The sequence below is a fragment of the Narcine bancroftii genome, chromosome 2, assembly GCF_036971445.1.
Source record: "Narcine bancroftii isolate sNarBan1 chromosome 2, sNarBan1.hap1, whole genome shotgun sequence".
Taxonomy (NCBI): domain Eukaryota; kingdom Metazoa; phylum Chordata; class Chondrichthyes; order Torpediniformes; family Narcinidae; genus Narcine; species Narcine bancroftii.
Window position 1 is genome coordinate 299,529,878 of NC_091470.1, and position 144,179 is coordinate 299,674,056.

General features: G+C 40.0%; 1 protein-coding gene and 1 long non-coding RNA gene across 2 annotated transcripts; one reads left to right on the forward strand and one right to left on the reverse strand.

The window, feature by feature from the left end:
• Positions 1-48,784: 48,784 nt before the first annotated feature.
• On the forward strand, positions 48,785-91,856 carry LOC138755474 (uncharacterized). Its single transcript, XR_011352321.1, has 4 exons — positions 48,785-48,903; positions 49,964-50,188; positions 62,553-62,779; positions 91,585-91,856. It is a non-coding gene; the product is annotated as an uncharacterized lncRNA (long non-coding RNA).
• An 11,794-nt stretch (positions 91,857-103,650) lies between these two features.
• On the reverse strand, positions 103,651-104,716 carry LOC138755473 (nucleophosmin-like). The gene has a single exon (XM_069921486.1). The coding sequence runs from the start codon at positions 104,678-104,680 to the stop codon at positions 103,736-103,738; it is 945 nt and encodes a 314-aa protein (XP_069777587.1). The 5' UTR covers positions 104,681-104,716; the 3' UTR covers positions 103,651-103,735.
• Between the last annotated feature and the right edge of the window lie 39,463 nt (positions 104,717-144,179).

The window sequence follows — 144,179 nt, forward strand, 5'->3', positions numbered from 1 at the left end:
GATCCTCTCTGCCACTCTTATGGTCCAATGGATTGACCTCCAATCCATTTCTCTGCAGTAAATGTACCACACTGCAATGCGGCCAGCCAGAACACCAACGATAGAGCTCCTGGAAGTGTCAGTCTCCTCAGGAAGTGCAGTCACTGTTGCGCCTTCCCGAGAAGTGAGCAGATGTTTGTGTCCACGATAGGTCACCAGTGAAGTGCCTCCAAGGAACTTGGCCTCTCCACACCACAGAGCTGTTGATGTGTAGTGGAGAATGGTCATTTCTAGTCCTTCTGAAGTCCATGATTATCTCCTTAGTCTTATCCTCGTTGAGACTCAGGTTGTTCCTCTCGAACCATACCATGAGATTTCCAAACTTTTCCCTGCTGATGAAGCCAAGTACTGTTGTGTCATCTGCAAACTTGATGACACTGTTGGAGCTGGATCTAGCGATGCAGTTGTGGCTCAGTAGCATGAATAGGAGCGGGCTGAGCACACAGTCCTGAGGTACACTAATGCTCAGTGTGACGGTGCTCGTATAAATGTATTAAATAATATTTAAATAAATGTCTTACCATTCCTGATTGATGAAAACTGTCCCAAATTGCCAAAACTACACAACAGAACAAATCCCCATCTACTACCCAACCTAAACATTGCTCAACATTCATCACCTCCAACTCTCAAATCCCACCTGCGATCCAACCAACATTTAGAGACCTACACTGAGCCTGACCCTAATTCATAGTGGCACTCCAGCATCCTTGTGTGATTTATGATCTTTCTCCCCAACCTTTGGCCTCTCTTCCTTACGACATCTGTCCCAGACCCTAACCCTCCATCACTTGTGCACTTCAATATTCTTGCAGAACAATCATAAAATCTGTCAAACTGTGACTGTTTAATCACCTTTGCAGGTACCAGTAAAATTCTAGGCAAAGAATTTCCAGTTGAAAGGTGAGCTTCCAAGATATTTTAAATTCAGGTTCAAGTTTATTGTTATTTGCATTGAAAAATGTGGAGATAGAGGTTGTTATGCAGACAGACCAGTAGATATCTCATACTTTGTACCAATAAGACAACATAATTGTACAATTTTGGAGTTATTTCAGGAATATTAATCATGGTGGGAAAGAAACTATCCTTGAATCTGGTGGTATGTGAGTTTATAGTTGTGAATCTTCTTCCTGATGGGAGAGGGTTGAGAAGGATGGGACAGATTTTTTAAATGTTGGCTTCTTTTCCAAGGCAACGGGAGTTATACATGGAGTCAATGGAGGGGAAGGGGTGTATGAGGGATTAAGCTCCATTCACAACCCTCGGCCATTCTTTGCAGTCTTCAGCAGAGCAAGTCCCATAATATGAAATGATCTACCCTGATAGTTTGTTTCAATTGTGCACCTGTAAAAGTTGTTGAGGGTGACATGCTAAATTTCACATAACAAGTGCAGGCGACCAAAGAGAGGGAAATGATTGAAGATATAAAATGACCAGAACTTCAAGGGAACTATTTGGTCACGGTAAAAGAAGGAAGCACTGTGTGGAACTTGTCATTATCAGAGGTGTAATGGATAAACTAGTTCCCTTACATTGCCACTTTCCTCTGCTAGGTAGAAATTGCTGTTATGCTGAACAACTTCTCCCTTGATTCCTCTCACTTCCTCCTAAAAAAGAAGCCTTACCGTGGGAATACAAATGGCCCTGCCCACCTCTTCCCTTCCCATTTATCAAAAATTATTTCAGGTGAAAATACAAATCACTTGCAAATCTTTTAGTATGATTGACTGTTCCCTGTTCATGAATGCCTTGTATACAGGAGATGAAATGGTGTGTGGATGAACACTGCATAATTCCATAGAAATGGAAGCAGGATTAGCCTTTCATACCTGCCCTGCCATGCAATAAATTAGCAATAATAGCTTGAGCTCAAGTACACTGCTGGACTGGACAGGAGGCTGTGTGGCTATGGAATTTACGCAAACCAGTGGTATCAGAGGAGGTGCCGGTATCCACGGACACTGGATGTCTCTGAATGGAATCTCCTTCACATCTCTTCCCTGCCTTGAAGGGGTGCTGGACCAGTGATGTTTCTTTGTGTTCATTTACAGGGTAAAATAAAGGAAAACAATTTTTGCTTATTTTGTACATATGACAAGAAAGAATCTTGGATAGAACATAGAAAATAGAAAATACAGCACTGCACAGGCCCTTTGGCCCATCATGCTTTGCTGACCTATATATACAAAAACAAATTAACCCTCCCTACCTCATAACGCTCTAATTTGTTTTCATCCTTTTGCCTGTCAAAGAGTCTCTTAAATTCCCCTATTGTTCCAGCATACATCAACACACTTGGCATTGCATTCCAGGCACCTGCAACTCTCTCATTACCCCTGATGTCATCCCTAAACTATCCTCCCTTCACTTTGTACAGATGTCCTCTGGTGTTCACTACTCCCACCCTGGGATAAAGGTGCTGGCTGTCTACCTTATCTATGCCTCTCATCTTAAGTCACATCCTTCTACATTCCAAGGAGAAATGCCCTAGCTCTGATAATTTTGCCTCAAAAGACATATTTTCCAATCCAGACACCATCTTGGTAATTCTCCTCTGTACCCTTTCCATATATTCCACATTGTTCCTATAATGAGGTGACCAAAACTGAACACAATATTTTTAGTGAGGTCCCAATAGTGATTTATAGAGCTGCAACATCTCCTCGTGACTCCCGAACTCAATGAAGGCCAGCATCTCATAGGCCTTCTTAACTATCCTATCCATCTGTGAGGCAATTTTGTGAAATGTATGGATTTGAACCCTAAGGTCCCTCTGTTCTTCCACACTGTAAAGTATTCATACATTAACCCTGTGCTCAGCCTTCGGGTTTGTCCTTCCAAAATGCATCACCTCACATCCAGATTGAACTCCATCTGCCACTTTTCAGCCCAACTCTGCATCTTCTCTATATCCCTTTGTAACCTAATAACAACCTTCAACACTATCCACAACTCCTCCAACCTTCGTATCATCTGCAAATTTACTGACCCATCCCTCTACATCTTTGTCAAAGTCATTAATAAAATCACAAAAATCAGGGGTCCCAGGACAGATCCCTGCACAACTCCATTAGTCACTGACCTCCAGGCAGAATACTTCCCATCCACTACAAGTCTCTGCTTTCTACAAGCCAACCAATTCTGAATGCACACAGCTATTTTTCCATGGATCCCATGCCTCATGACCTTTTGAATGAGTCTCTCATATGGACTTTGTCTAATGCCCTACTAAGATCCATATACACCACATCTACTGCCCTACCTTCATCATTTTCTTTTGTTACCTGATAAATCTCAATTAGGCTCATGAAATACAACCTTACCCTCATAAAACCATGCTGACTATTCCTGAGAAGAGTGTACTTCTCCAAATGCTCAGAAATCCTGTCCTTAAGAATCCTCTCCAATAGTTTGCCCACCACTGATGTAAGACTTCACTGGTCTATAATTCCAAGGATTCTCCCTATTACCTTTTCAAACAAGAGGACCACATTTGCCATTTTCCAATTCTGTGGCACCTCCCCTATGGCCAAGGTGGATGCCAAGATCATTGCCAACACCCTAGCTATCTCCTTCCATTCCCACAGCAACCTGTGGTGTATCTCAATCAGGCCTGGGGATTTATCAATCTTAATGTTTTTAAGAAGATCCAGCACTTCCTCTTTCCTAATATCAACATGGTTTAGTACACACGCTTGTTCTATTCTGATCTCACCTTGACCAAGATCCTTTACTCTGGTGAATATTCATTTAGGACCGCCCCCCCACCCCCCCCCACCAACCTCCTCCACCTCCAGTAGTGATGCAACAATTTCACAGCTGTACAGGTAGAAAATTAGTGTTGCCGATTAAGCAAACCCATCAAGGAAGCTAATAATGCTTTTGAACCCAAGCTCACACCAAGACACAAGAGAAACTTGTCCGTGAACTATTCTTTGCAGACGATGCCGCTTTAGTTGCCCATTCAGAGCCAGCTCTTCAGCGCTTGACGTCCTGCTTTGCGGAAACTGCCAAAATGTTTGACCTGGAAGTCAGCCTGAAGAAAACTGAGGTCCTCCATCAGCCAGCTCCCCACCATGACTACCAGCCCCCCCACATCTCCATCGGGCACACAAAACTCAAAACGGTCAACCAGTTTACCTATCTCGGCTGCACCATTTCATAAGATGCAAGGATCGACAATGAGATAGACAACAGACTCGCCAAGGCAAATAGCGCCTTTGGAAGACTACACAAAAGAGTCTGGAAAAACAACCAACTGAAAAACCTCACAAAGATAAGCGTATACAGAGCCGTTGTCATACCCACACTCCTGTTCGGCTCCGAATCATGGGTCCTCTACCGGCACCACCTACGGCTCCTAGAACGCTTCCACCAGTGTTGTCTCCGTTCCATCCTCAACATTCATTGGAGCACTTTCATCCCTAACGTCGAAGTACTCGAGATGGCAGAGGTCGACAGCATCAAGTCCACGCTGCTGAAGATCCAGCTGCGCTGAGTGGGTCACGTCTCCAGAATGGAGGACCATCGCCTTCCCAAGATCGTGTTATATGGCGAGCTCTCCACTGGCCACCGTGACAGAGGTGCACCAAAGAAAAGGTACAAGGATTGCCTAAAGAAATCTCTTGGTGCCTGCCACATTGACCACCGCCAGTGGGCTGATAACGCCTCAAACCGTGCATCTTGGCGCCTCACAGTTTGGCGGGCAGCAACCTCCTTTGAAGAAGACCGCAGAGCCCACCTCACTGACAAAAGGCAAAGGAGGAAAAACCCAACACCCAACCCCAACCAACCAATTTTCCCCTGCAACCGCTGCAACCGTGTCTGCCTGTCCCGCATCGGTCTTGTCAGCCACAAACGAGCCTGCAGCTGACGTGGACATTTACCCCCTCCATAAATCTTCGTCTGCGAAGCCAAGCCAAAGATTCTTTATTCTGTGGCCAAGTGCTAAAAAGTTGGTATCATTAACTAAATAATTCATATATAATGTTGATTAAACATCAATGAGTTTGCTGCAAGACACTGAATTTCATGACTTGTTCATGACAGTAAATCCTGATTCTGATACTTTCTGTCACATTTCGTGGTATGTGCTACATAAATGATGCAACTTCATGCCCATTGTGGACTTTTAATGATAGAGCAACCTGATGGCAAACCTTGAAAGAAGTAGACAAATAACTCAGTAATTTCCGGATTTCCTCACTTAACTGCTTACGTGCTGCCAACAAAAGTTGCTCTGTGATTTAATCCACTGTGACAGTGAGTGCTGACAGCTTCACCGCTATTCATCTTGCAAGATACAGACAAGTGAATGTGAAATGCTTTGAAATACGATAAGGAGCTATCCTAAATAATAATGTTTTCTTTGTATTTTTGTTTTATCTTCTGAATCCTTCTCTTAATGTTCCATATGATTGTTATTCTTTATATGGAGGGCATCCGCTAAAGGAAACGTTACTTACATAGGTGCCTGTCATCCAAAAATAGGAAACACTTAAAATATCAGCAAGTTTTCAATTTTACAGCTTCATCCCAGAGGTTTCCATGTCATTCTGTATTTTTAAAAAGTGTTATTTTTCTACTATTTGTAATATTTGAATTAAAGTTGCTTTTATTTGAATTTGGGAGCAAACTTTCTGATTAAATTCAGTAAGTGGATTGATTAGGTTTGGTGAATGGAGTTTTCCAGCTCAACATGTTGGGCTGCAGTTTATTTATAGTGCAGCAGCAGACATTGCTAAAACAACCTACGAGTCTATTGTTTCGCTCCAGTGACTTGTAAATGACTCAGAGATTCTCCACGCTGTGTCCGCAACGTGACCTTGCTGCACAACACTGATACCTCATTTATAAACGGCACCAGGAAACCTGTCCTGGGCTCAGACCTGCCCTCTGTGGCTCACTTAGTTTTGGGAGGAGTACTGGTTTACTCACAGTGGTTTACTTCCCCTCACTGCCCTGTTCTGTTTTAATTATATGACATCACTCCCAATCCCAAGTAGGAATTCAAACTGAATCATTTTAACACCATTTGTTCACTGAATTTAAACAGTTTTCCATAACAGATAACGAGTTTATCATATACATTGTACATTCTTGCTGCATTTGAACAAGTATTTCATAAAAGGTAGCTGTATAATAAATATCTACAGTTATCCTACTCCAATAAAAAAGTGACCGCAATAGCGCAGCCAACCCCTTTGTTGTGTCGGAGTTATCAGGGACTCATGTAACCAGACATGGTTCAAAACCTGAAAGTGTTCTTGAACCTTGAGGTGTTGGTCTTCAGGCTTCTGTACCTTCTATCTGAAGGTAACAGAGAAGACATTGTGACTAGGGTGATGCAAGTCCTTTATGCAGGCCATTACAGCCTACAAAGCAAAGGCGAATGCTATGAATGGCTGTGATGCTTCACTGCCTGCCTGAAGAGAAAAACAAAACAGTGCCTACCACAATCCCTGAAAAAGCTGAGGACCCTGTGGTATCAGTCTCTGAGGGCAATGTCAAAACATCATTTAAGAGGGCAAACCCTCGTAAGGCGACAGGCGCAGACGGCGTACCTGGCAAGGTACTGAAAACTTGCGTCAACCAACTAGCCAGGGTCTTCACAAGCATTTTCAAACTCTCATCACAACAGTCAGAGGTCCCAACCTGCTTCAAAAGGTCGTCATCAATCATCCCGGTACCCAAGAAGAACAGTGTGAGCTGCCTCAATGACTACTGCCCAGTAGCACGAACTTCTATGGAGACGTAATGCTTAAATGCTTTGAAAGGCTGGTCATGGCCAGAATTTACATGTACCTAAGCAAAGATCTTGACCCATTAGAGTTTGCCTACTGTCACAATCACTCCACAGCAGATGCAATTATCACTGACCCTCCACTCAGCTCTGGACCACCTCAAAAACAATAATTCATACATTCATCTGCTCTTCATTGACTACAGCTTGGCATTCAATACCATTATTCCCTCAGTGCTGGTCAAGAAGCTACAAACTCTAAGCTTCTGTACCCCCTCTGCATCTGGATCATTGATTTTCTCATCGGAAGACCACAGTCAGTAAAAATTGGAAACAATGTCTCCTCCTCATTGATTATCAACACAGGAAACACCACAAGGATGCATGCTTAGCCCACTGCTCTACTCACTATACACCCATGACTGTGTGGCCAGGCATAATTCCAATGCTATCTACAAGTCTGCCGCCAACACCACAGTTGTTGGCAGAATTACAAACGGCAATGAGGAAGTGTACAGGAGGGAGATAAATCAGCTCATTGAATGGTGCAATGATCATAACCTTGTGTTCAACGTCAGCAAAACGAAAGAGACAATTGTGGAAGTCAGGGGAAAATGACCCAGTCTTCATCAAGGGCTCAGTAGTGGAGAGGGTCAAGGGCTTCAAATTTTTGGGTGACAACATCTCTGAGGATCTGTCCTGGAGCTATCACATTGGTGCAATCACAAAGAAGGCTCGCCAGCACTATAATTTGTGAGGTGTCTGAGGAGATTTGGCATGGCACTGGAGGCTCTCATAAACTTCTATAGGTGTACCATGGAGAGTATTCTGGCAGGTTGCATCATTGCCTGGTATGGAGGCACCAACTCTCAAGGCAAAAATAAACTCCAGAGTGTTGTTGATTCATCCTGCGACATCACAGGCACCAGACTTCACTCCATTGAGAACATCTACATGAGGCAGTGCATTAAAAAGGCAGCCTCTATCCTCAAAGACCCTCCACCACCCAGGCCATGCTGTCTTCAATTTTCTACTATCGAGAAAAAGCTACAGGAGCCTAAAGCTGAGCATTCAATGGCACAAGGACAGCTTCTTCCCCACTGCCATCAGATTCCTTAATAATCAATAGTTCTATAAACTGAAAGACACTGTCTTACTTCTCCTGCACTAATAGTTATTATAGCTATATTTTCCCTTACATTGATGTAGTAAGACGGTATAAAATTAATGTACATTAATAAAATTAATTTACTGTCGCAAAACACCAAATTTCATGACTTGTTCCTAACAATAAATTCTGATTCTGACTCTGAATCTGATTCGGATGTCGGCTGCCTTCTTGAGACTATGTGCCAGACAGATGTCTGCAATGGATTGGAGGTCAGACCATATAAGATGGATTTGTCCGTGTTTGATCTCTTCTGAAGAATATTGAGTTCCTTGGCACATGATTACCAAACTAGGCTGGGATGCAATCTGTCAGTATACTTTACAGTACACCTACAAAAGTTTGCCGGAGTATTTACCAACATGCCAGATCTTTTCAGACTCCCTACAATGTAGAAATGTTGGTGTCCCGTTTTCATGCTTACTCAATGTGCTGGCCCGGTGAGAGTCATCTGAAAAATGGACTCCCAGAAACCTGAAGGTCTTTACCCTCACCATCTTTGTCCCATCAATACAGACAGGTGCATACTCCTTTGGCCTCCCCTTCCAAAAATCTACAAAAGGCTCCCTGGTCTTGTTGACATTGATAATGAGATTACTGTTCTGGCACCACTGAAACAGATTCATGATCTCAGTCCTATATTCTGACTCAATATTTCCACTTATTCAGCCAAAGCGGTGGTGTCATCAGTGAATTTGTAAATTGAGCTGGATCCAAACTTGGCTACACAGTCATGAGGGTACAGAGACTAGAGCAGAGGTTAGGGTAGTGGTTAGCACAATGCTCTTAGAGAGCCAGTGACTTGGGTTTGAATCCAGTGCTGTCTGTAAGAAATTTGTGTGTTCTTCCCATGTCTGTGTGCTTCAGTTTCCTCCCACCTTTTGAAAACATACAGGGATTGTAGGTTAATTGGTGTATTTGTTGGGGGGGGGGGCTTCGTTGAGCAGATCATTGCAGTGTTCCTTCACTTGAGAGGACTGCTTGGTGGTGAGGGAGGAGATGTGGGTACAAAAGTGTCATGTCCTGTGGCCACAGGGGAAGGTGCCAATAGGGTAACTTGTGAGAAGGGATGAATGGACAAGAGAGTCATAAAGAGAGCATTCCCTACAGAAAACAAAGAGAGGAGGAGAGGGGAAGATGCATCTGATGGTGGGATCATGTTGTAGGTAATGGAAATTGTGGAGGGGTGGTAGGATGGTTGGTGAGGACAAGGAAAATCCTGTTTTTGTCACAACCTTTGGACAGAGGGGGAAAGGGATGATGAGCAGGAAATGGAGGAGATCTGGGTAAGGGCTGAATTGATGGTGGTAGAGGGGAGCCATGTTTTTCGAAGAAGGAGTACATCTCAGATAATTTGCAATGGAAGTCCTCTTCTTGGGAGCAATAGATGGAGGAATTGAGAGAAAGGAATAGAATCCTTGCAGGGCACTGGGTGTGAATAACTGTAGTTGATACAATTGTGCAAGTTGGTAGGTTTGTAAAAGATGTCTGTAGAAGCACGACTCCTCAGAAGCAACACTTCACTTGTGAATCTGCGAGAGTCATCTACTGCATGCTAATATTCCATCTGGGCACTCTCCAACTGGATGACGTTAACATTCCCCTCTCTGGTTTCCGCTAGCCTACTCCCCTATCCCTCTTTCTTCTTTCCTCCATCTCTCCACCCCCCTTTCCTCTACACCCTCCCCTTCCTCTCCATTCATAGAGCCATCACTCTCCCTTTGTTTGCTAGTGTGCCCTTCATCCCTTATCCACCTATTACCTCTTTCCTGTAGGACTCCGCCTTACCATTTTGTTCAGACGCTTATCTACATTTTGTTCATACCTTGATGAAGGGCTGCCACCCAAAACGTTGGTTGTTTCTTTACCTTTGCTATATAATTACACTGTTTGACCTGCTGAGTTTCCTCAGCACAGTGTTTTGATTTCAATTATGGTGTCTGCAGATTTCCATGTTTTATTCCTGATAAAATACTTCTGGTTTTATAGCAAGTTCTACTTCCTTGACCCAACACCAATTTGGAGCAAATCCAGGTTGGCTTTAAAAATCTATAGTACAAATATAAGCAGGTCAGTCACAGACCCAGGAAACTTCTAAGGCTTGAACACATCAAATGGAGCAATCTTCGCACACAGCTTGGGGACTGGTAAATATTTACTTTTAGAGGAGGAGTTGGTCTAATAAATGAACATAGAACCTAGATTTACTGAAATAAAAGCTTGCTGGTGAATCACACTGGTACTCTGTGAAAGCAACTTTCCTCCAGTGGCCATGACCTTTGATGGCTTCACAGACCTAATCATCACAATATTTCTGAATTCTCCACAGCTTAGCATTTAACCTTTCACCTCAGGCTATGTCTGTGTCTCAATGTACAATAGCAACTTCGTGCACACTATGTTACTTGTACATTGAGCTGGCGACAGGGAATTCTGATCAATAAAATTCTGAGATCAACCCGTCTTTGAGTTTGTTAGGTGGAGCCAGAGTTAGGTGTAGAAATCAATAGTTAGGTCTGGGATTGAACACAATAAATAATGATGTGTTTGGAAGTCTGCCTTTATGCCTGCCTTTGTGGTTTCATCAGCCTTCATTCTAATCTGAGAAAAATCAACTTAATTTTGTTGTTTTGTATTTGCAGTGGAAATTCATATTTAAAGAGAATGGGGTAAATATTTGAGAGTTTAAAAAAGTGCAGGGTTCCAGACAAAGAAGAGGAGAGGACGAAATTAATTGAATAATTCTAAAGAGTTTTCTCAACTATGAACAGCATTTTTCCTTGCAGCATTATTCTGCGATTTCATAATTCCAGTCATAATTTATGTGATTGATAGATCTCATGGCAAACTTGTCTCAGTATATGGAGGCAAGTATCATGTTCAGAATTCAATACTTATTCCTAATCAACTGAATTAAAAATGATCTGAGAACTTGAAGCTTCAAGTTTAATATTATTTAATATTAAATATTTATTTTCTGTATTGCACAGTTTGTTTACATTTCTTTCTTTGTTTATATTTCTCTCTTATGAATACATATCTTTTCTTGAATACAGTTTTTTTTTGTACTACAAATAAGTAGAAATTCTGCCTGGCCTGAAGGAAAATGAACCTCAGGGTTGTATGTATTCTGACTAAAATCTAAACTTTGAACAAAAGCATATTTTAAATTTTCAACATGAAAGGGTGAAAAGTAGTCAGGAAGTATTAATTGTATCATTCTGATCATTTCCTCTTATAGTGGACTTTGAACTTTGAAGGCCAGCACCTCTTAGTTCACGAATAGTTTCTTTCCAACAGCTATCGCACTCTAGAACCTCCCCTTATTATCATAATCAGGAACATCCACACCACAAAAGGAGTGTCTGAACTATTACAAATTCACTTTTTTTCTTGCTCCAGGATTAATGTGAATATTTATTATCTATCTATCTACTTTTTGTATTTATTGTCTCTTTTTAAATTCAATTGGGCTTACCGTTGTCATTTTTTTTACAAACTACTCATTGAGCAGCAGCAAGTAAGAATTTTGGTGCATATTTACATTGTATAATGTACAGCATATGACAATAAACTCATTATCATTAATGAACAGAACTATATAGTCCACATTATTTCAAGTTCATAGACTACTGTCCTGGACATCTTAACTCCTTTATGTACAAATCTGATGGAATCACTTCCATTTTAGCTCTTAGAAAATTAATTTCCAAAAAGTCACTTTATGCTTGTTTAAAAATTGAAAGTCCATAAATTTCTTTATTTATTTTATTTGTATTTAACGCTTATTGAACATTTTTTAAAGTGAGAGATTTTGGGAGTCTCTGATTTCACTCTTTTCTTGCAATCTTTGCTATCAGACTGATGTCAGGGCAAAGAAATGTAAGCTCGGTCTTGTTCTGTATTGTAGCATTCTCTTCAAAAGTCGTGTCATCTATTGCTATTGCAGACTATCAACATCAGTGTGATATGATGCAGGATAATGGTGTATGAAACGACACATAGAGATTCTACCTTGTGTCAGAACACAGTGTTACATGGTAGCAGGAAACAGTAACATAATAAACCTGATAAAGCTGTGATTCCCTACTAGAATGCGTTTATACATAATTACATTCTGCGCTAAAACCACACAGCTTTACCAAAATAGCATCTTAGTGAGTTAATACATCAGCACACATCATGCTTTTATACTAGACCATCTATTGCGCCTGTATTTTATCACTGTTCTAAAACCATTCTGGTTTCTCATGATATAACTGCATTAAATGTTATTTGAATATTGGAGGGCATTCTCTTTAGTGTTTCTGTACGTTTTAAGCACTAAACCTGCACGAACCAAAAAATTCTGTCACAAAGCATACTGTTTTTTTGTGCTGAGGGGTTGAACTGCACTGTAAAATGAATTGTTAAACGAGATCAGGGGTTTCTATTTGTTCTGTGCAAGTGATGTACATATGCAAAGGGGAGCTGGACTCACAATGTTGATGTCAACCTTCACAAAATGTGCACTTGACACCTCTGCCGCCATTTCAACCTCCAAGACAGCAGACAAGTGAAGACCACAATTAAAACAGCAGGCCTTAATCAAAAGAAATGGTCAATTTTAGGTGTTATTGAAAGAGGTATAAAACCAACGGGGTAAATCCAGAAGGAACGATGACAAATATATTCATTTAGAATTCAGGTGAGGCTGATAATTTTGGAAGGTTCCCTTGTTCTCCTTTAGCTCTCCCTGGGATCTGCTATTTCTGCAGTCGGACCTTCATAGTATTGTCAGAGCAGCTGAGTCTACACTTCTGTATCCTTCTTTCCACTTTTCCATCCAACCTATTCAATGATTTATGAGAATTGAAGTTGAACATCAATAAAAGACTAACCTTGTAAAGTAGATTTAATCAATCACCAGGTGCAACAGCAAAATTATCTACAATTAATTCATGGAGAAGATCACAAAATGTGTTGATGAAAATCTTTCTCCAGAAACTGTAATAAACTGTCAGCCATTCTCAGAGCAGCATATTTTAATATATAATTGCCCTTTTTTCAAATCATAGTTCTAATATTTTCCAATCCTTATCAATAATCAAAGCACCAGGGTTAGTTTTGTTAATTTTAATATAGAAACATAGCTATGTGCATGGCAGAATACCTTCCCTCTTTAAGTTATGGTTAGTATAGCAGTTAACACAATGCTGTTACAAAGCCATCGATCTGGAACAGGGTTAGAGTCTGTGAGGAGTTTGTATATTCTCCGTGTCTTTGTGAGTTTTCCCCAGGGGCTCTGGTTTCCTCCCATCATTCAAAGACATACCGGGGGATTGTAGGTCAATTGGGTGTAATTGGGCAGCATGGGCTTGTGGTCCGAAAGGGCCTGTTACTGTGCTTTATGTCTAAATTTACACATGAAATACAAGTTGAAATACAATAATTCTTTCCACTTACAAGTTCAGTTTTATTTTTCATAATGACATAATTGACTATTAGAAGTAGTGCCTATCCCCACCCCCAGACTGATCCTCCTTGTCACAATGTAAGGAAATTAAGTACAGCTGAAAGAGACAAAAGCCAAACACAGCATCCAATCAGAGGTCTTCCTGTATTTCTTTGACTGATTATCAATGTGACACCATAACAACAGCAACTAAGTGACATGAATGGGTAGCCTTTTGGAAACTTCCCTTTATTGAGGAAATTACTAACACACAATCAAGTTGTGAATTAAATCTACCTGAATGTTAACTGTATGCAAGTCCAAATTATGTTCATTCTTTGTCGATCACTTCAAGTACACCAGTTAATCTACTTCACATCAGTTTTGATCATACTATTATAGTGTTCTATGGCGAGCTCTCCACTGGCCACCGAGACAGAGGTGCACCAAAGAAAAGGTACAAGGACTGCCTAAAGAAATCTCTTGATGCCTGCCACATTGACCACCGCCAGTGGGCTGATATCGCCTCAAACCGTGCATCTTGGCGCCTCACAGTTTGGCGGGCAGCAACCTCCTTTGAAGAAGACCGCAGAGCCCACCTCACTGACAAAAGGCAAAGGAGGAAAACCCAACACCCAACCCTAACCAACAAATTTTCCCCTGCAACCGTGTCTGCCTGTCCCGCATCGGACTTGTCAGCCACCAACGAGCCTGCAGCTGACGTGGACTTTTACCCCCCCCTCCATAAATCTTCGTCCGCGAAGCCAAGCCAAAGATTATAGTGAGTATAAAACCATGCCATTGAATGCAGTTCATTACATAGTGGAGAATGTTCAATTTCTGTTTGCCATGCAGTATGAATGGCACAGCAGAAGAGGCTCAAATAGGGTCCAATTCTATTTAATTGCATGCAGTAATCTATTGGGTCCTCAACATCTTGTTCAAGTTCGTCAATAGGCATCTGAAGCGATTCCAGTGGAATCCTACAATCAGAATTAAAGGCTGGATTTGCATATTCCAGGAGGATTCTGGAAGAGAAAAGGAGACTTACCTTTTAATAGGCATGCAATATCATTGATTCCATCTTTTATACTGATTGGCTGGTTAACAGGAAATGATCAGTCAGAAAATAGGATGGAGATCAAGAATCTGGTTGGGAGGTGCCAGAACAACAATTTTGCTCTCAATGTCAACAAGACTAAGGAACATATTGTGGAATTTAGGAAAGGGAAGCTGAGGAACTGCACATCTGTTCTAATTGATTGGATGGAGAGGATTAGTATCTTAAAGATCTGTGGAGTCCACCGAGAAGTCCACATATTGGAGGGCTTCTCCTGGAGCCAATATATCGAGAATATCGTGAATAAGGCACAATAATGTTTCTACTTTCTCATACATCTGAGGAGATTTGGCATATAGATGACTACTCTATCTACTGTAAATTTCAGCATAAAAGTCGACCGGTGTATAAGTCAACCTTTTTTTCATCTTCATTTTAAGGGTTTTATGGTATATCCGGCATATAAGTTGACCCCAAATAAATGCTATATTTTATTCCCTAACTGTGACTGCGAATATTTATTTTTTCGATTAATCCTTTATATTTATTATCTCTTTCAGTAATCAGGTAATTTAATGCATAGTTTTATAGCTTTTTTTTTACAATGCACTTGTTTGGCTGCAGCAAGTAGGAATTTTATTGCATATGTACATTGTACTTATGTGAATGACAATAAACCCATCACCATTATCATAAAAGGACCTACCAATGTTTAATAGCCGACTGCCCCCGTCCATGTCGGATCGGACACTTGTTGATAGCAAACATATATATAAACTTCTGCAAGACTTCTTTTGTCATCTGTTAAGAGCAGTAAAAGTTCACAACTACTCAACATATCCATGCCATTTTAGAATAAAGAGCATGAAACAGTAGCCTGAGAACTAAATCCCTTATGTCTGCACATAAGACATATCCCTCCATTCTTTCCATATTCTTGTGTCAATCTAAAGGTATCTTCAATGCTACTATTCTATCTGCTTCCACCTGACCCCTAGCAGACCAATCCAGAGACCTATTACTCTTTCTGTAAAATAAAACTGCCTCTCATTGTACATCTCCTTTTAACTCTCCTTTCACTCCCACCTTAAGTGTAAGTTCTCTTGTATTTGACATGTTTTTCTCCTAGCAGGAAAAAAATCCATCTGCCTGTCTCCCCTAACTATGCCCCCATAATTTTATAAACTTCTGTCTTGCCTTCCCTCCGCCTCTGATGTTCCAGAAAGACACAATCCAAGTTTGTTCAAACTCTCTTTATAGCTCCTATTCTCCAATTCAGACAACATCCTGGTAAATCTCTATATCATTTACAATGTGGGATGACCAGAATTGCACACAATACTCCAAGTGCAGCCTCACCAAAGTTTAATATATTGTAGCTGCAATGTGACTTTCTTACAAGTATATCATGTGCTTTCTTTATCAATCTGTCTACTTACTTGGCCCCATTCATGATGCTATGAACATGTACCGTCAGATCCCTCAGCACATCAATACTGTTAAATGTATCCATTCCCCTTACCCTTGACCACCCAAAGTGCAGCAATTCACATTTGAGCAGATTAAACTCCATTTGCCAATTCTCCACACATATCTGTAAATGATCTGTATCCTGTTTCATTTGATAGCTCTAAAAAATGTTCACTATTCTACCAATATTTGTATCATATTCAAACTTACTAAGCTACCTATCTACATTTATAACTTAGTCATTTATATGGATAAATAACAAGAGTCCCAGCACGAGATATATATCAGATGAGGAGGCATCTGTTCCGAGAGAAAGTTATTGTATCAGATAACCTAGATGTGGTAAAAACAAAATGATTAAGCTGCCTTGCTGCACCTTTTCCATTCCTTCAGAAATTCCCAGGTGCAACACATGATCAGTTGTTTTTCAAGCACTAATATTAACAATTTCATTTTTGTTAAATATATTTGGACCAAGATTGCATGCTAATTCCTATTGATGTATGGTGGATTCCCACCAATAATTTTTCATTGTTTTACAGATGAGGAGGGCATTAAACTTGACTGTGCAATGATTCATCATTCAGTGGTCTGTGAGCTTTTATCACTTTGGTTCATGAAAATGGAATAGTGTCTGATGTTAGGAAGGATCAGTGAGAGATTTTCTGATAGCAATATATCTTTACCTTTATCAGTTCTTACAGAAAGTGGTCCAACTTGAGTTCTTCTACAAAGAATGAGAAATGTTAAAAAAATAACTTACAAGAAAAAGAATTTACCTCAAATATTCCAATAATACAAGAATATTAGAAAATCAAAACAAATTATTAATGGGAAAATAACTTTTTTCCCATTTCTGCATAAAGCAATTTTGTTGGCTTCTTTTGTAGAATGTTGTGCTTTATAATCTTAGCTTACTACTTCAGTGAGCCATTTCATTTCATTGGATCAACTCAAGCCTTACAGTTTGAATCATTCATTCCTACTGTTCATTCAACTATAGTCACATGAGCAGATTTCAGGTTTCCTACAAGGTTAGCATGTTTAGGCGTGGGATAACTTAGTTGCAAAACCCAATTTTTTTGTATATAAACCATTCATGGATCACAATAAAGTAATTTCAAATTTATTTTAGATGAAAAAACAATTACTTTGATTTGACATAACAACTCCTAATTGAGGAGTCCAGAACCAGGATTCACAGTCAGGATTTTTTTTTTTAATTTTAGGCATACGGCACGGTAACAGGCCTTTTCATGACATGAAGCCATGCTGCCCGATTACACCCAATTGGCCTACAGCCCTGGTAGGTTATGAAGGCTGGGAGGAAATTAGAGAACCTGGAAGAAACCCACACAGACACCCAGTCAGAGAATAAGTAACTCAGAAAGTAAATGAGGAGAAAAGTTTTTTTCACCCATGTGGTGGTGATACTTTGGAATTCTCTATTCAGTTCTGGAGTTCATTCAGGGAAAAAAAAATGATATATTGTATTTCTGAATGTTAAGTGGACATACAATTATAGAGAGAGTGCAAGAAAATGACGTTGATATAGTTGCTCTGCTATGAACTTAACTTTAAATTTGTACATACAGCACAGTAACAGGACCTTTAAGCCCACGAGGCTGTGCTGCCCAATTACACCCAATTTAACTGGTACTTTTGGAACAGTGGGAGGAAACTGGAGCAACAAGGGAAAACACATGCAGGCATTGGGAGAATGTACAAACTCCTTACAGACAGTGCAGGAGTCGAACCCTGGTCCCGATCACTGGCGCTGTAACGGTATTGTACTAACCGCTATGCTAACCATGTCGTCCCAACTTAAAGCCAGGGCAGGTTTAAATGGGTCAGTTGTTCTAATCCTGCTCTTTTCTCTTCAGTGGAAATGACTGAAAGATGTTCTCAGCGTCCTTGAACATGTGTTACACTTTCACCTGATCCTGGGAATCCATGAATGACCCATGGTCACTCAAAATGAAGGAGCATTCAGGATGGCTCTGAAAACTTCAACTTCCTTCATTGGCATTGCAGAGTTTATCATTAATGACACAAGGAATGCAAAGTCTCCTATAGTGATAATGAGTTTATTGTTCATGCAGAATATGCATATGCAACAAAATTCTTACCTACTGCAGTTGAACAGGTTCTTTGTAAAAGAAAGACAACTACAATTGTATACCACCACCCATCCAACGTATCAAGCATCTCCTGCCCCACATGTAAAAGGTTTTTGGGTTTTACATTGGCATTTTCTCTCACCATAGCAAGTAATTCTTAACTCTAAAGGACTGCCTCAGAAAAAAGTTTCCTGTAAAGCAAATGAGTGTCAAAAGGTCCACTTTTAAGAGAAACTGTTTATCTTTGTGTATATCTCGTCATGTTTGAGAGATCAATGTTATATGTAGATTGTAGAGGAACAAAATGCCTCCCTGTCTGAAACATTGTGGATTGCAGAGAATCATGTGACCTCCCTGTCTGAAACTTATTGGAAAGTTGCATCATCTGCCAATCAAGGTTGGGCTCTGGCCATCCATTAGTGCACACCTTACTGTTGGCTCATTTAAATGACACCCAGTTCAGGACAATATAAAACATTGATGCACACCACATTTTTTTCTCTCTCTGTTTCTTGGTCCAAGTTCCATAAATCACTCCACGCCAGGGCACTATTATGGACATTGCTGGAGGAGTCTTAGTTAAGGTGTGCACCACACTTAAGTTGAGCCACAGTACTGCAATAGATCAGTGCTTGAGGAGAACCTCACCCCCATTAGTACAAGGAATCAGGAATGCGTTTGAAAGACCATGTCAGTGAAATGTGCACATGTGTGGGAGTGTGTAAAAGGTAAATGGCCACTGGTGTCAGAGTCCAACCTGGGTCCAATGTCTATATAGTTTTTAGTACGAGACTAATTAAGCATCATTTGAAGTCTTCCCCTCTTTGTCTCCCATGTGTTCAATAAAGTTATTTTTGATTGTAACACTTGTGGTCCAGATTCATCTCTCTGTGAACCCACTGAACCTATTATTTTTCCAAATACAACATCTTCATGAATAAAGTGGCCTTTTTGCTTCCTTGCATTAAAATAATGACTATACTTCAAAGTAATTCTTTAATGGTCAAAACTAAGAATGCCATTGGGATGTGAATGTACTATATAATGTTTAGCATAATGTCTTTCAACATTTCACTCTCACCATTACATGGGAAAAAAAAGTACAAGATAGAAATTGAATACCAAACCTTCAACTTTAAAAGCATTATAATTTTTGTGAGTGATTAATCTTACCCTTTTATGTAGTCTTTCACTTTTAAAATATTTTGATTTCAAATTTAGATTCTATTTACCTCTGAGCAGGGCAGAATTGGTTGTGCAAAAAATAACTGGACACAAATGTACACATATAAACAAATAAAGAACTGTAAACAGATAATGAATGTAAATAATCTGTCCTGACTATGTTCCTTTATAGGTGCTTGGAGAAATTAGAATGTCATTGTTGTTTATGACTTGTTCAAAAAAATCCATACAAAATTTGAGTTGAATCTTCCACTGTTTATTAAACCTTAATCCTAATTGTTCAAGTAACTGTTTCGATGTGCAGAAGAAATAGGCACTTTTTTTTTGCATTCAGTGTGGTCTTATGAAAAAGCTGGGTGGGTCACATCTCCAGAATGGAGGACCATCGCCTTCCCAAGATCGTGTTCTATGGGGAGCTCTCCATTGGCCACCGAGACAGAGGTGCACCAAAGAAGAGGTACAAGGACTGTTTAAAGAAATCTCTTGGTGCCTGCCACATTGACCACCGCCAGTGGGCTGATCTCGCCTCAAACTGTGCATCTTGGCGCCTCACAGTTCGGCGGGCAGCAACCTCCTTTGAAGAAGACCGCAGAGCCCACCTCACTGACAAAAGACAAAGGAGGAAAAACCCAACACCCAACCCCAACCAACCAATTTTCCCTTGCAACCGCGACTGCCTGTCCCGCATCAGACTTGTCAGTCACCAACGAGCCTGCAGCAGACGTGGACAGACCCCTTCTTAAATCTTCATCCACGAAGCCAAGCCAAAGAGAAAAGAAAGGTTTTGGAATGAACTGAGTTTATTATGATGGCAAATTATGAAGCTAAAGATACCAAAGGATCAAAGAATATTTTTACTTGGAGATATTTATGAAAAGAATATAAAATTAAAATTGGACAAATAACAAGAAATTTTTTTAATGTGTTGTAATAGCAACTGCAAAGAAATGTCTAACGATATCATGGAAAGATGATAGAGAAGTGTTATTAAGTAGGTGATATAATGAGATGCAAAATTGTATACCTTTGGAAAAAAATTACGTAAAAGTTTAAGGAATCGATTTGAAAATTTTTATAGAGCTTGGAAACCATATTTGGATTTTATGGATAATTTTCTGTCCAGCTATCTTATCCACTCTGCTTAATTAGTAATTTTTAATAACAATTAATGATTGTCTGTGCTAATATTATTGTATATTAAATGGTAGATGTTTTTCTTTTACTTTTGGGTAGGAGGGAGGATGGGGAACTATATATATATATATATATATACATAAGAGTACTTTTTTGTATCATTGGTTATGGATATTTGATAAATGTTTTATTCATTTTTTTCTGTAATGATGCAAACAATTAAATAAAATTTAAAAGAAAACATCTGAATCAGTTTACAGACCCAGACCAGAGGGTTGGGAATTTAACTTGGATAGAAGTGCAGTTCTGAGGGAAGTTTTGAGTGAGAAAGGTGCTGTGGCTTAAATGGTGTATTATCTCCAGTTCGGTATGCTCAGGCATTTGTGATGTATTTGGACACTAAGAAAGGGATGGCTGGAGGGTAACTTCTGAACATATTCAAATCAAATGCTGAACATTTTTATATGAAATTATGATTTCAACTTGTACAGCTGTGGATTTTTAATATTTAAAATTTAAAACCACAAAATAAATGTTTACAAAATTTGAAATTCAATCCAAATACATGTATGGGTATGTATGTATGTGTGTGTATCTGAAAATAAAATAAGACCTCCTTATAACCCTCCCTCCAACACCTCTACAAACACAAAAGAGAAAAAAATAGGACAAGAGAAGCACAACAGGAGTACTTCACTTTTTGGTATCTTCTTTCATATGTGTGTATATAATAAGAGAAAGGGAGTGTGTGAGATTCATTTAAATATTAATACCCACACTTTGTAAATATGGGCACCAGCAGCTGAGGTATTGATCTTGCTTTGAATCTTGACTTCCAGTGCAGCCCATGTAGACTTTGCATATTCTCTCTCTGTGACCGCACAGGTTTCAAGCTGGGGCTCTGATTTTTCTACCACATGTTAAAGACAAGTTGGTTGGTAGGCTAATTACCCACTGTAAATTTCCCCCCAGAGTATCTGATGGACAGGAGAATTAATGGAGATGGGAGTCAATGAGGATGCAAGAAAAAAAATACATCTAGGTAGGTACTTAATGATCAATCTCAATATACTAGGCTAGTGTAATTCTAGAATCAATTCCGTCTTCATTATTATCCTTAATAATCATGCTTGATATATTGTAATGGGTTTTCTGGAATATCACTGTGTGAAAAATGAATACTGTGTTTTCCTGCAGAATATCACTGTGTGAAGAATGAATACTGCGTTTTCCTCCAGAATATCACTGTGTGAAGAATGAACAGTGTGTTTTCCTGCAGAATATCACTGTGTGAAGAGTGATTACTGTGTTTTCCTGCAGAATATCACTGTGTGAAGAATGAATAATGTGTTTTCCTGCAGAATATCACCGTGTGAAGAATGAATAGTGTGTTTTCACGCAGAATATCACTTGTGAAGAATGAATAGTGTGTTTTCCTGCAGAATATCACTGTGTGAAGAATGAATAGTGTGTTTTCATGCAGAATATCACTTGTGAAGAATGAATAGTATGTTTTCCTGCAGAATATCACTGTGTGAAGAATGAATTCTGTGTTTTCCTGCAGAATATCACTGTGTGAAGAGTGAATACTGTGTTTTCCTGCAGAATATCACTGTGTGAAGAATGAATAGTGTGTTTTCCTGCAGAATATCACTGTGTGAAGAATGAATAGTGTGTTTTCCTGCAGAATATCACTGTGTGAAGAATGAATAGTGTGTTTTCCTGCAGAATATCACTGTGTGAAGAATGAATACTGTGTTTTCCTGCAGAATATCACTGTGTGAAGAATGAATAGTGTGTTTTCCTGCAGAATATCACTGTGTGAAGAATGAATAGTGTGTTTTCCTGCAGAATATCACTGTGTGAAGAATGAATAGTGTGTTTTCCTGCAGAATATCACTGTGTGAAGAATGAATACTGTGTTTTCCTGCAGAATATCACTGTGTGAAGAATGAATAGTGTGTTTTCCTGCAGAATATCACTGTGTGAAGAATGAATAGTGTGTTTTCCTGCAGAATAAGAACAACCTCACAATGTATATGAGTGGCAATATTTAAAAGATATGAGACAATTCAAAAAGATCTGGATATCCATGATAAAGACATCAGCAAATTAGCATGTACTGTAAGAATGGCAAGTAATCAAGTGGGCAAAGGGAATCTTGGTCCATTATGTAGAGGCAGGGAATTTTATAGCAAATATTGTGGTAACATCACATCTGGATTGAAATACTGAAATGCTCCGATCCAATGCTCAATATAAAATTGTTCATGAATTTAAAACTTTGTTCACTTTCTGGCTAGGGTCAATTGCCACATCTTCACAGTCATAATTAAACGTAAACTGACTCAGATAAATTTACAGAGCCTGCAATTTGCATTCTAGCATTAATATTTCAATAAAAGTAATTAACTGGACAAGTTGTTTTTTTTTCAAACCAACAGCATAGCTTCCTCCAACTCTCTGGGTATGCAAGCTTTAGACAATGAAATAATGTTGGACCACATCCAATTGATACAATAATCTCAAAAACTTCCCACATGTTTTATTGGGTTTTCTGGTTCTAAAATAATAAATAGCGATAGAACATACTTTCTGTACAAGAATTTCTAATGGATTTCAGATTTGACTCCTGATTCCAGTTATGGAGTAATTTCGAAAAAGAGCTATCAATGAATTCATAGATTCATAAAGCAACAACTAAAAATAATAAGGCAGTATTAAATGTCATAAAAAAAAACTCACAATCATTGCAAATCTCCACAAAGGTTGGAAACAAAAATATAATAAAATAATTGAGCAAGTAAAATTACATGATACCAGGATTACATAGAGAATGCAATTAGTGGACCAGGCATGTTAGACTTTTATTCTGGTAATAATTCTCATCCCCAGTATGCATTAACAAAACTTTGAAAAACTGGAAAAAAAATGTAGCTATGCCATTTCAATGGGGCTTTTCTCAGAGAAATGAAATGATAATTGCTATCCAGGTTCATTATTAAGTTGGAAAGATTCCATTCTTAAACTGTTTTCGCAAATACTTCACCGTGCCAATTTCATATTAGAATGAATGTGTGTGAAGAATTGTATCCCAGCACTTTTTGTTCTGCTTAACAAAATCATAATTGACATTTTTTGACTTTGTAAAAGCCCTTGACTTCCCACTAAAATACTTTTAAAAACACTATACAAAAAAAATTCTCATTAAATCTTTGCCACAGTTAGCCAAAGTATTGTTATGAAAAGATTTAGAAACCTGATTCATTTATTTTCAATAAATGTTTAACTCCAAAAGCATTTGTTACGTCTGTTTTTCAAAAGATGTTCTTATGTGAACATGTTGACATTGACATTGTAAAGTAAATTAATGTGTACCAGTAGTTCAATAAATGCACAATTTTAAAATGAAAGTCACATGGATAATTGAATTAAAAACATCATGGTGTTAATGTTAATAAACATTAATCAAAGCAGATGCTGAAATGTTCTGCCTCATATAACAAGATCAAAGTGTACTCCTTTTAAAACCAGTCTCAGCTTCCAGTGGAAGCAGATTAGACACGTTGGTCATTTACTGACACTGCATGGATTTAAAGTTTCAAATCAACTTAACTTTTTAGATCTAATCTACTCACTCCCAATATGAATTTGCACCATTGAGATAAACATTAGCATTTTAACAACTTCCTAGTTGCAGTCAAAACAATTCAATTGAACAAGGATTGGAATTATTTGATTGAGCTTTTACAAAAGAAATCAATTTGATTTTAAACTATAATGCTTTCTGGATGCAATTCACAGAATTTTTACAATATATTCTTAAAGTTAAACTTCCAATGGACCCATCAATATTTTTAAGTAATATTAAAAAGATCTGTTTGGAATTAAGATTAAATAAATTTCAAATAGCAATTTTGAGATTAGCATTAGCAGTAGCGAAAATGTATTGCGATTACTTGTAAAAATAATATAGATTTGAATTTAAATATATGGCATACAGAATTGAGATTTTGTATACCATTGAAAGAAAATAATATATAATTTACAAGATTATTATCTTTTTTATCGGAAAGTTTGGAGCCCTTGTTTGGATTATATTGGTTTAAAATTTTGAATACTTCAGCCTTGTTGTGGTGGAAGTACCTCAGTCCATGGTCATTGTCTATGTTATTGTAGTTTACATTTCCTTTCTCTTCTTGTTTTTTTGGGGGGGACTAGATGGTAGGTGGAATTAGGTAAGGGGTATGGAAGGGGAAGGGTTACATTAATTAAAGGGTGGGTTGGGGGGGCTATATACCATGTATATATTATGTACTAATCATTTTATTAACTATGTATTATGGTTTATAAATTTTCAATAAAATATTTTTAAAAACCATAATGCTTGTGGGCTTCCTGGTGCTGTCCTTCATTTATCAGTTGAATCAATGGAGCATTATTGATGTCCTCTTTACCAATATTGGTCATGCAGATTTGGATGACATAATTTTTGAATTCCCTCCTCAACTCTTGTGCAGAAAAGAATGTTTTTCATGTGGGAGATACTGCACTGAGATCAAATGTAAATGTGAAAGTAAGGATAATTTGAAAGAGATTGGTACAAGGTATAAATATCATGGAGCATCCAAATTCCCTTAGCCAACATTATATTAACCAAAGGAAATACACTTTATTGATTCCTAACCTGGTAAATGAACATTCTGTCTAAACAGTTAAATGTATCAATTAAAATACTAATTAATAATTTGAGTTTTGTTGATCTATTTATTATCTTTTATTTTATCTAATAGTAAGATGTTAAAGTTCAAATCATAGTGGACTGTCTCATTCTACCTAGTACAATGAGAAAGATTTATTGTGAGCAGTCCTCTCTCATGTGGATACAGCAGCACAAAGTAGAAGAGTAGAAGCACATGACAGTGTGCAGTATTCAAGTGAAAATATCAATTAGCACATAGCAAGGGCATCATGGAAAATCTATTGTGAGCTTCATGCAAGAGCCTTGGGTGGAAGGAACAGTCTTTCACAATCATGATTCACAATCTTGAACCTTCTTGTGATGGGAGGAGGTGTGATGAGTCCTTCAGTACATTGGCATCCTGTACTGGTGGAATTGATTGGGGAGGAGGGGGGATCTATGCAATGTTTAAAGCTGCATTCACCACTTTTTGCAGCTTCTTCTTATTATTATTATTTTATTATTATTATTATTGTTGTAAATGTCACATGCTGCAGCTGAAGTCTACTGCCAGGTGGTTGACTATTCAAAGAGATAGATTGGTTTCCAGTCCAGCATTTATGTCCTGAGCAGATAAGGATAAATGCAAAGATACCTATTTGAAACAATTTATTTTATGACATGACACAATATAATACATCTCATTTTGATCAATGAAAGATCCATTAATTAGATGCCTAAGAACATCTGTGACAAAATCTCAGTAATTGTCTCATTTTAGTTGAGTACCCTCTAACCACAGAATACTTGCGTAATATTTGGGGAGAGAAAATGCCTGATGTAATTTTCAAAATCACGTGGTGCTGATTGATGCCATGATCAGTTTCAACATTAACTGTTGCATGATGGTAAAAGACAAAAAGAAATATCAAGCATAAGAGTGCTTCCTTTTAAATTAAATTCCTCTAAAATCTCTAATGGCTTTTTAAATTTTATTTCCAAGAGGTACACGCCGCAACGTTTTAAATTTAAACTCTCATCGTAAAGTTAATACACAATTAAACTTGAGGAGCCCCACCAGAAATTATGTCAGCTAAGCTCTCTTCCTCTGCATTCCATCAAGTCCAGCATCCAAAATTTTACCAAATGTCTCCAATCTAATAACAAGTCCATTTCCCCCATTCACTTAATTTAATCAATATTGATTTCTTAACTTCCAATTATTTCAATTTTAAAAATTGGTCTTCATTGCCACTTCCTTAATTTCTCATGCCCAACCTTTATTTTATAATATCCTCTCATTCTCTACTGGCACCAGAATTTTTTAGTTTCTTATTTATATACCTGCTTTGTCCTATTATATGTATTATACTCCTTCAGAAATCTGTTTGATACTTCATTGAACTCTATCTGACACTAATGTCTTCAACCAAATACCAAATATTCAGTCCCAATCACTTCTTTCACTGCCACATGAATGCTTTCATTGATTGTCACAAATGCATCTTTGGTCTCTATTATGTCCTACTCCCAATCCACTCACAGTTAAATATTCTGTTCCAGTCATTCTCCAAGCCAAAAATCAACCACTTAAACCAAGTCTTGCAAAGTTTCCCCACTCTGACTGAATTTACATCAGAACACTTCAAGTCAAAAGCTGTTGATTTTTTTTTCCATATTAGATAAGTGGATAAATCAGGCTGATATTTCAGTTAAGTGCATTGAGTGGTATTTCACACCGATCTAACAATAAATCTAGAGTCATCTCAATTTTGTCAGATGGAAATCTAAAGGGAGGCATATAACCAAAGGTTTCAGTACAGGCTGAGATAGCTTATTCTCATATACATATGTACAATATACAGCTACATCAAAATTCTTCCTTGATGCAGCCAAACAAGTGCCAAAGATACACCAACTACAATAGTATATATCAAATGACCAATTAAATTAGCATAACATCCTACCTTTCCAAACAGAAACCTAGTTACGACATTTATAACTGAGCCAAGTTCAGATTCAAACTATTTACCAGATGTTTGAATTTTCTGAATTTATTTGGTTCTAATTGGATTGGTTACATGCAAATAGGTGCTCTTTTTGGGTTCTCTGCCAGCATCATTGCTCTTAGGGTTTTTTTTGTGCATGGACGTTATCTGTGGAAAGCTACCTCCTGGATGGAGTGGAGATTCTGGATGAAAATGTAAACAACAAGGGAGACCCCACAGCTGTGGTAGGGCCTAAATGCCATAACCTGTTATGAAACCAAATCTGCTAAAGAAGCAGATGGCAAAGCTTCTCTCCCAGAGAAACTCAACTCCTTCTAAGCCCCTTTTGATGACAATAACAGGAAACACCCACCCCTCTGCACCCTCACATCCCTTGATGACCCCATCTTGTCTGTATTGGAGGATGACATGCTTGCTATCTTCTGGAGAGATGAAGTACCTGGCTGAATAGTAAAATTCTGCGCTGACAAACTTACCAAGGTATTCACGGATATCTTCAATATCTCACTCCAGCAGGGTGTGGTACCTACCTGTTTCAAACAGGCATCAATCATACCGGTGCCCAAGAAGAGTGTAGTAACCTGCCTTAATGACTATTGACCAGCAACACTTACATCAACAGTGATGAAGTGCTTTGAAAGGCTGGTGATGAAGGATCAACTCCTGTCTGAGCAGTGACATGGATACATTCCAGTTCGCCTATTGTAGTAACAGGTCTACGGTGGATGCCATCTTACTGGCTCTACACAAGCCCTGGAACATCTGGAAAACAAAGATGCATAAATCAGGATGTTCTTTATTGAATACAGTTTGGCATTTAACACTGTCATCGTCTCAAAACTGATCAGCAAATTCCAAGACCTGGGAATAAACACCCCATTACATAATTGGGTCATGAATTTCTTCACCTCCAGACCACAATCAGTGAAGATTGGTAAAAACTTCTCCTTCATAATCTCTATCAGTACTGGAGAACTACAGGGCTGTGTTTTTAGCCTCTGCTCTATTCACTTTACATCTATGACAGTGTGGCTCAGTATGACAATAACACAATCTACAAATTTGCAGATGACACAGTAGTGGGTTGTATAAAGAAAGGGGATGACTCAGCATACAAGATGGAGATTGAAAATTTGGCTGAACGGTATACCAACAACAACTTTGCACTCAATGGCACCAAAACTAAGGAGCTGATTGTTGACTTCTGGAAGGGAAAACCAGAGGTATACAATCCAGTGATCATTGCAGGATCAGAGGTGGAGAGGGTGAGCAAATTTAAGTTCTTGGGAGTCACTATTTCAAGGATCTTTCCTGAAGCCAATAAACTAATTTCATCATGAAGAAAACATGTCAGCACCTCTATTTCCTCAGGAGTTTGGTATGACACCAGAAACCCTGGAAAATTTTTACAGAGTAGGGTTGGAAAGTGTGATGACCAGTTGCATCTTGGTCTGGTATGGGACCTCCAAGACTTCTGAATGTAAAACCCTCCAAAAGGGAGTGGACACAACCCAGGACCTCACAGGCAAACCCCTCCCCACTAGTGAGTACATCTACAGGGACACTGCTATCAGAGGGCAGCAACAATCATCAATGACCCACATCACCCTGCACACGCGCTGTTCTCGCTGCTGCCATCAGAAAAGAGGTCTAGGCGCCACTAGACTCGCACCATCAGGTTCAGGAACAGCTGCCATCCCTCCACAATCAGACTCCTCAATGGCAAACTCAATCAGAGACTCATTTAAGGACTCTTAGTTGTGCACTTCATTGATTTTCTTTTTTTTTTCCATTGTATTGGACAGTCAATTTGTTTGCATTTATTATCTGTTTACATTTCTTTCTTTGTTTACACTAGGTACAGTTCATTTTTTGCACTACCAATTAGTGGTAATTCTTCCATGCCAGCAGATAAAGGAATCTCATGGTTGTATGTGATGTCATGTGTATACTCTGGCAATAAATCTGAAATCTAACTCTTCATGCACCAATTGACCTTCATTATCATTTTATCTCCAAGTGAAATTATAAACTTTCAACATTCAGCACCTACACCAACAATGTGGAAAATATTGCATTCTCCTTTGCAGCAAAAAAAACTACATAAGATTAGCAAAATATCATTCCGATGTTTTTCAAACATCAAGATGATAAAATCTGATACTTTGTATAAAAGCTCAAAGTGGGTGTGTTTACATTGTATAATATTGAGCCTTTTGGAGCACTGAATTTTGGAATCATAGATTGCCACTTTTTAAAAAAAATTCTTGAAACTTTAACTTCAGCAACAAAACACCAAGGGAGCACCTTGAATGCCTGCCAAGTAAATGGTGTTCAAAGTAACTTTTGATCAACCACCTATCCCTTACAGTATATGCATGTCAGTTTACTTCACAAAGCATACTGGAAATGTAAATCAATAATGCAAATTATAAAGAAGAGGAAACTATAGCTGCTTCTCTTCATTTTTTGATAAATCAAATATCCAGTTCTAAATATACAAGAGAATTTCCTTGCTGAGCAGGAAATGAACTGGTAAGCAGATACTGATCAATTTCTAACTTTAGCACACCTTCAAATAAAGCATCTGGCGGGATCCTCACTGTACATGTTAATCAGAGACCAATGAAATCAATAGTGTTGCTATTTAATTAGGTGGGGTTGAAAATGGAGAAGATGCCATCATGTACTTATCATTTCTGAAGTAGGCCAATAGCCAGTGGAAAACACAATGAGGCAGTGCAGGTACTTGAAACAATTTCCATTCCAGTTGAAATTCACTCATTCCTATGATGTACTCCTTCTCCCACTTACCAGCAAGCAAACCAACATGCTTTCTTCTCCTTTCTTTCCAGCCAAGAAGTGGGGTGACAACATAGTTCAAGGGATTCAAGAATAACAATGCACATCCAGAAACCTAAGTCAAAGAAAAACTTCTATTCCAATGTCATTAATAATATCAAATCTCATCCATTATTCCAATTACATTTTTTTTAGGTTTTGGACACCTTGATAGATGAACTAAACTATTGCAGAACAGGAGTGCCACTAAATAGAATAGAGCTGGTAAACAGCCACAGGGATCACGATGTGTGATCGACTTGTATTCGTTTGATCTAGCCTGGGAGGTAGACCAAATTCATCCATCCAACTCCTTCACAATCAAAGGATCTCAGGGCGGTATGTGATGTTATGTATGTATTCTGACAATATTTCTGAAATCTGAAACTTCAGTCAGTGTCAGGTCCCAAGCACTATTCCTCAAACACAATCCATACCTTTTAAAAGGAAAGTGCACTGTTCTGCACTTACAAATAATAAGTTAGCAAGAGACATAACACAATATTTGAGAATGAGCTGTATATTTTCTGGGTGTTACATTAGAATCTTGATAGAGAAGGTGAAGATGAAGTGTGATGTTTTGTATCGCAGAGCACCAAGAGGAACTCCAAACACTGCAAAATGGTAATGAAAGGGAATATTTGTGGATGTGAATGTCAGGAATCAAGTTGCAAGCATCTGGATGCTGAGCTGTTAGATATCTAATTGCTTTTAACGTTGATAAAATGCTATATACAATCAACAACATCACCATTTAATGAAGCACGCCCATTATTCTCTACCAGCAATCTCTATCAATTGGGGCTTAGACTTAATATTCAAATACTCATATACCCTCACACCCTTATCACACAGCTTCCATGCACTGCAAGTTATTCAACTATTATTGGCATCCATCCCAACCATGACATTAATTAACATACATCTGAACAACCTATTGCTCTGGAGAATTCTCATATTAATTTGGTAGATGGCGGTAGAAAAACAGGAAGGGTGCTAATTTGAAAATGCTTGTCGTATGATACTTTCAATAACCATCACAGATACTAACACTTTATGTGCTGCAGTGGATTGACACTTTGTAAATTACCAAGCATATGGCTTGCACCCACATAGGAGAGAAGTACCCCAAAGAGAGAGGACACACAAGCATTTTGGTCCAGGTGATTCAGCTTTTGAAAAAAATGCCTGCAGAAGAATGCTGAACTATATACACAATGAAATGGTTATTACATTGGTAGTAACTGTATGAGAGCATGTGAACTACATCAGGGATCAAAGTGCCAAGTGTAGAGCTTTGAGCAGTTGAAGTAATGGACAATTTTCTCAGCAGACACACTCCCTTAAGGACAGCATGAAATGATATCTAATGCTTTAAGCCAGTGGTTTTTAAACTTTTTCTTTCAATTCACACACCTCCAGACTACAATCAGTGAAGATTGATAAGGACTTCTCCTCCACAGTCTCCATCAGTACCAGAGCACCACAGGGCTGCGTTCTTAGCCCCCGCTCTTCCCACTTTACATCTACGACTGAGTGGCTCGGTAAGACAATAAATTAACCATCTACAAATTTGCCGATGATACCATGGTAGTGGGTTGTATAAAGGAGGGAATGAGTCAGCATACAGGATGGAGATTGAAAAGGTATCTGAATGGTACACCAGCAACAACCTTGCACCCAATGACACCAAAACCAAGGAGCTGATTGTTGACTTCAGGAAAGGAAAGCCAGAGATATACAAACCAGTGATCATTGGGGGATCAGAAGTGGAGAGGGTGAGCAGATTTAAGTTCTTGGGAGTCACTATCTCGGAGGATCCAACACACCAAAGGCATCATGAAGAAAACACATCAGTGCCTCCACTTCATCAAGATTTTGCAGAGGGTTGGTATGACACCAGAAACACTGACAAATTTCTACAGAGGTATGGTGGAATGTGTGCTGACCAGCTGCATCATGGACTGGCATGGGAACACCAATGCCCCTGAGCACAAAGCCCTCCAAAAGGTAGTGGACACAGGCCAGGAAATCACAAGCAAAATCCTTCCCACTATTGAGTGCCTCTACAGGGAATGCTACCGTCAGAGGGCAGCAGCAATTATCAAAGACCCCCACCAGCCAGCATATTCTCTGTTCTCGCTTCTACTATCAGGAAAGAGGTATAAGTACAAGACTCATGCCATCAGGGTAAGGAACAGCTGCTACCCCTCCACCATCAGACTCCTCAACGACAAACTTAATCAGGGATTCATTTAAGGACTCTTACTTGTGCACTTTATTCGTTTTTTTTTTGTTCTCACTGTATTACACAGACTTTTTAACATTCATTACCTGTTTACAGTCTTTGTTTACATGTTAATTCTGTGTACATTTTATTTTTAACACTACCAACTAATGGTAATTCTGCTATGCCCGCAGAAAAAAGAAACCTCAGGGTTGCATCTCATGTCATGTATGTACGCTGACAATAAATCTGAAATGAATGAAATGAAACCACCTTAAGTATTTCCCTATGACTCTGTGATAAGTAAGGGATTATTTAAGGTGGTATGTGCTTAGGAGAAAAAGGTTGAGAATCACTGCTTGAGACCCAATTGTTACCAAAATATTTTGGTTGAGAAAAATTGGGATTGGCCCATTTCCTTTGGAGTTATGAAACCAGGCATATAACGAGTCAATTAGATACAATTAATACAGTGGTTTTCAAACTTTTTCTTTCCACTCACATACCACCTTAAGCAATCCCTTACTAATCACTTACTATGTGAATGGAAAGAAAAAGTTTGAAAACCACCACTTTAAGCTGAAGTGGGCTTTCCCTCTGCCTGCTGTTCCATAACAAGGGAGCATAATACTCTCCTTAGATAACCTCCTTAGATTACCTTAACATGGTAAGCAGAGTATTACAGGAGTCAGGTTTGAGTCCGCAACTGTTAGGTGGAAGGCAATGATGGTAAATGTGAGGTCATCCACTTTGGAAGGAAAAATAGATCAGATTATTAGTTAAATAGTAGAGGATTGCAGCACACGATTGTGCAGAGGACTTGGGAGTGTTTGAGCATGAATCACAAAAGAATCATTTGCAAGTGAAACAGATAATCAAGAAGGTACTTTGCCCCTTCTGTCTTGAGAAAAGATGTACTGGCTTTGAAGGTGGTGCAGAGGATGTTCACAAGGCTGATTCTGAGGATCTCCTGTGAGGAGAGATCAAATCGTTTGGGACTATACTTATTGGAATTCAGAAGAATGAAAGGGGATCTTATAGAAACATTTAAAATTATGAAAGGGATAGATCCATAGAACATTGCAGCTCAGAAACAAGCCATTCTTGTCTGTCAAACTATTATTCTACTAAATAAGATAAAGGCAGGAAAGATTTTTTTCACTGATAAGTGAGACTAGAACTAGGGAACGTAGCCTCAAGATTCAAGGGAGTGGTTTTAGGATGGCAATGAGGAGTAAATGCTTTTCCAAGACAGTAGTAAATCCATGGTATTCTAGATTTTTTTCATGGTAAAGGAATTAAGGGTTTTTGGGGAAAGGGAAGGCTGAGTCCATGGCAGATCAGCTATGGTCTTATTGAATGGCAAAGCAGTCTCATTGGGCCAGCAAGTCAACTCCTGCTCATATTTCTTAGGTTCTGATAGCAGCTCTGCCTAAAATGCACACACTGTTTAGCAATTTTGCTGATTGCAGCCTTAATAATAGCTAGGAAAATGGTTCATGCTCTGCAGTTCTGAATGGAACAGCTGGCATATTTCAGTGGCATTGTCAATGCTGAATTATGGACATCTCTTTTTCCTCATTGAGAAATGTTTCTATGAGATTGTTGTTCAATAAGGCCTCCAGCTGAAACCACTTCTCCTTCTCTTTCATTCTCCAGTAGCTTGTCCTGCTCTGTGTAACTACTGTTCATACACCCAGTTCAACTACATTCCAAGGAAAATGTCCACCAAAACAACCTTGCAAAATGGCTGGTTATTGCAATAATTTTGAAGTAAAAAAAACTTCACAAGTTCTTGGTGCAATGCTCCCTATTGATCAAAGCCATCTAAAAATTGAATAAACACCAAAAATAGTGATTCAAAAGGACATTTAGTGAAGTGGCGTTTCCTTTCTTGAGAAAGTCTGCAACTAGAAGGTGTGGTTTTAGAATAAAGTGGTCCTCATTGAACATGAATTTAAAAGGAACAAATGTTTCACCCAATGTGTTTGTACTGACCGTTACTTATCCGAGTTTGTCTTACTTGCCTCCATTTCGCCCATATTCCTCTAAACCTTTACCATCTATGTAACTGTCTAAATATCTTTTAATGTACAGGTTTGACCTGCGGAAGGCCATCTCTGAAGCAAAGTGGCAATTCTGGAGAAGTTAAAGTCAGAGACAGATACACGCCAGCTATGGCAGGCTGTGCAGGCCATTACAGCCTAAAAAGAGAGGACAAACACCATAGATGACTGTGATACTTCATTACCCAATGAGCTGAACCTATGCCTATTTTGAGATGGAGAACCAAAAAAGTGCCTACTAGAATCCCTGCAAAGGCTGAGGACCCTGTGATAACCTTCTCTGAGGACGACATCAGAACATCATTCAAGAGGGTGAACCCTTGCAAGCCATCAGGCCCTGACGGCGTACATGGCAGGGTACAGAAAATCTGTACCAACCAACTAGTTCACAAACATTTTTTCTCCTTTCCTAGGAAATCAGTGACTGGTGTCTCCCTGCCAGCATGGCTGACATCTCCGGGATCAGTACTCCTCTGCAAACAGAGGAAGACCCACAAATTCAACCCCCAAGACTGGCAGGTGCACCCCAATTCAACCCCAATTACGCCTACATCAGGTAGCCCAATTGACGTGAGAACACCATCTCAACTAGGGACCTGGCACCAAGAGGGGCTAAGCCCCCCCCACTCCAGGCCCATCCAGGATTCCCCTGGTGCTGACACCCTCTATCTGCCTCTCTGCTGGATCCCATTCCCCACAGACCTGCACCACACCTACACCCCCATACTGGTAGACATCCCCATGCTGTCAGAAACCATTCCACCCTGGCTGCTGGCTGTCCCGACCATCCTGGATCCAGCCGACCTTCAGGCAGACTTGCACCCACGGACCCTTGACCAGGAGCCTATCGAGCAGCGGTCCCAGAGGCAAAGACACCACCAGTCTGCCTGAAGATGTAAATAAGCTTTTAGACTACTCGGTACCAAGAACACTGCCCCCCCACCAAGGCTCATTTTAAGAAATGGGTGAATGCGGTGATACAGCCACTACTGTAGCCACACTCCTACTGGCCTACTGCAGGGGGCAACCACTGTACCTGCAGGTAGGCAGCCTGGGAGGATGACCCCAACTGCCTGCTGTCAATCAACTGCCAATATAAAGACTCGAGCCAGCTCCTTTGGGAGCAGTCGGGCACATGGAGCCAGGAGATTACAGAGACCTGGTGTGTACAAGTTTATGTTGATTAAAGCCTGTGGACAAATTCTTCACACAGCAGTCCTCATAACTGGCATCAGCCTTCACTCCATCAAGGACATCTACAAAAGGTGGTGTTTGAGTAAAGCGGCCTCTATCCTCAAAGACCCCCACTACCCAGGCGATGCCCTCTTCACTCTGCTACCCTTAGGGAATGGTACAGAAGCCTAAAGATGAGCACTCAGTGGCACAAGGTCAGCTTCTTCCCCACTGCCATCAGATTCCTGAATCATCAATGAACCAAAGACACTGCCTTACGTTTCATGCCCTATTTTTTTTTTTGTTTTTTCCTTTATTGTCGTAGGGTGGTTTATATGAATATTTGGAATATGAGGCTGCTACAAAACACCAAATTTCATAATTTGATCAGGACAATGAATTTGGATTCCTTCTCTTTTTTTTCTTTCTTTTTTTCTTTTATATATATATATATCATTCATGTTTAGTCTATTGTTATATATGCTACTTATTATCTGTATTTTGAACGAATAAATAAAGTTTAAAAAAAATGAATTCTGATTCCAATCTCTATAAATGGATTTTAAATAATGAATGCCACTAAAGATTGAGACAAGGAAGAACTTCTCAGAAATCTGTGTTTTTCCAAACACCTTGCCAGAGAGAATCATCAAGTATATAAATTTCAGTCTTGATGCAGGGACTCAACCATTCCTTTGTCTCCTCAAATGATGATGACCTGCTGAGTTTTTCCAGCAGTTTGTCTTTTGTTCCAGCATTTGCAATCTCTTCTATCTCCATGCTAGCTTGATATGTAATCATAAAAAAAAAATTGAGGGTTATAGAGAAAGAGTAGGAAAATAAACTTCATGAATGTCAGATCAGCCATTTTAATGCCTCTATATGATGAGGCAGGTTTCCAGGGATTGATGACCTTCTGATGTTTCTACTTTTTGTTATTTGCTCTAACTTCTCCAGTGCAACATGATACAATATAGGGCCTTCAGAAGATTATGAATCTGTTCACATCAACTATCATTGAGTATCAGATTGAAGTGAATTAATTGTCTTTGCCTAGGAAAGATTATCCTGTTCGGAGAGGAGGAACATTAAATGTGTTAGGACCTCCAGAAAAAATATCCTGCAGGTCAAAAATAAGATTTGGGAGCAAGTTTAGTATCACCTGCAGAGTGAGGTTTATTTTGTGAGCAATCAAGTTGGAGAACGCATACATGAAGAACAATAGAAACACAATAGAATTACAGAGCAATCAAATGTTTCCTAATAAATCTGCTACTTTTATTAACTCTTTTTGGATTGATTATGGATTGGTTGATCCATAGTGGCTTTTACATCCTAAGGACAAAGACTTTTTTTTCCCCTCATGTTTATTGTAGTTATTCTAGGACTGATTATTTCTTTATTGATACTGTCTGGTAACAGGCTGTATAATTGAGGTAATTGCTGTTTCCGATTATGCGCCCTTGAAACACTTAAGTTTTCTGATGTAATTTCTGGACCTCAGCAGTGGCTGTTCAATTTGACTTTATTTCAAGATGAGAAGTTTGTAGACTTTATTAAGGAACAAACTTATCTTTTTTTTAAAACAAATTCAACTGAGGGAATGTCGAGCCTAACTGTTTGGGATACATTTAAGGCATACTTGCGAGGACAAATAATTTATTATTCAGCAGGGTTAAAGAAATGTACAAAAGTACAGCTGACATTACTGAAAAAAATTTAAAGTAATTGATAAGTATACTCAAGGAAACCTAATATGGATCTCTATAAGGAAAGAGTAGAACTCCAAATGCAGTATGATTTATTATTAACATATCCTATTGAAAGACAATTGTTTAAAATCAAAAAGCCAGTCTTATGTACATGGAGATAAATCAGGTAAATTATTAGCTTGACAATTAAAGGAAGCTATGATTAAAAGACATATTCATAAAGGAGATAGTAATATTGCATATGATTAAATTAATAAGGCATTTTAGGATTTCTATTCTGATTTATATAAATCTCAATTTCATGATAATACCATAAGTATGGATAGATCCCAACAACAATTGAATATCCCCAAAATTTCTTCTAATTATCAACTTTTATTGGAAGCTCCAATATCAGAAATGGAATTTTTTTTAAACTATTTCCTCTCTTCAATCCAACAAAGCCCCAGGCTTTGAATTTTTTTAAAAATCCTTTGATAACATACTAAACTCTCAGTTATGTAAGGTGTTTAACAAATCTGTATCTCTTGGAACTTTGTCATGGACATTTTATGAAGCATCAATTTTGTTAATTCCTAAGAAAATTAAGGACCATTTAGATTGTGCTTTCTATAGACCAATATCATTGTTGAATGTTGATTCCAAAATTATTTCTTAAGATTTTAGCTTTCAGATTGGAAAATCTTCTTCCTTAGGTTAATGTCTGCTGACCAAACAGAATTTATAAAGAATTGTTATTCTCATTTTAAAATCCATAGGTTAATGAACATTATTTACTCTCCATTGACTAAAATTCTGGAATGTATAGTATTGTTAGATGCAGAAAAGGCTTTTGATAGAGTGGAATGTAAATATCTGTTTGAAATTTTGGAAAGATTTAATTTATTTCATGGATTAATTTGATTTATCATTTTCCTTTTGCTGCAGTAATTACTAATAATCAACAATCCTCTTTTTTAAATCTGTTTCAAGGAACTAGACAGGTTTGTCCATTAAGTCCTTTATTATTTAACTTCGCCTTGGAAACTTCAGCGATAGCACTTTGTGACACAAGTGGTATTCAGAGTATCAACAGGTGTGTAATTCATAAACTATCTTTATACACAGTATACATGTCAGATCCTGAGAAATCTATTCTGTCAATGCTATCTTTGTTTTCCCAGTTCAGTATTTTTTCAGGATATAAATTGAATTTCTACAAGAGTGAACTATTTCCAATGATAATGCATATACCTATTTATAAGCATATACCTTTTAGAGTGATTAAAGAGCACTTTACATATCTTGGAGTTAAGATCACTAAAAAAAAAATTAAAGATTTATACAAATTTGATTGACTATGTGAAACAAACACTTTCTAAATGGCCTCCATTGGCCATAACTTTAATAGGTTGTATAATCCTATAATGAAGATAATTTTACCCAAATTTTTGCATATATTACGAGCAGTTCTAGTTTTTATGTTGACAACATTGACTCTAAAATTTCTTCTTCTTTATGGAATAATGAAAATGCTAGGTTGAGTAAATTTCATTTACAAAAATAAAAGAATGATGGTGGTATAGCTTTTCCTAATCTTAGAATTTACTTCTGAGCAATTCGTACTCAATATATTATTTTCTGGGTGTATTATTCTGACAAACAACCCATCGCGATCAGGGGCCATTCTTTATGAGTGATGAGCTGCACCAGTACTTGCTGGCCAGGGGCATTGCCACGAGGAGAACCACCAACTACAACCCCCAGGGGAACAGGCAGGTGGAAAGGGAGAATGCCACCATCTAGAAGGCCATCCTCCTAGCCCTGAGATCTAGAGGTCTTCCTGCTTCACTCTGAGGCGCTCCACTCCATCAAATCACTCTTATGTACCACCACCAATGCTACTCCACATGAGAGACTGTTTTCCTTCCCAAGGAATTCTGCAATGCGAACCACACTGCTGACCTTGCTGACATCCCCAGGGCTGGTCCTACGCCGGAAGCACGCGACGAGCCATGTCTGACTCCCTGGTCAAGAAGGTCCACCTCCTTCATGGCGACCTTCAACGCAACTACGTGGCATACCCTGATGGACACAAGGGCACGGTCTCTGTCAGGGACCTGCACCTCACCTATTGTCATCCATGATGTACCAGGTCCATGGCATCCTACCCCAGCCCCTATGGATGGTATGCCAGGTCATTGCCACAAATCCACCATACCAAACCAATGACTGCATTCAGGCACCCCAGACTGAACAGGACCCTATTGCCACAACACAGCTGAAGTCGGCACTACGACCATCACAGCAGCAGATCAAACCACCTGAAAGACTTAATTTATGATAATATAGAATACACTTCACCCCACCGGACTCTTAAAAACAAAGGTGAATGGGGTAAACCATTATGGTTGTGTAACCTGTCTGGGCATGTCCATTGGCCGATTGAACCTATGGTTCCTCCCACAAGCTCTTAATAAAGGTGACTGCTACACAGCTCCCTCCCCAGTGCAGGACAGTCGACCAGCATGGACGTGGCTCTATTCTAGAGTGAATAAAAGCCTATCAATTTTGCAAAACTTCAGTCTTTTCGAGTTGATGATGGTGCATCACCCTCTGTAGCAGTTCACTCAAGTGGATCCGGACAATTCATGTTCTCCCTTCAGAACTGTTCTCGATATTCTTTGCCTCTTCTCCTTCCCTGCTGTGCTCAATTTAAAATTATTATTATTTTCACTTCCTTTTTCAGGCTCATCTTCCCTCCCACATCCTCTGCACTTCTGATTCCAGCCTTCCATGTAGCATCTCCTGTCCTGCTAACAATTGGTAATGAACCCTTTAGATGCCCACACACTTGGACTTCTTTCTTAAAGCTTTGGTAACTCCATTATTTTTAAAAAGAAACTCTTCTTTCTGATTGAGCCTTTGCTCATCTCTAAACCTTTTCACTTCATTTTGTGACTATTCCTTTATTCATTCTCTCAATTTTGTTCTTGTTTTATGATGTTTCAGGTGGCTCCTTCTTTCAAAGTGGTTCATCATGGTGAATTCTGTCATTTATACCAATCAGCAAGTTAATTTATAAACCACAAGAAAAAGTAATATCAATTCACAATAACATACTCTTTCATTCTGGAGTGACAGTGACCAAATTTTTGAAAGACTAAAACTTGCAGTGGATACGAAATGTTTAATAATCTTTTTCTTTTTTCTTCTTTGGCTTGGCTTCGCGGACGAAGATTTATGGAGGGGGTACCAAATACATACAGGAATGTGTCTCTGGAAAAGAGCAACACCACAGATCTGCACTTGTCACATTACATAATTATCCTTCATACAGACTGAAGGTCTGTGGCAAGTTATGCAATTTTTTTGTTTTATTTGTGATCTGTAACTCTTCGAACACAAACTGCATTATTGATTGAAATCCTGGACATTTTTGTTAAGATATGATTATATTGTTCAGTCGATGCTGGTGGTTTTTTTTTTGAAATATCAATTGTATCCAATGACCCAGTTCACTAAAGTATTTAATTTTCTCAAATTGTTCAAACCTTTTAAAATATTTATACTGCCTTATAATTTGGCATCATTCACACTGCAGACAACAGAGAATACCGACAGCTATACAAAATTTGGCAGCTCTAAGCACTGAGAAATGTTATATTTTCCACATTTAGTGGGCTGGTGGGGTGACAAACTCTATCTGTAGCCATGAGCACTCCCTGGAAAGGAGACTCCTTGACCATGTTTGAATAAACTCTACTTTAATTCTCAAATCTCCAGAGTCTTGAGTTTTTACACATCTTTCATCACAATATTATTTATATGCTCATAAATGCCAGACTGGGCAGAACACAAAGGCTTCACATGGAGTTAGCACTCCCAGGGGACTAAGACTACACATTCCGTAATAATGAAAAATCAAGGTCATTGGAGACAATGTAATTTTTTTACATGATAACACACAAATGGATATGGAACCTTTACAACATACTAATTTTTTTTTAAAGACAAGATGCAAACATGATCTATCAACAACATAATTAGAATTAACCTACTAGGAATCCTTATTAGCTGTTAAGACATCATCAATAATAATTCAACAGAGGAACTTATTTTTCAAGGTGAAATGCAACAATAAAACTTTGACCCATTTTGCTTTGAGTTATTTTAATGCAATTTGCTATGCACTTATGGAAAAATTCTGATATGCATCTTGTTGACAATTTTTACACCAATGCTTAGATCTTTTCCATGTGTGTGATATAACAATGGTTTACATATTTTTAATGTTCCACGTGCATGATTTATTTAAACTCACTGATTTGCGTACTGGGGTCAGCATTTGTCTCCCAAGGCCACCCATGATTAGGCACAACACCTGAAGGCAGGAGACTGTCCTGGGATGAATTAATCCCTGGTGAACAGGACATGTTGGAGTTCTTACACCATCCACATGTTCAGTGCTTTTATTCTCAAGCAATAAAGACCTCAAGAGTTCACATAAGCACGGATGCAGTTAGTCATGCCTTGAACCTGCAGGAAGTTCTCAATTATGACCCAATGAAGTATATTCAATTTTTAATGTGCTTCACAGAACGGATAAGGCAATAATGTTTCCCTTATATCTAAAACCGACATAAGGGGTTGCCCATACAAGCCAGAGATTAAAAGAAATGTCCTTACCCAGAGGGTCCTGAATCTTTGAAATTCTCTACCCAAGAGGCTTGTACAGGCTATCACTCAATACATTAATGAGAAAGAACCATTGATTTTAGATATTAAAGATGCTAAGGGATGAATAATTAATACAGGAAAGCGAAGCTGACATAGAAATTCAGCTCCATGGCTCTTTAATATCCCCTTAAACATGGTTGTGCTCTATGATTTTTTAAAATTATTTGTGACTGTCTTCTGAGCTCCAGTTAATTGTCAGTTTTGCATTGGAACATGTCAGGTGCATTGCCTAGATCCTGTCTGAAAGAGCTTGGATCAATCTTGTGGTATCAAATGGATAACATTGCACTGAAAAGAAGCATGTGAACTGATGTCTTGGACCTGTACTTAACTTCTGAAATTGACATTGGACTGCAGAGCATTTTCAAGAATTTATAAGACCATAAGACATAGGTGCAGAGCTAGGCCTTTCCACCCACTGAGTTTGCTCTACCATTTATATCATGGCTGATCTATTTTCCCTCTCAACATCATTCTCTTGCTTCTCCCCATATCCCTCAACTTCAATATTACTTCACCCTGCCCCTAGCCCAGTAATTGTTTCTGGAACATTCATCCATCTCTTTGTTATTTCCACAAATGAAAGTTCCATTGACCGTTACAATGAGGAGAGCTCACGTGTAAATCTTTGGAGAAGACTAGATTTATCTCTGTGTGAGTGACTCTGAGTAAACCCATTGCAAATTATTCTCTGCATAACAACAGAAGCAGACAGATGCAGGTCGACACTGCCTATGCCAACGACAGGTATTTGGAGGATCTTAGCATGGTCAATCATGTGAGAAGCTGTTGACAGATTAAGAAAAAAATAAGGATACATTATCATTCTCAAAAGCACAAACAGCTATACATCACACCTCAAAAGTTAAATAAATGGGACCCAACAGTATCTGACAGATGTTTTCGATGTAAAAAAGAAATGGGAACAACAATTCATGCAATCTGGACATGTGAGAAAGTAGAAAAATTTTGGGAAGATCTAAACCAGATATTAAATAAAATTACAGAAAACAATATACCAAAAAATCCAGAGATCTTCCTCCTAAGTAACATAAAAAACAAAGAATTTGGAATTGATTTGGATGGTGCACAAAAAAGAATTGTTAAGATAGCTCTAGCCGTAGCAAAAAAATGTATTATGTCAAACTGGAAATTGGAAGATAATTTGAAAATACAATAATGGTATATAGAAATGAATAAATGTATTCCAATAGAAAAAATAACATATAGTTTAAGAAATAATATTGAAATATTTGAACAAATATGGGAGCCTTACATGAAACACAATAGAGAAAACCTACCGGGGACATTCACTACCTAAATTAACGAAAGGAGAAGGAAATGAAAAGAATTGACTCAGTGGAATTTCTTGTTTATTTTTATTGAATGACAACATTGTTTGACTGGTTTAATGTATCTTAGATTTTGTACTTTAAATGGATGGGGGGGGAGGTAGGGAGGGTGGGATGGGAGGAGGGAGGGGGGGAGAAAATGACACTGTATATATTTGAAAAGGAAAACGTATGTATCATGGTCAATGTGGTGTATGGTGTGAAAAATAATTTTTTTTTAAAAGCACAAATTATGAGTGACTTTGCTATAACTGTGGCAGGAATGGCAATTGGCTCCATTCCACTCTACTCCAAGTCTGTGACGATCAAGCATCTTCTCATAACAACTCTTGCCAACTTATTTTTGATCCATTTTTTCCAACAGTACTGCATCTTCCATATTCATTGCAAACAAAGGGTTGATAATGGAAACAGATCAGTCTCTTACTCCTTTGGTTTGGTGAAGTGCTCTGCTACATACGAAAATATACGTTTTCATCTGTAAACTGAAAAATATTCTGGAATAATGGTTGTTTGCAACATCAATTGAGTTGCAAGTCTTTTTTTAAAAAAAAAGAAAAGCTTTCCAAAATATTAGATATGCAAAATACGGAAATAATTACAATGTGGCCATTTAAGTTTATATAGCACCTTTGACACAATAGGAATTTCATCAGTAACATTTCAGATCTTATTTGAATCCAGTACTCAATTTATATTCTCTCCCAAGAGGTGTGTATCTCATCACCAAATGCACACAATTTTATGTGAATTGAATATTCGAAAGTTTTGAGTCAAATGAATTTCTGTGTGACTGAAGCCATACATAGGTTGGCTCAAAGAAGGAAGGGAGTGTTTCCTTTTTTCATATAAAGACCAGCAGTAAGACAGTTGGGAGTTTACAATAATCTGGTAATTTCATGGTCATCTTGATTGATACTGTCTTAATTTCATATTTCCAGATATTTTAAAGCAGAATTAAAATTCTAAAACTACCATGATAAACCTTTCAGTGATATCCCTGGATTATTTGTCCCGGTTTCTGTTCAACTTATTCAGGGATTAGATCGTTACAGTGCTCCCATAAGTTTATGAAAATGGAGAATTCAGTGATATGATCATTCAATATCCCAATTTTACCTTTAAATTAAGAAGTTCTCTTGTTGATTGTGTGGTGACTTTTTTTCCCCCCAGAAGGTTAGTAGCTCTACACCAATCGCATTTTAAATATTTCTTATTGTACCGTTGCTACAAACTGTTATCAGATTGACCCGTGCTCTAACACAAACATAGCCACTATCAGGAACAGACAGACTATACTCTGGCAACAATGTTACAAGACAAAAATAAACACAATGAGCTTGGAATATTAACAAACAAAACAACGCAACACATTCAAGTATTTACTTGTGTCAGGATTTCATATTGAACTGGAGAAGACACTTTTACTCAATTATATTATCACAATCTTAAAAATAGGGACAACTTTTAAAGTTATTCCATCACCTTACACTGTCAAAATGACCAGTTAAGGAGTTGTAACCCATCCCTGCCATTCAACAAGCGCATTACATTTTTTTGTAGTGATAAGGCCCCTGTCAGGAAGTCATGAGAGGGCAGGAAGGAAGTACTATCAGTCCTGACAAGGAGCAGCATGGTTTGGGAACCCAAAATTCTCCTCTACATTTAGACTAATCATTGAGCCTTGAAATCTGAGATTTCAGTTCGTAAAACTTAAGAAGAATAGGCAGGAAAAAGCTTTGTTGCAAATAAACAATTCAATTATCGCATTGGATAAGATACTTATCAAAGTTGGGTGGGGGGGGGGGGGGGCAAAGCTCCAGGCACTTGCTGGGGGATTGAGGGAGACAGTAATTCAGAATGACCCTGGATTCTCTGGAGGAAATGGCTGTATTATGTGAAATATTTGGCGGCCTGTGTGCTCAATCTTCATGGCACGCTTCCAAATGCCACCTGTTTCCCAGCCCTGAACATGACGGAAAGAACTAAAGTGCCAGTCGGTGCTAAAGTAAAACAACCCTGGTAGTTTCAAAACGGTCTTGGCCTTGACCCATGAAACATTATGGAAATAATACAAAAGTATTGGGGAAACAGAGTGTTAAAATAGGGGGCAGCAATTTTGACTGTATTTTTTACACTTGTTGACTCATTGGTTTATTATTGGATACAATATCTCTCCAACTTTGGCCCTTATACAAACTTAAGAAGGAAGTTCCAAATGTCCATTAAAATACTTTGATATGCTTATAAATTTAGTCATAAAACAAAATTATATTTAATTCAATAATGATTTTGAATTATTAGCACTTTCATGCTTGACTATTATTCCTTCATGTTTGAAAGCATTTGTCTCAAAAGATTGTTTTGAATTCATTGTACTCTGAAATATATACTTTTTAAACTCTTCTTGATATTCTGCCTATTGTGAAAGACATCAACACAGCTTACATTGTATTTCCAATCAATTTGACAGGCAACTTTAGAGGGAAATTAGAAGTAATTTCTGGACCCACTGCAATTCACCTACCGCCACAATCACTCCACGGCAGATGCAATTTCGAGTTCTCCACTCAACCCTGATCACCAAAATATACATCAGGCTACTTTTCATTAACAATAGCTCAGCTTTCAATGTCACTATGCCCTCAGTACAAGTCAGAAGGTTTTATTCTAAATTTAGACATACAGCATGGTAACAGGCCATTATGGCCAACGAGTCAGTGCCGCCAAATTTACACGCAATTAACCTACACCTCCAGTATGTTTTGAACGGTGGGAAGAAATGGGAGCTCCCAGGGAAAATGCATGCAGACACAGGGAGAATGTACAAACTCCTTACAAACAGCACAGGATTCGAAACACAGTCCTTATTGCTGGAGGTGTAAAGGCATTGCGCTAACTGCTACACCAACCATACCACCTAAAACACATAGGCCTGTGCACATCCCTCTCCAACTGGATCCTTGATTTCCTCATCAGGACACCAGAGTCTGCCATCTACAGATCTTCGGATAACACCATGGTCGTAGGCAGAATCACAGAAGGAAGCAAGATAGATTAACTGGCTGAGTAGTATCACAACAACAATCTTGCACTTAACATTAGCAAAACTAAGGAAATGATTGTGGACATCAGGAAGTGAAAATCAGGAGAACATAAACATGTTGTCATCAAGTGATCAGTACTGGAAAGTGTTAAGAACTTCAAATTCCTGGCTGTCAATTTCTCTAGAAAGTGTGCTGACCGGCTGCATAACAATCTGGTAGATGCCATCTCACTGTTTCTACGCAAAGCTGTGGAACAGCATCCCCTCAAAACTGATCAGCACATTCCAAGACATGGGACTCAACACCTCACTGTAATTGGGTCATGGGTTTCTTTATCTCCAAACCATAAACAGTGAAGATTGGTAAGAACTTCTCCTCCACAATCTCCATCAGTACCAGAGCACCACAGGGCTGTGTTCTTCGCCCCCACTCTACTCACTTTACACCTACGACGGTGTGGCTCGGTACAACAGTAACACCATCTACAAATTTGCTGATAATACCATGGTAGTGGGTTGTATAAAGGATGGGGATGAGTCGGCCTACAGGATGGAGATTGAAAACTTGGCTGAATGGTGCACCAACAACAACCTTGCATTCAGTATCACCAAAACTAAGGAGTTGATTGTTGACCAGGAAAAGAAAGCCAGAGGTATAAAATCCAGTGACCATTGGGGGATCAGATGTGGAGAGGGTGAGCACATTTAGGTTCTTGGGGGTCAATATCTTGGAGGATCTTTCAGACACACCTGAACCCAACACACCAAAGGCATCATGAAAAAAGCAGGTCAGTGCCTCTATTTCCTCAGGAGTTTGCTGAGGTTTGGTATGACACCAGACACCCTGGGAAATCTCTACGGATTTGTGATAGAAAGTGGGCTGACCCATAACAATCTGGTATGGGAACACTAGTACCCCTGAGCATAAAGCCCTCCAAAAGGTAGAGGACACAGCCCAGGATATAACAGACAAAATACCCTCCCCACTATTAAGTACATGATAAGGAACACTCCCATCGGAGGGCAGCAGAAATCATCAATGACCCACATCACCCAGCACATGCTCTTTTCTTGCTGCTGCCACCAGGAAAGAGGTATAGGTGCCACAAAATTTGCACCACCAGGTTCAGGAACAACTTCTATCCCACCACCATCAGACAAACTCAAATCAAAGACTTGTTTAAGGACTCTCACTTGTGCACTTTACATACATAGTTTGTTTACATTTGTTATCTGTTTACAGTTCCGTGTTTGTTTACATGTATCATTTTTCTTGCACTCCCAATTAGTGGTAATTCTCCTATGCCCAAGGAAAAAAGGAATCTCAAGGTTGTATGTGATGTCACATATGTACTCTGACAGGAAATCTGAATATTTTGTACTTGTTAAAGCCATTTTTGACTTTAAATGTTTCCAGATGTATCTTACCTTAAAAGACAATTCACCCCTTTGCTTCCTGACCTGCTGGTCTCGAATCCCCAACAAAATCCGTATTGTCTCAGATCCACTGTCAGTGGGAGTCTTATGAATCTATCAGTTAGTCCTGAACTCACCATGTGTGCATTAATCTGCTTCAGTGCCTGAACACCAATGATTCTCTTTGGTTTGACCCACTGAATACCAACAACTGATCCATTATTTTCCCTCAATGAAATGAAAACATTTTGTACTTGTTCCAATTTCTTCCCCCTGGGAGTAGAAACTCAAAGCCTCCAAGTTAAACCAAGGAAACCCAATTTTCTTTATCCACGGAACCAGCCATTGCTGGAGAAGGAAAGTACAGGGGTGGAGAGGCGGGTGGAGTTTTATATTTGGCAATACATTTTTTAGTATTATGTGTGAACAGATCTGAGCTTACATTGCTCATATTAAACAGGAATGGAATGAAGGCTAGCTCCCATTGATGAACCAGAACAGGAAGCTTGCAAAGGAACTTTGGAATATGCTTTCATCAAGTAGTGTATAAAAGCAAAGCATATTAAAGCACATATCTTGGGACTTCCTGGTATTATTTTGATTATTTACTATGGATTAGTGAAGTGGACATTCAACCAAACATTCAAAAGCTAATTAAAAGCAGAAAACACTGAGCAAATTAGGCAGCGTCTGCAGAAGATGTAACGGATCCAAATACAAACTCAGTTTCTATTTTTTTTCCCCCCAATCAAAGCCGTCAGAGATTATATATTTTTTTATTTCAGGTTATTGATTTTTAAAAGTTAATTGGCATTGTGTAGAGAGCCATTTCTAATCACAGTAGGCCAAAGCTTGCTCAAACTGCTGATACTTGTGCTCACTCTGCATGGCTGTTTAGAACATCCAAAAAGGAACAAACTTGGGTTCACCTGAAGAACATAAGTGATTAACTTGGACAATAATGGGTGCAATGTTTTGTTCCTCTGTTGTTGAACTGAAATTTGAACTATTGACTGAGAAAATCTAAGAACATGCCCCTCTCATACAGTTTTAACATCTGAACTCAGATTGGCAAATCAGTAAAATTGACATTGACATTAATGAACACAAACTGGCCCACAAACAGCAAGGCACATGCACTTGGGCGGCTTATGTCACAATCAGTCCATGATAAATCATCAATGGCATCTCCTGGCTAATAATATGCTCATTAGTACTTGGTTTGATCTCCACGAGAACTTGCAGCTCTGGGCCTCATCATGCTTTGTTCCAAGCATGGCTGAAAGAGCTGAGTTCCAGAGATAAGGTGAGAGTGCCTGCCTTTTACATCAAGGTAGCATCTAATCCAGCATGACATTAAGGAGTCTCAATAAAACTGAAATCAAGGAGTATCAGATAGTTGGGAGTCACACCTCCTGCACAGGAAGATGATTCTGGTCCTCAGGTAAATAATCCCTGCTTGGGTCATCACTGCAGAAATCCTTCATGTTCGTCTCCCAGATCCAACATTCTTCAGCTACATCATTATTGATGATCCTTCCATCCCATGGTCAAAACTGAGGATGCAGAATGTACCATGGAGAAAATCACTGCAATTATTTGTTTAGGCTACTCCAATAGCAACCCTTACCATAGAAGAGTTGGGCATTAGCATACAGAAGCACCACTACCTTCAAGCTCCCCACTAAGCTACAATCCACCCAAATACATCACCATTTCTTCATTGATCTTCAGTTTAAATCCTGAGTCACCTTTAACAACAGCACTTAAGGAGACTTTTACCCGGAAGGACTACTGTGGTTCAAGAATGTGGCCCTCTGCCTGTCCCTAAATATAACAAGGTTTAAACAGCAAATACTATCCCTACAAATAATACCAATGTCTTTTAAATGGGAAAAATAGAAGACTGGCTCACTAATGCCATTTTAGATGGGAACGCACCATTCTGTCTTAATGTAACTACATTAACTCAGAATCAGAATTTATTGTCATGTCCATGTGTCACAAAATTCATCGTTTAGTGGCAGCATTAAAATTACATTATAAAAAATAAATAAATTAGTGCAAAAATAAGAGAAAGTGAGGTAGTACCTGTGGATCATTGTCCATACAGAAACCTGATGGCAGTGGGGAAGAAGTTATTTTCGTTACATTGGGTGTTCATCTTCAGGTTCCAGTGATTCCTTCCTGCTGGTAGCAGTGAGAAGAGGACATGCCTCAGTGATGAGGGTTCTTTAGGAGAGTGGTTGCTTTCTTGAGACACCACCTCTTATAAATGTCCTTAATGGAGTGAAGACTGATGCCCATGATGGTGCTGGCTGAGTTCACAACTCACTATAGTCTTTTCTGGTCCTGTGTATTGGCAGCTCCATTCCAAACAGTGATGCAACGAGTCAGAATGCTTTCTATGGTACACCTGAAGAAATTTGTAAGATTCTTTGATGCCATGCCAAATTTCCTCAAATTCCGCTGGCGAGCCGCCTTCATGATTGCATCAACATGGAGGCCCCAGAATAGATCTTCAGAGAAATTGACAGCCAGGAATTTGAAGTTCTTAACCCTTTCCAGTACTGATCACTTGATGACAACAGGTTTGTATTCTCCTGATTTTCACTTCCTGATGTCCACAAATATTTCCCTACTTTTGCTAATGTTAAGTGCAAAGTTATTGTTGTGATACAATTCAGCCAGCTGATCTATCTTGCGTCCTTCTGTGATTCTGTCTACAACCATGGTGTTATCCGAAGATTTGTAGATGGCATTTGAGTTGTGCTTAGCCACGCAGTCATGGTGTAGAGCAGTGGGCTAAATATCCTTGAGGTGTGCCTGTGTTGATTGTCAGTGAGTAGGAGATGTTGTTTCTGACTCATTCAGACTGTGGTGACCTGATGAGGAAGTCAAGGATCCACATCACCACTCAGATAAGAGCTGATATGTTTCATCACCAGCCTTTCAAAACTCTTCATCACTGGTGAAGTAAGCGCTACTGGTTGATAGTAAATAAAGCAGGTTACTACACTCTTCTATGGCACTGGTATGATTGACAGCTGTTTGAAACAGGTGGGTACAATGCCCTGCTAGAGTGAAATGTTGAAGATATCTGTGAATACCTTGGTAAGTTGGTCAGCACAGATTTAGACTACTCAGCCAGGTACTCCATCTGGACCAGATGAATTCACTGTCCTGAAGGCAGCACACATGCTATATAACCATTTACAGCACAGAAACTGCCCTACTAGTCTGTGCCGAACATCATCTCCCACCTAGTCCCACTGACCCACATTTGGCCCATGACCCCTCCACATCTCTCCTGTCCACATACCGATCCAACCTATCCTTGAATATTAACATCAGTCTCGCTTCTACCAACACTGCCGGAAGTTCATTCAATACCCCCCCCCCCCCACCCTCTGTGTGAAGAAATTTCCCCTCATGTTTTACTGTTTATATCCTTCCTGTAATTTGGTGACCAAAACTGCACAATATTCCAAATTTGGCCTCACCAATGCCTTATACAATTTCAACATAACATCCCAACTCCTGTGTTCTATACTGTGATATATGAAAGCCAACATACTAAATGCCTTCTTCACCACCCTATCCACATGTGATTCAACTTTCAGAGAATTATGTACCATGACTTCTAAATCCCTTAGTTCCACTGCACTTCTCAATTGTCTACCATTTAACATGCATGTCCTATTTTGATTAATCCTACCAAAATGTAGCACTTCACATTTATCAGTATTAAAATCCATCTGCCATCTTTCAGCCCACTCTTTCAACTGTCCTATATCACCCTGTAAGCTTTGATAATCTTCCTCACTGTCCACAACACTGCCAACCTTCATATCATCTGCAAAGTTACTAATCCAATTTGCCACCTTATCATCTAGATCATTAATATATTATGACAAACAGCAGTGGACCCAGAATTGATCCTTGAGGCACTCCAATAGTCACCGACCTCCAATTCAACAAACAATTTTCCACCACTTCTCTCTGACATCTCCCATCCAACCATTGTTGAATCAATTTCACTACTTAATTATTAATACCTAATGCTTCTACCTTCCTTACTAACGTATTATGGGGAACTTTATCAAAATCCTTACTCAAGTCCAAATATACAACATCCACCACCTTCCCTTCATCAACCTTTTTAGTGATCTCCTCGAAAAACTACAAGATTTATTATCACGTACAAAACCCTGCTGACTATGTCGAATCAATCCCTGTCTTTCCAAATAGTTATATATACCATCTCTAAGAACACTTTCCATTAATTTACCTACCATTGACATCAGATATACAGGACTATAATTATCAGGTTTACTTGTGGATTTTTTTTTAAAACAGCAGAACAACATGAACCACCCTCCAGTCCTCCGGCACATCCCCCAAGGCCAGTGACATTTTAAATAATTCTGTCAATGCTCCCACTATTTGTTCACCAACTTCCCTCAGGGTCCTAAGGAATAATTTTTTTTCAGGACCTGGAGATTTATCCACCTTGATCTTTTTCAATATATCCAACACTACATCCTCATTAATGTTTATATTATTCATGAGCTCCCTACCATATTTCTTCACTTCATCTGGCTCAATATTCTTTTCCTTTGTGAATACTAAAAGAAAAAAAAATCATTTAAAATTTCACCCATTTCCTCTGGGTTTTCATGGAGCCTACCCCACTCATCTTCAAGGGGTCCAATTTTAACCCTCACTATTTTTTTACTTTTAATGTACCTATAGAAACCCTTTGGATTTATTTTTACTTTTCCTGCCAAAGCAGCTTCATATCTCCTTTTAGCCGTTCTAATTTCCTTAAGATTTTTTAAAATACAAACTCCTTATATTCCTCAAGCAGTTCATCCATTTCCTTGCTGTTTATACCTGTTGTACACATACCTCTTCCTCCGAACCAAGTTCCCAATATCTTTTGAAAACTAAGACTCTAACAGTTTCAAACCTTTTCTTTAATCCTCATGGGGACATACCAACTCTGCACTTTCAGAACTTCTCCTTTGAATCTCCTTCATTTATCTGCTACATTCTTTCCTGAAAATATCTTATCCCAATTCACACCCTCCAAATCTTTTCTCAACCCCTCAAAATTTGCCTTCTTCCAATCAAGAATCTCAACCTTCGTTCCACCTCTATTCTTTTCCATTATTAGCCTAAAACTAATAGTATTGTGATCACTAGACACAAAGTGTTCCCCAACACCAACCTCTGTCACCTGACCTGCCTTGTTCCCTAATAGGAGATCCAATACTGCCCCTTCAGGTTGGTTCTTCTCTGTATTGATTCATAAAACTTTCCTGAATGCACTTAACAAACTTTACCCTATCCAGCCCTCTTACTGCATAGGTGTCCCAGTTAATGTTCAGAAAGTTGAAATCTCCCACAACTACCACTTTGTGTTTATTTCACATATACATAATCTCCTTACAAATTTGCTCCTCTAATTGCCTCAGCCCATTTGGTGGTCCATAATATACTCCCACTAATGTTTTCATGCCTCTGCCATTCCTCAAATCTACCCAAATAGCTTCACTGGACAATCCTACCAAACTATCCTGCCACAGCACTGCTGTAATGGTCTCTCTAATAAGCAATGCAACTCCTCCATCTTTTATCCCCCGGTTCTATCATGCCTAAAACAACAGAATCCTGGAATATTGAACTGACAAACATGCTCTTCCTGCAACCAAGTTTCACTGATGTTCACAATATCGTATTTCCATGTGGCCATCCATGTCTTAAACTCGTCCTCCTTAATTACAATGCTCCTTGCTATAAAATATATGTACTCAAAAGACTGTCCGCCACATATACTCCTTTTGTTCCCAACTACCTTTACCCTCCTCCCTCCTTCATTTATATTTACATTCTGTTCCCTCCATTCCTTCTAGTCCAGGTGTACTCTAATTCGGATTCCCAACCCCCTGCCAAACTAGTTTAAACTCTCCTCAATAACTTTAACAAACCTGCCCACCAAGATATTGGTCCCTCTCCAGTCCAAATGTAACCCACCCCTTTTGTACAGGTCTGACTTGCCCCAGAAGAGATCACAATTATCCAGAAATCTAAACCCCTGTCCAAGCTCCTGAGCCACGCATTCACCCTCCACACCTTCTTATTTCTATGCTCACTAGCGCATGGCACAAGCAGCAATCCTGCGATTTCCACCCTTGAGGTCCTGCTTTTCAATTTTTTCCATAACTCTCTGTCATCCCTTTTTAGGACATCACCCCCATTTCTAACTATGTAATTGGTCCCCACATAGACCACGATTTCGGGCTGCTCGCCCTCCCCTTCCAGAATGCTGTGAACTCGATCAGAGACATCCCTGATCCTGGAACCTGGGAGACAACATACCAATCTCATCCAGCAAACCTCCTATGTGCTCCCCCAGCTACTTTGGCAGCCCCTGTGCCAGAGACCCAACCTCCATGGCTTATCCCCGGTAGATCTTCCCCACCCCCAATAGTATCCAAAGCAGTATACATGCAGTTGAGGTTAACAGTCATATGGGTACTCTGCACTGCCTGTCTCCCTCCTTTCCTCACAGTCACCCATTTCCCAGATTCCTGACTGTTTGGGGGTGACTGCCTCCTATCTATCACTTCTTCTGCCAACCTTATGATCCACAGTTCATCCAGCTGCAACTCCAGTTCCCTAACCCAGTCTTCCAGAAGTTACAACTGGATGTACCCTTTGCAGGTGTAGTCATCAGCAAAATCTGTGCTGTCCTTGACCTCCCACATTCTACAATCGGAGCACTCAACTGCCTCCATCACCTGCTCTTCAATTTAAATTAGAGTAATTAAAGATAACTTAAAAAGAGACTTACAAAATGTGGTGGTACACCACCAGCCTACTGCAGGGGGCAACCTCTGTACCTGCAGAGGTGTAAGGGGACAGGACAACACCTGGCCGGCTGCCAATTAGTCAGCCTGAATGGATCAAACCCCACCCGGTCAGGTGTCAATCACCCTCCGGGATATAAGCCTGCGCCGGCCTCCTGAGGCCTCACACAGAGTTGCTGCAGCCACAGCCAGCCTGGCTCTGTGGAGGTTTTTGTGGATTAAAGCCTGTTGTTCAGTCTTTACCTTGTGTGTGTCTGATTCTGTCTAACAGCGCACCACACAAAACATTACCTCAGCCCCTGCTCACTGAAGCATCTTGAGCCAAAGCCTTGAAGTCCCACTTCTTCAATAAGCCGCTCCTCACTTTTAGCGAGTCCTCCTTTTTTTGGTCCCTACTAAATTATTTAATTACCCAAGTAAACCCTCCCATAACAATCAATTACTAACCTCAGATCACAGGAAGTGATCATCAGGGATGTGGGGGTTAATGTCATCAAATCATCCTTTTGAATTAGCTTGTTTGGGCATACAAAAGTTAGCAGGTCTTCTAAGAAGAGGTCTATTGCCACTGAACATCACAACACAAGTAGAAAAGTTTGTTGTAAACTTCAGCAGAGATTTTATCTGAAGGCCTGCTGGCAATTGGAGTCAGGTGATTCAGACAATTGGATTTGAAAAATTCAGATCAGCTAGAAGCTGATTGGGCAATAGAGATCAAGTGATCCAGGGAACTTGTGACACAAGGTGATATTAATTCATTTCACCTCAGCAGTCGAGTGAGTTGGGTTTTTTTTTAAACTGGAGTTCCATTGAATAGTGAGTAGAAGATTTATAGCTAATTAGTGTTTTTTCTACAAGTTCAACAAGATTGTGGCTGGGTTGAGGATTTAGCTGGGTCCACCAGATGCAGTTACAAACAGTCTTCTTCTTCTTTTGTCTTTGGCTTAGCTTCGCGGACGAAGATTTATGGAGGGGGTAAAAAGGCCACGTCAGCTGCAGTCTCGTTTGTGGCTGACAAGTCCGATGCGGGACAGGCAGACACGGTTGCAGCGGTTGCAGGGGAAAATTGGTTGGTTGGGATTGGGTGTTGGGTTTTTCCTCCTTTGCCTTTTGTCAGTGAGGTGGGCTCTGCGGTCTTCTTCAAAGGAGGTTGCTGCCCGCCAAACTGTGAGGCGCCAAGATGCACGGTTTGAGGCGATATCAGCCCACTGGTGGTGGTCAATGTGGCAGGCACCAAGAGACAAACAGTATATGGTCTTTAATAAGCATGAACTAGAGTGAAAAGTTCCTCAAATTTTGTGTTCATCCTTCAAATTTCAAATATTCTGATAAGAGTTTAAGCATTATGTAAAAATGCACTTTTTTTTTGCTTACTGTTGCTATTCTTTTTTCTTTGGCTTGGCTTCGCGGACAAAGATTAATGGAGGGATAACGTCCACGTCAGCTGCAGGCTCGTTTGTGGCTGACAAGTCCGATGCAGGACAGGCAGACACGGTTGCAAGGGAAAATTGGTTGGTTGGGGTTGGGTGTTGGGTTTTTCCTCCTTTGTCTTTTGTCAGTGAGGTGGGCTCTGCGGTCTTCTTCAAAGGAGGTTGCTGCCCGCCGAACTGTGAGGCGCCAAGATGCACGATTTGAGGCGATATCAGCCCACTGGCGGTGGTCAATGTGGCAGGCACCAAGAGATTTCTTTAGGCAGTCCTTGTACCTCTTCTTTGGTGCACTTCTGTCTCGGTTGCTAGTGGAATGCTCACCATATAACACGATCTTGGGAAGGCGATGGTCCTCTATTCTGGAGACGTGACCTACCCAGTGCAGTTGGATCTTCAGCAGCATGGATTCGATGCTGTCGGCCTCTGCCATCTCGAGTAATTTGATGTTGATGATGAAGTTGCTCCAATGAATGTTGAGGATGGAGCGGAGACAATGTTGGTGGAAGCGTTCTAGGAGCCTTGGGTGATGCTGGTAGAGGATCCATGATTCGGAGCCGAACAGGAGTGTGGGTATGACAACGGCTCTGTATACACTAATCTTTGTGAGGTTTTTCAGTTGGTTGTTTTTCCAGACTCTTTTGTGTAGTCTTCCAAAGGCGCTATTTGCCTTAGCGAGTCTGTTGTCTATCTCGTTGTCGATCATTGCATCCAATGAAATGGTGCAGCCGAGATAGGTAAACTGATTGACTGTTTTGAGTTTTGTGCGCCCGATGGCGATGTGGGTGGGCTGGTTGTCATGGTAGGGAGCTGGCTGATGGAGGACCTCAGTTTTCTTCAGGCTGACTTCCAGGCCAAACATTTTGGCAGATTCCGCAAAACAGAACGTCAAGCGCTGAAGAGCTGGCTCTGAATGGGCAACTAAAGCGGCATCATCTGCAAAGAGTAGTTCACGGACAAGTTGCTCTTGTGTCTTGGTGTGAGCTTGCAGGCGCCTCAGATTGAAGAGACTGCCATCCGTGCATGTAAACAGCGTCTTCATTGTTGAGGTCTTTCATGGCTTGTTTCAGCATCATGCTGAAGAAGATTGAAAAGAGGGTTGGTGCGAGAACGCAGCCTTGCTTCACGCCATTGTTAATGGAGAAGGGTTCAGAGAGCTCATTGCTGCATCTGACCCGACCTTGTTGGTTTTCGTGCAGTTGGATAACCATGTTGAGGAACTTTGGAGGGCATCTGAGGCGCTCTAGTATTTGCCAAAGCCCTTTCCTATTCACGGTGTCGAAGACTTTGGTGAGGTCAACAAAGGTGATGTAGAGTCCTTTGTTTTGTTCTCTGCACTTTTCTTGGAGCTGTCTGAGGGCAAAGACCATGTCAGTAGTTCCTCTGTTTGCACGAAAGCCGCACTGTGATTCTGGGAGAACATTTTCGGCGACACTAGGTATTATTCTATTTAGGAGAATCCTAGCGAAGATTTTGCCTGCAATGGAGAGCAGTGTGATTCCCCTGTAGTTTGAGCAGTCTGATTTCTCACCTTGTTTTTGTACACGGTGGTGATGATGGCATCACGAAGGTCCTGAGGCAGCTTTCCTTGGTCCCAGCAGAGCTTGAAAAACTCATGCAGTTTGGCATGCAGAGTTTTGCCGCCAGCCTTCCAGACCTCTGGAGGATTCCATCCATACCTGCTGCTTTGCCACTTTTCAGTTGTTCAATTGCCTTGTATGTCTCTTCCCGGGTGAGGACCTCATCCAGCTCTAGCCTTAAGGGCTGTTGAGGGAGCTGGTGCAGGGTGGATTCTTGGACAGAGCGGTTGGCATTGAAAAGAGATTGGAAGTGTTCTGACCATCGGTTGAGGATGAAGATCTTGTCGCTGAGGAGGACTTTGCCATCTGAGCTGCGCAGCGGGCTTTGGACTTGGGGTGAGGGGCTGTACACAGCCTTTAGAGCCTCGTAAAAACCCTTGAAGTCGCCAATGTCCGCACTGAGCTGGGTTTGTTTGGCGCGGCTAGTCCACCACTCATTTTGGATCTCCCGGAGTTTGCGCTGAAGATGGCTGCATGCGCGACGGAAGGCTCGTTTCTTCTCTGGCCAGGACAGCTTTGCAAGGTGAGCCTGGTGGGCAGCTCGCTTCTTTGCCAGCAGCTCCTGGATATCCTGGTTGTTTTTGTCAAACCAGTTCTTCTTTTTCCTGGAGGAGAAGCCCAGTACCTCTTCAGTGGATTGCAGTATGGCGGTCTTCAGCTGATCCCAGAGGGTTTCAGGGGACGAGTCCGTGAGGCGGATTGCATCCTCGAGCTTTGCTTTGTGGTCTGCCTGGAAGTTTCCTCTCACTTCATCAGACTGCAAGTTTCCAACATTGAACCTCTTTCTGGGGGCTTTACTGTTCCTGGACTTTGGCTTGAAGTGAAGGTTGAGCTTGCAGCGAACAAGCCGGTGGTCAGTATGGCATTCCGTGCTGGGCATGACCCTGGTGTGGAGCACATCTTGTTTGTCTCTTTCTCACACCAGGACGTCGTCCAGGAGGTGCCAGTGTTTGGATCAGGGATGCATCCAGGTAGTCTTCAGGCTGTCCCTCTGCTGAAAAAGTGTGTTTGTAATGACAAGCCGCTGTTCTGCGCAGAGCTCCAACAGGAGGCGCCCGTTGTCGTTGCACTTGTTGACACCATGCTTGCCCAGGATTCCTGGCCAACTTTGAGTCTTTGCCAACGCAAGCGTTGAAGTCGCCAAGGATGATAACCTTGTCGGCTGTAGGGGTGCGTTGAATGAGGTTGCACAGAGCAGTGTAGAACTTGTCCTTTTCTGCTGGTTCCGCCTGGAGGGTTGGAGCATAGACACTGATGAGGGTGATGCAATGCTTGTTTTGAAGGGGGAGTTGCATGGACATGATCTGGTCCGAGTGGCCTGTCGGGAGGTTTTCGAGTTTGGAGAAAATGGAGTTCTTGACCATGAAGCCTACACCAGATAGGCATCGTTCATCCATAGGCTTGTCAGACCAGTAGAGTGTGTAGCCTGCGCCGCGTTCTTGGAGGCTGCCTATATCTACAAGGCGGACTTCACTGAGAGTGGCTTTGTCGATGTCAAGTCTGAGGAGTTCATGTGCGATGAGGGCAGACTGACGTTCAGGTCGGTGGCTGTCAGCCTTGTCTAGCATGGTTCTGATGTTCCAGCATGCGAGCTTGAGTTTGTGAGCATCTTTTGAGGGGGAGGACTTGGACATGTCCTCGGGCCTGCGCAAAGGAGCTTTTAGATGGAGTGCAGTGTGCGCAGTACTGGCCCCACCCTTTACACCCATGGTTCATGTACCGTGGCCAAGCAAGCTGGGACGTGGCAGCGAGGTCCTTGGGTCGTAGGTTTTGTATCGGAGTGGCCTTCTCCTATGCAGGTTTCTTACCCGGGCTGAAGGGGCCTGCCTCCCCTCCTAGGTCGGACCATACCTGGTCGCAATCCAAACTGTTGGCCTCTGCTTGCCATTTCCTATATTTATATGTTAGGAGTATGTTAGGAGGCCCCGGTCCAGGCAGAAGCGAGGGGGAGGCGGTGGCCCCGGCCTTGGCAGAGTGAAGCAGGCGGAGGCCCCGGTCCGGGCAGAAAGCTGTCGCTACACAGGTATGTGAAATAAACAAAAAAAATATAAATTATTATCCAAGTGTAAAAAGATAAATGTAAAAGAAAAAATTGCATTTAGTGCATTATGTGCATGTTAGGACATGTTGTGCTCTGGAATAGTTTTTAGAGTAGGTTCAAGAGCTTAGTTGCTGTTTTAAAAAAAAAATAAAAATTCTTAAACCTGGTGAGGAATATCTAGCTGAATTTTACCTCCAGCTCACTGCTCCAAGACAGGAGCATTTCTATCAGCATGGATGACCTTTAGTCCAACCATACAATTCTATCCCAGCACATGTGAAATGAAGTTAATATCTGAAATTTGGAAAGAAAAATCTCAACTAATCTTAATAATGATGCCTGCTAAAATTACCAACCTGTGAAACACAAAATAATTTGTGTTTTAAATAATCTATATCTGAGGTTAGTAATTGATTGTTGAGGGAGGGTTTATTTGGGTAATTAAGTAATTTAGTAGGGACCAAAAAAAGGAGGACTCACTAAAAGTGAGGAGCGGCCCATTGAAGAAGTGGGACTTCAAGGCTTTGGCTCAAGAGGCTTCAGTGATGTTTTGTGTGGTGCGCTGTTAGACAGAATCAGACACACGCAAGGTTAAGACTGAACAACAGGCTTTAATCCACAAAATTCTCCACAGAGCCAGGCCGGCTGTGGCTGCAGCAACTCTGTGTGAGGCCTCAGGAGGCCGGCGCAGGCTTGTATCCCGGAGGGTGATTGACACCTGACCGGGTGGGGCTTGACCCATTCAGGCCGACTGATTGGCAATTTGCCACCTTTGTGTGGTATGGCCTGTGTGTGTCTGCTGACTCATCCCATTGTTATTGATTTAAAAGCCCTCTGAACTTGCTTGGCCAACTATCTCAATGGTGAATGTTACATTGGAGATCAATGATATAATTAACCTTTGTCTATGTGAGTGAACTTTGGTGCAGTCAGACTTTTTTTAGGCTGAATGACCACTTTGCTTCTGATTTTGGGTCCAAGCCTGAATTTCCAGTAGTGAACCATTTCAACTCCCACAGCAATATCTTTCCTTGGCCATATCCTTTGCCAAGGTGAGCTCCTATCATGAGGAATAACGCATTATATTTGTCCTGGACAGCCTTCAGAGCAGAGAAAGAGCCTTCAATCCATGGCATGAATGTGAGCTTTCTAATTATAGCTAGCCCCCACCTCTCTCATTCCACTAGTTTCATCTCCTCTTCACTTCCATTCTGACTTTTTTCTTTGACCCTCCCAGTGCTCTCCACAGTTTTACATTCTGTCTGATACATTTTCACTCCTTAGCACTTTCCAGCTTTTCCACCCATTGATTATAGATCAGGTGGAAGAAGTTGGGAGAGGCCAATGAGCTTTGGACAGAATACCAGTTGTATTTTGTCTTTGCACTTGGGCCTCTATGAAGGGTTCCCACCCGAAATGTTGACTGTTCATTTCTACCCATGGATGTTCTTTGATCTGCTGAGTTCCTCCAGCAGCTCATTGTTTGCTCAAGACTTTCACAAATTTATTCACTTTACCCTGAGACTCTAATATTAAATCTGCTTTCCTGTCCATCATATCTGAGAGCAGTTTATTAATTGTGCACAATTAATCTTTTCATGAGTCGTTACTCTTGTACGGATTATGTTCCAGGTTATAAGAGGAACTAAATGATGCGTCATTCTCTACTTCAATGAGAGACCTTTGGAATTAACAATGAGCTACTTCCATTTAATTCTGTGCCTGAGTGTGGGATCGCAGTTTGTGCCACACCTGGAACAGACCTTAGCCAGAAAATGTAGATGGATAATTGAGAATTGTTGCAATCCTTCTGCTACTTTCTCAGGAGTACCATGTGCTCCCATGAAATAGTCTCTATGTTCTCCATACCATCCCAAAAGCTGCTTCTCCATTGTGATCAGCCATGCTAAGGATTCCCACAAAGCGGTGTGAATATTACATTTTTAATTTCCAGAGGTCTATGAAAGCATCCTTGAAGCATTTCCTTTGTCTTACTGGAATCCTCTGTCCATGATGGAGATCAGAGTAGAGGTGTTGAGCAGAAAAACATCAGACCTGGTTGTATCTAAATGAATTCAGGAGATGTGGCTTCTCCCCTTCTGAACCATTTTTACTGACTTATTCTTGGCTGCAGGTGATATTCACACTAAAGGCAACTAGGTCTCCAGTAAAAGGGTCAAAGATTCAACCTTATAGAATTTAACCCCTCCATGGATTTCATCTCCAAATGACAAATGTCCTATCTACCTATTCATCCTACAGCAAAATCAAATCATTTTGGTGTCAGTGTGTTGAAAGAGTATGGAAAATACCTATCAGCTGCAACTCTCTGGATCCCAAAACCCTTCATTATCTAGACTCTTCAGAGTGTCACTAGTATCCAGATCACTAACTCTCTCTTTGTGAGCAGTGTGATGGTCAGGTGTTTTCAATTTTGGGAATATTTTTTGTTCATTATTCTGAATTTTGGGAAGAGCAAGATTGGAAGGAAGCTTGCAGGTGCCTTATTGTGTAATACCAACAGCATATGGGCTGCTCAGAGATAAGTTTCTGCAAGACATCATATCCTGTAAATTCACCAGATTGATTCTAGAGATGAGTGGGTTAGCCTATGGAGAGATTAAGTTGTCTGGCACTGTACTCTCTAGAATTTAGAAGAAAGAAAGAGAATTATACAGAAACGTACAAAATTATGAAAGGCATCAAGGTAGGCAAGTTCTTTCCATACCAGAAGTAGGGGACGTCGCCTCAAGATTCAGGGTATAAGATTTAGGACAGAGAAACTGCTTTTCTCAGAGGGTAGTGAATCTGTGGAATTCACTGCCCATTGAAGCAATGAAGGCTACCTCAGTAAACGTATTAAAGTCAAGGTTGGATAGTTTTTTTTTACATAATAGGGAATGAAGTGAGATGTGGAAAAGGTAGGTGGGTGGAGATGAGCCTATCATCAAATCAGTCATGATCTCATTGATGGTGCAGGCTTGAAGGGCCAGATTCCCTACTCCTATTTCTAATATTCTTGTGTTTTATAGGCAAAGAATGGTCTCCCTGGATTTAATCAAGGAGTATTGCAGCAGAAGGCTAAATTTTTCCTACAAAGCTGTCACAGATCTGCTGTACATGGATGCAATCTGCTGCACTGGGGATGTGCTACTTCAATAGCCATAACAGACTATTTAACCTAGTATGTTATGCCACTGGTTCTTTTCAGTTTGCACCAGGAGACATTACCATGGTCTGCACTTTTGAACTGCATAAGGTAGGTAGCAAAAGCCATTTTGTCAGAGCTGTGCTATACTTCATCGTTCTCAATTCCATGAAAAGTCAACAGGAAAGGCCTAATAACCTTCTGCTTGTTGCTGGCTTTTCTCTTGTGCATACAACTTTGTGACATCCGAGCATTAAAAACCCTTTTTGCAAGAGGGAAGATGACTTTCAATCAATGTAAGTGAGTGGCCAATCACTAAAATATCTGTCACATCAGTAGAACATTAGACAAGAGGAATCCTTCGTTTGAATGATTGTTCAATCATTCTGCCATGGGAAAGACACAGAAATCTGATTCATGAGTGTAAAAAAAACACCATCCATCACTTTTCTCAATACAGTGGGGCACTGTTGTTACCAGAAGCCACATGCAAACATGCAGCTACTTAAGAATTGAAAAGCATTTTAGTGTCGAACAAAACTGTACCCTTGCTGGAAACAATGGAGTTCTCTTGTTTACTTATCTGGTGTAATTGATAGCCAACTTAAACAAATAAATCAGATTGAATGTTCTCCTTTGTTGAAATGAAAGAATAAATTGATTTCTCTGAAAGTGGACCTTACAATAAACCAAGCAGCCAGTGTTGGGATGAAACCCTACTTGTGTCCTCTTTCTCTGCTCTGAAATATTGTCTGGATTCCTTGGACTGACATTTATGCCATTTTGTGGAGGAAAAAGTTGTGCAGAAATTCTCTGGAGCTCAAATCAATAACGATCTTTACATGTTCAGGATGAGCTCATCAGGTCAGTTTAATTTTGTGCCAAAATAATGTAAGTAGCCTCCTCTATGTCGGGGAGACTGGGGGATCACTTTGCTAAGCTCCTCCACTCTGACCACAATAAAAGTAAGGACCTCCCAGTGTCCAACTACAGTATTCCCACACTGATATGCCTGACCATGGCCGACCATAGTGGAGCTCACACATAAATTGGAGGATCAGCAGTCAGAAACCAGATGGCATCAATATCAACTTTTCCAATTTCTGTTCACTCCCCTCCCACCCTCGTTTAATATTTAATTTCCCTTCACCCCAACTTTCCATGATCTCCCTGATCCTCTATTCCTCCTTCTCCTTTCCCTCCACAACCCTCCCTACCTATCTGTTATCCACATTTTCCTTCCTCCTATCCAAGTGGTCTTTCTCAGCCCTCTGCTCCTTCCCCATCACTTTTGTTATCCCCTGTGGTGCCATCTATATTAATGTATCAGGTGACAGCTGGTGCTCACCTTGATCATTGCTACACTAAGATAAAGAAATCCTATTATTCTTTCCCAACCCCACATTAACAGCACGGTAACAGGCCCTTTCGGCCCACAATTACACGCAATGGATCTACACCACCAGTATGTTTTTGAATGGTGGGAGAAAACTGGAGCACCTGGAGGAATCCCACGTAGGCCTAGGAAGAACTCCTTACAGACCGTGCAGGATTTGAACAGCAGTCACTACCTAATGTATTTACAGATAGCTTCACATCTCTCTCCGACATACTTTCAAACATCCATCCATCATACCAGTGGCCAAGAAGAGTGTCGACCGTTGACCAGTGGCACTCACATCCACAGCGATGAAATCTTATGTGAGGCTGGCGCTGAAGCATTTCAGCTCCTGCTCAAGTAGTGACATGGATCCATTCCAATTTCCAGACCTGAGCAACAGATCTATGGCAGATCCCATCTTTCTAGCTCCACACAAAACCCTAGAACATCTGGAGAGCCTAGATGAATATATCAGGATGCTCTTTATTTACTATGGTTCAATGTTCAACACCATCATTCCCTCAAGACTAATCAGCAAACTCCAAGACCTGGGCCTCAATACCCTACTATCCAATTGGATCCTAGAATCAGATTCTAAATTTACCGTCATGAACAAGTCACAAAATGTCATTTGGCGGCAGCATCACAGAGCAAACTTTCATATAAACCACCTTACAAAAATAAATAAAAATAGTGCATGAAAAATCAAAGTAAGGCAGTGTCTTTGGTTCACTGATCATTCAGGAATCTGATGGCAGCAGCGACGAAGTTGTCCTTGTATTACTGAATGCTCGTCTTTAGGATCCTGTACCTTTTTCTTGATGGTGGTTGAGTGAAGTAAGCATGGCCTGAGTGGTGGGGATCCTTGAGGATAGTGCTGCTTTATAAAGACACCACCTCTTAAATGTCCTTGATGGAGTGAAATCTGGTCCCCATGATGTTGTAGGCCAAGTTAACAACCCTCTGGGGTTGGGTTTTTTCATACTGAGCATTAGTACCTCCATTACCAGACAATGATGCAACCATTCAGAATGCTCCCCACTGAGAGTCTCTGGTGGCATACCGAATCTCCTCAAAAACCTTACAAAGTATAGCCACTGGCAAGTCTTTTTCAAGATTGCATCGACATGGAGGCTTTAGGACAGATCCTCAAAGATTTCATACAAGAATTTGAAGTTCTTGACTCTCTCCACTACTGAACCCTCAATGAGGACTAGATCGTGTTCTCCTGACTTTTTCTAGAAGTCTACAATCATCATCTTGGTTTTGCTAATGGTGAGTGCAATATTGTTGCTGTAACTTAATGAGCTGTAACTTAATGACCTGTACACTTGCTCATTGCCACTTATGATTCTGCCAACCAGCGTGGTGTCTTTGGCAAATTTGTAGATAGCATTGGAATTGTGCCTGTCCAAGGATCCAGTTGCAGAGGGGTTGCAGAGGCCCAAGGTTTGGAGCTTATTGAGGTGTTGAAGGCTGAGCTGTAGTCGATGAAGCGCAGCCGTATATATGAGTTGCTGTTTTTGAGGTGATCTAGAGCTGAGTGGAGAGCCAACAATCTTGCATCTGCTGTGGAGCGATTGTGACAATAAACAAATTGCAGTTGGTCCAGATCTTTGCTTAGGTATGTTCATTTTGGCCATGACCAACCTCTCAAAGCACTTCATCATATAAAGTTAGTGTGACTGGGTGATAGCCATTGAGGCAGCTCCCTCTACTCTTCTTGGGCACCAGGATTATTGATCCCCATTTGAAACAGGTGGGAACCTCTTACTTCAGCAATGAGAGGTGGAAAATGTCCCTGAACAGCTATTGGATTGGTACAGATTGTCAGCAACCTGCCAGATACACCATCAGGGCATAACGCCTTCCGAGGGTTCACCCTCATGAATGATGTTCTGACATCATCCTCAGACCAAGATATCACAGGGTACTCAGCTTTAGCAGGGTTTCTCATGGGCACTGTTGGTTTCTCCTTAAAGTGGGCATAAGTGTTCAGCTCATCGGGTAATGAAGTATCACAGCTATCTATGGTGTTTGACCTCACTTGGTAGGCTATAATAGTTCCCCGTCATACCTAGCTTCCTCTGGAATTTCCACTTCAGTTCAGAGACAGTCTTAACAGATCATACAAGGACTTTTTGTAGAGATCTGGATCCCTAGCCTTAAATGCCCTTGATCTCACTCTCAGCAGGTTGTGAATTCTCTGATTCATCTAAGGCTTCTGGTTGGGGAACATCCGGTATTTGCATGTGGGAAGACAGTCATCCATGCAGGTCTTGAAGTCAGTGACACGTGGCATATTCATTCAAGTCTAAGGATGAGTTCTTGAATATGGTCCAATCCACCAATTCAATGCAGTCCTCAACTCCAGACCCCAATTAGTGCAGATTGGCAAGAATATTTCCTCCAAAATCTCCATCAGAACTGGAGCACCACAGGGCTCCACTAGCCCCCTGCTCTACTTGCTTTACACCTATGACTGTGTGGCTCAAACAACAACAACTGCATTTACAAATAAGCTGATGATACCACCATAGTGGGATGTACACAAAGGGGAAATCTTCACAGTTCAACTATCGTCACAATCGCTCTACAGCCAACACAATATCACTGGCTCCACTCAGCTCTGTATCACCTTGAAAGCAGCATCTCATACATTCGGCTGCTCCTCATCGACTGCAGCTCACCATTACTCCCTCAGTGCTGGTCAAGAAGCTTCAAGCTCAGCCTCTGCAACCCCCACCCCCCCCCCCCCTGCCCCCTGCACAAGAGGATCTTTGACTTCCTCATCAGAAGACCGCAATTGGAACAAATTTGAAACAATGTCTCCCCCTCACTGATTATGAACACAGGCGCACCTCAAGGATGCGTGCTTAGCCCACTGCTCTACTCGTTATACACCCATGACTGTGTGGCCAGGCACAATCCCAATGATCTCTACAAATTTGCTGATAACACCAGTGGTCGGCAGAATGACAAATAGCAATGAGGAAGCGTGCAGGAGGGAGATAGATCAGCTTGTTGAGTGGTGTAATGACAACAATCTTGCAGTCATTGTTAGCAAATTCAAGGAGATGATTCTGGACTTCAGGAGGGAGCCAGAAGAACACAACCCAATCCTCATCAAGGGCTCAGTAGTGGAGAGGGTCAAATTCCTGGGTGCTAACATCTCAGAGGATCTGTCCTGCAGACTCCATGTAGATGCAATCATGAAAGAGGCTCGCCAGTGGCTATATTTTGTGAGGTTCTTGGAGATTTGGAATGTCATCAAAGACCCTCGATGACTTCTACAGATGTACTCTGGAGAGCATTCTAGCTGATTGCTTCACTGTCTGATATGGAGGTGCCAACTCTCTGGAAAAGAAAAAAAATTCCAGTGAATTGGCCTGTGACATCACAAGCACCAGCCTTCATTCCATTTAATAAAGCAGCCTCTATCCCTGCATATCCCCACCACCCAGGTCATACCCTCTTAACTGCTACCATTGGGGGAAAAGTTACAGGAGCCTAAAAACAAGCACTCAGCAGCTCAAGGACAGCTTCTTCTCTGCTGCCATCAGATTTCTGAATAGTCTTACTTTTCATGCACTATTTTGTTTTTATTTATTTATTGTTGTAAGGGAGCTTTATATGAGTGTTTTCACTATGATGCTGTTGTAAAACACTGAATTTCATGACTTGTTCACGACAATAAATTCTGATTCTGATATGAAGAGAGGTATAGGTGTCACAAGTCCCATACTTGCAAGTTCAGGAATAGCTGCTATATCTCAACCATCAGATCCCTGAATAGCAGACTCATTCAGGAGACTAATTCAAAGACTCTTTGCTCATTATTTATTACTACATATTTATTTTTTCTTTATTTGCAGTTCATTAACATTTATTTCTTTAATTCCATTTATTTATTTTGCATACATGTCTTTCTTCATGAGTACGAGTACAGTTTAGTTATTGGTAATTATAAATTCTGCCTGGCCACAGGGAGAAGAATCTCAAGTTGCATGTGATATAATGTGATAATAAATTTGAACTTTGAACTCTGAGTAGAAATGTCAGGAAAGGTAATTAAATCCTTTGTCAAAGAAGCAGATTTTAATATTCTGCACATTTTAAGTATGATTTGAGGGTTAAAGAGTGAGGTCCCAGCAGCAGCAAATGGAGATGAGAGATGCACTTAAAGCTGGATGTGGAGAAAGGCCATGATCTTGGAAGGTTGCAGGCCTGGAGAAGAAGGAATAAATTGGGAGAGGTAAATTTAACAGCAAGGATGAGAATTTTAAAAGCAAGGCTTTGGGATAGTGCAAATGAATGCAGCTCAGTGAGACTGGAATAATAAATTTTAAGTGAGGTTTTCAATTCCTCATCATTTGGTTTTAGTTTTATAAATAACGTTGTTTTCAAATTTTATCTCAAGTTGTGTAGCAGGTAAAGTGTATCCAATGTAACAAATTAAATCCAGTTAATAAATGGTAGCTCCACTTATTTCAATTTAACCTGCACTTATTTATCTTCAATTAACTAAACAATGTACCACATTCCTGCCAAACACATCAAGTCCAGCTTGTTTCAAAGAAATTCAGTATCAAGATCATTTATGGTTCAGCGCCACAATGATTTTGACCAAAGATTTGTTTCAACTGAAACAGTAAGTGGAATCCATCCCTGGTTGTTAGAGGGAAAGCACAAGAAATTATTGATCTAATACAGTTCTTAACTCTATTATTCACCTTCAAGTGCCAAGATTAACTACAAATCCTCATCTAACACTCCAAATTGTAGAACCACAGTTGATTGGTAATAGATTTACTGATAAAAATTTGGAAAGATAGATTTCTGATACCTATTCGGCCCATTTTCATCCATAAAGATAGCACTGCAGTGACACACCCCAGATCCAGCTGAATTATGTGGCACAGAACCAACAGTACAGAAATATGTCATTCATTCTCATACATACTTCCATTGACCTACTTCAAGCTTGTTCCATTGGCAAACACAAATTTATTTCTTTGCATATGGGCTAACTTCCTCTTTATCTATCTGTGCTCCTCGCATTAACTAAAGTTCCACATTCTAACGCTCTATATTGTGGAACCACAGATGATTGCTGATAATGTTTGGGAAGTGTCTGAATATTAAGCTCATTGAGATAAAATCAAGTCAACTCAGCTAATTCTTTATTCAGTGTGAACTAGCTTAAATAACATAAATTTCAATCTTATTTGGCATCTTGACTAGTTTTTAACACATTCGGAAACTTGAGAGATGGTTTAGTGTTCAAAAAATTGAGCCTGTCCACTGAAGTCATTGTTCTGTTCTGTTGTTCATCAGGTATTTAATCTAATATAGGCCTATTTAATTGGCACTTTGACTGCTGTAGGTTTCTGTTTCTACAACTTCTGGTTCTGACCAAGAAGTAAAATTTTTAAGTGGAAATTGATGTAAAAGTGACACTCCATTTCATTAACATGAACCCAAACAAAATGAAATCCTACACTTCAAGGATGTTTTTTTTAAAATATAAATCTTTGGATTTCTTCAGATTTTTTGGAGAACTTTAACAGAGTTATATATGTTTAAATTCAGATTCACTTTATTGTCATTGTCCAGTAAAACTTGCAATGAAACACTAAAATATCTGTGTATAGACTATATGATTAGGCACTGTTGGGTTCTCCTTGAAGCAAATTTAGACATGGTACAGGAAGTCAGGTTGCAGCAAGATGTTAAAGTGCCCACTATTCAGATGGCGAAGAACACCTCTCCTAATCTCTGAGGCTGCTGCAATATTACACACGCTGCCATCCCAAGTCAGGTTCAACGACTCCCCATACACCAGATGATATTAAAGTACACTGGCATTAGGGAGAGTATACACCACGCAGTCACACTTCACAGAGCTTCCTGAGCTCCGGCAACAGCCGCCAAAAGGCCCAGAACTAAGCAACCTCCAGACCTCTATAGTCGTCACAAGGCCCAGGGTAGAGCATCGCTCAGTCTTGTGAGTCTGGCATTGCATCGCAGCTCTTGGACGCACCAAGGCGCCTCACTGTCTCAGCTGCACTACCTTCGGTCCTCATCCTTCAATAGCAATGACCCAAAGAAGTCTGAAAACTGCTGGCTGCCACGACACAAGAGGCTCAACCCCTCTGCTAGGCCACAACCGGAGCTCCATTTTCTTCAGCGATTGAGTCCTTCACAAATCTGCAGCATCGCACAAATAGGCTCCTGTTCAACGTGCTCCCCTGCATCACATGACTTGCTGCAGTCCAATGTCCAACTTGATCAAACTAAAAGTTGAGTATGGCCCCAGGATCTATGTTTGCAGCAACTACAGCTGAGAAAAGCCACCACAAACCTGGTCTGTGCCGCCATCTTCTTGTTAATGCAGATGATGTATTTCTTTCACCAAAAGAAATCTAAACCTATTGGGAAATTCTGGGCTGTTTACTTGTATATAATTACTCAATTGTACTCATGCTTAAATGTTTAATGTTATATACATGAGCTCCTTGATTTGCTGAAATGTGACATTCAGTAATAAAAAGTTGCACGGTTATTTCAATGTCCAAAAGCTCTGGAAATATATATTTGTGCTATTTCATTAAAACAAGAAAATCAGCGCACTCAAATCCTCACCATGGCTGATCTGCCCAGGCCTCATTTCTTCTGCTGTGGTAGTTCCATGGCCCTCATTTCGCCAACTTTTTGAATTATATCTACCTCCTCTTGAAATATTACCAATGGTCAGGACTCCACAACGTTCAAAGGGTGTCGAATCCAAGAGATTCATTGCCCTCAGTTCCTGCACAACTCAGCTTTAAAAGATGGTCCTCCCATCTAGTAATTGTATCCTCTCATTCAAGATTCATTCACTTATAGAAATAAGTGAATCTCTTTTAAACTGCTTCCAATGGTAGTGGCACCTTTCTAAACCCCTTTTCATATTGGCTAACCAGTCGAGTGGCCATTCAGTGAACCGGTTAAGGAAGTTGTTTTTGCCTTTCTCACTGGACCACCGTTAACTAGTTCTCTGTCTCTTAACACTCATCACAAGGCATTCTCAGGGATAGAGGATCCTATCTTCCATCAATGACGACTGAGTGACGCATTGACCTGCCCAAAATCCTGATCAATGGGTTATGATCTTGTATTTAAACAAAATTAATTGTGCCTAATTGTAATATAATTAAGTATTATATACAGCACAGTATGAGCCCTGTTGTTGTGCTGACCAATATAAACCTTTATAAATTTATAAAAGGCCATGGGAATGTGGTATAAAACACCTAGCTGCACAATTGGGAAAGTGGGGAAGTCCTAACGGCATTAGTGCACAATTTATAAAGACCAGGGGAAAGAGTTATGGCGGACTTGCTCTCCCAGAAATCCATGTGGCCAGGAAAGTGCTGTATCCATGGAGAAATCATGGAGGGGTTTCTCTGCCATACTGAATTCTGGGAGGGCAGATCTGCCATCGTGCGTGCTCTTGCGCTCGCTCGCTTTCTCTCACACTGCGACTTTCCCAAGTTCCATTAGAAATTTATAGGTTTATCGAGGTCAGCAAAGTTTATACCTTTTTAATCTTTTGTTTCCTTCACATTTCTGCACTCACAAAAACATCATCAACATGACACTATTTTGTCCTTGGATATAAGGGACCAAGATGGGAGAGCCCTTACTAGTATCCTGTACAATTGTAACAGATTAGGAAAACTGCAGAGGCTGGAAATCTAAAACAAAAACAGTAAATACTGACAAAAGGTTGCAGACCTGAAATGTTTACCGTTCCATTTCTACAGATGTTACCTGACTGCTGATATTTTCCTTAAAGAATGCTTCCTTATTTCTAAACTCCTCTCCTCTAAGAAGGCAAATAGGCAATTTGTCTTCTCAATCTCAAGCTGCAATCAGCTGCTAACAGCTTTTGCTTCATGCACAAAGATAATAAGATCCTCCTGAACTTTGCCCATCTACAGCCATTCTCCATTTAGATGATTGTTTCTGTCAGATTCTTCTTGCTGAAGTATGTTTTTCATAAATTTTTGGCATTTGTTGAATTTATTAAACAAAATAAGTAGATGCAACTTATTTCAGCATTAGTTACATACTTTGTTCTACAAAATAGTAATTTTATGATGGCTTATTAGTAATTTACATCTTTCTTTCTATTTAAAGTGACTGGGTTAGATGCATGATGTTTTTGGTGATCCAATAAAGTTGGAGGGGGGACTCAATTAATAATTGGTTTACAAGTTAGTCCCGAGCAGTTTTAACTGCAAGATGTAATGGTCTTTAATGCATTTTCTGCTAAATCTCGATTTGGAGTCTTCCAAATCTGTGCCGATGCTGAGATTCACTTAGATGAAGAATACACTATGACATATTATGCCTGACAGTCCATGCAGAGAATATTGATTCCTATCTTTTACATGGAGCTAGATTTTTCTCAGTGGAAGATCAGGACTGTGCAATGGAATTATCAACCAATTTGTTATTGATCATCAAGTATTCATCCATGAACTGGGTAATCATTTTAGGAAAGCTCAGCAATTGCCTCCCATGACATGCACCCACTTCTCACTCCAGCCTCCTGCCCCTCAGATGTTTTGCCCCATCTCATTCCATAGCTAACTCCTTCCAATGCCAGAAAATACCCCATATCTCACTGATAGCTAATGAACCAATTTTTAAAAACTATCAAAATGAACTTTATTCTTAATGAAAATGCAAGGTTCCTAGTGTCCTATTCATGTATACACAGAAGAAAATAGTGCAAAGTCCCTTAACATTGATAGAGTCATATTTGTTTGTAGAGTTTGTTATTGTACCACCATTTATAACATCATTGCCATTAATGTGGCTGCTTCAGGGCTCCTGATGTCTTTTTTTTCCAAAAGTAAATTTTTCACAATAAATTGTGTACAAGACCGAAAGATGTTCCAAATTTTACATTCATAATTTCAATCCTATTGAGTAAGATATTTACAAGCTTTTACATAGTGTCAGTTGTCTCATATCAAGTAAGTTATTTACAGTATAGGAGAACCTGTTCGGAAACTTTTTATGTTTTGCCAGTCTTCTCATCAATGTACCTTTCATGTTTAACATTGTTGCCTCAATATTCATTCACCACCCCTATGGCATCTTGTTGTTTCTCCCCACACTCCCCCCACCCCCTCTGTTGGTTTAAGGAGTATCCCTTCAGAGCCTGGTGGTGGGGGTGGGTCTAAACAGTGCTCCTTCCCCACAGTGCCCTTGCTTTGGCTGCACCAAGCCTCAGAACGTCACTTAGCATGTAGACCTCCAGCCTGGAATGTGCCAGGCAGCAGACATTCCCAGACATCTCAGTGTGCTGAAAGACCACCAGGTTTAGGGCTGACTAAAGGGTATCCTTTACCGAGTTGATGGTCTTCATGCAGTTCTGGTCATCGGACTCAGAGTGGATCGCCGGAAACAGTCTGTAAATCAGGGCGTCCTCTATCCCGCTGTCGCCGGGATGAACCATGACAGAGTCCCCTGCATCCCTCTCCACACCCTCCTTGTGAATCTGCATTCAGCAAAGAGGTGGGTGACAGTTTCCACCCCACCGCAGATGTCCTGAGGACAGCGTACGTTGAGGGTGATGTTCCGGTCATACAGGAAGGATCTCACTGGGAGGGCCCCTCTCATCACCAGCCAGGCCAAGTCCTGGAGTTTGTTAGTGAGCCCTGGCAATGAGGCATTCTGCCAGATGACCGGGGGCCATCTCACCAGATCCATCAAGTCCTCTTCTCTCAGTTTCTGCAGGACATTCCATGCTGACCACTGCCTAATGTCCCTGTGATCAAAGGTGTTGTCCTGGAAGAAATTTTCCATGAAGGAGAGGTAGCGCAGAACCTTCCAGCTAACTGGAACATTGCATGGCAACGAGGCCAGGCCTATCCTTCGCAACACCTGGGACAGGCAGAACCTCAGCATGTAGTGACTCTTGGTCCTTCATACCTTGGTTCCACACACAGCTTTATGCAGGCTCACACGAAGGTGGTCATCAGGATGAGCACCATGTACATTCTTTCCTCCTGATGTAATGCTGTCAGCAGACTTAGTGTGGAGGACTTGCACCAGAGTATGTAGTGACTCACCTTCTAGTTATTTATGGCCTCCTACTCTAAGAATGTACTGAAGGAGCTGTTGATTAGCATCACATCCATCAGTAGAAGTGTGAGACTAGTTACAAGCTGAAGCACATTGAGAAGACCTGGAATTAACATATCACTGACTCAAAGATGAGAGTGTTAGACTGAGACATGTTATAATCATGGGATGAGATGTGCTAAGAGTTTATTGTCTCGTATGCATAAGTACAAAGGACAGGTACCCTGAAATTCTTACTTGCTGCAGCCAAATAGGTGTGTAAATTACTGCAACTACAGCAGAACTGGTCAGCCACAAACGAGCCTGCAGCTGACGTGGACTTTTTACCCCCTCCATAAATCTTCGTCCGCGAAGCCAAGCCAAAGAAGCAGAACCAATGAACTTACCTCAATAGGCCAAGACAGAAAAGGAGATAATAAATAGATGGCGGCGCTGACGGAGCTGCAGTAGTAGCAGCATTGCTGCGGTGCAGACCCGCGGGGAGCAAGGGAGCAGAGATGCAGCACTCCCATGGGTAAATGGTTACCACTCAGGAAGGTTCTTGTCAGTTTTCAGAGAGAGATTTGTTGTTCTTTTTTAATCAGCCACTTAAGTGTCTTGCCGACAAAACTTCCCCCCTCAGGGTTTGATAAACCTCTTTCTTTCAGGTCACCACAGAGTTCCTTTTTGTTTCTTTTATTCCAAGTGAAACATTAGACAGCCAGTCCTCTCTTGCATGAACCAGGCTGAATTAAGAAATCACAACTCGTCGACTGCCATCAGCTCCAATGGGCTTTGAACAGCCCATTGAGGGAGCTGACAGGTTTTCTTTGAAATCCTGTAAACGTGATGTCTGCGCCCAAGATGGTGGCGCCTATTAATCGGCAGCAGCCACAAGAGGTTCCAGATTCCAGGGAAACAGAGGACTGGAGCAGGGCACCAGAGGATGGAAGATTCCTTGCCCCCCAACCCCCCCACCCCCATCTGAGAAGGAGAAACAGAGGAGATGGCCCATGGTGATGGTGACCATGGCAGCAGATCAGTGAGGGGCTCTGCAGCTGAGGGACCAGTGCATGCAGCGGACTGCTGGCAAGTTGTGGAACTGTGGGCTGCTGGAGGCTGCTGGAAAGAAAAAGGTTGAGAACCATTGTTTTAGAACCTGTCCCTCCAGCACTCTTCTGCAGATTCCTACCATCCTGTCATTCCCACAGCTCAATTCTGCTTTAAACCACCTACACAACAGGGCTGGTGGCTTATTTCTTACAATGGAGAATTTGTGCAGGTCCATGCCCAAGATGTCATTGCCTATGCTTGGAGCCAGGACCTTGAGGCCTATGGGCTTGGGGAGGGCAGAGGACAACAGAATGGGAGAACATAAACCCAACCCCCCACCTGCCGAGAAGTCTAGGAGAGGATCCTATAGGTTAGCAGACCACAGCAGCAGACCAGAGACTAAAATCCTCACACAAGACTGAAGGCAGCTGGAGATTGTCTTATGGGATCCTGGTATTGGGACCAGGATTTGTGAGGGTGCTGACGTAGCTCTTGAAGTGCCTCAGGTGCTGACAGCTGTGACAGAGTTTATAGATTTTTGGGAGATAAATTGGGAAAGGTCTGTTAGAGCACGTCATATACAAACACTTTAAAACAGATCCTATTTGAAATACTGGAGCTCTTGTAATGCTAGACATATCAGCCCCACAGCCTTTGCAAGAGCTTTGGAGAGTGCTTAAGAGACTTCACTAATGGATTGTTGTTTACAAAAAGGCAACAGATGAAAGAGCTTGTTGAAGTCACCTTTTGTCTGGAAGAGAACTTGCTATTCTAAGAGGGTCATGAGGTTTTGCAAGCAGAGAGAGTGAAACAGGCTTTCTCTCAGAGGGAGACAGAGACAGGTCACTTCTACAGTGTTACAGTCAGCAACAGCAGCTGGGACTGGAACAGGACAAGCTGGCAAGCTTGTGGAAAACCCCATTTGGAAGACGAGTTGTGAGTTCTTAATTCAGCCTGGTCAAAGCCCTTGTGGTTCATGCAAGTGGCTGATTAAAAAAGAACAACAAATCTCTCTCTGAAAACTGACAAGAACCTTCCTGAGTGGTAACCATTTACCTTTCAAACACCAAAGCCTGGTGACCTTTATAAATGTTAAATTCTGTGCACAGTATAAGAATTGCCTGCAACCAGTGAACTTGGAGGAATGAGAAGTGTGATCGGACTGTGAATCAAAGAACTTTTTCTGAACTTACACACACATTATATTCACGTGTGCCTAGAATTAGAAGGGTGTTAATTTACATTAGTTAAGTCAATAGTGGTAAGTTAAAGTTTGATTCTGTTTTCATGTTTAAAAATAATTAAAAGCAACTTTTGTTTAAGTAACCATTTGTCTTGGTGAATATCTATTGCTGTTGGGTTTATGGGCCCTCTGGGCTCATAACGTAGCTTCCTGGAACTAGTGCTGAGGAGGGTGACTTGGATGGATGGATCTTGGGTTCAGCGCTGTATCAGACAGGTGACCATGCAAGAAAAAAGGATACAGGAGACAACAATGTAGGGAAGCACAAACACTCGATATAGCTGAAAGGACTCCTGTTTGCTTCTCCTCTTCTAGATGGGGTGCTGGATTAGTGGTGCCTTTTTGAGTGGCTCTATGGACCAAACAAAGGAAACACATTTTGTTTATATGCATACATAAAGGAATCTTGAACCTTAACCCTATAAAGGCATTGAAATAAGATGTCACAACTTTAATAGAATCAAGGAACTGCATGATTCTGAATGTTAAAGCAGAAAAGAAAATAGAACACTAAAGAAAAAGAAAACAGGGCAAAGACATTGTTCCACATTCCAGCATCATGCTGATCCTCCAACATGGTCACAGCTCATAATCTGGAGGATAACAGATTCAAAAATATTAGACTATGACCTGGAAGCTAGTTGTTGGTAGTTAACAAAGAATTTCCAAAGTTTCTATGAAATGCACTGATACAAGCACATTTAAAAATACGTAATTTATTATGTAACTGGTATATTTCTATTTGTTGATCTTTTCAATTGTCAATGGTGTCTGTTAATTAATTGTATAGCGTGAAGAGGTTTCATTGGCATTTTGTTTACACAGGGATAAGAAGTAACTAAAGGAATACAAAGCCTCTCAGTTTGGCGAGAATCTCTTTTTCCTTACTGTACTGATAACTTGCATGAAACTCCCTTTTCAGATGGATATTGACATGGTTCTTCTCTTCTGTAGCAATCCCTCAGGGTTGAGGATCATTTCCATCCACTCCAATGGTTGGTGAGACCAATGTAGGAAGTACATACTCATCTATCAGAGGGACAAATGGCGTGTGAGTGAGTGAGTTGGATTCCAAGCCCCAGATGGTTCTCCTTGAATAGTCAAGGACCAAAGATTCCAAGGCATCAGCGGAAACATTAGTTTTCATTAAGAAGGTTTTGAGTTCACCTCTGCATCTTCTCCTCGGTCCACCTAGTAATCCTGTCTCATAACAAATCTTAGAATGTAATAGACAAATGTGCTGGAGAAATGCAGCAGGTCACACCACTTCCAGAGGAAGTAAAGGATAACCAACATTTCAGACCTGGGCCCTTCATCAGCTGTAAAGATAAATCAGCAGGCTCCTGAATTAAAAGGTGGGGGAGGGGTAGGAGAAGGGGAGAGAGGAGGTGGAAGGGGAAAGGGGAGGAGCACAGGCTAACAAATAAGAGGATATAGGTGGAGCGTAATAGAGAAAGAAGCTGAGAAGTGATGGGGAAAGGTCCGAAATAGTTCTCTGATAGAAGAAAAAAACAGAAGGGGGTTGGATGAAATGAGATGATAGTGTTACGAGTTCAGTGAACCCCATAAACCAAAGCAATGGTTCCTTGAACAGAATTAAATTAATTCTCTGAGTATAGAACAACAAGATCAACACTTAACTTATCAGCACAGTTATTTCCACAATCCCTCCCCCCACCCCCAACCTAATCTAAGCGCAAGTGTGTGTAATGTGTTTCCAAGAAAGTCCTTTTTACTGGCCAATCTTCCACTGTCCACATTTCCAAGGCTACAGTTTCCAGTAATCTTCAATCCTGTGCACAGAATCAAGCAGTCATTACATTCAAGCAAACTTCAGTGCTTCACTTAGAATTACCAGGCAGGAAAGTTGTGGAGGTTACAGAGAGATGGTAGTGTCTTCTAGAAGAAACCTGACTTCTTTCCAGTTTCTTCTCACAGAGTTCTCCTCTTTGCCACACCAGGAAGACTTGCTGCCACTCCTGATTTCCACAGAAAGTACACTCAGGCCACTATATTAGAACTCTGTCCAGTCTTGAAAAAGGAGTCTTTTCTCAGACTGCCTTCTGCTAACTGCCCTCTCTCTTGTTCTCTGTCCCTCCCCTCCTGATGTTCCAGGCACTGTTATTTTGCAATTTCCAGGCTTTACAAAAACACATAGCCCCAACTCTGCAAATGTTTCAGTTTCTGGGGTGTGCTTGCAAATGTTGCTAAAGCCCAGAACCTTCTGTTTGCACCTGCCCTTGGAACTATGTCTATGAAATGCATCCAACCTAAAAGCTAACCCAATTCTAATCCCTTTTGTAAGCATATATTTAATTAACCCATTGTGTCACAATAGAGACAGAGAGAGAGAGATGCTGTGAGGGGGTTAACAGAAATTGGAAAAGTCACTGTTAATGCTTTTTAGGTGGAGAGTGGCAAAATGGAATAGAAGATGACAAAGGGCCAGGTCCAAAACTTTGATTTCCCTTTTCAAGCTATGGATGCTTTGTAACATGCTGAGTTTCTCCAGCATGTTTGCTTATTACACTTCACCCCGACATCTGAAAACTTTTACAACAGATCTTTGAACAGTCTTTGTGAGACTTGAATAACTGATGTGTTTACAGTTGAATGGAAAGAGTTATATTTCACACTGAAAAATATAATTTTATAATATAAGGTGGCTGTTAACTGAAGTAGGAACAAAAATAAATTTAAAAACCTCATTAATTACTGAGCAAAATCTATGGAAAACATATAGGATCTACAATACACACAAATCCTGGCAGAACTCAGCAGGTCATGCAACAAACATGGAGAGAAATAGGCAGTCGACCTTTAAAACCTGAGCCCTTTATCAGGGATCCACAAAGGGATGAAAGTTTCCAAGAAATGGAGATTTGAGTGCAAACAATGCCATGGTATCAGATCCCATGTCTTCCAGCACATTATCAAATAGAGCCTATCCAATCTGTCAACAAATAGATCTTCAAAGCAAGTCACTTAAGCTGGTTCCCAGAGTGAAATTAGTAAAGGTCACTCAGGAAGTTGCATAAATAATCAATAAATAGTCACTGGAGCTGTTTGGGCGCTTCTGAATTCACAGATCCAGTGCAGTGACAAGTAGTCAAAGGCTGGCTTGGCACCATCAGGATGACATCGTACAGAGGAATGTGACTCCTTGCCCCATGTATTTGAAGTGAAAAGCAAAGTATAAGCATTCCTAAAGAAGACATAGAGACACAGATATCAAGGGGCCTTTTGTGGGGATGATGTTTGCAAAATTCAGTCAAATTCATAACCCTAGTTTCAGCAGTTTAAAGCTGAACACCTCAGGCTGGAGCTATTCTGTGCATCAATACATACATGAAATACAATAGAGAAATCCTACCACCACCTAAAATGACAGAAGGAGAAGACCTTCGAAATGAACTGACTCAGTATATAAAAGTAAAAGACAAAAATTTCTTGTTTATTTTTATTAAGTGACGACATTGTTTAATGGGTTTAATGTAACTTATAGATTGAACTTTGAATAAATGGGAATGGGGGAGAGGGAGGGAGGGAAGGGAGCGGGGAAAGGGGAGAAAATGATACTATATATTCAAGAGAAAAATGTCTATGTATTTTGGTCAGTATGGTTTATAGTGTGAAAAATTTTTAAAAATTAGAAAAATATATACATAGAGTTTTTCTCCACATGATTTCTTTTAAGATGGGATGGTCTTGTGCACAAGCCACATTATGGGCTTGACAGAGCAACTGGAACAAGAGAACAGGAGACCAGGCACTTCTGCATAAAATTAATATGCTCACCTGGACTTCCAACACATTGAACTCACACAGACATAATGATATTCTCAGCAATATATGTGCTTTTGCCCTTTGCCTTCCAACTTCCAGCCATGGCAGAGGTCAAAGTGGCACGATCCTCATCAACTGGTAAAGGATGAAGCACCGCTCATAAAACCAGTTGGATTACACACCGGGTTGGGTCAAACTGGAAACTGCAGGGACCCCTACCTGACCACAGTCCTGGAGCTGGGTGACGCCATCGATTCCCATTAAAGGAGGTCTCAAAGAGGCAACTTCTACTCATCAAACTGAAGAACAGGACTTGGAATGTTGGTATTCTCGTACACAGCCCCAACTATATCAAAATCTAATGACACGGCATTTTCATAGCTGAGAAACTCAGGCATGTTCACATCCATTTTTTTTATATTTTATTTATGATTTTCCAACCTTAAACTCAAACAATTATCAACATTATCAGTGTCAATGTTAACTATATCAGCAATGACTACAATTGACAATTATCAATTCTATACAAGGATTTCTACAGAGTTCAATCTCTTTTCATTCTCCTCCCTCCCCCACCACCCTCAACATTTAACACTTAACTAACCGCAGTTACACACAACATTGAAGACACTCACAACCAAGTTGTGAAACATGTATCAGGGTTTTGTGGGTTTGTCACAGCGCGGCGGCCGTATCTCAGGCTACTTTCTTTTCTTGGCTTTTCCTGGTTGGGATGGGATGGATGCCCCCCCCCCCCCCCCCCACAGATTGAGGAATAGACGGGGAAGGTAAGGCGGCGAGGCACAATGGCCAACGCTATAGTTGTGCTCCTATGGAATTTAAGTATGGTTTCCAATTTTTTATTTATTTCTTAAGTTGTAAGTAATTTTCTCCAAGGGAACACAGCTTTGCATTTCCGTGTTCCAGCGCACAATGCTCAGGCAGGAGGCATGATCACTTCCTTCGCTGAGCGACACATAATACAAGAACGTAAGGAATAGAAGTAAGGGAAGGCCGTCTGACCCATCGAGACTGCTCTACTGTTGAATTAGATTAGAGCTGATGTAGCTGTGGACTTAGGTCCACCTACCTGCCTTTTCCCGGACCATTAATTTCCCCTAATGTGCAAAAATCTGTGTCTTAAACAAATGCTTCATTAGGCAGAGAATTCCACAGATTCACTACTCTCTGGAAAGAGCAGCTCCTCCTCATCCCCATCATAAAGTTACTCTCCCAAAGCTTGAGGCTATGTCCACCTACCAGTGGAAACAAGTTTCCTGTCTCTATGTTATCCATCCCTTTCATAATTTTAAAGTTTATGTGATGACTCAAAGCAATGCTCACTGGATCACAGCTTGATTATTACACATATATTCCACACGTCAGAAAAGATTCATTGCATTGATGAGGGTGCAAAAGAAATTAAACTGTATATTGCCAGGGCTGGAAAATTGAACCAGTAAGAAAAAGATCAGATAGTTATTTTCCTTCTAAGACAGAATCCTGATGGGAGGCGTAATTTTATAAAATTATCAGAGATCTAAAAAAAGTGAGTAGGAACAACTATTATCACTAGAAGGGGAAATCAAAAAGCAGCTGGCATGTTTTTAAAGTAAAAGGGTGAAAGGGCCTTGAACTCACTTCCTGAAAATGGGATGGAAGTAGAATTCCTCATTACATTTAAAAGTACTTGGATTGCATATGAAAGGTCATGACCTGTAGGACTATGGACTTAGTGCTGCAGGTGGCATAGGCTGGATAGCTCTTTTTCAACTGAGTAAACATAATGAGTCAAATTACATATATGATCATTATCATAAACATTTCACCTACAGTCACTGGAGGCCCCTCCAGACCTTTTATGCAATGTTTATTTGGAGTATGAGAATTAATGGTCATATGGATTAGTACAATGTACAGAAGCTCAACAAATGTTATGTGCTATATCCACACAGATACAAAAGATACTCCAATTATAATAGTGTATTATATATTGCCACAATATGCCGAGAGAAAAAAAAGATAATAAATATCAAAGGAGAGATATATAAATTTTCACAATTGCTGTTATTCCAAGAAAATTGACAGAAGCTTGATGCCTGTGATGGACTTGGCTAAGTGTTCCACTTTCTGCATTTCTGGGCATTCAACTTTCTAAACCAGGCAACCAGTCAGTATACTTTCCACAATCCACATGTAGAAGTTCGATAGCCTGTCAAATCTCCTCAAATATCTTAGAAAGCAGAGGCATTGGTGTGAATTTTTCATGATTGTTTCAATGTGCTGACTCCCAAAGAGGTCCTCCAGAATGTGGACTCCCAGGAACTGGGAAAATTTGGTGAATGTAAATGCTAAAATATGTTTACTTCAATTTCAAAACTAACAAATGTGCTGTTAACAACATGCTCTCCTTACATGTCAGAATTTCAAGTTGTTGCTATTGCTTAGAAATATCACAGATGAATACCATGGTGTGTGTTAATATGTGTGATATCATTCATAATGTAGTTTATAATACTAGATTTATGTGACTTACTGGAGAATAAATAAGGAATAACTAATTTTAACTTATCTGAGTTCAATGTTCAATGTGAATTTATTGTCATGTGCAATTGTCATGTATACAAATGCACCAAAATTATTTCTTGATGCACCCAAACAGATATGTAAGACCCTCCAACTATAATAGTAAAATCTACCACAAACACCAAGACAGATGATAAATATCAAAGGATAGATAAATATTCACAGTTACCAATAGTGCAAGGGAAAAAAAATGTGACGTTGCAGTGTGCAGACAGATTCTTTGATGGTCCTAGAGTAGTTTATAGTTAAGGTAGTATGGAGAAGTTCAAAATTGGAAATGGGTCATAGCTACTGGACAAAAGCTGTTCTTTAACCTGGAGTGTTGGACTTCAATCTTCCATATCTTCTTTAATGAAAAGAGATTGGGACCAGGGTGATGATGATCGTGTATGATGTTGGCTGCCTTCTTGAAGCAATGTCTCACAAAGATGTCTTCAGAAGATGAGAAGTCAGTGCCTGAATGGAACGTTGCTTGGTTTGCTACTTTCTGCAGCCTCTGCATTTCCAAATACTTGTTTCTAAAATAAACTGTGATGTGTTCTGTCAGAATACTGTAGAACTTCAGTAGAATACTCAATGGCACATCAAATTTCCTAGAAATTAGAAGTATTGGTGTGCCTTTTTCTCATTTACCTCAGTATTCAGCTATAGGTGAGGCTCTCTGATGTGTGAACTTGATTTGCTTGCTTTATTCTTGTGCCTATAATTATATTGCCTTTCCTCATTCTTCCTACCAAAATAGACCATTGTCTATTCTGCATTCAATGTCATCCATTATGTGCTTGCCTCTTTCAGCATCCTATCTGTACACTTCTGAAATGTATCTGTTCACCACAATCCAGGTTTTGTATCAGTCGCATATTTATAAACATGGCCCAGTGGACCCAAATTATGAATATCTCTATCTATTGTGATCCTCAGAACAATATTTGGGCTACATTGCGATTTGCTTTTCCAGCCCAAACATACATGGTAATGTAACAGATTCATGTTGCTAAGACAAGTTTATATTCATATTGCCACCAAGAGCTTCATCTTACATCACAATGTGATCTAGATGGGAGAGTAGGCGTAGGGATTTCAGGAGAATGCATCAAAGTGTCAGGGAAGGAAGTATCAACGATGCAAGACCCCAAGAAAAGCAGAGGAGCTGCCTCAATGACTATCGCCCAGTAGCACACACATCTACTGTGATCAAATACTTTGAGAGAAAGTTGGTCATGGCCAGAATCAACTCGTACCTAAGAAAATATCTGGAACTACTGCAAATCACCTACACCAAAAATGACCCACAGCACATGCAATCTTTCAGGCTCCCCACTCCGATCTGGATCACCTAGACAACAGCAGGCAACTTTTCATCAACTACAGGTGAGCTTTCAACACCATCATCCCCTCAGCAATGGACAGCAAGTTTCAAAACCTGGGCCTCTGCAACTGGATCCTTGACTTCCTCATCGGAAGACCACAGACAGTATGAATCAGAAACATGACTGTGTGGTTAGGCACAATTTAAGTGCCATATAAAAAAATGTCATTGACACCATGGTCTTCAGCAGAACCACAGACGGCAATGAGGAAGCATAGAGGAGTGAAACAGATCAAACAGTTGAGTGGTGTCACGACAACAATTTTGCATTCATTGTTAGCAAAACTAAGGAACCGATTGTAGACTTCATAAAGGGAAAACCAGGAGAACACAAATCAGCCCTCATCAAGGGATCAGCAGTGGAGAGTGTAAAAACTTCAAATTCCTGACTGTCAACATCTCTGATGATCTATCCAGGGACTTCCATGTCAATGCAATCATGAAGAAGGCTTGTCTTAGGCTATACTTTATGAGGAGTTTGAGGAGACTTTTGAAATGTTGCCAAAGACTCTTGCAAATTTATCCAAGTGTACTATGCGGGACAGGAAAAGACTAGAGATTTGTGAACTTGGCCTGTACCATTATGGACATAAACCTTCATTCCATTAAGGACATCTACAAGAGGTGGTGCCTCAGCAAAGCACCCTCTATTACTAAACAAGCCATGCCTCTTCTCCCTGTTACCATCAAGAAGGAGGTACAAGAGCCTGAAGATGAACAATGAATGGTACTGAAACAGCTTCTTCCCCTCTGCCATCAGATTTCTGAACGGAGAAGGAACCACAGGTACTACCTCACTTTCTCGTCTTTGGCATTTATCTATTTATTTATTTGTTTGTTTGTTTATTTAAAAATGTAATTTAAAACAATTTTGCACCTGTCATGCTGCCATAAAACTATACATTTTGCAATAAGTTCATAACAATAAAATCTGATTCCTATTCTGAATTGTTGAATCCCACAGGAAACAACAGACATGGTAATGCTTCATGTACAGAATGCAAATTTTGCTGAGGTGAAAGATATAAAATATCATGTCCATACATCCCTCAAGGTAGTTGCTCAGGTTGATAGGATAGATATAAAAGCCTATGGGATTCTGGGCTTCATTAATAGGGGGGTTGTGTATACGAGTAGAGAAGTCATGTTGCAGCTTTATAAGTCTCTTGTGAGATCAGATTTGGAGTATTTTGCCCAGTTCTGGTCACCTCATTATAGGAAGGATGTGGAAGCTATGGAAAGGGTACAGAGGAGATTTACCAGGATGTTGCCTGGACTGGAGGGCATGTATTAAGAGGCAAGATTGGCAAAGCTGGGACTTTTCTCTTTGGAATGTAGAAAGGTGAATTGGGACTTGATCGAGGTCTACAAAATTATGAGAGGCATAGATAGGTTGGACAGCCAATACCTGTTTCCTAGGATGGGAATAACAACCACTAGAAGACACATGTATAAGATTTAGGAAGGGAAGTATAGGGGAGACATCAGGGTGTTTGTTTTACACAGAGTTGCTGAGGCCTGGGATGGTTTGCCAGGAGTGATGCTGGAGGCTGAAACATTAAGGGCCTTTAAAAGACTATTAGATAGGCACATGGATACATGGATGAAAGGAAAGTAGAGGGTTAAAGGGTAGGGAGGGTTTAGCACTTTTATACGGTTCAGCATAACATGGAGGGCCGAAGGACCTGTACAGTGGAAAAAAATCATTTAAAAAAAAGATAATATGCTGCCCAGAAGTAGGAGGATCTGCACAGAAACACATAAAATGCAATTAAAAGGGTCAGAAAAAGGAAACTGACTGTGATGTGATAGTCTTTGGAAGTACTGGAAAGTACCTTTTGAATTTAATTTTATCTTTGGGCATGTCAGAACAATTCTCAGAATTTCATTTTGGTGGGACAAAGAAGTAAACAAGGTACAACATACCTATCAAGCTTCATAGCATTGCTGACACATCATCGAGTTCCAGTGTTCACGCCTTATCTTTGGTTAGCAAGATCATAATTCATATAATTAACTTTATGTTTGCCACAGAATAATCCAATTTATGTTGTGTTCTAAATTCAGAGTTAAAACTTTTTAACAGTCCATGATGTTGAAGTACATGCTTTGTTTTTGTCCCCTTGAAACTGATGAAAATGTTTCATTTTATTTTGTGCCCAATTGTAATCAGTCATTATTAATTGGGTGCCTGTCATTTTCTTTGCAAATTGTCTTCAGATGGGGTCTTCACTAGCATAAAAAAGCCATTTTCCCATTTTCACTCCTTTAACTTAAGTACTTCTAGTTAAGTTGCAATTCTAAACAAAGTGACAGCATGACATGAAGAACACACACACACACACAAATTTTCCAACAAAAAAAAAATTCATTGGAGCAACTGCCAAAATTCTGGTTATAAAAATAATAATACTGGAAATATATTCCACCTAGTCAGTTTTTGTAAAAAGGTAAGTGGTGTTCTGAGAATGACTACATTTTCAAATGTTCTTTTCCTTTCTTACTGTTTTGCAGTGATGTTCTAATCTCTTCTATACTTCTAGCATTCTGCACTGTTTTAAAGTTGATTCAATTTTCCTTCTAAAGGAAATGTTATCTCTTAAAGCTTTCCTTTGCTCATTGATGTCAGAGTGATTGAAGTTTCAAGCCATGCATGCATTAAGATTCACTTTTTGATATTTACGTTTCATGGGGAGTCCTTGGGGATGTAATTGGAATAATGCAATCATAAATTTACAGTCTATCCTGTGTGGAACAATACTTTCTTTATTGCTGCATAACCCAGACAGTTCTCAAGCATGAATTCAGCGTAGCAAAAGCACATAGAATGTCCCAATCTAATTTTATGTAAATTGTTCTTTAGAAGTTGAGAGACACTTTTTTTAACAACACTGTTCCTTTCTTATTGGAAGTGTTACCATGTTGTTTATCTGCAAAAACAATGAAGTATCTCAAGTGTTTTCTATAGGCGGCTTTATGGATTGTTCCTAGGTGAGACTTCAATCAACCTTTAATCTAGGGAATGGTATCAAGGGTTAATTTCCATCTCATTAAATATGCTTAGCCCCATTGTTTTATACAGTAGTGACCTCCACCAGTTATTATTGACATAAAGTTTGCATAAACACAATGAAAGGATGTATTAGGACCTTGATTTTATTCCTGCAAAATACCCATCCCCAGGTATTTTATTCCTCTTTAAATTGCTTACAGATGAAAGTTTTCATTTTTCTGAAATTTGTCATTAGTACTCATTAAAGCATCTGGAATTTTTTTAGATGGGGCTTCAAAACGTAATGAAATTGGGCACAGATTGCACAGATTCAGATTTAGTTGAAATATTAAGTCTGATTTTTTTTCCATTTACACTACCTAACTTGCCAAAATAATAATCTCTGACTGCTTTTCAGAATCAGGATTTATTTTCATGAACAAGTCATGATTTTCAGTGTTTTAACCATATAACCATATAACAATTTACGGAGCGGAAACAGGCCATGTTGGCCTTTCAAGTCCACACCGGTTCACTGATTGCAGCAGCATCGTCAAGTAAACATACATATTATAACCATCTTATGACATTACCATAAAAAAAATAAAAATAACAATAACAGTGTACTAAAAGTAAGACAGAGTCTTTGGTTTATTGATTATTCAAGAATCTAATGGCAGCGGGGAAGAAGCTGTCCTTGTGCCGCTAAGAGCTGCTCTTCAGGCACCTGTACCTTTTGTCCCGGGTGGCAGCAGAGTGAAGAAGGCATGGCCTGGGTGCTGGGGCTCTTTGAAGATAGAGCATGCTTTTTTAAGACAGTCCTCGACAGTCCAACTTTAACAACCCTCTGGAAGTTTATTCTTGTCTTGAGAATTGGTGCCTCCATACCAGGCAGTGATGCAATCAGCCAGAATGCTCTCCACGGTACATCTGTAGAAGTTTACGAGAGTCTTTGGTGACATACTGAACTGCCTCAGACACCCTCAAAGTATAACTAACTAAGTTATATGCTGACTAAGCATGTGTTGATGATCAGTGAGGAGGAGATGTTGTTTCCAGTTCATAATGACAGTGGTCTTGCAATGAGATAGTCAAGAATTCATTTGCGGGGGAGGGGGGGATTGCTGTATAGAAGCCAAGAGTTTGTGGCTTCTTGAATAGCACTGAAGGAATAATGGGATTGAAGGCCAAGCTTTAGTCTATGAAAAGCAACCGTATGTGTGAATTGCTGTTTTTGAAGTGATCCAGGGCTCAGTGGAGAGCCAGCAATATTGCACCTACTGTGGAGCAATTGTGACAATAGGTGAATTGCAGTGGGTCCAGATCTTTACTTAGGTATATATTAATTCTGGCCATGACCAGCCTCTTGAAGCATTTCATTCCAGTAAAAGTTAGTGATACTGGACAGTAGTCGTTGAGGCAGCCCACACTACTCCTCTTAGGTACTGGGATGAATGATGCCCTTTTGAAATTGATGGGAACCTCTAACTGCCAAAATGAGAGGTTGAAAATGTCTGTGAACACTCAAGCTAGTTGGATGGTGCAGATTTTCAGTATCCTGCCAGATATGCTGTCAGGCCCTGATGGCTTGTAAGGGTTCACCCTCTTGAATGATGTTCTGATGCCACAGGATCCTCAGCCTTTTCAAGGATTCTAATAGGCATTTTTTTGTTCTTCTTCTCAAAGCAGGCATAGAAGGTGTTCAGCTCATTGGGTACTGAGGCATCGCAACCTTCGCTTTTAGGCTGTAATGGCCTGCACTTCCTGCCATAGCTGGTATGTATCTGTCTCTGTCACTAGTTTCCTCCAGAATTGCCACTTTGCTTTGGAGATGGCCTTCCGAGGGTCATACCTGGACTTTTAAAAAAATTTCAATCCCCAGCCTTAAACGGTCTTCTTCTTGCCTTCAGCAGGTTTTGAATTCCCTGATTCATCCAGGACGTCTGGTTGGGGAACACTTGGTATTTGCGCATGGCCACACATCCATCCACGCAGGTCTTGATGAAGTCTGGGACCCCTGCTGCATATTCATTCAAGTCAATGGATGTTTTTGCACATGTTCCAGTCCACTGATTCAAAGCAGTCCTGCAGATGCTCCTACGCCTCCCTCGACCACACCTCTGCCATCTTCATTACTGGTGCTGTGGTCTTCAGTCTCTGCTTGCACGCTGGGAGTAGAAGTACAGCCAGGTGATCAGACTTGCTGAAGTGCGGTCGTGGTATGGCATTTGCACGGTTTTGAGGAAAAGGCAAGGATGTGAATTTAACTGGTTTGACAGGCAGCACTTCTTTCAGGGCACTTATGAATGGCTTGCAGCTCAAACAATTTTGATCACCAATCTAAGTTCACCCTTAAAGACCGATAGCTAGAAATCAACAACTGGATGACACAGGCCAGGCATCATCCAGCATCATTCATTCAGGTGCCTTGCCATTCGGTGTGGGTGATCACGTCTCTCCATCCATCACTCTATCTGACCCTCCAAATGGTAGTTGTTGCCTCCCCTTTTCTCCGTCAGTGAAGGCTCCATCCAACATCTTTCTTTGGCTTGGCTTCGCGGACGAAGATTTATGGAGGGGGTAAAAGTCCACGTCAGCTGCAGGCTCGTTTGTGGCTGACAAGTCCGATGCGGGACAGGCAGACACAGTTGCAGCGGCTGCAGGGGAAAATTGGTTGGTTGGGGTTGGGTGTTGGGTTTTTCCTCCTTTGCCTTTTGTCAGTGAGGTGGGCTCTGCGGTCTTCTTCAAAGGAGGTTGCTGCCCGCCAAACTGTGAGGCGCCAAGATGCACGGTTTGAGGCGTTATCAGCCCACTGGCGGTGGTCAATGTGACAGGCACCAAGAGATTTCTTTAGGCAGTCCTTGTACCTTTTCTTTGGTGCACCTCTGTCACGGTGGCCAGTGGAGAGCTCGCCATATAACACGATCTTGGGAAGGCGATGGTCCTCCATTCTGGAGACGTGACCCACCCAGCGCAGCTGGATCTTCAGCAGCGTGGACTCAATGCTGTCGACCTCTGCCATCTCGAGTACTTCGACGTTAGGGATGAAAGCGCTCCAATGGATGTTGAGGATGGAGCGGAGACAACGCTGGTGGAAGCGTTCTAGGAGCCGTAGGTGATGCCGGTAGAGGACCCATGATTCGGAGCCGAACAGGAGTGTGGGTATGACAACGGCTCTGTATACGCTTATCTTTGTGAGGTTTTTCAGTTGGTTGTTTTTCCAGACTCTTTTGTGTAGTCTTCCAAAGGCGCTATTTGCCTTGGCGAGTCTGTTGTCTATCTCATTGTCGATCCTTGCATCTGATGAAATGGTGCAGCCGAGATAGGTAAACTGGTTGACCGTTTTGAGTTTTGTGTGCCCGATGGAGATGTGGGGGGGCTGGTAGTCATGGTGGGGAGCTGGCTGATGGAGGACCTCAGTTTTCTTCAGGCTGACTTCCAGGCCAAACATTTTGGCAGTTTCCGCAAAGCAGGACGTCAAGCGCTGAAGAGCTGGCTCTGAATGGGCAACTAAAGCGGCATCGTCTGCAAAGAGTAGTTCACGGACAAGTTTCTCTTGTGTCTTGGTGTGAGCTTGCAGGCGCCTCAGATTGAAGAGACTGCCATCCGTGCAGTACCGGATGTAAACAGCGTCTTCATTGTTGGGGTCTTTCATGGCTTGGTTCAGCATCATGCTGAAGAAGATTGAAAAGAGGGTTGGTGCGAGAACACAGCCTTGCTTCACGCCATTGTTAATGGAGAAGGGTTCAGAGAGCTCATTGCTGTATCTGACCCGACCTTGTTGGTTTTCGTGCAGTTGGATAATCATGTTGAGGAACTTTGGGGGACATCCGATGCACTCTAGTATTTGCCAAAGCCCTTTCCTGTTCACGGTGTCGAAGGCTACAAATAAAAGCAGGATTCTAATAGAGTGAACTCAGAAAATGATTCTGTCATCTGTTAATTACCATAGTAACTTTTTTATTTTATATTAGTCTACAAGGATTAAATTTTGGCACAGACATTTTCTTGACTGGAAAGTTCAAATAAGCCCATTGATTAGGCGTTTTGCAATGACATTATCGACTTTGTTCTTTGTCACAGGCTTCAATTGTAAATTTAATGCCTCTTTTACTTAATTGGAGGCAAATCTTTAATGGAGTTCAAGTCTCCTCCTCAGGGTGTGTTGTTTCCTTACATATTTAATCAGAGGAAGAAGCTGAAATGAGTCATTTGGACGCCTTGCCTTTGGCTATCATATGGGGATAGCAAGTGTTACTTTGTTTATCCACTCCCTTGGGCAGAGGGAGAAAGTCAACGTAAATGCATGTTAAACTGTCATCGCACCAACAGCTCACACACTGGCCACATAATTGCTAATGACATATGAATTCTATTTTTCCAGATTTCCCTTCCTGTCACTTCAGAAGAAAAATAAACCCCAGCTGCATTGCAACAAACATTCAGGAAAAATAACAGAACTTGTACATTGCCGATCGAACATCAAGCAGAGGAATTTTTAAAGAAAGTGGTCAGAAAAAAAATGAGTAAAGCTGTCCATGAGTTTACAACAAGTATAAGTGCCAACATTTTTAAAGAAAAAATTCTGGAATATTATCAAGATAAGTTTTACATTGTGGCAATCACTCAGACCTCATAAAGATTACCTTACCAAAATTCTGTAGCAACCGAAGCTTTGTTACCTTCAAACCAAATATTTAATGTCCACACATTAAATACGAGTCATGTGAAGTGCAAATTAATTTAACATAAGGTGATGGTCAGTCTGCACTTGGAGTATAGCAGTTCTGCTTACTCAGCTATAGAAAAAAATGTAATTAAATTGGAAAGGCAACAGAACAGATACACATGAATGTTACCAGAACCCTGGTAGTTTGAATTTTAAGGAAGAGGCTGAACAAGGCTGGGATATTTTCTCCTTGGAGTGTAGGTGTCCAGATGTTTGTTGAGGTTCTTAGCATCTCAAAGCATTTCATCACAGTAGAAGCTAGTATTACTGGGCAATAGGCATTGAGGCAACTCGCACTACTCTTTTTAAAAAAATATTTTTCACACTATGAACCATACTGACCAAAATACACACAAACATTTCCCTCTTGAATAGACAGTGTCATTTTCTCCCCTTTCCCCCCTCCCTCCTTCAAACCCATTAAACGTTCAACATACACAATACAATAAGCCCATTAAACAATGTCATCACCTAATGAAAATAAACAAGAAATTTGTGTCTTCTACTTTTACACACTTCATTTCGTCTTCTTCTCCTTCTGTCATTTGAGGCGGTGGAGGTCCGCGGTAGGACTTCTCTGTTGTGTTCCATGCGCGGTTCCCAAATTTGTCACACTACTCTTCTTGAAGCACGTGGGAACCTCTGCAGCAATGAGAGGTCGAAAATGTCCATGAACTCTCCGCCTAGTTGGTTGGAGCAGATTTTCAGTACCCTGCCAGGTATGCCATCAGGCCCTGACACCTTCAGATCAATATATCACAGGCAAAACTCTCCCCACCATCGAGAACATCTACATGGAACACTGGCATCAGAGAGCAGCAGCACTCATCAAGGATCCAAACCACCCAGTACATGCTTTGTTCTCAAACAGCCATCAGAAAAGAGGTATATGTGCCACTGGACTCATATCACCAGGTTCAGGAACAGTTGCTACCCCTCAACTATAAGACTGCTAACCAACAGACTCAACCAGAGACTCATTTAATGACACTTAATTTGTACATTATATATTACTGATTTTTTTTTTCTGGTGGCTATAAAGCATCCTATAGGAGGTCAGTACAGGGGGTGATTAAAACTGCTGAGAACATTACTGGGGTCTCTTCCGCACCCTCCACCCACCATTGACAACATCAGAGGGAGCCATGCTTGAAAAGGGCTCAGAGAATTGTCAAGGACCATTACCATGTCACCGAATGTTGCATTAAAATACATTTGTTGAGCATGACAAAATCTTTGGTGAAAATTAATTAATGCGATTAGCATTATATGTGTGCAATGAACTGGAATTCACTGTCTATGTATTGTTCAGATAGCTGGCTCCACCCTCACCTGAGGACTATTGTGTCTACTGGCCATTGATTGTAAGCTATTAGAAACATGTTGTATTCCTCACTTGACTCTGAGTGCACTCAGTCGTGCTGCAATTTTAATAGCTTTGAAGCAGGATGAAAGCCCTGTTGAAGCCAGGCATGCTCCAGGTAAACTCTCTGTCCCCAAAGGCCTGGAGTGCTTCCAGTCCTACCTGACGGCCACGCAAGATGTCTTCAACTCTGATAGTCTCCGGAGATTGGCCTTTCTCTCTCAAGTTGGCCCCAAAGGGTTCACTGTCATCAGAGACAGTGCTATCAACAAGTCAGCCTTAGAAGGCTTAAAGGCCCATTTCATGAGGCCCCAGAATGATGTGCTGGTGAGATACTGACTCTCTCAACATCAGCAGCATTCGGGTGAGTTGCTGGGCCACTATATTCTTGAACTGTGGGATCTGACCAGAAAATGCCAGTACCGAGTGCCCATGGACTAGATGAGAGAGGACAAGCAAATCCAGAACACCCTCATGGCAGGAGTGAGGTCGAGGTATGTGAGGCAGTGACTGCTGGAGTTGGGGAAGAAAGACTTCCCCGGAGCTGGCAAAAGCACTCAAGCAGGCCCATATGGGAGCTGTCAACCTTATGGGCAAAAGTGGCACCCTTTCAGAGGATCAGGTTATTGGGGTGCCTGTGAACCCCGCAGCCCCAACACCGACCTCCGTGGCCACATATGACCGGGGATGCTAAGTCTGTGGACAGGCACAGCACCCCCGCACCAAATGCCCAAAGAAGGACATTGTGTGCACAGGAAGTGGTAAGCGAGGGCACTGGGTGAAGGTCTCCCAGGCTAAAAGGAACCCAAAAAGGGCAACCATGTGTGCATCCCCTGAATCATCGCTCGAGCCGTGCCCAAGTCCTGAAGGACTGGCCCAGCCTCTCCATGCTATTCGCTGCCAGTGTCTTGCTGCACCTCATGGCAGGACCCACCACCAAAAGTGAAGCATCGCAGGAAGCTACAGCAGCCATCTTGCCATTCCTCATGGTCAACACCATCTTGTCTGCCCGTGGGCCAAGAGGAGAGAGTCAACGTCACAATGGGGAGCAACAGGGTTTCCGGAGCACTGGCATCGGTCATCCTGGATCAGGCAAGACCTCACCAATTAAATAACTCGACAATGAAGGTGAGACTAAACGGGCATTTGACTGATTGCTTAGTAGACACTAGCTCTACTGAGACAGTTCTGTGGTACAACTTAAGAGTGTACTCGATGGATTATTGTATTTTCCTAGCTTCACACATGCACTCTGCGACAATCCAGGGGTATTGTATACCACATCTAACTTTAAAAGGCGGAGAAATCTTGTAAGTTGCGATTGTATGTACTGAAGGATTTGTGTGCTCCGGTGTTGCTGGGCTGGACTTACTGTGTCACCTTAAAAGCGTGACCATGGAGTATTCTGGCCCACTCCCTCCAATCACAGTGTGGAATGGAGGGTCCCAAAGCTGGACTCCACATGCGGTCTCTCCACCCTAAATATTGATCCCCTCTCCCACTGTTTCCAAACCTGACTCCCAATTGCAAACCAATAGCCACAAAGAGCAGACGATACAGTGCTGAGGATCAGGAATTTATCAGAGCCAAGACCCAGTGGCTGCTCAAAGAAAACATAATTGAGCCAAGCAACAGCCCATGGAGAGCCCAGGTGGTAGTCGTGAAAGGGGAATAAAAGTCCAGACTAGTGATTGACTACAACCAAACAATTAATCATTTCACACTCCTGAATGCGTAACCCCACCTCCCTCGAATTTTGAACATGGTAAATGAAATTGCACAGTATCAGATCTTTTCAACCATTGACCTGAAAGCTGCATACCACCATTTACCAATCTGTTCTGAGGACCGCCCCTACACAGCATTTGAGGCACATGGATGGCTCTATCAGTTCTGGAAGGTCCTTTTGATCTCACCAATGGGGTCTCAGTCTTCCAGAGACAGATGAAGAAAATGGTCCACAAGTACGGGTTGAAGGCCATCTTCCCTTATCTCATCAATGTCACTATCTGTAGACACTCTCTGGGAAGACAATGACATCAACTTCCATAGGTTTATTCATACGGTCAAGGCCCTGAAACTCATGTACAACTCTAGTAAATACGTGTTCTGAACGAAACATCTTGCAATCCTGGGCTACATGGTGGAGAATGGTGTCACTAGCCTTGACTTCAATCGAATGCGCCCTGTTAGACCTCCTGATGCCATGAAAGCCTTAAAGAGATGCCTGGGCTTCTTCTCTTACTGCACCAGTGGGTCCCTCACTACGTGGATAAAGTCTGCCCCCTCTTCCAGTCCACCTCTTTCCCATTGTCGGCCAAAGCCCAGATAGCTTTCAACTACATTTGGAGCTACATTGCAAAGGCCACCATGCATGCACCCTTCCAGGTGGAAAGCAATGCCTCTGACATAGCCCTGGCCATTACCTTAACCAGGTATGCAGACCCAGTTGCCTTTATCTCCTGCACCCTACAAGGCAATGAACCTATCTGTGGAGAAAGAGGCTCAAGCCATTGTTGAGGCCATCAGGCACTGGAGGCACTACCTGGCTGGCAGAAAATTTACACTGCCCACTGACCAGTGATCAGTGACATTTATGTTTAATAATGCAAAAAGGGGAAAAATAAAGAATGATAAGATCGCTAGGTGGAGGATCGAACTCTCTACCTATAATTATGACATAGCATACAGGCCAGGTACTCTCAATGAGCCTCTAGATGCCCCATCAAGAGGAAGTTGTGCCTCTGCACACACCAGCCAGTTGTATTCACTACACGATGAGCTTTGTCACCCAGGTATCATCCACATTGCTCATTTCGTCAAGGCATGTAACCTTCCCTACTCCATCAGGGAAATGACCAGGTCCTGCCAGATCTGTGCGGAGAGCAAGCCACATTTCTATCGCTCCGACAAAGTGCACCTGATAAAGACATCCTGCTCCTTCAAACAAGTCAGTGTCGATTTCAAGGGTCCCCTCCCTTCCATCAATGAAAACATGCACTTTCTCAATGTTATCGACAATTATTCACATTTTCCGTTCACCATCCCCTGCCCAGACATGACGACCACCACGGTCATCAGGGCCTTGCACTCTATTTTTGCTCTGTTCAGGTATCCCAGCTATATTCATAGTGACCTGGGCTCATCATTATGAGCGAAGAGCTACGTCAGTACCTGCTCATAAGGAGCATCGCCTCAAGCAGGACGACGGGATTCAATCGCTGGGGGAATGGGCAAGTTGAAAAAGAGAACGCGACTGTATGGAAGGCCATGAAATTGGCTCTCCGGTCCAAAGGCTTTCTAGGCTCATGCTGCCAAGGTCCTACCCATGGCGCTCCACTCCATAAGGTCGCTCCTCTGCATGGCGACCAACACAACTCCTCACAAGCTTATGTTTACATTCCAGAGGAAATTCACATCTGGGACTATTCTCCCGGCTTGGCCGATGGTACCAGGGCCAGTCCTGCTGAGAAAGCACGTAAGGAGGAACAAGACAGATCCTCGATCAAGAAGGTGCACCTGAGGAGTCACGTGATGGAGTAGTGGCCGGACGGTGAACTCCAGCCCTCTCCAGAAAAGTCGGGAAAAACGAGAGAAAGTACAAAGGCACAGAAATACAAGTTAAAGAAAAGTGAATATAAAGGTGGAAAGAAGATGGAGACAAAAGGAGAAAAATCAAAATCAACGGAAAGAAGAGAGGAAGAGAAGACAACGGAGGAAAAAGGTGAAGGCCTTACCTGTCCGAAGAGGCCCGCTGTGGAGAGAAGACCCCACTACCTCAGGTCGGTAGAAAGAGAACTACAACAATGGCTCACAGAGCCGAGTAAAAGTGCGCAACCGCGCATGCGCGAGGAGTCGCGCATGCGCGATGCGCATACAAAAAAACACACCGACGGGAGGGGGGACCAGCTGGGGAGTCGATCTCCACAGCCGGCAACGACAGCTGCAGAACACCTGCAGCAAGAAGACACCACAGAAGACAATGGAAACAAGAAAGAAGAGGAGGAAAGGGCAGCAAAGAAACAACAGATGGTCAACCTAGAGGAAGAAGAAGAGGAAGAGGAAGAGTACAGGGAAATAGAAGAAGAAAAGATAGGCAAGGTAAAGGAGGTACTTGCTCTTGTTAGAGGATACATGGAGTCATTTAAAGAATGGCAAACACAGGAATTCAATGATTTAAGAAGAAGAATAAACAACACAGAAAAGAAAATAAATAAAATGGATATGACCTTAACAGAAATGGGGAAAAAAATGGACAAGATGGAAGAACGGGCAATAGCAGCAGAAATGGAGGTAGAAGACTTAAAAAAGAAATTGGAGGAATCTAATAAAAAAACTAAAGAGACACAAGAATTACTAGCCCAAAAAATAGATATAATGGAAAATTATAACAGAAGAAATAACATAAAGATAGTGGGCCTTAAGGAAGATGTAGAAGGCAAGAATATGAGGGAGTTTATAAAAGAATGGATCCCTAAGGCCCTAGGATGTCCAGAACTACAGCAAGAAATGGAAATAGAAAGGGCACATAGAGCATTGGCCCCTAAACCACAACCACAACAAAAACCAAGATCTATTGTAGTAAAATTCCTAAGATATACTACAAGAGAAAAGGTGCTGGAGAAGACAATGGAAAAAGTAAGAGAGGGCAACAAACCACTGGAGTATAAAGGGCAAAAAATCTTCATTTATCCAGATATAAGCTTTGAACTCCTAAAGAAGAGAAAAGAGTTCAATGCAGCAAAAGCGATTTTATGGAAGAAAGGATATAAATTTACACTGAAGCATCCTGCGGTATTGAAAATATTTATTCCAGGACAACAAAACAGACTATTCTCGGATCCAGAAGAAGCACGAAAATTTGCAGAACAATTACAAAAATAGACTGAGGGATGAAGACGGGTAATGAGAGCAAAAATTATCACGATTGATATGTATGTGGGTAAAGACAAAAATAGACTGAGGGATGAAGACGGGTAAGGAGGGTAAAAATGACCACGATTGATATGTATGCGGGTAAAGAGGTATAAGAGTGAATAGAGACAACGGGCATATGTGAAAGTATCTGTAATTAGAGGAAAACATAGAAAGTATAGACAAGAATTAATAAGGGAAGGTAATGGAATAGAGAGAATAAGGAGGGAACTAAAAGAGTGACCTTTGTGACATATAAAAAACGAAATCTTTTCTGGGGGGGGCTGGGTGGGGGGAAAAGAGCGGTCACTGCAAAATCAGTTGACGCTTGCGAGTGGATTCGCAAATCCAAATGGAGAGGGGAGATGTGGTTGTCCGACAAGGAATAAAGGGCAACTCAGGAGGGGAAGGGGAGATTGGGGATAAAGAAGATAGAAATAGGAGAATAAGGAAAATGTTGGATGTTGTAGGAATGTTGTCTGGTAAAGAGTTGAAAATAAGAAAACAGAAATGGAAAAGGAGGAAAGGTAATGATGGAAAAACGGAAAGAGAAGATAAACAAAATATAAAATGGCTACGCTGAACTATATGACTCTAAATATTAATGGAATACATAACCAAATTAAAAGGAAGAAACTACTAAATTTACTGAAAAAGGAAAAAATAGATATAGCATTTGTCCAAGAAACACATTTAACTGAATTGGAGCACAAGAAATTAAAGAGAGATTGGGTAGGACATGTAACAGCAGCATCGTATAATTCAAAAGCAAGAGGAGTGGCTATATTAATTAGCAAAAATGTGCCATTTAAAATAGAAGAGGAAATAATAGATCCAGCAGGGAGATATGTTATGATAAAATGTCAGATATATTCAGAGCTTTGGAATCTACTTAATATATATTCACCTAACGAAGAAGATCAAAAGTTTATGCAAGATATCTTTTTGAAGGTAGCTAATACGCAAGGGAACATACTAATAGGAGGGGATTTCAATCTGAATTTGGATCCAAATATGGATAAAACGGGGAAAAAAATTAACAGGAAGAACAAAGTAACCAAATTTATAATTAAATCAATGCAAGAAATGAAACTTGTGGACATATGGAGGAAACAAAACCCAAAAGAAAAGGAATACTCATACTACTCGACTAGACATAAAACATACTCAAGGATAGACCTATTCCTGTTATCAGCCCACATACAAGGGAGAGTTAGGAAAACGGAATATAAAGCTAGACTATTATCGGACCACTCACCCCTGTTATTGGCAATAGAGCTAGAAGACATCCCTCCAAGAATGTATAGATGGAGATTAAACCCCATGCTACTTAAAAGACAGGATTTTAGAGAATTTATTGAAAAACAATTAAAAATGTACTTTGAAGTAAATACGGAATCAGTGGAAGATAAGTTTATACTATGGGACGCAATGAAAGCATTCATTAGAGGGCAAATAATAAGTTATGCAACCAAGATGAAGAAGGACTATAATCAGGAAACAGAGCAGTTGGAAAGGGAAATAATAAACATAGAAAAAAAATTAGCAATAAAGGAAGATACAACCAAAAGAAGAGAATTGGCGGATAAAAAAATAAAATATGAAACATTACAAACATATAAGGTGGAGAAGAATATAATGAAGACAAAACAGAAATATTATGAACTAGGGGAAAAAACACACAAAATCCTAGCATGGCAGCTTAAGACAGAGCAAACTAAGAAAACGGTATTGGCAACAAGGAAAAAAGACAAACAAATTACATATAATCCAAAAGAAATTAAGGAAAACTTCAGAGAATTCTATGAACAATTATACCGAACCGAAAACGAAGGGAAAGAAGGGAAAATAGATGAATTTTTGACTAAAATTGAACTACCAAAACTACAAATAGAGGAACAAAATAAATTAACAGAACCATTTGGAACAGTAGAAATACAAGAGATAATAAAAAATTTACCAAATAATAAGACACCAGGAGAGGATGGACTCCCAATAGAATTCTACAAAACATTTAAAGACCTAATAATACCGCCCCTCCTGGATGTAATCAACCAGATTGATGAGACACAAAACTTACCAGATTCATGTAAAACAGCAATAATTACAGTGATACTAAAACAAGGGAAAGATCCACTCTCACCAGCGTCATATAGACCAATATCTTTGCTAAACACAGATTATAAGATAATAGCTAAACTATTAGCGAACAGATTAGCAGAACAGGTACCGAAAATGGTAAATTTAGACCAAACTGGATTTATCAAAAAAAGACGCACAACAGACAATATTTGTAAATTTATTAACTTAATTCATGCAGTAGAAGGAAATAAAGCACCGGCAGTAGCAGTTGCTTTAGACGCAGAGAAGGCCTTCGACAGAGTAGAATGGAATTACTTGTTCAAAGTATTGCAAAAATTCAGTTTACCGGAGAAGTATATTAATTGGATTAAAGCATTATATAAGGGACCGTTAGCGAAAGTGACAGTAAATGGACATGTATCAAAGCAATTTAACTTAAGCAGGTCAACGCGGCAGGGATGCCCACTATCACCATTATTGTTTGCGCTAGCTATAGAACCACTAGCAGAATCGATAAGAAGAGATAATAATATAAAAGGAATAAAAATAAAAGACAGGGAATATAAAATCAGTCTGTTTGCGGATGATGTGATAGTGTACTTAACAGAACCAGAACTATCAATAAAAGAACTATATAAGAAATTGAAGGAATATGGAGAAGTGTCGGGATACAAGATAAACGTAAATAAAAGTGAAGCAATGCCTATGAATAACGCGGATTTCTCAAAATTTAAGGAGGAATCCCCATTCAGATGGCAAACGCAGGCAATAAGATACCTAGGTGTGCAAATAAACAAAAATCTAGGCCAATTATATAAACTCAATTACAATCCACTAATGAAAAAACTACAGGACGATTTAGAGCATTGGAAAGAGCTACCACTAACACTGATAGGAAGGATAAACTGTATTAAAATGAACATTTTTCCAAGGATACTATACTTATTTCAGGCATTGCCAATACAACTGACAGAAAAATTCTTCAAAGAGTTAAAGAAAATAATAAGGAGATTTTTATGGAGAGGGGGGAAACCGAGGATAGCACTAGACAAATTAACAGAATGGTATAAACAAGGAGGCTTACAATTGCCAAACTTCAAAAATTATTATAGAGCCGCACAATTAAGGTACCTATCAGATTTTTATCAAACAAGGGAAAAACCAGACTGGACGAGACTAGAATTAGATAAAATAGGGGAAAAGATACCTGAACACATATTATATAAATGGGACGAAAAATTGGTACAACATAGAACTTCTCCAGTATTACACCATCTCCTCAATATATGGAAGAAGATACATGTAGAAAGAAATAAAATAAATTACCAAATACCAAAACTAATATTGACGCAAAATAAGCTACTCCCTTTTACAATAGACAACCTTGCCTTTAGAAAATGGGAAAAAAAAGGGATTAAAAGAATAGAAAATTGTTTTTCAGGAAGTAGATTCTTATCCTTTGAACAAATGAGAGATAAGTACAATATAACGGGAGATACAGCGCTGGCATATTACCAACTGAGATCCTACTTGAAAGATAAATTAGGAAGCAACTTGAGTTTACCAGAGGGAAGTAACCTTGAATATGTGATTACAGATACAATGTTAATCAAAAGATTTATAAAAAATATGTATATTAAACTGCAAGAAAAGGAAAATGAGGAAACAAATGGTAAAACTAAACAAAAATGGGAACAAGATTTAAATATAAAGATAAAAAAGGAAACATGGGAGAAGTTATGCTCTGGAACGATGAGAAATACAATAAATACGAGGCTGCGTATGATACAATATAATTGGTTACACAGACTATACATTACACCGCAAAAGTTAAATAAATGGGACCCAACAGTATCTGATAGATGTTTTCGATGTAAAAAAGAAAGGGGAACAACAATTCATGCAATCTGGACATGTGAGAGAGTAGAAAAATTTTGGGATGATCTCAATCAGATATTAAATAAAATAACAGAAAACAATATACCAAAGAATCCAGAGATCTTTCTCCTAAGTAACATAAAAAATAAAGAATTTGGAATTGACTTGGAGGATGCACAAAAAAGATTTGTTAAGATAGCCCTAGCTGTAGCAAAAAAATGTATTATGTCAACCTGGAAATTGGAAGATAATTTGAAAATACAACAATGGTATATAGAAATGAATAAATGTATTCCATTAGAAAAAATAACATATAGTTTAAGAAATAATATTGAAATATTCGAACAAGTATGGGAGCCTTACATTAAATACAATAGCGAAAACCTACCGGGAACAAACATTACCTAAGTTGATGGAAGGAGAAGAGAAGAAAAAAATGGACTCAGTAGAATTTCTGGTGTATTTTTGTTGAATGACAACATTGTCTAACTGAATTAATGCAACCTAGATTGTATAACTAAAATGGATGAGAGGGGGGAGGGATGGGGGGGTGGCTTGGGAGGAGGGAGGGGGGAGGGAGAAAAAGTCACTGTAAATGTGTGGAAAAGAAAAAGTGTATATCATGGCTATTGTGATTTATGGTGTGAAAAATAAAAAATTTAAAAAAAAAAAAAAAAAAAAAAAAAAAAAAAAAAAAAAAAAAAAAGAAGGTGCACCTGCTGCATGCCAACCCAACATATGCCTACGTGACATACCCTGACAGCAGAGAGGACACAGTCTCAATCAGAGACCTGGCATCTTCCAGAACTGAGAGTCTGATGCCTTGTGTGCCAGAAACTTCTGAGTACCCCACTCAGGGTCCCGGAGAACACCTCTCGGGAAGTGGACCAATTCACCCCACGACCTGAGCCGGAGCCCTTGACACCCACAGACTCCGTACCATAGGGGGTCCATGAAGTTCGGGAAGCCCAAAGTCCTCCAGTACTGCAGCACTCAACCAGAATTACCAGACCCCTTGACAGACTTAACTTGCAAATATTTGTAAATTATTCATTTTTTTTAAACAGATGGTCTCTGTTTTTCACCCACATGGCAAATTCTGAAGGAAGGGGTAAATGTTGTGAACTGGAAATCACTGTCTATATATTGTTCAAATGCTTACTCCTCCCCTGGTTCCACCCTCATCTACCCCAATATAAACCCTGTTTTTTCCTCCTTACCTCAGATTCACCCGAGGACTACTGTGTCTACTGGCCATTGATTGTAAGCTATTAAATGCATGTTGTACTCCTCACTTGTCTCTGAGTGCAGTCAGTCACGCTACAATGTGATGGCAACTTATCCAAGTATTTTTGATTACCTGAACAATTCAAATTAAGCAGTGACTTTAACAAAGTAAAATTAGTCAAGATATTGGGAGCAAACAAAAAAGTAACCTGATGGAGAAACTCTGTGGCAGAAGCAACATCAAGAGTATGAAGGAATTCTTTTTTTTTGTAAAAGAAACATTTATTGACTTGAAAGAACAAAATTTCACTGTAATGTCTGAGAACTACTGTTGCCAGTCCTTCATTTCTCCTTCACAGTCTGTCTCCATGCCCAAAGTTCCTTGATGATCTCTGGATCCTCTGTTCTGAAACCATGTTTGATGTAGTTTGAGAACTTTGCCTCCACCCTGGGCAGGCCAGCACCTTTTTCCATTGAAGTCTTCAATTTAGTCTTTATTTCTTCAACAGACAAAGCTGTTTTTGGAGTTTTGGGTGTCTGAGGCTTACTGCTGGGTTTCTTGGTAGATTCTGGTGTTTTTGACTGCTGCTTAGCTGGTGTTGATTTAAGCGTTTTGCCATTTTGGTTGGAAGCTCCCTTCAGGCCTGCCCCCTTCAATCCAGGAGTACCCTTGAGTGGGGTTTTCTTTTTTGGAGGGGTCACCAATGCTACCTCTTCCTCCTCCTCCTCCTCCTCATCTTCCTCATCAAAGTCATCATCATCCTCATCGTCTTCATCCTCATCTTCATCTTCATCATCATCCACCTCCATTTTCATCTTTTTCTGCATAACTTTTGATGCCTCAGGAGCTGCTCGCTTGACTGTTTGCTTTGCTCCAGCATTCTCCAACACACTGTCATCCTCTTCGTCTGATTCCAAATCAGCGATCAGATGCTGTCCACTAATATACACAGGTCCAGCTCCAGATTTTAGTCTGAACGTCACAGGTGGCTCAATTTCAAATCCTCCCAAACTAACCGTAGGCTGCACAGATAACTTCAAAGCTGCTAATGTGATCTTTGTGTTCTTGCCTTCAAAATTCAAACCTTCTGCTTCTACTAAGTGTAAATCATCACTTGCACCTGCACCAAGACAAACCGTCCTCAGCGACAGCTGATGCTCGGCACTATCGTCCGTAACGTCCATTTTAAACTCCTTCGCACCAGCCTTCAGTTCGCAACCAAACAGGAAGGTGCGCGAAGGCAGCGACGCGCTTTCCAGGGCATTGTCTAGATCGTACTCCTCCATCTTGCTCCTGCTGTGGCTTCGGGGATGAGCAATAGTATGAAAGAATTCTTGATGAAGGGTTCAGGCTCAAACTGTTGACGATTCTTTTCCTCCCACTGATCCCACTTGACCTGTTGATTTTCTCCAGCAGATTGTTTTTTTTTGCTCTAGATTTCAGCATCTATGGTCTCTCATGTGATTCAAGGTATTTAATGGGAATCCTACCAAACAAAATTTAACCCTGTGAAACAAAAGAGGGTTCAAAACAATATATAAAAAAATGAAATGATAAACAAAATTAGGGTCAAATGTTTATTAGAGTATCTTAAAGAGTGTTATGGAGTCATCAATTCATACAGCATGGAAACATGCCAGTGAGCTTCATAAGTCCATGAAACACTCGTTTGAAGCAGAAGCACAAAATCTGAAGATGCTGCAATTATAAACAAACATCAAATTGCTGGAGGAACTTAGCAGGTCTGACAGCATCAATGAGTAGAAATTGTCAGTCAGCATTTCAGGCCTGAAACCTTTATTAATATATCCTTTGATAAGCAGTCAAAAAGTTTAGTAACTGTGGAAAGAAGTCAAATGAGATGATACCAGCTCTAACATTCATATTAGTGTTAACTAATATTTATTACTATTAACTAATAAGCCTGTCAGCAGCTATACTTTGTGAGTTGTCTAAGGAGATTTGGTATGGCAGGTGTACCGTGGAGAACATTTTGGCTGGTTGCTTCAATGCCTGGTATGGAGGCAGTGCCTGGTATTGTCTCAGGACAAGAATAAACACTAGAGGGTTGTTAACCCAGCCTGCGACACCACAGGCTCTAGATTTTACTGCATTGAGGACATCTACAAGGCAGTGTTGTAAAAAAGTAGTCTCTATCCTTAAAAGACTCCCCCACCTCTCAGGCCATGCCCTCTTCACTCTGCTACCATCAGAAAAAAGGTACAGGAGTCTAAAGATGGGCACTCAACGGCACAAGGACACCTTCTTCCCTGCTACCATCAGATTCCTGAATAGTCAATGAACCAAAGATACTGCTTTACTTTCCATCCACTATTATTTTCATTTTTTTATATAGTAATGTCATAAATGGCTAAAACATGAATGTTTGCACTACGACGCTGCCGCAAAACACCAAATTTCATGACTTGTAACTGTATATATTTGAAAAGGAAAAAGTATGTATCATGGTTAATGTGGTTATGGTGTGAAAAATAAAAAAAATTTAAAAAAAAAATTTCATGACTTGTTCATGACAATAAATTCTGACTCTGATTTTAACGCCAATCTGAATATTGCTCGGGCCCTTGAAAAGAATTAGATTTGAAAATCTAACTATCAAAAATCTGATTAAAGGTATAAGCCAAAGCAGGCCTCTTCAATGTTCATAAAAAAAATAGTTTGCTTACTAATATGTGAAAAACTAAAATGCTGAAAATGGAAGCCTTTGAAGTTTAAGACAGTTTAGGGAAGAGAAAGTAACTGAGGGCTCTTTCGTGCACAAGAAGCCAAGGTCTCAACTTTCATCTATATTTCCAGAAGATAGGAAAGGCATAGAGCCTGTTATCTGTTAGATGCCTAATTAACACGATGTAAGATAGTGTCAGATGCACTGGATGCAGCATAGCAAACTATTGTTCCATCAAAAATGATTGATGTTAGCCGAAATAAAAAGTTCATATAATATACTTTGACCTCTTGGTTTCAGATTACAGGTGAAAAGTGCTTTGGCCAACTTAATGCCATAAAACAAACCATTCAAGTGCATGTGAACTGGGCAGGTGCTGAAATCCCTTAGAATAGCTGAGAAATAATTCTTTGTAGTTTGCAGGGACAGAAGTGATAAGGAAATTGCCTGCTGAGTTCCAAATTGATGTAGCAATGAAGGCTTAACAGCAATTCAAAGATGATTGTATGGAGATGCTGCTCTATGACATCATTGTTTGGGCTTTGACACAAGAAATTGAATGAACTGTTGATATATAGCTGAGGCACAAGGAAACGTGATCTGTTTTGCTGTAATTATAGCTCTACAGTCATAGAATATGATGATATGTCAACGTATTAACTCACAATGAAAGTGATGGCATGCTCGAGGCATCAGTATTCCCATAATATAATGATACATAAGGTAAAAGCTCATGTTGAAGATCTATAATAGGAAAATATCTTCTGTTGCAAATGCTCAATATATTATTTGTTGATATATTCTTGGTCACTTCCAAATGATGGCTTTGTTTCATTTGGTGACATAAAAATGGATGGAAAGCTTCTGTGCCCAAGTGCTGCACTTAATGTGTCACAAAGGCGCGCTTTTAAAATGTATCTGATTTTGAAATTAGGACAGATAATTTTCTGGCATCTGATTCAGAAATTTCCCTGGATATTGCCTGATGATGGGAATAAACAGTGTCCTCTCAGTCATCTGCTTTACTGAGCTGACAGCAACTGTTGGATCTTTTTCCCAAAAATTAAGCATAAATTAAGCCTGATCTAGCTCTTCACCAGATTAACCCAAATCAGTCCCATTTTCCAACTACTTTCTTACCTTTGCAATAAAATAATAATGAAATATGCCTGTTTTGCAGTATTAATAGTTCTTAAATCATGGAATGTGTTGATAATTCATTACGTTATGTTACTGTTATAGTGTTGACAGAGCTGTTAAAACATCTAATCAATTTCATGCATTCCTGCATTCGGTTCCCCTTTTCTTACAGACAGAGCAAGGATAGAGTAATCCTCAACCTTGCTTTCTATCCCCACCAGTGTCTCCATTTAACAGATGAATCTGTATTTTCGAGCACATTCAACAAGATTCCATCAGCAGACATATTTCCTCCTTGCCTTCCCTTTCAAAATTCTTTGTGACTCCTTGATCTATTCTTCTGTATCCATCAATCACTGCAGCATATCCCCATACCAATCCTAGTTTAATCCTAATGGAGATATCTTCACTGACTTATCCATTGCTCAACCATCTCCTCTGCAACTTTATGCATTTGTTTTGCTCTCTTTTCCAGTTCCAGGAAAGGACATTTCAATAGAAATACAACAGTGTTAAATGATAACTCTGTTTCTCTTTCCATAGTTGCTGCCTGACACATTGAGTTTTTCCAGCACTTTTTGCTTTCCTTTCAGATTTTGAGTATTTGCACATTAAAAAAAAATCACTTACCTCCAATGGAAAAGTCAGTACCCATTCAAGCTCAATGCCTCATCTACTAACCTACAACTACATCACAAAATCCAGTTCCAACAGTCATCAAGTTTGCAGATGACACAATAGTAGTTGCCTCACCACCAACAATGAAGAGTTCCACTACAGAGAAGAAGTGGAAAAATCTCATGATATGATGCAAGAATAACAACCTGAATTTCAGCGTGGTCAAAACAAAAGAGATGATCATGGACTTTAGGAGGACCGGGAATGACCACCCTTCACTGCACATCAATAACTCAGTAGTGGAAAGATTGGAGAGCACCAAGTTCCTTGGAGTTCACTTAACTAGTGACCTACCTTGGACACTCAACATCTCTTCACTTGTCATGAAGGCACAACGTCGACTGCACTTCCTGAGAAGACTGAAGTGGGCAAGGCTACCCGCTACCATGATGTCAACTTTCTACATTAACACTATTTAGAATGTGCTGGGCGGCTGCACCATGGTGTGGTATGGTTGCTTTAGAGAATTGAATCAGAGGTCAATCCACAGGTTCATAAGATTTGTAGAGAGGATCACTGGCATCTCCCCCTCCCCCCCCACCCCCCCCCCCCCCGCAATTGATGTGATCTACCAAGATTGTTGTCTGAAGAGGATGCACAAAATCTTTGAGGACCACATACAACCCTGCACATAGAAACTTTCAGCTACTCCTTTTGGGAAAGAGCCAGCACTGCAAGCAATGAGAATGCAGAATGATCAGAGGTACTGTTCATACTAACCAACTGAATCTCTAATAGACACTAAACAATATTTATTTATTTATTTTTACATATGTATGGATAATGTGTCCTGCAGATGTATTGTTTGTCTCTATGTGTGTTATGTCTAGTGTGTGTCTGCAAGTTTTGCACCAAGGACTGGACAACGCCATTTCGCTGGGTTGTACTTGTGCAATCAGATGATAATAAACTTCAACTTGAACTTGAACGTGAACTTCAATGGACCCATTTGAATTCAAATAGCAAAAGCAATAGTTTGTCACGCTGCTATAGATGGTAAAACACCATGTTTGTAGACTTCATCTCAATATAGAATGAAGCTCATGTGCTCTTTTAATTCAGATTCCTAAGCTTAATTTGATTACTTGCACAATTTCTGTGGAAGATTTACTGACTGATTGCATCACAGCATGGTCTGGGAATTTGAATACACAGGAATGCAGAAGGTATCAAACATAACCAGGCTCCTCACAGGTTCCAACCTCCCGTCCACTGAAAACATCTATATGAGATACTGCCTCAAGAATACAGGCAACACTATAAAGGATTCCCACCGCCCTGGTCACAATCTCTTCTCATGGCTACCTTAGGGGAGAAAGTACAGAAACCTAAAAACCAAAATGTCTAGGTTCAAGAACACTCTCTTTCTAATAGTTATTAAACTCTTGAACCTCCTGTTGATATACTACTCATAGACAGCTCAAACACCACAGACTATTGCAAAGTCACTTTTTTGTGCACTTGGATAATAGTGGATATCATCTATCTGTGATATTTATCATATCTGTATAATTCAATTAAATATACTATTGCAATTGGTTTTTTTAATACAAAGCACCTGTTTTATAGCAGCAAGTAAGAATTTTGGTGCAACTGTACATTGCACAATATATATGAAAATAAATCCACAATTATTATCCAGGATTGCTGCTCACAGACACTGAAACTACAACTTGTGACCTCAGCGTAAGACATTACCTGGTGAACCACAGCTGACAGAATAAGACAAGTATCTCATCCAAAAAATTTCCATGGTCATTTACAACAACAACTCCGCCGGGGCTAAAATTAAATACCCTGGCGGCAACTAACTTCGTGAGGTTATAGCCTATTTGTACAGACTTACTGACTTCACATAAGCACCTTCTGAGGGTCCACCTGAATAAAACTGACAAAACCACATCTCCACAATTGAGCATGTATGCAAATAAATATAAAATTTTTATACTCATACACACAGAAATTATTACTTGCAGAAGTACGTTAGGTATAAGTTAAATCAGACCTATAAAATTCTGGCAGGACTGGACAGAGTGGATGCAGATGGGATGTTTCCAATGATGGGAAAATCCAGAACCCGGGGCCATGGTTTGAGGATAATAGGCAAACCATTTAGGACCGAGATGAGGAGGAATTTCTTTACCCAGAGGGTGGTGAATCTGTGGAATTCATTGCCACAGAGGGCAGTAGAGGCAGGTTTATTAAATATATTTAAGAGGGAATTAGAGATATTTCTTCAGTATAAGGGTATTAAAGGTTACGAAGAGAAGGCGGGGACAGGGTACTGAACTTTAAGATCAGTCATGATCTCGTTGAATGGCGGAGCAGGCTCGAAGGGTTGAATGACCTACTCCTGCTCCTATCTTCTATGTTTCTATGTTTTTCTATGATTACAATATGCAATGAGACAGAAAATGAGAAAGTCAATATGAAAGGATAGATAAATAGGCACCAGTGACCCGAGTTTGAATCCGTCACTGACTGTAAGGGGTTTGTACATTCTCCCCATGACTGCATTAATTTCCTCCAGGTTCTCTGGTCTCCTCCCACATTCCAAAGACATATGGAGTTAGTTCATTAATTGGACACATGGGTTTGTTTGGACAGTGCAGGCTCATGCTCCACCTGCTGTTTGAATAAAGATTAAATAAAATTGTGTTTGAATAAAATGGTGGCACCCAGGATGAAGAGCCAGTCAATGCCACTCACCACTGGGGCAACTCTCCCAAAGTGTCTCCCTATCCCCGTCAAGTAGGAAACATTATCTTTATTCGTATTAGGTATATTTGTAAAGCTTTATCTATAAACTTGGGGGAGGGCTGGTTAATTATGACAGAGGCATCAATGATATTGATGCCATCTAGTTGGATAGTGTCGAGACAGAATATAAGGGGTGGCGCAGTTAGTGTAGCGGCTAACACAAAGCCATTATAATCCCAGCCACCGGGGTTTGAATTTAAATTTTGTAATTTATGGGAATTACCTGATTAAAGTGGGCTTTACATAATTAAAAACTACAATATTGATTTTTTTAAAAAAATTCTTGATGTTTTGCACTGTCGTTTGTCTTTTAAACTGTGTATTCTTAAGGCATTGTAACTGGGTTTCAGTCAACTGGAAAATTTGCATAAGCAACATCTGCGATCCCCATAGGTGCTGGATAATGGGGATTCTACTGTATTTTAAATAGTCAGATCTTTTGCTGGTCCCAGATAGTTAGTGTAGGTCTAGGGTTAGGTTGGTACCATGAGGTTCAAAAGCATGATATCAGTTGATAAAAGCTGTTCTTGGATCTAGGTGCCAGACTTCTGCATCTTCTTCCTAAAGACAGCATCAAGGAAAGGCTATGACCAGGGTGATGGAGTTCTTTTATGATTCCTTCTTGATGCTGCATCTCACATAGATGGTTTCAGTGGATAGAAGGTTGGTGGCCATGATGGATTTGGCGAGGTTTGCCACTTTTTGCTGCCTTCTGCATTCCTGGGCATTTGAGCCCCAAAGCAGGATGTGATGCAACTAGTCAATATACTTTCTAGAGTATATCTGTAGAAGTTAGAAAGAGAATTCAACGACACACCAAATCTCCTCAGATTTCTTAGAACGTAGAAGCATTGGTTCCACAGTTCAAAGTACTGGCTTCAGGGGAGGTTCTTCAATATGTGGACTCTCCACGGCCATCCCACCAAAAAAAGACAGGTGAATGGTCACTCGGCCTCCCTCTCCTAAAGTGCACCAAAGCTTTCCTTGATCTTGCTGATATTGAGAACAAGATTGTTGTTCTGGCACCACCCAGATTCCCACTCAACTTCTTAAATTTTGACTCACTACCTGTTAGGAGCCAACAACAGTACACTGTCACCAGCAATTTTTTTTGATTATGTTGCAATCAAATCTGGCTATGCAATCGTGAGTGTAGAGGAAATACTGCATTGGAATAAGGCCTGGAATGTAAACAGGTCCATGCCACCTGTACAGACCTCAAGTAGAGCAACTCTCTTGCAAGCTAGTGAATCCAGTGATAAGTTTGCATAACATGATGTTGTGATCTTAATTATTTAAATTTTCTTATTGAAACTCTACTTGAGTGTCTCCAGCAGCAGTAAAAAAGATGATTATTTGGACAAGATACAACTCAGAGGAAACATTTGACAAAATTGTTTGAGCTGATCTTACACAGGTAGAGAATGATAATGTTTGTTGAAAAAGCTCATTAATTTTGATCATTGATCTGGGTAAAGATTCTGATTGATGGAGCCCACATGCTGACTTTGGTGAAGCCCTCATGATCTCAAGACAAACACAATGGGTTCAATAGTGAGAGCAGAGGAGCCTGCCCACTACCTCTGAAGAAGCCATAGAAGGTGGACTAGGTCTTAACAGTAAGAAGATTGAATGTAAGGAGAAATATTATAAACATTCTGATGAAGCAAATCAGCAGGTTGAGCAGCATCAATGGAAGAAAAAGAATGATTAACATCCATCTGAACCCTCCATCAAAACCCAAAGCATTGCAGAATGTTTTTGTTCCAGGTTCCAGCAACTTCAGTCTCTCATGTGTCTTCGCCTTCTGGTAGCACTCGTGCTATTATTTCGGCAAATTTCAATGAAACATTGTGTTTCGATGTATAATGTTCTTACTTCTTATACATGGAAAGGTAAGCATTGTTCAGATATACAATATAAAATGTATTATAGTTTTCTAAAAATAATCACATGCTATTAACATTTGACCCTAAATTTTTTTTTAATGGATTTTACTGAGAGGAAGCTGTGCTGGTCCAATCTGTGTTCAAAGCAGCAAAACTCCAGGAGGCAAATAAATAATAAAGGAAATGAGTTCGTGTGTTACATTTTGTTTATAGGTGGAGTAAAGTTATTTGAAGTCCATATTTATTTCACAAAGGGCCCTTGCAGTTGGCAAAAAGGCAAGATTTGGTTCCCAGAGGTACAAGAACCTGCTTGTTTTCAAAATATTATACTTAGGATTTCCATGCTACTTCCTTTGTGATTTAGTTGTAATACTGCATTATGAATATTGAATAGGGTTGACTTTTAACTGATCATCATCATTTAAGAAATTTTATTTTCCAGTCTGAGATATTTTAATGGTTGTCACTACTCTATACATTCAATAATAATCATTGTCTTTTTAATTCGGAGGTGACTCATCTCCTGTGGTGAAGAGAGCAAGAAGCCTGAATACACAACTTTGTCCGTGTTTTTTTCTTGGTTGAACATAGGAAATTGATCTTGGGACGAACCCACTTCTTACTCTGTTCACTGTTGGTGACTGTTGGTAACTGATTCATCTGGAGTCACATGCTCACAAAACTTTACCAAAGTACAGTAATACCCCTGTTGTCCAGAATTCAAGCAACCAGTAACCTCAAGCAACTGGCAAGAAATCAAAAAAAGTTATAATAAAATATTTAAAATTATAAAAGTAAATGTTCTCTGAAATAACTTAACCCATTTGGTGAAGATGGGAGCAAATATTCAGCCAGTGGAGTGCCTTGGCTTTGCTTGTAGCAGCTGTTTCAATAAAGTTGTTTTTGAATAAAATGGTATCACCCAGGATAAAGAGCTCCTTGATGCTATTCACTATTGAGGTGACTCCTTATCCCTGCTCAGCAAAAGACTTTATCTTCATTGCGATATTATTAAGTATATTCCTAAGCCTTTATCCGGAAACTTTGGGGGGGGGGGGGGAGTAAATTATGATGGTGGCACATTTAACGCAGCATTTAGTGCAACACTATTACAGTCCCAGCGACCGGGGTTTGAATTTAAATTTGAATTTTGTAAGTTACGAGAATTACCTGATTAAAGTGAACTGTACATCATCAAAATTTTTTACATTTTGCACAGTCTTTTGTCTTTTAAACTGTTTATTCTTAATGTTGATGTATTTGTTAGGCATTGTAAGAGAGAGTCTCAAGTAAATGGAAAATTTGCATATCCTGTATCTCCCAATCCCCATAGGTGCCAGACACCAGGGGCTTTACAATATTAGTAATATACAAACATTCAATTTAGGAGCTGAAGTAGGTCACTTGGACTCTGGAGCCTGCTCTATAATTCAATATGATCAAGGATGATATGAGTATAATTCCAGCTCTGTGTTCCTATTTACCTGTGAGAACCTTTCACCTTCTTGCTTAGCAGCTAGCTATCCATCTCTGGCAATGTTTCATTATATTCATTATAGTTAACACAACTTTCTGAGAGAGAGAAAAAAAATCACCTATTTGTTTTTTTCTTTAAAAGATTATAAAAAAGGGTCAAAAGGTTCCTTTCATTGTCATGTAATAATACAAAAAAATGTAATACATATACACGATATACTTCCAATTTTGTCTGCCATAAAGACAAAGAGTCACCATGAATTTTGACTGGCACCCGCAATTCCTCACGTTTAAACGGAGCCCACTAGTTTTGGACTCCCCACAAAATGAAACATTCTCCAATCATCACTCTTTCATGACTTCTTAGGATATTATGTTTCAATTATGTAAACAGAGCTTTTGCCATGTTGGCCTTAATAAATCAAAATATTGAGTATTAGGAATTGAGATGTTATGGTGAAGTTGTATAAGACATAGGTGAAGGCACATTTAGAGTATTTTGTGCAGTTTTGGCACCTAACTACAGGAAAGGTATCAATAGGATCAAAAGAGGCAAAGAAGATTGACAAGGATTTTGATTGCACTTGAGGAGCTGAATATTGGGAAGGTTGAATAGATTAGGATTTTGTTGGAGTATTGGAGAATAAGGGATATTTGATAGAGATGCATATAAAGGTAAAGGTTCCATTATTGTGACATAATTCTACATTTAGAATGTAACATACATTAAATTCTATAACTTTTGTCAATCGTAAGGTAAACAGAGAGTTGCCATTTGGAACTCTACCATTTCAACCTCAGAATTGTGCTCATTGCTTTTTTTTCTATATCTTATAATCTTTTGTGAATGTTTTCCAAACAAAAATAACTCATGTAGAATAAGTTGACTACATTCATGAAACATTATGGTGGAAGGGCAGAGAAGGATGGGTAGTGGTCACCTGAGATTGCCACAATTAGTCTGTGCAGTTGATTAGATTAAATAAGAATTTGGGGTGTCAGTACTCTCCTTCAGAACTCCATGATGGACATCAAATTTCCCTTGAGATGAAAGAACTCATATGAAGCAGGTTTGTCTAGCTCGAGTGGATGCCACCCCATGCAAGAGAGAAGTAGTGATAGTGGTTGCAGGCACAGCTCCGACCTCCCATCTATTGCAGACATCATGTGAGGCGCTGCCTCAAGAATGCAGCAAATAATATAAAGGGCCCCCACCAAGCAGGTCATAACCTCTTCTAGTCGCCTGAAATCAGGCACCTCTAGGTTCAAGAACATCTTCTTTCCAACAAGTATCAGATTCTTGAGACTCCCCTTGGCACATTGATCATAGCGTGGTTAAAAAAACTGACCAGAGAACTTGACTCTTGAACAGGGTTTGTGATGAATATTTATTATTTATCATATGTATTTACTGTATCTTTTAATTTAATTCATTTGTTTACAATCAAAGTTTTCTTTACAAGTACCTGTGTGATACAGCAAGCAAGAATTTTGGTACACATATATATTGCACATGACAATAAGCTCATTATTATTATTATTAAGACCTCTCTTTCAGGGAGTTCCTCATAGCTCCTGCCAAAAAAGACGTCTCTCTTCTGTTCACCTGAGAGAAAAGGCTGTCTATGCAGAGTAGGACTACCCCCTGCTGGAGATGCCTTCCTACTGATATTTTTGTCCTGCCCTTCGGACCACTTCATAACCTGTGTCTCAAGGGAAATACACCTGATATGTGCTGAGGCCACTAGGATTGATGCTGCAGCAATGACATTGACCTTGACCTCCACAAAAAGTACATTCCAGGCATGAAAAAATGGTTGAAGGGCTTAATTGCAAATAGAAATATATAATTTACCAGAATGAATTATAGGTAGGATGTATTATCTCCAAAAAAAACTTTGGGAATAAGTGATTTGTTGATTGGCTCTGTCATTTGTGGCCTACTCTGCATGGACAACAATCGCCTTAAGAATGCCTTCAATAAAAAAAAATATGCTTAGGGTATTGCCATGAGGTGGCCAAGGAATGACTAGCCCAGTAGTTACCATAAATGCAGAGGAAAGCAATGCCAAACAATGTAAACATGAATAAGGCAGAACATTATAGCGGCAAAAAGATGAGCACTGACATGGGTCATGAGCAAAGCACGTAGTTCACTTTCACAATGGATACAACTTCATCCAGAGATGTTCATCAGCAAACTTTATTGGACCCATACTTTTCTGGACCCAACACACTAATAGCATCGTGAAGAAAGCATGTCAGCACCTCTACTTCCTCAGGTATTTGCAGAGGTTTGGTATTACTTCAGAAACACTGGAAATTTCTACAGATGTCTGGTGGAATATGTGCTAACCGGCTGCATCACATTCTGGTATGAGGACACCAATACCCCTGAGCAGAAAACCCTGCAATAAGTAATAGACACAGCTCAGGAAAACAGTGATAAAACTCTCCCCACCATTGAGAACATCTACAGGGAATGCTGCCATCAGAGGGGATCCACACACCGAACATATGCTCTGTTCTTGCTGCTACCATCAGGAAAGAGGTATAGGTGTCATGGAACTCACTCCACCAGGTTCAGGAACAGCTGTTTCCCCTCCACCATCAGACTCCTCAACAAACTCATTCAGGGGCTCATTTAAGGACTATATTGCACAGTTAATTTGTTTACATTTCATTATTTGTATACATGAGCATGTTGAGTGTGGGTTTTTTTCCCCTACCAATAGTGGTAATTCTGCCTTGCCTGCAGGATAAAGAATCTCTGGTTCTATGTGATGTCATGTATGTATTCTGACGATAAATCTGAAATCTGATACTTCAGTCTGTCCTGGTTAGTGTCCAGAAATTCTTTTCACACAGTTTTCAAGCATCATAAGAAGTAAATTAGGTAACTGATTGAAAACAAAAATATTGGAATATGGAGAATATGATGGAATTAGACGGTTCATGAACAAAGCATGAGCACAGGCATAATGGGTGAAATCTTAACTTTATAAGAACATGAGGGATGGGCATTTGGCCCATAAGGTTCAAATGGGGTCCAAGGCTAATAATCTCATTAGTCCCATCCCCCAAATCCTTATTTTCCTGTACCCCTACAACTTATTTTCTCATATGTTTGCCCTGAATTCTCCTTTGATTCTTTTTCCCTGTAATCAACATTTAAGGTAATTTACTGTAGCAATTTAATCTACCAGTGTGTCTATGGAATGCAGGAGTACCAGAGAAACCTATGTAATTACAGGGAGAATATATAAACTCCATACTGACAGCATCTAAGGTCAGGATTGAACCCTCATCCTCAGTGCTATATGGTAACCCTGCGCTGGCCAAACTTTAAAAAAAAACATTCACTTGGTATGGCACCTGCATGGTGATGTGTCAATATTACTACCTTTGGAAAAATATGACAAAACAAAGAAATACATTGATGAAGGGCTCAAGCCCAAAATGTCAGTTATGTATTTTTACCTTTGCTACATAAAAGACACTGACCTGCTGAGCTTCTCCAGCACTTTATGGATTTAATTCAACCACAGTCTCTACAGAGTTTCGTCATTTACGTCTAACGAAATACACTGGGTTACTTTAGACTTCAATGATATTTTAAATTGCAATGTTGGGAAAATCGCTGAAAAAAATTAACATAATTACTGCCAATGTGGTCGTTCACTCTGGGCACCTTTTTAGACTGCAAGTCCCTGAGTGTAACAGTCCCAGTGATTGGATGTGAAGTAGAGTGGATGACCGACAACAAATTTTTTTCCTGTACGATTTACACTGCAGGCTTCCTCCGAAAAGTAGTAGGGATCCTGCAAGACAAATCACTGCAGGAATTCACTCAAAATTTCTGCACGTTCCCTTTTAGACTGCCCGTGTAGCGGAAAAACTCCTTGATTGTGCCATTACATGCCTGCAGCCTAAAAAACCATATTTGATGACTTTGCATTCCATTGTATTATTGTCAGTCAGTTGGAAGAGCCGAATATGAACGCTGATATCAGATGTTATCAGGTGAATTTAATGGTTGGAGCTGATTTTTCTTCTTGAAATAATTAATGGCTTTGGACCAGGTTCAAATCAACTCTAGTAAATGCCTTGAACAATGTCTAACCCTGCACATCAATCTGCTTGCTTCTCTTAGAGGGCTTTTGCTAAGTAAACGCAACTGTTAAAGTAATTAAGTTAGGAATGCTACGGAAAGTTGATTTAATCCGTTAATTTGGCCCATGAGTGAGTGAGTCACGGCAGTGGAATTAGTTCCTCCACGTGCAACAGGAAAAAACTGATGTTATTGCAAAACGTAGTTGCGTCAATGTTTCAAAATTTGGCCTTGCAGTGCATTGAGTCAAGGAAACAGACAGATGGTAGCTTTCTTCATTATCCTTCCAATATTATCTTTGCTGAGGAAACATTTTCATGCTTTAGGGAATTTGTAAAAGCTCTAGGCAAATTTTAAAAATATTTTACTGTCATTATCTTAAAACACTCAGTTATAGTAAATATTGTTCAGAGAAATCAAAAATCCGGGATAAGATACTCTGAGGTATGAGTCTTGCTGCTCTGTTTGTGTGCCATAAATCAGGATCCCTGACTCTAACAGCAGTCATTTCCAAATGAGTTGAAGGATTTCCTTGCAGTAATGCATCTTGATTATACTTACCCATGTTTCAAACAAAAGTATACACTCTAATCATATTACCAGCTACTTTGATTGTCACAATTTTGCTATTTTAACTTCACTATAGGAATATTGATGAAATTAATGAGTAATTAACCCTTTCAGATTATTTTAGCATGCATGAAGAGAGAGAGAGAGAGAGAGAGAGAGAGAGAGACAGAGACAGAGACAGAGACAAAGAGAGTGATTGAGAGAGAGAGAGAGAGAGAGAGAGAGAGAGTTAATCATAACTTTGGACCTTTGAGCCAATAATTTATGCATGAATTTATTTGTTTAACAAAGCTCTGTGATTCCCCTCTCCCAATCTCACAGCCCTTGTCTGACTTTACTTCCACCTATAAATCATCCCACACCCATTGCCCCTCTATCTAACACCCAATCTCGCAAGCCATAGACTTCCTTAAGCACATGGTCCTTTCATGTAATATCCAACAACCCTTTGTCACCAATCACATGAACCCCCTTCACACTGATAAACACATGCTTCACCCTACATCCTTCCTACCATCAATCACTGACACCACAGTCCTCCTATCCTGGAAGCATTACAGTTCCCTCCAACCTTGTGTCACTTTACCCATTCCTCCATCTAAGACCCAATTATTGTCCTGGCTTGCTGATTTTTGAATGGATTAGTCCAAATGATAACCATGGTACATTTAGCATAGCGGTTGGTACATGCCAGTTCATGCCAGTGATCTAAGTTCGAATCTAGTGCTATCTGTAAATAGTTTGTACATTCTCCCTGTGATCTGCATGGGTAATCTCCATGTCATCTGATTTCCTCCCACCCTCTAAAAATGTACAGGGTTGGTGGGTTAATTGCAAGTAATTGAGCCAGTTTCAGCAGCCGGAATCGTGTTCTCCCATGTTGTAATTAAATCAATTTTTAAAATTTAAATAACACTTGAAGCAACAGGAAATAACTTGACACTTTCCATATTTTTAAATGGCATAGCATATGAAGAAATGATCTTCCCTTGTGTAAGGCTGATTCAGAACCACCCAATCCTACACCAAAGAAAACAAATGACACCACACTAAGTAAGAGTGACAGAGGAAAGAAATCCAGTGTACAGAAGGAATAGGCAGGTTTTCCAATTAGGAACACATCTGGTGAGGATGGAAGGAAAAGGATATGGGAGCTGAGTCAGGAAGCTTGAAAATTATGAATGGAGTCAGCCATTCATTCAGTATTCAGACCATGTGGTGTTATTACTTCGGATTTCAGGGACGTGCAGAGAACAGAGGAGCATGATGAAACAGGGAGAGGGGAAGACAGTATTATTGCTAGCTCTAGGGTCAGATATTTATTAGAACACCATAAATCAAAGAAGAGATCTCTTATGAGGTGTGGTGCACTGAGGTAGCAGCAAGCAAGCACAAACTCAAAAGACTGTTCAACAGGCTTTAATCCAGTAGAAGTCTGAACACCAGTTCAAGCCTTGGTGGCTCCCCATGTGATTTGCTCAGGAGGGGCCAGCTCAGGTCTATATTCAGGTTGGCTGATTGACAGCCGGCCAGGTGGAGTCAGCCTCTTAGGTGGTCTTCCTGTTGGTGCAGACATCGCCCCCTGCAGTAGGCTGGTGGTCATATCACCATTTACCTTGATGAAAATGGTAAATATCACATGAGGCTCATATCACATGAGGCTACTATAAAAAACCTTGAAGGAAATTTTGAATCAGACACTGTCTGAAAATGTGAGGAGAATTTGTGAAGTTGGTCATTATAGATAAAAAATGCTTATGAAATATTACAACTGGCAGGGAGATAAATAATGTGAATATTAGGGCTGATTCTGCAAGCAAGGTTCATGGTAATGTGGTCTTTTTCAACAAGACCAAGTCACACGCATGTCTCAGGTTGCTTCAACGGGAAGCCAGCAGCTCATGGGAGTGATAAAGGAGGGAAGTTATGGATTTTGTGAGTGGAAAGGACAGGAGGATCTGCCAGGGATCCCTTGCTCTTGATTCTTTGGAGGCTAGTCAATCTTAAAAATCCATTCAAACCCAGAAACCTAGTCACTGATAGGGAAATAGTCCCTCAACGCCTTGGAAGCCAGGAGGAAAGTCAATTAAATAGACCTTCGTGGAGCACTGTGCATATGCAGGAAAAGAGGTGAAAATAGAAATATCAGATTTTATTCCACATTTAAAAAGAGTGTCTAAGATAGTATAAGTTCAACACATTGATTGAGGGAGGAGCTATAATTTGATAAAGGAGAGTAAAAACACACCAAAATGTGGGAGGAACTCAGCCAGTCTTTTCAGCGTCCATAGGAGACAAAGATATATTGCTGATGTTTCATGCCTGAGCACTCTTCCTTTTTTATTTATTTTAGAAATTCTTGAGGGTGAGGACATTCTGCCAGCTGGAGAAGGGTAGTGGTGGAGAGGGACTGGTTGGGTCTATTGTCCAGAAAGAAACAAATGGCGTTGAGGCCTTCAGTGTGGGGGACAAAGGTGTATAGGGATTAGATATCCATGTAAACATGAAGCAATCGAATTCAGGGAACTGGAAGTTTTTGAAGTGATGGAGGGTGTACAAAGTGCCCCAGATGTAGATGGGGAGGGACTGGATCAAGGGGGGACAAAACAGAGTCAAGGTACCAATTTGGGTGCGGCAGGAGCACCTGGACACGATGGGTCTGCTGGGACAATTGGGTTTGTGGATCTTGTGTAGGAGGTAGAAATGGGTTGTACGGGGTTGCGAAACAATAAGGTTGGAGGGTGTACCAGGGAGGTGACTGGAAGTGATACGTTCAGAGATGGTGCGTGATACAGTGGTTTGATGAGTTTTAGTGGGATTCTGTTGGAGGGGTACATAAGAGGAGGTGTCTGACAGTTGTTGTCTGGCTTCAGCCACATAGGGGTCAGTGCACCAAACTACAACAGCGTCACTCTTGTCTGCAGGTTTGATGATGAGGTTTGCATTGGTCCAGAGAGAGTGGAGGGCCAGGCGTTCCAAGGAGGTGAGATTGGAATGAGTAAGGGGAGTGATGAAGTCAATATGGTTGATGTCACGGCAACTATTGGAAATATAAAGGTCCAGAGCAGGCAGAAGACCAGAACGAGGCTAAGGCAGATCAAGACTAGGTGGAATAAGCAAGCATAAAGAAGGAGAAGGGATCTGTAGTGGGGAGTTGAGAATCATGGTTGTGTAAGAATGGCTCAGGTCCAAAACGTTGGTAATATATCTTTGTCTCCTATAGATGCTGAAAAGACAGGCTGAGTTCCTTCAGCATTTCAGTGTGTTTTTACTGCAATCACAGTGTCTGCAGACTTTTGTGTTTCATTTGAACAAAGAAGAGGCAGTGGATGTTGTGTTTTTTGGATTTTCAGAAGGCCTTTGACATGGTGCCGCACATGAGGCTAATTTACAAAATAAGAGCCCATGATATAAGAAAAAGACAAGCATGGCTAGAGCATGGCTGGATTTGCAGGAAGCAGAGTGTCAGGATCCAGGGATCATATTCTGATTGGCTGCCAGTTCTTAGTGGTGTTCCACAGGGGTCAGTGTTAGGGCTTATTCTTTTTATGTTGCTTATCAATAATTTAGATTATGGAATGAATGTCTTTGTGGCCAAGTTTGCAGAAGATATGAAGATAGGTTAACAGGGAGGCTGCAGAAGTACTTAGACAGATTAGGAGAATACACAGACAAATGTCAGAAAGTGTAATGTCATGCATTTCAGCAGAAAAAAAATAAACGAACAGACTATTTTCGAAATGGGGAGAAAATGGAAAATTCCTGGATGCAAAGGGACCTGGGAGTTCTCATGCAGGATACCCTGAAGGGAAACTTGCATGTTGAGTCAGTGGTGAAGAATTTCAAGAGGAATAGGATATAACAGCAGGGACCTGATGTTGAAGTTTTATAATGCACTGGTGAGACCTCATTTAGAATATTGTGAGCAGTTTTGGGTTCTAATTTAAGAAAGGGTGTGCTGATGTTAGAGAGAGTTCAGAGGAGGTTCACAAGGATGATTCTGGAAATGAAAGATTTGTCATATGAAGAATGTTTGACAACTATTGCCCTGTACTTGTTGGAATTTAGGAGAATGAGGTGGGATCTAATTGAAACATTTTGAATGTTGAAAAGCGTGGACAAAGTAGATGTAGAAAGGTTGTTTCCCCATGGTGGGGAAGTCACAGACAAGAGGGCACAATCAGGATTGAAGGGTGTCTACTTAGAACAGAAATGCAGATAAATTTCTTTAGCCAAAAGGTGATGAATTTGTAAAAGTTGCTGCCATAGGCGGTTGTGGAGGCCAAGTCATTGGATGTATTTAAGTTGAGATTGATGGGTTCTTGATTAGCCAGGGCATCAAAGTTTTTGGAGAGAGACTGGACAAGTGGGTCTGAGTGGGAAAATGGATCAGTTCATGATTGAATGGTGAGGCAGACTCAATGGGCTGAATGGGCCATTTCTCCTCCGATGTCTCATGGTCTTTTATCAGACTGGTCAAGCTTATATCATGCTTTGTTTTTATTTTTTATTTTTCACACCATAAATCACATTAGCCATGATATACACTATTTCTTTTTCACACATATACAGTGACTTTTTCTCCCTCCCCCCCTCCTCCCAAGCCACCCCCCCCACCCCACCCTCATCCATTTTAGGTATACAATCTAGGTTGCATTAAGCCAGTCAGACAATGTTGTCATTCAACAAAAATACACCAGAAATTCTACTGAGTCCATTCTTTTCTTTCCTTCTCCTTCCATCAACTTAGGTAATGTTTGTCCCCGGTAGGTTTTCGCTATTGTATTTAATGTAAGGCTCCTATACTTGTTCGAATATTTCAATATTATTTCTTAACCTATATGTTATTTTTTCTAATGGAATACATTTATTCATTTAAATTTAGTAGTTTCTTCCTTTTAATTTGGTTATGTATTCCATTAATATTTAAAGTCATATAGTTCAGCGTAGCCCTTTTATATTTTGTTTATCTTCTCTTTCCGTTTTTCCATCATTACCTTTCCTCCTTTTCCATTTCTGTTTTCTTATTTTCAACTCTTTAAGACAACATTCCTACAACATCCAACATTTTCCTTATTCTCCTATTTCTATCTTATTTATCCCCAATCTCCCCTTCCCCTCCTGAGTTGTCCTTTATCCCTTGTCGGACAACCACATCTCCCCTCTCCATTTGGATTTGCGAATCTACTCGCAAGCGTCAACTGATTTTGCAGTGACCGCTATTTTCCCCCACCCCACCCCCCCCAGAAAAGATTTCACTTTTCATATGTCACAAAGGTCACTCTTTTAATTCCCTCCTTATTCTCTCTATTCCATTACCTTCCCTTATTAATTCTTGTCTATACTATCTATATTTTCCTCTAAGTACAGATACTTTCACGTATGCACATTGTCTCTATTCACTCTTATACCTCTTTACCCGCATACATATCAATCGTGATCATTTTTACTCTCATTACCCGTCTTCATCCCTCAGTCTATTTTTTTCTTTACCCACATACATATCAATCGTGCTCATTTTAACTCTCATTACCCGTCTTCCTCCCTCAGTCTATTTTTGTAATTGTTCTGCAAATTTTCGTGCTTCTTCTGGATCCGAGAATAGTCTGTTTTGTTGTCCTGGAATAAATATTTTCAATACCGCTGGATGCTTTAGTATAAATTTATACCCTTTCTTCCATAAAATCGCCTTTGCTGTATTGAACTCTTTTCTCTTCTTTAGGAGTTCAAAACTTATATCTGGATAAATGAAGATTTTTTGCCCTTTATACTCCAGTGGTTTGTTGCCCTCTCTTACTTTTTCCATTGTCTTCTCCAGTACCTTTTCTCTTGTAGTATATCTTAGGAATTTTACTACAATAGATCTTGGTTTTTGTTGTGGTTGTGGTTTAGAGGCCAATACTCTATGTGCCCTTTCTATTTCCATTTCTTGCTGTAGTTCTGGACATCCTAGGGTCTTAGGGATCCACTCTTTTATAAACTCCCTCATATTCTTGCCTTCTTCATCTTCCTTAAGGCCCACTATCTTTATGTTATTTCTTCTGTTATAATTTTCCATTGTATCTATTTTTTGAGCTAGTAGTTCTTGTGTCTCTTTAGTTTTTTTATTAGATTCCTCCAATTTCTTTTTTAAGTCTTCTACCTCCATTTCTGCTGCTACTGCCCGCTCTTCCATCTTGTCCATTTTCTTTCCCATTTCTGTTAAGGTCATCTCTATTTTATTCATTTTCTCTTCTGTGTTGTTTATTCTTTTTCTTAAATCCTTAAATTCCTGTGTTTGCCATTCTTTAAATGATTCCATGTATCCTTTAATAAGAGAAAGTATATCCTTTATCTTGCCTTTCTTTTCTTCTTCTATTTCACTGTACTCTTCCTCTTCCTCTTCTTCTTCCTCTGGGTTGGCTACCTGTTGTTTCTTTGGTGCCCTTTCCTTCTCTTCTTTCTTGTTTCTATTGTCTTCTGTGGTCTCTTCTTGCTGCAGGTGTTCTGCAGCTGTCGTTGCCGGCTGTGGAGATCGACTCCCCAGCTGGTCCCCCCTCCCGTCGGTGTGTTTTTTTTCATGCGCATCGCGCATGCGCGACTCCTCGCGCATGCGCGGTTGCGCACTTTTACTCGGCTCAGCGAGCCATTTTTGTAGTCCATTATTTACCGACCTGAGGGAGCGGGTTTCTCTCTCCGCAGCGGGCCTCTTCGGACAGGTAAGGCCTTCACCTTTTTCCTCCTTTGTCTTCTCTTCCTCTCTTCTTACCGTTGCTTTCGATTTTTCTTTTTTTGTCGCCATCTTCTTTCCACCTTTATACTCACTTTTCTGTAACTTTTATTTCTGTGCCTTTGTGTTTTCCTTTGTTTTTCCCGACTTTTCTGGAGAGGGCTGGAGTTCACCGTCCGGCCACTACTCCATCACGTGACTCCCCCTAAGCTTATATCATGCTTTGATGCATCTAGAAAGATGATGTGTGCAAGGAATATTTCCACCAGAGGCTCAGGCAGATCAAGACTGTGTTTTGCAATTATTTGGTAGAGATGCTCAGAGCCATGGGTGAAATGTCAAGCAACAGGGATGGCTGGGTTAAGTTAACTATCATATCACGGCGATGAAATATATCAACAATCCTGGGTGTGAACTGAACTCACTCACTTGGATAGAGAAGTGTGTCCTTATCCCATCCATGGGATCACTTTCAAAAACTTTATTATGTAAAGTTCATATATCAATTTCTGCTTCAACGACCAAACCTATGATAGAATAAATCCATGGCTTGGATTATGTCTCCTTTATATCTCGGCAAATTCCTGTGTGGATCAGGACAATATACTGTACCCTGAAATAAAATGTTGTTCAAACCTGATCTTCTCTGGCAGTTTAATATGGGACATGCTTCTTTTGAACAAGAGTAAATATTCCTAAAAATATAAAAAAAGTAGAAGAACTAGGCACTGTTTGAATTACAAGCTATACTAGTTTCTAATTGGCCTTTCTGTAACATGAACAGCACTAAAGCCAAGCTCTAATTCTGACGAAGCATTGTACATGCTCTCCAGGTAGTGGCTCCGCTAGAACTCACAGACACATTCAATTCACTGCTCTTCTTAGTTTCAGATCAATCAGATAATTACTTGGACTTGAAAGAAGGATTATGCACTGTCTGCCCTATTCCTGATACCCACTCTCCACTAAACAAAGACAGGCTAGGGGGAAAAAAAACTTGCCTACCTTCTCTTGGACTTGTTATTATGAACAGAGAATGGTTACTATTCCAATTGTTAGTGGTCTACTTCCTAACATCAATTTGGAGGACATCACTATGACAGGGTTTCTTGCATTCAAATACAGTCTTTGTTTCCTGAGGTGTCAACTCTATTAAAATTCAGATAACATTTTTAGCAGGCATATTACTTTCTGAGACTCTGACAGATACAGGTTAAATTATTAATTGTTAAACAGTTGTATCTATGTCAGTGTTATAGTGCAGTCAAATTTACTGCAGATACAAATTTAGCAGTAAACTAGAAAAATTTTACATGAGCAGTTATTTTATTATATTCAAGAGTAGAGGCAGGGGGTCATGGTTCAACTCTAAATTGTAGATACCAGCCAATCAGGTTGTGTTTGTTGACAATATTTGAGTTGGATGAATGTTATTTAGCAGGAGAAAGAAGCACCACATTGGATCATAATTTTCTGTAAAAGTGTCAGTGAAGCAAACTGTTACTGTTACTTGTGCACAATGGCATTGAGCAAGATGCTGATACAAGTAAAATACTGATTTGTAAAGACTGTTCCCTTCAGAGGTTTAGTGGTGTCAAACAGAGATCTTGTTATCTATTTTGTAATTGTAATGCTTTGAAGATCATGAGATTGTGCATTTAAGCAGTAGTACCACAGAAACTTTTGCCTTGTTTATTTTAGACTAAGTTTATTTTCAAATAACATGAAAATTGTTAATCATTCCCTCATATTAAAAATAATCCACTTCAAGAACAAAGGTTTATTCTTCTTTTGCAATATGTTTAAAACTGTCAAAATGAATAATTAATTTTGTAAACATAAATATACCAACCTCTTTTTCCAAATCTATATATTTTTTATTTCATGAAGTTGTATGGTCAGAGCTAATGATATTGGTAGTTGTTAATGGGATGAATGTTTTATCAATGCCTTGTGGATTTCCTTTTCTTAGAAATTTAAAATCTCTAAAAGTCACAATTTTAACAGTACTCAAGAGCTTTACAGGGACATGGCACCAGTTAACAGCAAATTAACTCATACAATATTTGGGTAACAATTTTTTAAAATGATCGCAACTGCATCAGAGATTAAGGAGATCAAGATCAGATGGAATCTTCTGGTGTTATGATGAAGTTCACTTCCAAGGAGATCTGCAAAGTTAAAATGGATTCAAATTAAATCATCATTTAAATGTACCTAAACCTTATGATATGATAGTCATTTTTCATATGCATTTGTACGAAGCATATCAGCTCCTGTCTGAGGGGCGACATGGATCAGTTCCAATTTCCCTACCTCAGCAACAGGCCTACAGCAGATGGCATCTCACTGACTCCATACAAAACCCTGGAACACCTGCACAGCAGAGATGCATACATCAGGATGCTCTTTATTGATACAGTTCAGCATTCAACACTATCAACCCCATCAAAACTACTCAGAAAACTCCAAAACCTGGGCCTCATTACCCCACTGTACAATTGATCCTAGATTTCCTCATCTGCAGACCCCAGTCAGTGTGGATTGAGAAAAACATCTTGTCCACAATCTCCAGCACTGGAGCACTGCATGGATGTATACTTCACCTGTTGCTCTACTCATTTTATACTAATCACTGTGTGGCCTGGTACAATGACAACACCATGTACAAGTTTGCTGTTGATAACACAGCAAAAGGAGGCAATGAGTCAGCATACAGGATGGAGATTGAAAACCACTGAATGGTGTACAAACAGCAACCTTGCACTCACTGTCACCAAGACCAAAGAGCTGATTGTAACCTTTACCGGTTATTAGAAATTTTGCCAAGTCCACAGTAAAATAATCTCAGGCTGATATGTGATGTATGTACTGTGACAATAACATTAAACTTTCGTTAGTCTTTTGTGAGTTGACACAAAGATAGAACTTAATCATTTATTTTTCCTTTTAAAATATTTTTATTGATATTTTACAATAAAAAAATGAACAATACAATTATGAAGTGTACTACAAGATCAGAAAAAAGTTACAATAATGATCAGAAGTACAAGTTCCAAAGCACAATAAATACACTAAAATAGTACATAACACAAAAAAAAGAAAGAAATTTTAAAACCCATTCCCCAAAGCAAGTTTGAAGATTAACATTAATAAATCCAGGTGGCACACACTTAGAGAGGGACAGCACAATGCCAAGATTCCAGTTTAGCACTAAAACTTAAGGTTATGGTAGTAGTCTAAGAACGAACCCCATATCATTTGAAATTTTATATTTGAGTTATTAACCACATATATATATTTTTTTCTCTTTAAACAAGTTATAATATCCTTTAGCCATTGTGCATGTACAGGTGGGGTATTATCTTTCCATTTAATCATATCTGGCTATCAATGATGTAAAAGATAAACTGTGGCATTGAATTGAAGTTAGAAAAACATTATCTTCACATAATTATTCAAAAAGAATAATTAAAGGGCTATGTTCCAATTTTAAATTTAAAATTTCCATTAATGTTTGAAAAACTTCCTTCCAAAATGTTTCTAAGCTAGACCAGGTCCAAAACATAAGAAAGCATCACCTGTTCTACATTCATCACATCGGAGATTTATGTCTGAATAAAAATGAGACAATTTTAATTTAGACACTCCATCCCTTTTTTGCATTGTCTGCTGCAATTTAATGTGGTTCTTAGAGCACATATGTCTAAACTAAAATTTATTTTTCATGATGTCAACTACATTCATCGTTGAACCGTAGTTTCTTGAAATGAAAGGAATGAATGTACTCTATAGCCCTGTGATGTCTGAATCATGAAAATTAGAAAATAGTCAGGAGTTCCACTGGGGAAATCATAGGGTTCACTGGAGAAAATGTGGCACCCTGATATATATTTTATTGTAATTTAGACATACTTCATGGTAACAGGTCCATTCAGTCCACAAGCCCATGCCATCCAATTACACCCAAATGACTTACAACCCCTGGTATGTTTTGAATGGTGGGAGGAAACCAGAGCACCCAGAGGAAACTCACACAGATCACAGGAAGAGCATACAAGCTCCTCAAAGACAGTGTGGGATTCGAACCCCTGTCACTGGTGCTGTAACAGCATTGTGCTACCTGCTATGCTAACCGCTCCACCATATACAACCATAAAACCATAGAAAGCTACAGTACAGAAATAGGCTCCTTCTGCCTTTTAGTCTCTGCTGAACTTTTTTTTTGCCTACTCCCACTGATCTGCACTCTAGTCCATAGCCATCCATGCCTTTCCCATCCATGTACCTGTGCAAATCCTTCTTAAATGTTAAAATTGAGCCCGCATTCACCACCTCACATGGAAGCTCGTTCCACACTCCCACCATTCTCTGGGTGAAGAAACTCCCCATCATGTTCCCCCTAAATGTTTCCCCTTTCACTCTTAATCCATGACCACTGATTTGTGCCTCACCTACTCTGAGTGCAGCAGAGTGAAGAATTCAGATACAAAGATCGTAGACTCTACAAACAAGCTTTAATCTGCTTAAACATACACACAAGGTCTCTGTACCTTCCTGGATCCACATGCTCAACTACCAAAAGGGTCAGCACGTTTTTATATGGACCGGTGATAGACAGTGAGTGGGTGGGCAGCCTCCCAGATTACCTACCTGCAGATACAGTGATTTCCCCCTGCAGTAGTCTGGTAGGAGTGTGGCCAGTGTAGTGGATGTATCACCACGCCTACCCTCAGTTGAAAAAAGCCTATCTGCATTTACTGTGACTATCCCCCCCTTCATAATTTTAAATGCCTTTACAAAATCTCCCCTCATTCTTCTGTGCTCCAGGGAATAAAGTCATAACCTGATCAACCTTTCCCTGTAACTCAGTTCTTGACGTTTGAGCAACATCCCACTTTTTCTATTTATTGGTATCTTTCCTGAAGTTAGATGGCCAAAACTGCACATAATACTCCAAATTTGGCCTCACCGATGTCTTCTACAACTTTACCATAACATTCCAACTCCTATACTCAATACTTTGATTTATGAAGACCAATATGCCAAAGCCCTCTTTTCAACTCTATCTACTTGTGACACCACTTTCAGGAAATATGTATCTGTATTCCCAGATCCCTCTGCTCTACCACACTCCTCAGTGCCTACCATTTACAATGTATGTCCTTTCTTGATTTATCCTTTCAAAATGCAACACCTCACATTTGTCTTAATTAAATTTCATCTTCCATATTTCAGCCATTTTTCCAGCTGGTTCAGATACCTCTGCAAGCTTTGTAAATTTTCTTTGCTGTCCACAACACCTCCAATCTTAGTGTAATCTTCCAACTTGCTGATCCATTTTACCATATTATCATTGATATAGATGATAAACAACAATGGACCTAGCACCAATCCCTGAGGCACACCACGAGCCACAGGCCTTCGGTCGAAGCAGTCATCCACCACTACTCTCTGGCTTCTCCTGTCCAGCCATTGTCAAATCTGGTTCACTACTTCACCATGAATGCCGAGCATCCGAACCTTCTTGACTAACCCTCCATGTGGGACCTTGTCAAAGGTTTTACTAAAGTCCATGTAGTCAACATCCACTGCTGTTTCTTCATCAGATTTCTTGTCAATCTCCTCAAAAAACTGTATAAGATTGATTAAATATGTGGAAAATCAAAATCTCCTACTATCATAACATTATGTTCCTGCTGTCTGCTATCTCTCTACAGATTTGTTCCTCCAATTCTTGCTGACTATTGGGTGGTCTATAATACAACCCCATGAGTGTGGTCATACCTTTCCCATTCCTCAGCTCCACCCATATAGCCTCAGTAGATGAACTCTCTGATCTGTTCCGGCTGAGCACACCTGCGATATTTTCCCTGAAGAGTAATGCCACTCCCCCCCCCCTTTCATACTCCTTCTATTGGATCCAAAGCACAGAAGCCCAGAACATTGAGCTGCCAGTCTTGCCCCTCCTGCAACCAAGTTTCTCTACTGGCCACGTCATAGTTCCATGTGTCAATCCACACTCTAAGCTCGTCTGCCTTTCCTACAATATTCCTTGCGTTGAAATAGATGCACCTGAGAACATTTTCACCACGTTCAACCCGTTGACTTCTAACGGTGCATGGTTTTCACATCATCTTTTCCCTCCTCCACTCCTCTATCTGCTCTGGCATTTAGGTTCCTATCCCCCTGTAAATCTAGTTTTAAGCCACCAGAACAGCACTAACAAACCGTCCCACAAGGATATCAGTTCCCCTCCAGTTCAGATGCAAACCATCCCATCAGAACAGGTCCCAACTTCCCTGGAAGAGAGACCAGTAGTCTAGAAACCTGAACTAAAATAGAGTGAATGGTCTTCTTTATTTATTTTCATTTTATATTGTAATCTTTCATGAAATAGCAGAGGGAGTGTTGTCAGTGCCAGCCTCAACATCCGAGAGTAAAGGGAAAACAAAGCTTAATCAGGATTCTCAGTTCTGAACATTGTGTGCTGACCACTGTTTTAACATATTCCTACATGTTTTTGCAGCCAAATATGGGAGTTTTTCTGTGAAATAGTAAATTCTGGATAAATGGAAAAGTAGTTGTTAAATAGGTTGCAAAATAAAGCCAGGCAATTGGTTTCTTGATATCAACGGATTTTTAAAAACATTTGGTACACATATGGAAGGTAAGGTGATTAAATATACTTCATATTGCAAGTGGCACAATGGTGTCTGGAGCTTGCAGAGGTTTGATATGGCACCATAAACCCTGGCAAGCTGACCGGCTGCATCATGGTCTCATATAGGAACATCAATACCCCTGAGCGTAAAGCCCTCCAAAAGGTAGTGGACTCAGCCTAGGATATTACAGGCAAAACCCTCCCCACCATTGAGTACATCTAGTGGGAAGGCTGCCGTCGGAGGGCAGCAGCAATCATCACCCAGCGTACGCTCTGTTCTCACTGCTGCCATCAGGGAAGAGGTAGAGGTGCCACAAGACTCACATCACCAGGTTCAGGAACAGCTACTGTCTCTCCATCATTAGACAGCTCAACAACAAACTCAATCAGGGACTCATTTAAGGACTCATATTTGTGTATTTTATTGATTTTCTTTTGTTTTCTCTTTATTGCACAGTTTGTTTACATTTGTTATCTGTTTATAGTTCTTCTTTTGTTTACATGCTTTAAGCTGGGCACAGTTTATTTTTTTGTGGTAATTCTGCCGTGCCTGCAGGAAAAAGGAATCTCAGGATTATATGTGATGTCATGTATGTTCTCTGACAATAAATCTGACAATGGTGAAGGTAAAGAATATACAGGCTGGTGGATAGGGGACATGTAATAAATAATTTCAAACTTGTTGAAACCTGTGAGAGCTGTGGTCAGTCATGCAAAAAATATTTAATCACACACTTGACTTGAGCCTTATCGGGTGTGGAAAGGCTTTGACGTATCAGAACTTTCTTTCACTTACTTTATTGGCTCTTGCAGCTACAGTATTTATCTGGTTCGTTCGGTTGAGTTTCTAGTCCACAGTGACTGCCAGGATTGAAGGTGGAGTGACTCAGTCATTCTAATGAATTTCAAGAGTATATGGTTAGACTTATTGTTTGTTGGAGGTGGTTATTAGCTAGCACTTATGTGATGCGAATATTACTTGTCATTTATTAATCCAGTGCCTGTAGGTTATCTAAAGGTTGCTGCGTCTGGATTTGTGAATGAAATTGAACGTGGTACAATCATAATCAAACATTCCTTCTCTTGACCTTACAGCAGGAGGAAGGCCATTGATGAAGTAGCTAAAGATAGGTGGGGCTAGAATACTCTCCCGAGGAACTCTTGCAGTAACATCCAGAGAAAGGGATTTCAAAGTCTGAAATTAGAATGGGATGTAAAGCAGATCAATATCTGCAATGTGTAACAATCTCAACACATTGTATGGTCAGGTATTTGTTTTTTAATACAGTGCTGAAGCTGACAGCAGTGCCTAATGCTGAGTAATTGTAGTGTGTTTTTATGAATAAAGTTTATTTTTGACATAAATAAAACAATATAACTATCTTGTGAATAAAGAATTTCTATCAAATTGATTGCAATTTCATTTATTTGAGACAAAATTATAGGGATTACCACAAACTTCAGAAGAACCCACAAGTGGGAGCACTTAAATATTTTAACTTGTTCAGAATTTTCAACAGTCTCTCTAGTTCAATGGTTCTCAACCTTTTTTTCCATAGGTCCCACTTTAAATTTTGAAAAAAAAACGTATGCCCCACCATTAGTGGAAAAAAGTTATATATTCAAAGAAGTTTTAATTAAATCATTTACTGTGAGTGTACTTCAATGCCATTAAAGTGGGGAATACACTGAAACACTTATTCCATATTCAACGACTACTTCAATATGTCAAGCATCTCAAACACACATTCAACAATTGTCGTCACTTGCCCCTGATGTTGCCTCGGATTTTTTTGATTCGAGGGACTAACTTTTTTAGTTTCAACCTTAAATCTCCACATTCTGTCATTTCCAGTCGGGTTCTCTTGTAGCAAATCACTAACTGCACAAAGCCACATTCTACTAAATAGGACGATAGAAAATGTATCAATAGTTCCCTTGCTAAAGTAGTCGAGTTTGGGTATTTCTTTTTGATCTCGTTAGACAGCCACATCATGTTTCCTTTCACTTTGAACAGAGTTTTCACAGATTCATCATGTTGCAACTCAGATAACTCCTCTTGGTATTGCAATGGAACTTCAGATAAGTCCACCAGCAATGGCTGAGGGAACAACAGAGAAATATCAGAAGAGCAAAAACACGTTATGAAAATAAAAAGAACATAGTGATTTTACTTGGAATTTACCAGAATTGTGATGTACTGACAGTGTTGCAAGTCACATCTTTCACACCAACATAATGAGTTTATTTCTTTCAAGCCAACTTTTTAATTATTTCCCAAAATATTCTTACACCCCACTAAAATATTATTAAGCCCCACACCCCACCAAAATATTCCCGCACACCACCGGTGGAACGTATGTCCCACCTTGAGAATCTATAATCTATTTTATCAGGCTCCCACAACCAGCAATATCAAACTGCGCAAATAATCTGTTTTATAAAATTTGATTGAGGGATAAATGTTGGCTAAGATAATTGGAGTAACTCCCCTGAACTTCTTTAAAATGGTGTCACATGATTAGTTACATCCAACTATTAAATTAGACTCTGACAGGTTAGCACAAGCTCAGTCATGTGTCAATCTAAATTGGAGTGTTCAGGTCCATGGAATGGAATTTGAATCTACAATTTTCTGATTTAGTGTTTCAGAATCTTTATTAAGTTACTTCTCTGATAATTATTGTTTGAAGGAATAATTGTATTAATTTTTTCATGTAAGTTATTTAAGCCTAGAAATTGTATCTATTTGCACCTCTATTTTAATATGCGAATTGGAAAATTGGTTATGACATTTCCATCTGAAATTAACCTCAGTATATCTGATGTTTCCTACATCTCTTCTTTGGCTTGGCTTCGCGGACGAAGATTTATGGAGGGGGTAAATGTCCACGTCAGCTGCAGGCTCGTTTGTGGCTGACAAGTCCGATGCGGGACAGGCAGATACGGTTGCAGCGGCTGCAGGGGAAAATTGGTTGGTTGGGGTTGGGTGTTGGGTTTTTCCTCCTTTGTCTTTTGTCAGTGAGGTGGGCTCTGCGGTCTTCTTCAAAGGAGGTTGCTGCCCGCCAAACTGTGAGGCGCCAAGATGCACGGTTTGAGGCGATATCAGCCCACTGGCGGTGGTCAATGTGGCAGGCACCAAGAGATTTCTTTAGGCAGTCCTTGTACCTTTTCTTTGGTGCACCCCTGTCACGGTGGCCAGTGGAGAGCTCGCCATATAACACGATCTTGGGAAGACGATGGTCCTCCATTCTGGAGACGTGACCCACCCAGCGCAGCTGGATCTTCAGCAGCGTGGACTCGTCACAAATACACAGTTAGTTTCATCTCTTCCCAATATAAATTGAAACTTTTGATTGCAAGCTGCAAAAATGACAAGAAAATTGAACTCACTCACACAGAAATCACCAATGAGTCATTAATTAAAGCGTCTTGCACACAACATCTGCCATCCTAAGTTTTCAATGGTTAGAATACTTGAAATCTCTACTCAGGTTATTCCATTCACAATAGTGGTCTTTTCATACTGTGTAGGTACAGATACATGCTGCCAAATTTGTCTCATTGATTATCCCCCAGCTCATGTTGATAATGATCACTTACAGCACAAACAATCCATTGGGGCTCTGCCCTTCAATGCCAAAGATCTCCAAGACCCCCTTCCCTGTAACTTCGCTCGCTTCCTTTGCACACTTTTATATACCTCTCTTGCAGATGGCCTGCTGAGAGTTCCCTAAAGATCTGACAAACTTTCCAGTCATCACCATTGGCAAATATGCTGCAGCTGGACACTTTGCAAACCACACAGGTATCATTTAATCACATGAAACCAGCTGTAAACTGCTGAAGGGTTGCCTTTAATTTATTTTGGCTAATTTCATGATTTATCATAGGCGATCTGAATATTTTATGCAGGTTAACCCACCAAGAAAGGGTGAAATCCAATTTCCAGACAATACATAGTTCAGTGATCTGGCTCAAATGATCAGAACTTTAAAATATTAAATATGGTACTTCTGAATGATTAACTGATGATAAACTGATTGGAACTTTCAATGGTAATTCATATTGCAAGATATTATTTCAATTGAACAGTTGTAATATTCAGCATATTCATTTCAGAACTGAGTAAACGGCCTTCTGTGCTTCATTCATTTATAATGAAAAATCTAGAGAAATAAAATCACTTTTAATAAGCTTTATAATAGTGAACACGATGATTTATATTTTAATCAATGTGTGTTCACATTTCAGAGGTCATTTCTCATTCAATCTCAGGTGTAACCTAGAAAGCATAAACTGGGATTAGTAATGCAAATTGATGGCAACACTTATGAAACTTATTAAGTTGAATGCAATTGCCTAACATGTTCGTACTGCACGAGTATGAAGAAAGATCTTTGATAGAATAGCCTTAGAAATACAGCCTTCTAAAATGCTTCGAAATATGAATTTTAAAGATTTTTATTCTGCAGTACATTCTCCACATCATGATTCTTTTGCCTGGATTTCTCTTTAATCAATTTATAACAAGTATCTTCACATATAAAGATGAATTATGAAAAGATGCATCTTCCTGCGTGCTCCCTCCGTTAAAATTGAAAGGCTTTCAGAATCGGGATCCACTTCTTGGAAACACACACCTTCTTCCAGAGAACGGGTAATTCCAGCGCCATCCTTCACTTGGTGAGTAGTAGACATTTTTTTTTCAGCTCCCACAGGCAGTCTTTGTGGTTTAGACACTGAAGAAGTTAAACCTCAAGCTGTAACAAGTCGTTAAGGCCCCAAATCTTCAACACTTCGAAAATGTAACTTCTTCTGCACTTGAGGTTTAATCTTTTTACCATTAATGGCCATAATAGTTCCTCAATACTTTAAACTAAAATTTAAAAAGTTTAAACTTGAAAACAAAGGGTTAAAAAACGGGTACTTAAAAGTCTGGCCAGAGAGGTTGAGATTACATGTCTAGACTCTACGCCAGCTTGCCACGCCCCCCACACATTTTATTTGTGATGTGATGTGATATAAACTTGGTCCAGTCATACCCCGATATTCCTAGAATAGTGTACATTCCATCCCTTATTCGAGTGTCAGTACAGTGATTTAACCTCTAGCTGTAATGGACACTTAGATAAGGTAATAATTTCCTTTGTGCTTTTATATGCCAGGCCACGCTTATGTTTATCTTATAGAAGAGGATAGTGTGACAAGAGGAATTTGAACTTAACATAAAATGTTATCTATCTCCTATTTAACAATTGTCATTATTCAATGGCCATGGTAGGGGAGTCTAAAACTAGAGAGGATAGGCGCAAGGTGAGAAGGGAAAGATTTAAATGGAAAATGAGGGGGACCTTTATCACAGCTCAGGTGGTGGCATGATGTGGGGAACAAGCAGCTGAAGGAAGTGGTAGAACTGGGTACAATTACAGCATTTAAAATTCATTACAACAGAACAATGGATGGAAAGCGATCTCGGCCAAATGGAAAGCACGTTGAGTTGTCAGGGTGTCCTGTCTCCATGCTGTATGGCAATGTGGTGCAGTGTTTAATTCTACTCTTTAATTTAAAAAAATTGATATCTAGTGTGAATTAGAAAAGGCATGCTACTAAGTCTCACACCATATGTGAATCACATTCACAACTATACTGTATCACACTATATGCTTCACTTTGTCATGAAGCTAAAACTATAATTATAATGTTTTGACTTACTCGCAAGTAAATGGTACTTCTGAGATGTCATAAACTACTTCTTACTCTTCTGTGACAAAGGTTCTGGATTCCCTCGCGTTGGTTTCATTCAGTCATTCAAAAGTAAGCTGGCAAATTTCAAGATCTACAACTAAGAATTTTAATCAGATAGCTTGATATGAGACTTAGCACTATTCCTGAAAGTTCAAGTTCAGATTTATTGTCAATATATATACATGGCGTCACATATAACCCTGAAATTCTTTTCTCCTTTAGGCCAGGCAGAATATCTATTTATTGGTAGTGCAAAAAAACTGTTCTCAAGAAAAGAAATATATAGAAAAGAGAGAAATGTAAAGTAAGAAAAATATGTAAACTAACTGATTGTGCAAATTAAAAACAAATATCCAATAATAAATAATGTGCAAAGTAAGAGACCTTAAATGAGTCTCTGATTGAGTTTGTTGTTGAGGAGTCTGATGGTGAAGGGGTAGCAACTCATCCTTAATCTGGTGGTATGAGTCTTGTGGCACCTATACTTCTTTTCTGATTGCAGCAGTGACCCAGAGCATGTCCTTGGTGGAATGGAGCCTTGATAATTGCTGCTGCTCTCTGACGCAGCATTCCTTGTAGATTTTCTCGATGGTGGGGTGAATTTTGCCTGTGACGTACTGGGCTGTGTCCGTTACCATTTGCAGAACTTTCCACTCAGAGATATTGGAGGCTTCATACCAGGCTATGATGCAGTCAGTCAGCACACTTTCCATTACACATCTGTAGATGTTTGCCAAAGTTTTTGATGTCATACCAAACCTCCGCAAACTCCTGAGGAAGTAAAGGCATAGATGTGCTTTCTTCAAGATGACAGGAGTGTGTTGGGTACAGGAAAGGTACTCCAAGATAATGACTCCCAGGAATTTAAATTTTTCTCACTTATTCCACCTCTGATCCCCTAGTGATCATTGGATTGTACACCTCTTTTCCCCTCCTAAATTCCATAATCAGTTCCTTAGTTTTGGTGATATTGAATGCAAGGTTGTTCTTAGTACACCATTCAGCCAAGTTTTCATTCTCCCTCCTGGATGTTAACTCATCATCCCCTTTTATACAACCCACTACCATGGCATCATCAGCAAGTGTGTCGATGATGTTATAGTCGTACTGAGCCACACCGTCATAGGTGTAAAGTGAGTAGAGCAGGGGACTAAGAACGCAGCCCTGTGGTGCTGCAGCACTGGTGGAGAATGTGGAGGAGATGTTCTTACCATTCTTCAGTGATTGCTGTGTGGAGGTGAGGAAATCCATGATCCAATTACACAGTGTGTTATTGAGTTTCAGATCTTGGAGTTTGTTAATCTGTTTTGAGGGGGTGATGATGTTCATTGCCAAACTGTCATTGATAAAAAGTATCCTGATAAATGCATTTTTGAAGCTTGATGTTAAAACAGCAAACTCTGACATTTCAGCGGGATATGAAATAGGATATGATGTCCATCACCCTTAGGTTTGGTTTGGCAGAATTTGGTGCAGTAGCTAAAATAAAAATCAGCCCAGAATCAATGGATGAGTAGAAAAATACAAAAATCTGCACACTCCGTGGTTGAAGTAAAAACACAAAGCTGGAGAAACTCAGCAGGTGAAGCAATGTCCTTTATATAACATATCTGACATTTTGGGTTAGAGCCTTTTATCAAGGTATGGAAAAATGTCGGTAGGTGTCCGAACAAAAGGGGGAGGTGATTGCAAAGGCTGGAGATGATAGGTGGAGAAGGGAGGGAGGGGAATGAGTGATCTTCGTTTGTTCTGTATTAATTGACTTCCATCCAATAGCTCCATTTTCAGCATTTATATTTCAAAGCAATGTGGCTACAAATATAACCTCATGATATGTTTTGGTCGCCTTTAGAATAGCAACTAAATACTTGATTTCCATATAATGTCATCCAAATCCATTTCACTGATGGGAAGAAATTTAATGAAGATCTGAGGGGCAAGTTTTATGCACAGAGTATCTGAAATTAGCTTCTAAAGTTGATTGTCAACAGATACATTTACAATATATAAAAGGTGCTTTGACAGGTAACACTGGACAGTGAAGATTTGTTTCCTGCACACTTTTGGGGGCATTGTGGATTTTGGGCTGCTGATCACAAAAATCAGCTGAAAATGTTCCTATCACACACCAATTTTATTTAGATATAATCTATTTTTGTGATTTCCCATCATATTTTTAACTTGCTTAAAGCATACAAAACTATGAAGGGCAGCATGCCATTAAAAATTCATTCTCTGCATTTGCACTTGGACTTCTTCCCTTCTGATATTGGTGTAGTCAGTGATGAACACGGTGAAAGGTTTCATTAGGATATAGCGACCCAGGGCAACTGGAATCCGTCAATACTTGCCAACTATTGATACGAGAGGCATCAGATGCTGAGTATAAATGAAAATCAACAGCAAAACATTTTTAGTTCAGTTGTACTAACGCAATGTGTCAGCATTAGTATGCAATTAAACATGCTAAATTCAATAAAAGTTAATGTTTCTCCAACCTCCAACACAATACTACAAATCTGAAATTGTCTTTGCTTTCAACTTTCAGTCTATCAGAATTTCATTTGTTTTTTCAGGAAGCAAACCTTTGGAAAAAAATTGTTGTCTAGTGTAATTAGATTGGAAAAGGATAGAAGGATATGAGCCTAATGCCAGTAAATATGATTGGCTTTGAAAGGCAATGCCATGCATGGTCATGAACAAGGTTGGCTAAAAGGTCCCTTTCTATTTTGCATTTTCTCTAACTCTATGAAATAATAATTACTATTTTTTTTGCAAACCAGGGGAGAAACTAATGGATTCCTGAAAAATCTGAAAAGTTTCAATGAAATGGGCATTTTGTTTCCTCTTGAAGCATTCCACCTTCATCCTATTTTTGGTTATTTTCTCCAACAACTGCTGGAGTTACACAGAGTGAAACTTTGTCCATTGAGCTCCTGTGAAGTGCATGGGGCAGTTTACCATGTTATTGGTGCTAAGTAACTAGGATTTGCTGTTGTTGTTTGCAGCTAAACTTTCTAGAAATATATTTCACTTTATATAGAAATTCCTGTCAAAGATATGTTTTACATACTTGAAATAAGTGTTTGCATATTAATAGCTGTTCTGAAGTAGATACGTTATTTTTATGTGCACTTTCCCATTACAGAATCAGATCTGTTCAAGGAAGCAAACCACATTAAAATGATGAAATTCTCTATCACTATTGGTAATTTATAATTCTATTACTGTATTTTAAATTGGCTCATCTTTCATTTTGACCTAGTTATTTGCATTCTCTTTGAAATATTATTTTGGAACCATCATTAAAACTAATTTAGTATTTTAGAACTATGTTTAAGTTCTCAGTTAAATTGTATTCTGTCTCTACATTAAAAGGAATCAATAGCTGAAAATTTTCAGGATGACCTGAATCCCGTCCTACCACCTCACCACCCAAGTAATTTTATCAATAAGTACTTCCTTCTAATAGAGCATAAACATTATAGTCTTGAGGCTCATGTGTTCACTAACAACATGCCCCTCTTGCATACTGTTTATTATGTTTTATGTGATTTGATATTATTGCAAAATTTCAGCTTGGTTTTGGTGTTGAATTCAGCAAACATTGTATGCTCCACCCTTTTCATTCCTATTTTACATTTCTTCAATGCCAGGAAATTGAAGATAATGACAAAATTGTGAAATAGAAATAGTTCACCAGGCACAGATAAATATAGTTTGTTTCATTAAGCCATTGCATGATTCAGTATTCTTTTAGTCAAATTTAGTTTAGACAGAAGATAACACATAAACTAAAACATCCACAATATTCCATTTGGTAAGGAAACAACTCATTGCAGATTTCAGCCATACCAATCAGTGATGTTCCAGTTTCAGGCCTTGTTTTTTGGTCTCAGCATTATAATTGGCTGTAGTAATGCCACGAATACAGAGGAAAATTTGGACTGTTTTCTATCTTGGGTTGATAAGTGGCAATCAAACAATACAAGTTTCACATAATGTTCCTCTCCAGAAAGAGATTCTAAGAGATCACTTGATCATTAACATCACCAATCTTCTCAGGTTATCAATTGCCATGAACTTTAATGGACATGATTTAAATTGTGTAATATAATATTTTGTCAGAGCACTCATGTCCTAGTCTTCCAAAGCCTTCGTAGTATCTAAAAGGCAGAAGCCAGACCTCCGAATCACCATTGTGTACTTACCTGAATTAATGCAGCTCCAATAGCACTTAAAGCATTTGGTATCATCCTGTTCAAGGTGTGTAATAAGATGAGTGCCTCATCTAAGAGTTAAGAAGGATTCTGGTGCCAAACTTCACACTAAGGAGTGAACATTGGCTGCACTGATTTCTTTTTGACATTGGATGGACTTTGCACTCAACTTCACATGCATTTGATAAGAGCATAGTTTCAATCTGGTAGCAAGGGATTCAAAACAAATACGCACACACATACGAACAGGAGTCAGCACACATGCTTTGTATTCATACACTGGAGACTCAAGATGCCCTTGTCCATTGTATCCTTCTTTATCAAATCCCACCATCCCCTTTAATCCTTCTCACTCTGGGGTCACCCCTGAATATGAACTCATGGTCAAAAGGGTGTATCGCATTAGCAGGCCAATGCACAGAAAAACATAGATCAATTTCCACATATCTTCAAGGGGTTAGGTTTCTTCCCTTCACCTATGAGATACAGTTAAAGGAGGACACACAGCCAGTAGAGTATGAGTCAAGGTAGGTTCCAGTCCTACTAAAAGCTCAAACAGAAACTCAATCAAATAATGTCACTAGGGGTCATAAAGAAAGTGGTGGAGCCCGCAGAATGGGTGAATTCAATGATGTGTGTCAAAATGAAGAATGGTGACTTACATGTGTGCATGGATCCAAAAGACTTAAATGCCACTTATAAAGAGGGAACATTATCAGACTCCAACCAGGGATGAAATTACAAGTGAGATGGCCAGTGCAAAGTTTTTCACCAAATTGGATGCATCCCAGGGGTTCTGGGAATTAAAACTACGTGAAGATAGCACAAAATACTGTGTATTCAATACACCATTTGGCTGATACTCCTGTTTAAGGATGCCTTTTGGAATTTCCTCAGCTCCAGAAGTGTTCCACAGCACAATGGAGCATATCATAGAAGAAATAAATGGGGTACACGTGTACATGGATGACATGATCCTATGGGGATCCACACAGGAGCAACACAACAAGGGACTAATCAAAGTACTACAACTCATCTAGAAGTATGGATTACAGCTAAATAGAGCAAAATGTCAGTTTGGTGTGAAGAAAATCACCTTTCTGGGAGATAAACTGTTAGAGGCAGATGTGGAGCCAGATAAGGGCAAGGTGAAAGCAATTCTAGAGATGCCCAGACCCACTGACCAAAAGGATCTATTGAGAGTGCTGGAAATAATCAGTTTCAAACCTGTCTTCCAAAACAATGTACCTGAAGAAGTTGCTACATGACAAATGTGATTTTAATTGGATGACCAATCATGAGGAACAATGGGAATGACTGAAGACCATTCTAACTATAGAACCGATGATTTTGACATTCTTTGATTCATCCTTAAGAACAAAAATATCTATGGATGCTTCAAATGATGGAATAAGTGCCACTCGACTTCAGGTTGTGGGAGAAGATTATGACATCAAAGACTATGACAACATCTGAATGTCAATATGCGCAGATAGATAAAGAATGCCTAGGTCTGATCTATCAACTCGAGAAATTGTATGGTCTACCATAATTCATTGGAGAGACAGAACACAAGCTATTAATAGCCATAAATATCCTCAGTGAGATGTCGCTGCAAATCCAAAGACATATTATACAGCTTCAATGTTATGATTTTTGAATAGGTGTACATACCAGGGAAATTTATTGAGCTGGTTGATGCATTGTCCAGGGCAATGACACAAAGCATACAATGCAAGTACACAAAAATAAAATGAAGCACACAATGAGACCTCCACAAAGACAAACGTGAATCTCCACGTGAACTTGATCATTGAATTTCCTCCCATATCTGACATGAAATTCAAGCAGATCACAGCTGAAACAGAAAAGGAAACAGTCTACAGAAGGTCCTCAAGCATCTGAATGAAGGATGGCTTAGAGGTTAATGTCAGCCATACTATAACATCAGAGCTGAGCTGAGTGTTGTCAATGGACTTCTACTCAGACAGAGCAGACTTATCATTCCTCAATCACTGTGACAAGATATGCTGAAAGGGCTGTATGAGGGGAACCTTGGAATGGAAAAATGCAAGAGGAGGGCCAGAACTACTGTTTATTGGCCAGGGATAAATCGAGACATTGACAGAATGGT

Excerpts from the sequence above, each read along its gene's own strand:
- LOC138755473 (XM_069921486.1), bottom strand. The coding sequence starts at position 104,680 with ATGGAGGAGTACGATCTAGACAATGCCCTGGAAAGCGCGTCGCTGCCT.